Below are 120,000 nucleotides of genomic sequence, written 5' to 3' on the forward strand. Positions count from 1 at the left end.
ACACACACTTCACGAGTAAGGCACCAGCAGGACACACACTCACTTGTGTCTGTGTGTGGGCTTTGAAAAGCAAAGAGATTTAGTCCAACGAAACACACTACTCCCACTTGGCTTCAGCTCGACAGCTACAGAGATGTGTCTCCTCTCTTCTCTTCATGTGACTTGTCTCCTGTATCTCTCGCTCTGTCTCTTCTCACTCTCGTCTCTTGGGTTTCTCCCCTCGTTGAGTGTTGATTTCTCTCTCACTGTACTCTAATCTCGCTCTCTTTCTCTCTCGCTCCCTCTCCCTCTTTCAGTCCTCCTCTGTATAGGCAAGGAGGAGGAGGGGGAAGAGATCCCAAATCATTGCACCAGCCACACACACACACACACACACACACTCCTTCTCTTTTTTTCACTGCTCCAGGAAAACCTACTTTAATAACTGGTAATAAGACAACTGCTGTGTGGGGCCTTTCATCTTATTTCCCGTCTCTCTCTCTCTCCGTCTTTCTCTCTCTCCCCCACCAAATACACACACAACTCTATTGCTCTTCATCTCCCCATACTAAAATGCTCAGCTTTTGAATAATTTATAGACTACAGTCGAACCCTTTCACAGTCTCTATAATGCTGACCTAATGTATCGCCTGCTAACAATAACATGAACGATTTAAAAAACTGTGACAGTCATGTCAGATAATATATTAGGTATTCAGTGCCTTTGGAAAGTATTCAGACCCCTTGACTTTTTCCACATTATGTTACGTTACAGCCTTATTCTAAAATATATTCAATTGCCCCCCCCCCTCTCAATCTACACACAATACCCCATAATGACAAAGCAATTTATGAAAGTGAATCACATTTACATAAATATTCAGACTCTTTACTCAGTACTTTGTTGAAGCACCTTTGGCAGAGATTACAGCCTCGAGTCTTATTGGGTATGAAGCTACAAACTTGGCACACATGTATTTGGGGAGTTTCTCCATTCTTCTCTGCAGATCCTATCAAGCTCTGTCAGGTTGGATGGGGTGAGTTGCTGCACAGCTATCTTCAGTTCTCTCCAGAGATGTTCGATCGGGTTCAAGTCTGGGTTCTGGCTGGGCCACTCAAGGAAATTCAGAGACTTGTCCCAAAGCCACTCCTGAGTTGTCTTGGCTGTGTGTTAAGGGTAGTTGTCCTGTTGGAAGGTGAACCTTTGCCCCAGTCTGAGGTCCTGAGTGCTCTGGAGCAAGTTTTCATCAAGGATCTCTCTGTACTTTGCTCCGTTCATCTTTGCCTCGATCCTGACTAATGAAAAACATACCCACAGCATGACGCTGCCACCACCATGCTTCACCGTAGGGATGGTATTGACCAGGTGATGAGTGGTGCCCGGTTTCCTCCAGATGTGACACTTGGCATTCAGGCCAAATAGTTCAATCTTGGTTTCATCAGACCAGAGAATCTTGTTTCCCTTGGTCTGAGAGTATTTAGGTGCCTTTTAGCAAATTTCAAGCGGGCTGTCATGTGCCTTTTATTGGGAGTGGCTTCCGTCTGGTCACTCTACCATGAAGGCCTGATTGGTGGAGTGCTGCAGAGATGGTTGTCCTTCTGGAAGGTTCTCCCATCTCAACAGAGGAACTCTGGAGCTCTGTCAGTGAACATCTGGTTTTTGGTCACCTTTCTGACCAAGACCCTTCTCCCCCGATTGCTCAGTTTGTCTGGGCGGCCAGCTCTAGGAAGAGTCTTGGTGGTTCCAAACTTCTTCCATTTACGATTGATGGGGGCCTCTGTGTTCTTGGGGACCTTCAATGCTGCAGAAATCTTTGGTACCCTTCCCCAGATCTGTGCCTCGACACAATCCTGTCTCAGAGCTCTACGGACAATTCCTTCCACCTCATGGTATGATCTTTTCTCTAACATGCACTGTCAACTGTGGGACCTTATATCGACAGGTGTGCACCTTTCCAAATCAAGTCCAATCAATTGAATTTACCACAGGTGGAAACCAATCAAGTTGTAGAAACATTTCAATACACACCCGAGCCAACCCGGGTGTGTATTGACAGTAAATCAACTTTGGATTTGATTATTGTATCAGATCAAGAGAACGTCTGTCAGTCAGGAGTCTTAAATATTGGTTTATGTGATCATATGGTAACCTACCGTACCCGAAAGAAATCCAAAATGCTATTAGAGCCAGGTAATAAATACATGGTAGGTACGGTCTATGAAACAATACTCAAAAGGACATTTTGTAGAAGTACTTGGAATTTTGGATTGGCCTCATGTACTAAACTGTGATGATATTGATCAAGCTTGTTGATCAAGATATGTTTCTGTCTGCATGAAACAAAGTTGTATCAAACAGCGGTCAGGGAAATGGATCACTTCCGAGATCTTAGACCTCGTAAGGAAAAGGGAATAGCTACCTGGCCAGATTCAGAAGGACAAATCTACAACAAGATTATGACGGTTATATTGACGGTTATATTAACTATAGAAACCAGGCAAGATACAAAATGGATAAGGTCAAATCCAAACACTATATAGACGCCGTTAATGACAGCTTACATCGGCCTTGTGAACTGTGGAAAATGTTAAAGGACATTGGCTTAAAAACTCCCCCATAAGGTAAAATCCTGTAGTATTGGCCTGGATATTGAGGATGTTTTATGTTATGAACAGGCAAAGGTTGCAAATTATTTTAACACGTTTTTTTTTTTACCACTATAGCCTCATCTCTGGTTAAGAAGTAACCCACCTGCTCTGGACAGTCTTTCATTAACAATGTTTAACATAGCAAAGGTATCACAAATGATTTGTTTGAGCTGTGCATGGTAACAGAGGACAACGTTTCCAGTCTACAATGCTTAATGAGCACAAACAAAGAAACTGGGCTGGATAACCTTCCTGTGAGATTCATAAAGGATAGTGCTTGTGTGTCACTGCTAAAATGATAACGCGTATTGTAAACCTTTCTCTTGGTAGTGGTACATTTCCCAAGATTCTCAAAACAGCCCGGGTGGTTCCACTCAACAGGGCGAGCAGTAAAACAAACGTAGGAAACTACAGGCCTGTGTCGATCCTCAGCACCTTATCCAAAGTTGTTGTGAGATTCCTTTTTTTTTTTATCGACTTGAGGGATACTTTCTCGAGCACACACTTCTTTACGAACTACAATCTGGCTTTAGAACAGCTCATTCCACTGATACTTCCTTATCCACCATTTTGACCACATTAAGCAGGAAAGTGAGGAGGGGAACTGTACAGGTATGGTCATGTTAGACTTGCAGAAAGCTTTTGACACTGTGGACCATGATATTCTCCTGATGAAACGGAAATGGATGGGTCTAAATTATATAGCAGTGAATTGGTTTAGGTCTCATCTGACCAACAGAACACAAGTACAGTAGAAGTCTGAAGTTTAAATACACTTAGGTTGGAGTGATTAAAACTTGTTTTTCAACCACTTCACAAATCTCTTGTTAACAAACTATAGTTTTGGCAAGTCGGTTAGGACATCTACTTTGTGCATGACACAAGTAATTTTTCCAACAATTGTTTACAGACAGATTATTTCACCTATAATTCACTGTATCACAATTCCAGTGGGTCAGAAGTTTACATACACTAAGTTGACTGTGCTTTTAAACAGCTTGGAAAATACCAGAAAATTATGTCATGGCTTCTGATAGGCTAACTGACTTAATTTGAGTCAAATGGGGGTGTACATGTTGATGTATTTCAAGGCCTACTTTCAACCTCAGTGCCTCTTTGCTTGACATCATGGGAACATCAAAAGAAAGACCTCAGAAATATAATTGGAGACCTCCACAAGTCTGGTTCATCCTTGGGAGCAATTTCTAAACACCTGAAGGTACCACGTTCATCTGTACAAACAATAGTACGCAAGTATAAACACCAAATCAAATCAAATGTTATTTGTCACATACACATGGTTAGCAGATGTTAATGCGAGTGTAGCGAAATGCTTGTGCTTCTAGTTCCGACAATGCAGTAATAACAAGTAATCTAACTAACAATTCCAAAACTACTGTCTTGTACTGTCACGTTCTGACCTCTATTTCTGTTGTTTTGTATTTATTTAGTATGGTCAGGGCGTGAGTTGGGTGGGCAGTCTATGTTTGTTTTTCTATGTTTTGGGGCATTTCTATGTTTTCGGCCTAGTATGGTTCTCAATCAGAGGCAGGTGTCATTAGTTGTCTCTGATTGAGAATCATACTTAGGTAGCCTGGGTTTCACTGTGTGTTTGTGGGTGATTGTTCCTGTCACTGTGTTTGTTGTCACAGGATAGGACTGTTTTGCGGTTTCACATTTCTTGTTTTTGTTAGTTTGTTCATGTGTAGTGATTTATTAAAACATGAATAACCACCACGCTGCGCTTTGGTCCGCTTCTCTTCCTCCTACAGACGAACGCCCTTACAGAATCACCCACCTACCAAGGACCAAGCGGCGTGGTAAACAGAGGCTGCAGCAACAGCAGCAGCAGGAGAAGCGACTGGTGCAGCAGGAGCAACAGCAGCAGCAGCAAAGGCAGCAGCAGGAGGAGCAACAGCAGCAGCAGCAAAGGCAGCAGCAGGAGGAGCAACAGCAGCAGCAGCAGAAGCAGCAGTGGGAGAGGCTGCACTACTTGGAGAGATGGACTTGGGAGGAGATTCTAGACGGGAAAGGACCCTGGGCAGAGCCAGGAGAATATTGCCGCCCCAAGGCCGAGCTGGAGGCAGCAAAAGCAGAGAGGCGGCATTATGAGGAACTAGCACGGCAGAGCGGATGGAAGCCCGAGAGTCACCCCCAAAAATTTCTTGGGGGGGGGCACAGGGGGAGTGTGGCAGAGTCAGGAGTCAGACCTGAGCCAACTCCCCCCGTTTATCGTGAGGAGCCAAGGAGGAGCTCAGAACCAGAGCTGGTGTTGGAGGTGAGCGAAGCAGAGACTGTGAAGGAGTTAATGGGGAAATTGGAGGAGAGTGATATGAGGGACTTGCTGGTTTGGTGCATGAGGCACGACATTCGCCCGACGGAGCGTGTCAGGGATTTAATGGCACCGGGGTCAGCTCTCCATACTCATCCTGAGGTGCGTGCGAGGGGTCTGGTGAAGACTGTGCCAGCCTCACGCACCAGGCCTCCTGTGCATCTCCCTAGCCTTGCACGTCCTGTGCCATCTCAGCACTACAGTGCTCCTAGCAGTGCTAACTGTGGCGGGCGTGGTGCTGGTCAGGCACCGTGTTATGCAGTTGTGCGCACGGTGTCCCCAGTACGCGTGCTTAGCCCGGTGCGCTACATCCCAGCTCCCCACATCTGCCGGGCTAGGGTGAAGATCCAGCCAGGGCGGTTGGTGCCAGCCCTGCTCTCAAGATCTCCAGTACGCCTTCACGGCCCGGTCTATCCGTCACCACCTCCACGCACCAGCCCTCCGGTGGCAGCTCCCCGTACCAGGCTGTCTCTCCGGCCCATCCTTGCAGGGGCTCTCTCCTCTCCAGCGCTGCCGGAGTCTCCCGCCTCTCCGGCGCTACCAGAGCCTTCCTCCTCTCCAGCGCTGCCGGAGTCTCCCGCCTGTCCGGCGCCTCTGCCGGAGTCTCCCGCCTGTCCGGCGCCTCTGCCGGAGTCTCCCGCCTGTCCGGCGCCTCTGCCGGAGTCTCCCGCCTGTCCGGCGCCTCTGCCGGAGTCTCCCGCCTGTCCGGCGCCTCTGCCGGAGTCTCCCGCCTGTCCGGCGCCTCTGCCGGAGTCTCCCGCCTGTCCGGCGCCTCTGCCGGAGTCTCCCGCCTGTCCGGCGCCTCTGCCGGAGCCTCCCGCCTGTCCGGCGCCTCTGCCGGAGCCTCCCGCCTGTCCGGCGCCTCTGCCGGAGCCTCCCGCCTGTCCGGCGCCTCTGCCGGAGCCTCCCGCCTGTCCGGCGCCTCTGCCGGAGCCTCCCGCCTGTCCGGCGCCGCTGCCGGAGCCTCCCGCCTGTCCGGCGCCGCTGCCGGAGCCTCCCGCCTCTCCGGCGCTACCAGGGCCTTCCTCTTCTCCAGCGTTGTCGGAGCTTCCCGTCTGCCCAGCGCCAGCTGAGCTTCCCGTCTGCCCAGCGCCAGCTGAGCTTCCCGTCTGCCCAGCACCAGCTGAGCCTCCCGTCTGCCCGGCGCCGCCAACGCCGCCCGTCTGCCCAGCGCCGCCAACGCCGCCCGTCTGCCCAGCGCCGCCAGTGCCGCCCGTCTGCCAGGAGCCGCCAGTGCCGCCCGTCTGCCAGGAGCCGCCAGTGCCGCCCGTCTGCCAGGGGCCGCCAGTGCCGCCCGTCAGCCAGGGGCCGCCAGTGCCGCCCGTCAGCCAGGGGCCGCCAGTGCCGCCAGTCAGCCAGGGGCCGCCAGTGCCGCCAGTCAGCCAGGGGCCGCCAGTGCCGCCAGTCAGCCAGGGGCCGCCAGTGCCGCCAGTCAGCCAGGGGCCGCCAGTGCCGCCAGTCAGCCAGGGGCCGCCAGTGCCGCCAGTCAGCCAGGGGCCGCCAGTGCCGCCAGTAAGCCAGGGGCCGCCAGTGCAGCTGCCCCTCTGTCCAGAGCAGCTGCCGCCCCTCTGTCCCGAGCTGCTGCCGCCCCTCTGTCCCGAGCAGCTGCCCCTCTGTCCCGAGCAGCTGCCCCTCTGTCCCGAGCAGCTGCCCCTCTGTCCCGAGCAGCTGCCCCTCTGTCCCGAGCAGCTGCCATCGCCCCTCTGTCCAGAGCAGCTGTTTCACCTCTGTCCCGAGCTGCCCCTCTGTCCCGAGCAGCCCCTCTGTCCAGTGGGGTCATTGAGAGGGGTGGCCATGGTGAGTAAGCCAGGGAGGCGGACAATAAGGCGGACTAAGACAATGGTGAAGTGGGGTCCGCGTCCCGCGCCAGAGCCGCCACCGCGGACAGACGCCCACCCAGACCCTCCCCTATAGGTCAAGGTTTTGCGGCCGGAGTCCGCACCTTTGGGGGGGGGTACTGTCACGTTCTGACCTCTATTTCTGTTGTTTTGTATTTATTTAGTATGGTCAGGGCGTGAGTTGGGTGGGCAGTCTATGTTTGTTTTTCTATGTTTTGGGGCATTTCTATGTTTTCGGCCTAGTATGGTTCTCAATCAGAGGCAGGTGTCATTAGTTGTCTCTGATTGAGAATCATACTTAGGTAGCCTGGGTTTCACTGTGTGTTTGTGGGTGATTGTTCCTGTCACTGTGTTTGTTGTCACAGGATAGGACTGTTTTGCGGTTTCACATTTCTTGTTTTTGTTAGTTTGTTCATGTGTAGTGATTTATTAAAACATGAATAACCACCACGCTGCGCTTTGGTCCGCTTCTCTTCCTCCTACAGACGAACGCCCTTACATGTACACAGTGTAAGGGGATAAAGAAAATGTACATAAAGATATATGAATGAGTGATGGTACAGAGCGGCATAGGCAAGATACAGTAGATGGTATCGAGTACAGTATATACATATGAGATGAGCATGTAAACAAAGTGGCATAGTTAAAGTGGCTAGTGATACATGTATTACATAAAGATGCAGTAGATGATATAGAGTACAGTATATACATATACATATGAGATGAATAATGTAGGGTATGTAAACATTATATTAGGTAGCATTGTTTAAAGTGGCTAGTGATATATTTTACATAATTTCCCATCAATTCCCATTATTAAAGCTGTGGGACTACGCAGCCGTCATACCGCACAGGAAGGAGACACGTTCTGTCTCATAGAGATGAACGTGCTTTGGTGCGAAAAGTCAAATCAATCCCAGAACAGCAGCAAAGGACCTTGTGATGATGCTGGAGGAAACAGGTACAAAATGATCAATATCCACAGTAAAACAAGTTGTATATCGACATAACCTGAAAGGCCGCTCAGCAAGGAAGAAGCCACTGCTCCAAAACCGCCATGAAAAAGCCAGACTACGGTTTGCAACTGCACATGGGGAGAAAGATCATACTTTTTGGAGAAATGCCCTCTGGTCTGATGAAACAAAAATAGAACTGTTTGGCCCTAATGACCATCGTTATGTTTGGAGGAAAAAGGGGGAGGCTTGCAAGCCGAAGAACACCATCCCAACCGTGAAGCACAGGGGTAGCAGCATCATGTTGTGGGGGTGCTTTGCTGCAGGCGGGACTGGTGCACTTCACAAAACAGGTGGCATCATGAGGGAGGAAAATGATGTGGATATATTGAATCAACATCTCAAGACATCAGTCAGGAAGTTAAAGCTTGGTCGCAAATGGGTCTTCCAAATGGACAATGACACCAAGCATACTTACAAAGTTGTGGCAAAATGGCTTAAGGACAACAAAGTCAAGGTATTGGAGTGACCATCACAAAGCCCTGACCTCAATCCTATAGAAAATTTGTGAGCAGAACTGAAGAAGCGTGTGCAAGCAAGGAGGCCTACAAACCTGACTCAGTTACACCAGCTCTGTCAGGAGGAATGGGACAAAATTCACCCAACTTATTGTGGGAAGCTTGTGGAAGGCTACCCAAAACTGTTGACCCAAGTTAAACAATTGAAAGCCAATGCTACCAAATACTAATTGAGTGTATGTAATCTTCTGACCCACTGAGAACGTGATGAAAGAAATAGAATCTGAAATAAATCATTCTCAATACTATTATTCTGACATTTCACATTCTTAAAATAAAGTGGTGATCCTAACTGACCTAAGACAGGGAATTTTCACTAGGATTAAATGTCAGGAATTGTGAAAAGCTGAGTTTATTAAATGTATTTGGCTAAGGTGTATGTAAACTTCCGACTTCAACTGTATGTAATGTTGGTGATGTTCTGTCAGAGGCCAAAGAAATATCCTGTGGAGTCCCGCAGGGATCAATTTTAGGGCCTCTCTTATTTATTATATACGTTAATGATATGCCAGATACAGTAAAGTGCAAACTCTTGATTTATGCTGATGATTCAGCCATGCTGGTATCAGGGAAGGATACAATTTACATAGAGGAGGCCCTGAGTAAGGAATTGCATTTTGTTAGAGATTGGTTGTCTGACAACAAATTGTCACTACATTTGGGAAAAACTGAATCGATTTTGTTTGGAACAAAACGTAGACTGCTTAAGGCTGACAAGATAACGGTAATCTGTGCAGGCAAGGAGATTGATTCTAAAACAAGTGTATCTTACCTTGGTGTGTCCCTAGATCAATCCCTTTATGGAGACCTGATTGCTGCTAAAATTCTTTCTAAAATGGCAAATAAATGTAAATGTTTGTATCGTAACACTAGATATTTTAACATTAAAGTTAAGAAACTGCTTGTCTTGATTCAGTGTCATTTTGATTATGCCTGCTCTGCTTGGTATAGTTGGCTATCAAAAAAGCTGAAAAAAAGAGAATGCCGGTCCTGCAAAATAATGTTATATGCTGAATATCATAGGGGTACAGGAGTTCCAGGAGATGGGCTTGCTGCCTTTGGAGTCCAGAGTGGACCAACTTAAACTTAATAATACGTTTAACATCTTAAATAATCATGCCCCAGGTTACATGAAAAACCACATTGACATGGTCTATAACCAACACAGTCACAATACCAGACCTGGTGTTATGTCTTGTAAAATCTCAAGAGTAAACAGTACTGCGAGGAACATGTTTTTCCCATACGGGCATTTGTCTGTGGAATAGCCTTCCCTTGGAGATCAAGCAAAGAAAAAAGTAAAAATAGCTTTAAAAAGCAGGCAAAGGTTTTCATTTGGACAAGGTTGTCTGAGTAAGAGAAACCACTCCACTGCCCCTTGTACACCCTACTGCTTGGTCAGGTGTTTCATTTTTTTTTTATTATGATGTGAAATGAATAGATTGTTTTAATGTGAAATGAATATGGTTGATTTTTAAGGTTAGGGAGAAGTGCAGCGAATATCGACACTTTTTAGGATGTCAATATAAATGAATGTATTTATGGTTGTTTGTCATTTTGACTGGCCTTTTAAATCATTATATGTGTCATTGTTTTTACCATCGAGGACCACTTTGGAAACAAGCGTTTTAATTAATACTTTGAAGTGATATCCTCTGGGTCCACATTATACAGTGCCTTGCGAAAGTATTCGGCCCCCTTGAACTTTGCGACCTTTTGCCACATTTCAGGCTTCAAACATAAAGATATAAAACTGTATTTTTTTGTGAAGAATCAACAACAAGTGGGACACAATCATGAAGTGGAACAACATTTATTGGATATTTCAAACTTTTTTAACAAATCAAAAACTGAAAAATTGGGCGTGCAAAATTATTCAGCCCCCTTAAGTTAATACTTTGTAGCGCCATCTTTTGCTGCGATTACAGCTGTAAGTCGCTTGGGGTATGTCTCTATCAGTTTTGCACATTGAGAGACTGAATTTTTTTCCCATTCCTCCTTGCAAAACAGCTCGAGCTCAGTGAGGTTGGATGGAGAGCATTTGTGAACAGCAGTTTTCAGTTCTTTCCACAGATTCTCGATTGGATTCAGGTCTGTACTTTGACTTGGCCATTCTAACACCTGGATATGTTTATTTTTGAACCATTCCATTGTAGATTTTGCTTTATGTTTTGGATCATTGTCTTGTTGGAAGACAAATCTCCGTCCCAGTCTCAGGTCTTTTGCAGACTCCATCAGGTTTTCTTCCAGAATGGTCCTGTATTTGGCTCCATCCATCTTCCCATCAATTTTAACCATCTTCCCTGTCCCTGCTGAAGAAAAGCAGGCCCAAACCATGATGCTGCCACCACCATGTTTGACAGTGGGGATGGTGTGTTCAGGGTGTTGCTTTTACGCCAAACATAACGTTTTGCATTGTTGCCAAAAAGTTCAATTTTGGTTTAATCTGACCAGAGCACCTTCTTCCACATGTTTGGTGTGTCTCCCAGGTGGCTTGTGGCAAACTTTAAACGACACTTTTTATGGATATCTTTAAGAAATGGCTTTCTTCTTGCCACTCTTCCATAAAGGCCAGATTTGTGCAATATACGACTGATTGTTGTCCTATGGACAGAGTCTCCCACCTCAGCTGTAGATCTCTGCAGTTCATCCAGAGTGATCATGGGCCTCTTGGCTGCATCTCTGATCAGTCTTCTCCTTGTATGAGCTGAAAGTTTAGAGGGACGGCCAGGTCTTGGTAGATTTGCAGTGGTCTGATACTCCTTCCATTTCAATATTATCGCTTGCACAGTGCTTCTTGGGATGTTTAAAGCTTGGGAAATCTTTTTGTATCCAAATCCGGCTTTAAACTTCTTCACAACAGTATCTCGGACCTGCCTGGTGTGTTCCTTGTTCTTCATGATGCTCTCTGCGCTTTTAACGGACCTCTGAGACTATCACAGTGCAGGTGCATTTATACGGAGACTTGATTACACAGAGGTGGATTGTATTTATCATCATTAGTCATTTAGGTCAACATTGGATCATTCAGAGATCCTCACTGAACTTCTGGAGAGAGTTTGCTGCACTGAAAGTAAAGGGGCTGAATAATTTTGCACGCCCAATTTTTCAGTTTTTGATTTGTTAAAAAAGTTTGAAATATCCAATAAATGTCGTTCCACTTCATGATTGTGTCCCACTTGTTGTTGATTCTTCACAAAAAAATACAGTTTTATATCTTTATGTTTGAAGCCTGAAATGTGGCAAAAGGTCGCAAAGTTCAAGGGGGCCGAATACTTTCGCAAGGCACTGTACATTTGTTGTATATGCCTGTTACCCAAAATGAATTCAATTCAATTCAATGGAAACAGGATACAATTTCGAGTCTCACAGCAAAATATCTGAATACTTATGTAAATTGGGTATTTCTGTTTTTGATTTGAAATAAATTTGCTAAACTTTCTAAAAACCCGTTTTCACTTTGTCATTATGGGGTATTGTGTGTAGATTGATGAGGTTTTTATTTGTTTTATTTAATCCATTCTAGAATAAGGCTGTACCGTTAAAAATAATGTGGGAAAAGTGAAGGGGCCTGAATACTTTCCGAATGCACTGTAGGGCTACCACAGCCAATAGCTAATCAAAATAACTGTTGGTGTCTTGAAGACACAAGGACAAATACTCACTTATATGTGTATTAAAGTAGTCCAACGTGTATAATTAATGGACATTTTTGTAGGGGTTGATGCATTTTTTTGTTAGGGCAAATCAAGTTAGCATTTTCTAAATGGAAATTATAAACTTCAGGTTTAAATGTTTTTTTTTAAATACACTACAAGTTTGCCTTTCCTGCTGTAAAGGGAAATTCTCAGAAGCAAAAGAATGATCAAATTATGATCCTACAGCTGCATAGCGGTACAGTGAGCTACAAAAGTATTGGGACAGTGACACATTTTTTGTTGTTTTGGCTCCGTACTCCAGCACGTTGGATTTGAAATAATACATGACTATGAGGTTAAAGTGCAGACTGTCAGCATTCATTTGAGGGTTGTTCATACTGGGTGAACCGTTTAGAAACTACAACACCTTTTGTACATAGTCCCCCCCATTTTAGAGGACCAAAAGTATTAAATTAGTCCAAAGTGTAGTATTTGGTCCCATATTCCTAGCACACAATGATTGCATCAAGTTTGTGACTCTTTAAACTTGTTGGATGCATTTGCTTGTTTTGGTTGTGTTTCAAGATTATTTTGTAAAAATGTATTGTGTTATTTTGGACACAAATAAGAATAGAATGTTTCTACTACATTAATGTGGATGCTACCATGATTACGGCTAGTTCTGGATGAATCGTGAAAAATGATGAGTGAAAAAGTTACAGACGCACAAATGTCATACCCCCTTGTTATTGTAACGGTGAGAGGTTTACATGGTTTTGGGAGTATGATATTTATGCGTCTGTAACTGTGCTGCCCTCTCATGACTACTATGGGTACAGCCTTGAGACTGAACACAGCCTCCATTTTCCCTTTACCTGTTTGGATTTTATTACAAGGAAAATGTTTCAAAGTTAAATCAAGAAAACTGAAATGGCATGATGCTTTGGGGTTGAGTTGGCGTCATCATCTAGCAAGGGTGGTTGACCTGCTAGCATATCTATTTAAGATATTAGTAGTATTGTTCATAGGAATTACTTTATTAATGAGTTTTTTTTGCCCTGCTTAAATACTATTCGGTCATGATTTTCAATGATGTAACAGTAAGGCGTGATGTGGAATGGATAGAACAATCTAAATACTATGTTCATGGTTTGCTGATGATGTCACAAAACATAATGCCATAGTTGTCATGGGGAAAGAACCTAAAGAATTAGAATGCAAGAGCTTTGATAGTGGGGAACAGACAGAGACAGACAGTTGAGTGGCGGATTTTGGTGAGTAGACATAGTTATATTTATCAAAATGATCTATGTGACCATAGACTGTAGAAGTGTCGTAATTGCAACTTTCTGACACCAAAGTATAAATGCAATTGTAAAATGTAAAAAGACACTGGGTACGCCATGGGTAAAAAAATAAGAGGTTCAAATGGGTGTTTTTATGAATAGGCCCATGGTCCTAGTAAATAATGGAAATTGGTAGAAGCGATCAGTGTGGGTGTGGCCATGAGGGTCAAGTTTTAGGATTAGAGGTGGCGGTAACCATGGAAATAGAATGAATAGAAAGGTCATCCCCATTCAAGTCAATGGCCAATTCTCAATTGAATTTGCTAAACTCCTGTGTCCTCTCTCCTCCATCCTCTCTTGCCTCCTTTTGAAAAAGGTCAAATGCAATCTAGGAGAGGCGACGGGGAGAGGGAACGTGGATGAAAATGCCCTTGTATGAAATGAGGCTGTCCTCCACTCGCACATCATCAGGCAAATTAGGTTTACTGGGGTGGATCCCAAAATAAATGTGTAAAGTGATAAAAACAAATAGAGTTAGTTGTGCAAGACATTTTATAGTATTATTTTACGTAGCAAGAAGCACATTGTTTTTAAACATGTGCATGCATTTCTCCTCTGACAAAACAAAAGCTGAATCAAAGAGGGTGTGGCAGATTTAAAAACTCTTCCGCGAAGGACTCAGGTAGGATAGCCTACACATGACTATCTCGATGAATGGTGGCTATCGAGAAGGGAAGGACACTCTTCCGTTCGCTTATTAACGAATTGACATCTCCTCTGAGATATAAAACACAATTTTCTATGAACAGAAAGTGGATTTCTAAGTTTTACAGAATTAAGAATGGCGGATAAAGTGAGCGATCTTGACCCGTGGGTCAAAGGTCAAAATGTATTTAAGAACGGACCAGTAAGAACAAAGACCATCACTGCAAAGCTGAGGTGCAAGTGTAACAACTTGCTGCACAAATAATTGGAGAGGTGTGAGTAGAGAGCGAGCGAGGTAGAGCGCTTGAGACGAACTCTGTCAAATGGAGGAGGAACGAGAAGGAGAAGTGGAGAGAGTGCAGGAGGCCAGGAGAAGCCTAACTGAAAGGTGCAAGAGAAGGATCCAGAGAGAGGTGGAGAGAAGAGAGGAGTTAGAGGACGAGAGAGAGAGAGAGAGAGAGAGGGAGATGGCGAAAGAAAAGGAGACCCAGAGAAAAATGGCAAGGAAGATGGAGATAGTTCTAAGGGAGAAGATCGAGTTTGGAGAAAGAGAAACGCTTCAGGGGAGACAGAGAGCAAGAAGGATGCAGAGATGGAGGAATTCAAAACTCTTCTGCCGGGAAGACCAGAACATGAAGGACTACGACTATCAGCTCAGAATGACTACGATGGACAAAGCCTCTCGGAAGAAACAGCAGCCGATTGAGAGAATGAGACGGTAGCAGGTGAGGCAGATATTATGATAGGATTATCATTAGCAGCAGCTGTAGTACAGTAGTAGTAGATGGTAGTTGTAGCATTGTGATAGTTAATAAAGCGTGTAAAACATATTTACAGAAACAGAGTGGGATCATGAGAAGCCCTGAATCAGAGAGAGTTGCCGGTACAGGATGGTGAGACTGGCCAGGAGGACACGGAGAAACAGGCAGAGAAGGGAAGCCGTCAGATGCGATTCGGCAGGCTTATTTCTTTGAATTGTGATGCTGTTATTATAGCTTGAGAATAGTAGCTGAGTCCAAGAGAATCCTTGTGTAATTACTCAGTGTTCGCATTCAAAGGACAAAGAGAGGAGAGAGAGAGAGAGAGCTGGAGAAGGAAAGGGAGAGAAAGAAAAAGCTGGCTCAAAGAAGGAACGACGGGCAGAAGAGCTGAGGCTTTGGAGAAAGAGGCAGAGGAGGAGGATGAGGAGATAGAGGTAAGGAAGAGCAGAGGCATCATGAGGTGGAAAACTAGTGGGATGAGATACTGAGGGAGACCGTTGTAATGACCGAGGGAGAGACCCACTTGGCCGTGAAACAGCAGGATAGATTGAGGGAGTTCAACAGACTCAGAGAGATGGAGAGTCTTACCAACCTGGACAAAAAACAGGTTTGTATGTATTGTCTGTATATGTTTGGATTTGTCCGTGTATAAGCTTGATGATGATGTGTAATAAAGTCATTGTCTTATCTGGCAAAAGATGGCAGAGAATAGAACGGTTGGAGAGGAAAGGCGACAGAGGAGGGAGAAAACCTGGGAAGGGATGTATCTGGAGAAGGTGCAGAATAAGGTGCAGAATGAGAACAAGAAGTGGGAGCCGGCTGTGGCTGTTCCCATGTCCAGGTTCATTGTCTGCAAGGGAAGGTCTCAGGCCGACCTCACATCTGACTCTTGGCTCCAGACCCAGAATGGCCCAGCTCTAGAGTCTAACCAAAATCCCGAGCCCAGCCAAGCTCCAGAGGCCACGATGGCTGCTGCTGAGGCCCAATGTTAAGTACGGGATATTGAGTTTGATGAGAGAGAAAGTGTAGATGTAGATGTGGTTTACAGGGGACGGATCATTCCCCTTGAAGAGCTCCGAGAGGCTAAGCAGCGGCTCCTCCAGGAGGCTGGGGACACTGAATTCCAGGCCGAGGCCAAACCCTACGAAACTCAATGCAGGAACTACATTGACCAGCTGAAGAGGAACTCAAAGTCCTTCCTAGTGATAGAGGAGGAAGAGAGAGTCCAGTGGCAGCGAGAGCTCCAGCCTCAGTGGTGAGACTAAGAAGAGGGAGGCACGTGCCAATGAGGAGGAGGGGAAGGACCTCAAAAAGGAAAGAAGGAAGTGAAGAGCACAAAAAGGAGAAGGGCAATGAAGGATGGTGATTCGCGGGGTGAACGAAAAGGTTAAAGACCGCAACCAGAAGAGGATTGAGCAAACCCATTACAACGAGGAGCAGAATGGGGTACTAGGGCATGACATCACCCACACAGAGCAGGAGCAAATTAACCGGGCAAAGCTGCTGAAGGCTGAACAGAAGAGGCAGACGCTGGAGGACCGCTGGACAGGGTGGGAGGAGAGGGAACAGAAGAGGCAGACGCTGGAGGACCGCTGGACAGGGTGGGAGGAGAGGGAACAGAAGAGGCAGACGCTGGAGGACCGCTGGACAGTGTGGGAGGAGAGGGAACAGAAGAGGCAGACGCTGGAGGACCGCTGGACAGGGTGGGAGGAGAGGGAACAGAAGAGGCAGACGCTGGAGGACCGCTGGACAGGGTGGGAGGAGAGGGAACAGAAGAGGCAGACGCTGGAGGACCGCTGGAGTGGGAGGAGAGGGAATAGAAGAGGCAGACGCTGGAGGACTGCTAGACAGGGAGGAGAGGGAACAGAAGAGCCAGATGCTGGAGGACTGCTGGACAGGGAGGAGAGGGAACAGAAGAGGCAGACGCTGGAGGACCGCTGGACAGGGAGGAGAGGGAACAGAAGAGGCAGACGTTGGAGGAAGCCAGGAAGCTCAAAATTAGGGAGAAGGAAGGTTCCAATTCTAGAGACAACAGCAGCACATTGAAAATGGCCAGGGTGGGCCTCCCGGGTGGCGCAGTGGTTAAGGGCGCTCTACTGCAGCGCCAGCGGTGCCATCAGAGACTCTGGGTTCGCGCCCAGGCTCTGTCGTAACCGGCCGCGAGGCGACGGTCCGTCCGGACGGTCCGTCCGTGGGGCGACGCACAATTGGCCTAATGTTGTCTGGGTTAGGGAGGGCTTGGCCAGTAGGGATGAACTTGTCTCATCGTGCACCAGCGACTCCTGTGGTGGGCGCAGTGCGCGCTAACCAGGTGCAGTGTTTCCTCCGACACATTGGTGCGGCTGGCTTCCGGGTTGGATGGCGCTGTGTTAAGAAGCAGTGTGGCTTGGTTGGGTTGTGTATCGGAGGACGCATGACTTTCAACCTTCGTCTCTCCCGAGCCCGTACGGGAGTTGTAGCGATGAGACAAGATAGTAGCTACTACAACAATTGGAAACCATGAAATTGGGGAGAAAAAGGGGTCAAATTAAAATATATATATATATATATATATATATATATATAAAGAAAATGGCCAGAGTAAATATTGAGCTGAGCTGAAAGGACATTGGGGACGAGTAAGATGTATTTAGTATTTGAGATGAAGGTCAAAGTTTTCTGTACATCACTTGTATGACCCAACTATTACAATTGATATTTTGCTTTAATTAACTAGGCTCATTTGCCCTTTTCTGACCTGTTGGCCTTGTGCTTGGAGACTCTTATGGAATTCAACTCCAGACCACATGACCTTTCGTTTATTTCCTCCTTTGTTTCTCCTCTACTATCTTCTTCTTACTACTTAGTAGTAGTAGTACTTCTAACTATGGTTTCTAAGAAGTATTGCTCATTTGTGGCTAATGAAAGTCAATATAGCTAAGTGTATTGTTTCTTTGTCTTTTTGAGAAGCCAATTAACCAGACCTATTAATATTGTCTCTCCACGTCACATCTTATGGTAAAATAGCATACAATCAATTGCCAAATTGACCTCATGGTAGGGCAGAAGGAATTATGCATTTTAAATGCCAGGCTTTTGGTTGTCGACTACGTATGTCCTTTTTCATAATCATAGGGCCTTGGCGCCACCATGTGGCTTAGACTACCCAGTGGCCAACCCCATTTGAGCCAAAGTGCAACTACATTAATTTACCGAAGGGCGTCGCTGTAAGAATGCAAGTGGAAAATAAGAAAAGCGTTGCAGACCGTCATGTCCCAAAACCTATTCATGCACTCGTAGATAAAGAAATGGGTGACTGTGAACTAATTGTCTTGGGACTGGGCAGTGGGCACAGGATTTGCATTATCTTGGCTTCGTGGTTGCACGAGATTGGTGACAATAAGGGATCACTGTCTGTTACCCATGTCCCTCACCTGTGGAGTTCAAAATCATTTACAATAATAATAAGACATAACATGCTAATCGATCATAAACCATTCAAATGTACCTACCGATGGCAACTGTTAGTGTTGTGCTGAACTTAATTTTGAAGCATTTGACATTTTAGTCGTTTCGCGGACGCTGTTATCCAGAGCGATTTACAGTAGTTATGCAAGTATCTTGTTACCTGCGCTGGTGAACAAAGGACAATTCAGTGTCTAACAAGAATGTCGCACATCAAGGCCACGTCTTTATCTTTTTTCTTTACAGCCCTTTGGAATGGGTTATGGGTGAAACTTATCAGACTTGTAGGCAGTATGCGTTATAGGGCTAGGTCTACTACATTCTAGGAATGTGAAATGGAATTTGCAGAGGGATGATAGCACTAGGTCAACAGAACACCGCTCGAGTCAATTGTGTGTGTGAGATAGACTGTCTAGAATGCACACTGATGTGATGGGTTATCTGATCAAGTGTTGCAATTTCTAATCTAGTTTTACTGTTATTATAGGGTGTAGCATATGTCAAGGCCAGAAAGAGCAACCTACTAGGTAAAAACAAGCCTAGACATCCGGATCCTTTTTTTTTTGTAACGGCTCTTCACTGAGTCATTTGTGGGTTGACAGACTGGAGGTGACTTCGATACACTGTGGGTACGGACCATCGTCTTGGCTTTCCAGAAGCAACAAAGTGTCATAAAAAAAATAGTTCAGACCAAAAAACCTGACCATGGGTATGGTGTTTTTCATCTGGGCGAGTCCAAAACATTTTGGCGCCGATGAATCACTGCAAGGCAATCCGTGTTGTTTCGGAAATATATTAAACACTGTGCAGGTCGAGCAGCCACTCACAGCAGATAGGCCTACTCGTCGTTTAACCCGCCTCCAAACTACCCCTCCCCCTCATTGGGCGGCCCAGAGAAAGATGAGCTCATATTGGTTAAAAATAGTTTCACTCTTTCAGGCTAAAAATAGCCCGGTATATAAAGCCGCAGTTTGACTATACTGTGCGCTATTACCAAGCTGGCTTCGGTCGGTGGAGGCTGAGATGAGAGAACAGGCCGAGAATGACTAGGCGGCAACGGAGGCTTTTTCAGCTCTAGCCTCATGGCCACGGCTCCTCTCAAGCCTTGCACAAGAAAGAGCGAAGCTGTGCAATACATCAGCCTTTCGAGATGGGTGTTTGGGTGTAACCGGCTGAGGGTGGGGGCTCGGTGACGGGTTTCCTTCCTTTTTAGCAGCCGTGTCAGATTTTGCTGCCTCAAATGGTTATCCGTTGTTTTTTCAGTTGCAGTCTTGACAGCAGACAAATATTGAAGCTCCGCAAACAGAATGACTCGTCTCAAACCTGGCACGAAATATTTTGTGCCAGCTATGAAGTTGTAATTTATTAGCCAATTGTCACAATGTAAGGGGCTAGAAGCTTGACCTTCTTACAAACAGCATAATTGATTAATATTCGACAAGAATGTAATTGTATATAAAAAAATCCTTATTGACCCCAAGTATATGTCAAAAAAAATAGCCAACTCAGATTTGGACTGGTCACCACTGAGTCTGAGCACTCCAGGTTTCTTCTCTCTAGGCTAGGGAGTTTTTCCTGACCACTGTGCTTCTGCATTGCTTGCTCTTATGGGTATCTGTTAAGCGTTTTGTAACAACCACTGATCTAAAAAGGGCTTTGTCAAATAAATTAAGATTGTTGTCAGGTGGTTCTCAACCTTTAACATCTCAGAAAAACCTCCTCACTAGTGCAGTCATTCAATTCCCACACCACAAAAAAAAAGGAAATGTGTTAAAGAACGTAATTTATTACACAATGTAACTAAGGCTAGTTTAAAAATACAGTTTCCAGTTATGTACGTGTGTACATATGAATATACCCATGCCTTATATTTACAGATTTGCATACATCATGTTTTCCTGTTTATTTGTTTCAACACTTACTTTACGGTTTCACATCCAAAAACTAAGAATGATTTGTACATAACAGAGACTACAATTTAAAGCAGTTATCAGCCCTGTTTGTGTTCCAAACAAACTGAAAGCAGCCAACACAGAGTCCAGGCAGGCAGAGCACTTAACTGGCAGTCCCGAGGCCAGCCCAACCTGACAGGCCCAACAACAGCATTTGGAAGGTGAAAGATTTCAAGGTAAAGCATTTTAAAACAAAAAGCAGTCCCGGGTTCTCCCCTCACCTCCAATTTAAATACTGATAAATGTTTTCCATTACTTTTTAAAAATGAGTAAAAAAAAAAAAAAATAACTAGAAAAAAAACCTACGTTCAGGGATCATCTCCCAAAGCAAGGAGACAAGCTCCAGCGGCCGGCGAGTGTGAGGGGGGTGGAGGAGGGGGTCAGGGATTTGGTGGGATGTAAACGGGTGCTTCTCCAACCACACACTTGCCAGAGCCCCTGGTACATGGTCCTGTCATGCACTCTACAGCAGGAGACATTTATTGCTCTTCTTGCCCCTCCGGGCCTGTAGCGCCGCCCTGGTGGCCATCTCAAACACCTCCCGCACCCCATCCTTCGACTTGGCTGAGCACTCCATGTAGCCGAACGCTCCAATCCTGTTGGCCATGTCGCGGCCCTCCTCTGGCTTCACTGGCTCCTACAGAGAGAGTTAAGAGACACTGTCAGGACAACCAATACACTGACCATATAATGGGGAAAGAGTGATACAGCTGAATGGCATATGCCAGGGATGGAAAAGGCTGTCGTTGTAAATAAGAATCGGTTCTAACTGACTTGCCTAGTTCCATAAAAAGGTCAAATAAAAAAGTATATAAAATAAACTGGTGGCCAGTGGGCCCTTTTTAAGGCCTTCATATCAATTGTCTGATTCTCTGTAATAATGGTATGGGAATAACAATGCATTTTATTTTGAAAGTGGTTTCTTGTATCAAACATTTTCAGTCACCTTGTCTGAAGGACAAGTGGATAAACAGGTTCATGTCAAGCCCTGCATAGTCTTTTCGAAAGTCTCATGGAATGTCGACCTACATTGAACACCACACATTGGCTGCTACTGTAGACTGAATGACTGAACAACTATTTCCATGTTTAAATGTTATGGGTTGTATTTTCTTATCTTGTTTTTTTGCTGGAAGTTGCACTTCACTTTTTACAACGTTTAAGTTTGCACTCAGCAAACCAGTGCAGGAAAGAATTTGAGGGAACATTGCCGGGTGCCCACATAGATTTCTTTAGTCTCACTCAGATATCATATAAAAAAATACAAACAATTCTTTCCACAATGTGGCAAAATGTGTAGAATTGTAGGAAATTGGCTCTAAAAAAACAGACACTTTTCCACCTTCACCTCATGACAAAACAAGCAGAATAAATTACATTTGTTATAAAATTGCTACGTCGTCTTCACCCTATGGCAAAGTTGAGTAACAGCAAACCTGCTTTAAAACTGCAACACCCCATGACAAAATGTGTAGAATTGCATGAAATTAACTCTAAAACTTCAACAATGTCTCCCGCTGTCAAGAGGGGGGGGGGCACTAATATGTTTTGCTCACAATGTGGGAGGGATGGATGTGGGTACGCAGACCCCCCGAGCAACTGCGGTCCCTCAAGATGAGTTCAGATTTTGTGGCCCCCACCCCCATCAATGTTGCCCATCCCTGGTATAGACCTAGGGCAAGTTCCCCAAAAGCTTTGTGGCCAATGTGGAACTTTATTTCTCAACCCAGTTCGTTTATCGTCTGAAGAGTTGGTGTAGAGATGGGAAACATTGGTGTTCTTTCTACGTGCCTGTTTCATCTTGGCCAGCTCGCGACGTGTGTGTTCATCATTGCGCAGGTCCTTCTTGTTGCCTACGAGGATGATGGGAACGTTGGGACAGAAGTGTTTGACCTCGGGAGTCCATTTCTCTGGAATGTTCTCTGTAAAAGAGCAAAAGGTTGGGGGGGAGGGGGTCAGACAGGCACACGCGCCAATGCCCCAGTGCGCTAGGCCAGCTGTAGGTAGAGTACAGTACAGAAGGTTGGAGAGAAGAGCTATTGCTGTCTTATGCTTGTGTGTGAGTGAGAACTTCACTAGCCAGAATGGGCTGAACAAACCACCTCTATTCCAGCAATGGCAATGGACATAAAAGGAAACTGTGTGCTGATGATGGTAAGACAGAGGGCAAGTCTGAGTGTGTGTGTGTGACCTCACCCAAACTGTCTGGGCTGTCAATGGAGAAGCACATGAGGATGACGTCAGTGTCGGGGTAGGAGAGGGGGCGAAGCCTGTCGTAGTCCTCTTGGCCAGCTGTATCCCACAGAGCCAGCTCCACCTAGTACAGAGTAGACAACCACCACTGGTAATCCACATAGGGCTAGACGTGCAACAACAACAAACATCTCTATACCTTTGAGGATTGTGATTCTTTATGGACTTGCTATACAATATACATATGGAACTACAATATGTATCAAACCGGGACCTTGTTTTGAAACCGGGGCCGTACTACCCACAATCCAATATATCTATTATTCATCTTAGAAGACTGCCCATTTCAAAACTATTTCCTATTTAGTCCCTACTGGACAAGGTGTTCATGTGGATGGATGGCAGCTGTTAGTGTTCATGTGGATGGATGGCAGCTGCTAGTGTTCATGTGAATGGATGGCAGCTGTTAGTGTTCATGTGGATGGATGGCAGCTGTTCTAGTGACTTGGTTTATCAGCAAAAACCAGCCAACAGAAATAAACCATAGATGTGCCATCTATATAAAGAGAGTCAAGTGTAAATTCAACAGTTAATGAGGTCTGCCTACTGCAGACTTTCGTGGACATACAGGACATTGTTTGGAAAAACTGGATATTGGTTTTAGAGGTAGGTCAACTTCAATGACTAATGAACAAGAGGACAATGTCAGAAAAACAACACTAACTGGACATTTCATGAAGGCATTCATCACTGACACACTAAAGGGAAAAAATAAAATTCACTACCAAGGGTAAGTGGGGAAAGCAAATTAGAGCAAGACACTTCTACGAGTATGACACATGAAGTAGAATTAATTTAGCCAATAAAAACTAGGCTAGACGTCCCAGATTTCTGGTCAAAGCATATTGAGGACAGGACACCTGGGTTTATAACCCCCTCGGACCTCTATCTAATAAAGTGCCATAAGATCTTACATTACAGCTTTAGATTACATATGCATTACATTATTCAGGAGTATATGCTGCACCTAATATGTTTTTATTACTTGGTCAACTGAATAAACATGTGCCATGCCATTATACCCATCTGCCTCCTCCTAAATTCAGCTCAATCCTAACCAGCCGATACCACGACAGCCAAGACCAGCAATGCCACCGTTGAAACACGCCAACACTGAAGCCACCCCTGAAAACCTGCTAGCAATTAGGCCTATATATTCCACCTAATCTGGTTTACACATTCAACTGAGAAATAGACAGCGTGTGGTTGCATCTGTATGCATTACCTGCTTGCTGTCCACCTCGATGTCAGCCACATAGTTCTCAAAGACAGTGGGTACGTAGACCTCGGGGAACTGGTCTTTGCTGAAGACTATCAACAGACAGGTCTTCCCACAGGCACCATCTCCCACGATCACCAGCTTCTTACGAATCGCCGCCATGCCTGAGAAGAGAGAAGACGCATGAAGAAACACAAGAAAGATAACAGCCTCATATTGAACAGGTTTTCACAGCGTCCGTGGCCTCATAGGATCAGTGCGATCGAGTGACTGGACTCTTCAACACTATTGTGGGGAAAGCAAAGCGTACAGCCAAACTTGTATTCTTGAATGACACCCCCAGAGGAAAAACACAGGGTTCAGCACCAGCAGAGGTTAAGGGATAGTTTACGCTTATATTTAACCCGTTGGTTGTCTGTCAGTGTCCTACAATTCCCTGCCTGGGCAGAGATCAACAGCCAATGTTAACCAACCAGGCTGTTGATTCAGAACAAACTGCAGGTGTGGTGTATACCCTACACCGTAAACTGGTAATCCCCACTAATAACCGTTGAGTGAGTTTCCTCACGTAAATATGTGTGCAAGGAGGAGGGAGAGAGAATGATGCCGTCTATTTAGGTATTGGATTGATGCTCGGGTGAAACTAATTGTTGAATGTTAGGATCACAAGTCAGGACCCTGAATGAATGGTGCACTCAAGGTGGAAAACATGTCACTCAGTCTAAGATACATGGGACGTGTGGCCCACATGTATACACCACACAGAACGTAGTGCAACTACCCTTGCAACTCAATGCTGCAAGGCAAATACAGTGTTCCATTGGAAATGAATGTACTTCTGGTGTACCAAAACGCAATTACACTGTCGAGGCGTTAGCTTCTACCACGGCATGGTGTCCACAGGGTTGGTAGTCAAATGACGGCTTGACAGAAATGGTAGCAGAATGTTGAACTTTTCTTTCACCCGTATCCAGATACTGCTGCATAGCTACCATTTTGCGCAATAACACCGTTGGTGTGATCGAGGGGTAAGTATTTATGTCACGCAGTATCGTAGCGATCAGTGATGTCCCCATTAACCGCATGAGCAGTGCAATGAAGTTCCTCACATGCAAGACAGAATCAGAAACGGTAATGCAGATTTGAGTTTATTGGCTGACCAGACACCAACTATTTAGGATGGACAATAATTTAAGTAGCTAACATTAGCTACTATAGCTAAGTACATTTGCCTATAGGGTGGGTCATTAAAATGTTCAGTAAGATGGCGTCAAGACATCAACAGATCGTCACATTCCAAACAAACTCACTTCGCTAGCTCTCCACCCGCTAAACAGTCTCTGGTCACTGAAGTGAAAATTGTAAAAAATTAAATACAAAAAGGAGGTCGTTAGAGACCAACGCTAATATTTGCAATGTATGGGCCAAGCTGAGCCACCCAATCAGATCTAAACAAATGGGGTTTGATAGCTAACACAGTCATAACTAGCTAAGAAGAGTAGCTACCGTAGCTAGCCAATGTTAGAACCCGCTTACAGGATTGCACGTAAAATAAAAACACAATAAACAGCCACAGTAGTTAACTACTTGACAGTTAATATAGCTAACTGATCAGAATATGTTCGTGTTGATGATCGATAACGTTCGAGTTTGGCTAGTTTACCACTGGTCAAGTTAGTTAGCTAACGTAATTGTTACATTAACTAGCAACAAACTGACACGCCGGTTTGTTTGAAATACTGACTCGTTACTGCTAGCTGTACCAAGTTAACTTCTGTGGATGCGTTAACTACATGGGCGTGATTCAATTCATATGGGGATAAAAACTTTGTGATAAAACAATGGAGCTTAGTTGTCAACAGTGTTGGCTAACTAGCCAGTTGGCTGTCAGTGCGGAAGCTATCGAGGACTCCTCCGCTCGATTGGAAAAGCGAGACAAACGACGGTAAGGGACAACTTTCTAACAATTTATCCGATAATTACACTTCACCAATGTTGTCATATGAAACTTTTATTGCGATAAGTGATTCAAAAGTAGTTTTACCTGTTGTTTAGATGGCTAGTAGTCGTTTTCCCAGGGCAATGGTGATTCGTCGATAACCCTCGTTTCAATCCGATACAATGAATTACTTCGCGTGTACGCGCTGGGGGGGAGGGGTGGCGGAAACGAGCGTGAGCCACGCCTGCGCGTGCACGTTGCATGAGTAAAGTATTTCTGCCTTTAACGTATCTCCGTTTGAGATTAGGTTTCGATCAGCATCCAACAGTTGATTTTGTTGATATAAAAGCTAGCTAAGTGCATTCAGAAACATTTTCACACCAAAAAGGATGCAAGAAAGGAACCAAGAAGTGACTAACTACTATTCTGCCAGCAGCACAAACGAGGACGTCACTTTTGTATGGTAATCACTAAACCTTCAAAATTAAAGCCCGCATTTCTAAACATTGCAATATTGATAACTAATTCAAATGATATAATTTTTACCAATGGCTACTTTTATTGTGCCAACAAGAAAATTCCATTAGTAATTTAAGAGAAAAAACAATAATGAAACAAATACAATGTTGACACTGATAGAGGTATATTGACAATATTGGGCTGTAGAGAGAACTTTTCTACCTGTCTCAGCTAAAGGGGGGTGGGAAATACTCAGTAGGGTATAACCAAATATGGTTCGTTTTGGAGGGGCACTGTGTTATATTATACTAATTCCAAAACAATAAATGAATGTACTGTTGTTGTGTTGAATATCAGTTATTTGTTTTGCTTGCCTTGTTGCTTCCGGTATGAAATTAAATGTAAACAAAGACACAATGTAAACAGTGATGTACTGGCATACCTGTTAACGACCTAGATTAACCTAATTGTGATGGTAATAGCTGCACCTTTACACATTTAAATCAGTCTAAGGCCAGCCTTCACAAATCAAATCCATTTTGATTGGTCACATACATGTGTTTAGCAGATGTTATTGCGGGTGTAGCGAAATGATTGTGTTTCTAGCTCCGACGGTGCAGTAATATCGAACAGGTAATATCTAGCAATTTCCAAACATATACCCAATACACACAAATCTAATTAAGGAATGTAACTAAACATATACACATACAGTATATATGGATGAGCAATGTCAGAGCGGCATAGACTAAGATACAGTAGAATAGTATAGAATACAGTATATACATATGAGATGAGTAATGCAAGATATGTAAACATTATTAAAGTGACTAGTGTTCCATTTATTAAAGTGGCCAGTGATTTCAAGTCTACAGTTGAAGTCGGAAGTTTACATACACCTTAGCCAAATACATTTGAATAATTCCTGACATTTAATCTGAGTAATAATTTATTTCAGCTTTTATGTCTTTCATCACATTCCCAGTGGGTCAGAAGTTTACATACACTCAATTAGTATTTGGTAGCATTGCCTTTAAATTGTTTAACTTGGGTCAAACGTTTCGGGTAGCCTTCCACAAGCTTCCCATAATAAGTTGGGTGAATTTTGGCCCATTCCTCCTCACAGAGCTGGTGTAACTGAGTCAGGTTTGTAGGCCTCCTTGCTCACACATGCTTTTTCAGTTCTGCCCACACATTTTCTATAGGATTGAGGTCAGGGCTTTGTGATGGCCACTCCAATACCTTGACTTTGTTGTCCTTAAGCCGTTTTGCCACAACTTTGGAAGTATTGTCCATTTGAAAGACCCATTTGCGACCAAGCTTTAGCTTCCTGACTGATATCTTGAGATGTTGCTTCAATATATCCACATAATTTTCCTCCCTCATGATGCCATCTATTTTGTGAAGTGCACCAGTCCCTCCTGCAGCAAAGCACCCCCACAACATGATGCTGCCACCCCCGTGCCTCTCGGTTAGGATAGTGTTCTTCGGCTTGCAAGCCTCCCCCTTTTTCCTCCAAACAAAAGGATGGTCATTATGGCCAAAAAGTTCTAATTTCATTTCATCAAACCAGAGGACATTTCTACAAAAAGTACGATCTTTCTCCCTATGTGCAGTTGCAAACCGTAGTCTGGCATTTTTATGACAGTTTGGAGCAGTAGCTTCTTTCTTGCTGAGCGGCCATTCATATAGGACTCGTTTTACTGTGGATATAGATACTTTTGTACCTGTTTCCTCCAGCATCTTCACAAGGTCCTTTGCTGTCGTTCTAGGATTCTAGGTACGTTCATCTCTAGGAGACAGAACAAGTCTACTTCATGAGCGGTAGGATGGCTGCGTGGTCCCATGGTGTTTATATTTATGTACTATTGTTTGTACAGATGAACGTGGTACCTTCAGGTGTCTGGAAATTGCTCCCAAGGATGAACCAGACTCGTGGAGGTCTACAATTTTTTTCTGAGTTCTTGGCTGATTTCTTTTGATTTTCCCATGATGTCAAGCAAAGAGGCACTGAGTTTGAAGGTAGGCCTTGAAATACATCCACAGGTACACCTCCAATTTACTAAAATTTAGTCAATTAGGCAATCAGAAGCTTCTAAAGCCATGACATAATTTTCTGGAATTTTCCAAGCTGTTTAAAGGCACAGTCAACTTAGTGTATGTAAACTTCTGACCCACTGGAATTGTGATACAGTGAGTTATAAGTGAAATAATCTGTCTGTAAACAATTGTTGGAAAAAATACTTGTGTCATGCACAAAGTAGATGTCCTAACCGACTTGCCAAAAATATAGTTTGTTAAAAAGAAATGTGTGGAGTGGTTGAAACACTTAGGTTGGAGCCGTTAAAACTAGTTTATGTAAACTTCTGACTTCAACTGTATGTATATAGGCAGCGGCCTCTCTGTGCTAGTGATGGCTATTTAACAGTCTGATTGCCTTGTGATAGAAGCTGTTTTTCAGTCTCTCGGTCCCAGCTTTAATGCACCTGTACTGTCCTGACCTTCTGGATGGTAGCAGGGTGAACAGGCAATGGCTCGGGCGGTTGTTGTCCTTGATAATCTGTTTGGCCTTCCTGTGACATCGGGTGCTGTAGGTGTCCTGGAGGGCAGGTAGTTTGCTCCCGGTGATGCGTTGTGCAGACTGCACCACCCTCTGGAGAGCCCTGCGGTTGCGGGCGGTGCAGTTGCCGTATCAAGCGGTGATACAGCCCGACAGGATGCTCTCAATTGTGCATCTGTAAAAGTTTTAGGTGTCATGACAAATTTCTTCAGCCTCCTGAGGTTGAAGAGGTGCTGTTGTGTGGGTGGACCATTTCAATTAGTCAGTGATGTGTATGCAGAGGAACATGAAGTTTTCAACCTTCGCCACTGCGGTCTCGTCGATGTGAATAGGGGGGCGCTCCCTTTGCTGTTTCCTGAAGTCCACAATCATCTCCTTTGTTTTGTTGACGTTGAGTGAGAGGTTATTTTCCTGGCACCATACTCTTAAGAGCCCTCACCTTCTCCCTATAGGCTGTCTCGTCATTGTTGGTAATCAAGCCTACTACTGTTGTGTCGTCTGCAAACTTGATGATTTGAGTTGGAGGCATGCGAGGACACACAGTCATGGGTGGGCAGGGAGTACAGGAGGGGGCTGAGCACGCACCCTTGTGGGGCCCCAGTGTTGAGGATCAGCGAAGTGGAGGTGTTGTTTCCTACCTTCCCCACCTGGGGGTGGCCCGTCAGGAAGTCCAGGACCCAGTTGCACAGGGCGGGGTTCAGACCCAGGGCCTCAAGCTTAATGATGAGTTTGGAGGGTACTATGGTGCTAATGCTGAGCTATAGTCAATGAACAGCATTCTTACATAGGTATTCCTCTTGTCCAGATGGGATGGGCAGTGTGCAGAGTGATGGCGATTGCATCGTCTGTGGATCTATTGGAGCGGTAAGCAAATTGAATTGAGTCTAGGGTGACAGGTAAGGTAGAGGTGATGTTCCTTGACTAGTCTCTCAAAGCACTTCATGATGACAGAAGTGAATAGTCATTTAGTTCAGTTACCTTTGCTTTCTTGGGTACAGGAACAATGGTGGCCAGCTTGAAGCATGTGGGGACAGCAGACTGGGATAGGGAGAGATTGAATATGTCCGTAAACACACCAGCCAGTTGGTCTGCACATTCTCTAAGGACAGGGCTAGGGATGCCGTCTGAGCCGGCAGCCCTGCGAGGGTTAACACGCTTAAATATCTTACTCACGTCGGCCATGGAGAAGGAGAGCATCAGATCAATTGCTTGGCCTGACAAATAAAATATCCTGCATATATAACATACACCTCTTATTATAGCATTTTCAGATAATAACCCATTTGGGGAATAGTACACATTACATGGCAAACTCAAGTATCAATATATACCTTAGAGAATGTCCAATAATCCCTGAAGCAAGCTGTGTTCTATCTTGTATCGTACGAAAAGTAACATAGTGAAAAAGTGCAACATTTTCTTCAGAAAGACAAAAGTAATCTATCTGTGTTCTGATAAATGACTCATCTGGGTCTAAACGTCAAATTCCAGAGACCGCCAAACGTCTTCCATCTCCACTTGCTAAAGAGAATTATAACATATTAAGCAGTGACAACAAGTGGTTCAATGACCGAATAATTGATGGGTTCAATGATCTTTTGAAATCACATCTGAAGGAGCAATTTGTGTTAATGTCTTTTGTGAGTCAGGAATTACAGAGTCTGTTTTGTGACAGCAAAGAGGCTGTGCCAAATGTGCCTGGAACGGTGCACAACTGGTGGCGTTTTGAGCGCGTAATAGTGCCTGTCGACTTAACGTCACATTGGACAGTCATAGCCGTAGATCTGCAGCATAGTAGCAGTAATTAGTAGCAGTAATTGCAGTAGCAGTAATTGCATTACATTAAATCTTAAAATGATGGATTCCTAAATCAGTATGAACGTGAATTAAAGGACACACTACTTCCACTTCAGAAATACATGGCATTACAGTATCTGGCAATACATGGATTTGTAGTGGATGTGACACTAAACTATGATTTTTCTCATTCGTCCTACCAGTTTAGAAAACAGTCAGATGCTAGTAGTTGGGGTGTTTATGTGTGCTTATTCTGTAAAGCAGTCTTATTAGACGGCAGTGTGAATATGCTTTGTCACAAGGGCACGCAAGTGCATGTTTAACATTTTAAACTCTACAGAAAAAGCCTTTGTTGACCTTGATAGATAATCCAATACAGAAACGGGATTATCTTTCAATCTCGTCTCTGTTATTGGTTTAGAAATCTTGGTTGATAGGCATTTACAGTATACTGCTAAAGCAACACATTAGAGGCCTGTAAACTTGTAACTGTTCTCCATTGTTGCTCTGAAAGCTTGATTGTACTGTTTACTGTCAGCCTTGTCTTCCGTAGTGCATTCTAAACGCTACAAAAAGTGCCTTTGCTGCCCTATAGCTTGACAATATATCTTCTTATAATCCACGTTTGTTTTGTTGTTGCTGAAACTAGTTAATAGGCCTTTACTGTATACTGCTAACCTTGATAGATGAAGAAGCACATATCGGCCTACAACTTGTAAATATTTTTTCTCCATTGCTGTTCAGAAAGTGTGATTATACTGTGTCCTAGTAGCCTGGTTAATCATTACATTTATTTTGTAAATAAATAAATGTGATTTATTTTCGATTAAAAAAAACTGTTTCCTTTTGTTGTTGTTGAGTGTGTATTCATTTCAGGTCTATATTTGCTTAGTAGAGACCCTGCTGAGTATTTCCCACCTCACTTTAGCTAGGTCAGGTAGTAAAGTGTTCTCTACAAGCCAATATGCATCTCATGGACAGTCTATTACAGTGTATTGAATGAAGTAAGTAGCGTAATGAGTCACCATCACTCTTTATTCAATTGATTGCCCAGCACCAGAGACCCATTTAACTTGGAGACTCTGTTGAGTAATTCCAATAACATATATTTGTATTTTATTAAGTGTATTTCTTTAAATATAGCCTACACAATAGCTTTCAACATACCAGTATTGGTGTAAACTTTCAAAATAAATGCTGGTGTTAATAATACAATGTTAAGAACAAAGTAGAATAAAGTTCAAAGGTGGTTGCAATGCTGTGAAAACAATATGTACTGCAAAAATAAAAAATAAATCAATATTTCCAAAGATTAACATGTCTTTTGCAAGGGCGACTCTTATTTTGAAAAAAATGTATCTACCAACATAATATCCTGCTGCTAGGAGAACGATAATCAGGGAGTGGACCGGTTATGCTTCCTTCCTTCGTTTAACAAATTCAACTACCCTTATCACGGCTGTTAGTGTTAGTCACACATATCAGAAGTCAAGCTAGATATATTCTTAACGTTACTATTAGGCCTTTTAAAGTAAGTCAAAGTCACCTAAATAAGGCTAGGAGTAATCAACGGAAAAGCTTGTCACTTCAAAGCGCATGTCATGACATACAGCGCATTGGGAAAGTTCAGACCCCTTGACTTTTTCCACATTTTGTTACATTACAGCCTCATTAAAAAATGTATTAAATTGCACCCCCCCCCCCCCCCCCCCCCCCAAAAGAAAAAACGAACGGAAAAATATAACATTTACATGCATTCAGACCCTTTACTCTACTTTGTTGAAGCACCTTTGGCAGCCATTACAGCCTCAAGTCTTCCTGGGTATGAAAAGCTACAAGCTTGGCACACCTGTATTTGGGGAGTTTCTACAATTTTTCTCTGCAGATCCTCTCAAGCTCTGTCAGGATGGATGTGGAGCGTCACTGCACAGCTATTTTCAGGTCTCTCCAGAGATGTTCCATTGGGTTCAAGTTCGGGCTCTGGCTGGGCAACTCAAGGACATTCAGAGACTTGTCCCGAAGCCACTCCTGCGTTGTCTAGGCTGTGTGCGTAGGGTCGTTGTCCTGTTGGAAAGTGAACCTTCGCCGCAGTCTGAGGTCCTGAGCGCTCCGGAGCAAGTTCACATCAAGGATCTCTCTGTACTTTGCTCTGTTCATCTTTCCCTTAATCCTGAATAGTCTCCCAGTCCCTGCCGCTGAATAAATCCCCACAGCATGATGCTGCTACCACCATGCTTCACCGTAGGGATGGTGCCAGGTTCCCTTCAGATGTAATGCTTGGCATTCAGGCCAAATAATTCAATCTTGGTTTCATCAGAACAGAGAATCTGGTTTCTCATGGTCTGAGAGTCCTTTAGGTGTCTTTTGACAAACTCCAAGCGGGCTGTCATGTGCCTTTAACTGATGAGTGGCTTCCGTCTGGCCACTCTACCATAAAGGCCTGATTGGTGGAGTGTTGTAGAGATGGTTGTCTTTCTGGAAGGTTCTTGAACTCTGGAGCTCTGTCAGTGACCATCGGGTTCTTGGTCACCTCCCTGACCAAGGCCCTTCTCTCCCTATTGCTCAGTTTGGCCAGGCAGCCAGCTCTAGGAAGAGTCTTGGTGGTTCCAAACTTCTTCCATTTAAGAATGAGGGAGGCCACTGTGTTCTTGGGGACCTTCAATGCTGCAGAAATTTTTAGGTACCCTTCCACAGATCTGTACCTCGATACAATCCTGTCTCGGAGCTCTACGGACAAATCCTTTGACCTCATGGCTTGGTTTTTGCTCTGACATGCACTGTCAACTGTGGGACTTTATATAGACAGGTCCAATGAATTGAATTTACCACAGGCGGACTCCAATCAAGTTGTAGAAACGTCTCAAAGATGATCAATGGAAACAGGATGCACCTGAGCTCAATTTCGAGTCTCATAGCAAAGGGTCTGAATACTTATGTAAATAAGGTATTTCCGTTTTTTTTTTTTTTTTTTTAAATGTGCAAACAGTTCTAAAAAACAAATTTCACTTTGTCATTATGGGGTATTGTGTGTAGATTGGTGAGGGCAGCTGTTTCTGTTGTCAGAAGAGTATCAGCGCCTGTGTTAACTGCTCCATCTAGTGGCACATTTGAGGGGCAAGCAAGCAGCACCCTAAATAAATATCCTATACTACTACCTACCTACCCAGTGTTGCAAAAAGACGATTCACTGTTACATTTCATACAATCGTATTTTATTTCATATAGAGACAGAGAAATATCTGAAACTAAATAGGAGTCTGCGCAACGGTCACAGTACAAAGAGAAACACATCGTTAGTGGAAATCTGAGGAACCTGTCTGGTGCACGGAAAATCTGTGAAAACCAAGCTTCGAGGCACCTTCTCCAACAAATTAAACAGAACGGCGTCAGAACCAATCCTTGGGCCACCTTCACCAACAAATTAAACAGAACGGCGTCAGAACCAATCCTTGGGCCACCTTCACCAACAAATTAAACAGAACGGCGTCAGAACCAATCCTTGGGCCACCTTCACCAACAAATTAAACAGAACGGCGTCAGAACCAATCCTTGGGCCACCTTCACCAACAAATTAAACAGAACGGCGTCAGAACCAATCCTTGGGCCACCTTCACCAACAAATTAAACAGAACGGCGTCAGAACCAATCCTTGGGCCACCTTCACCAACAAATTAAACAGAACGGCGTCAGAACCAATCCTTGGGCCACCTTCACCAACAAATTAAACAGAACGGCGTCAGAACCAATCCTTGGGGCACCTTCACCAACAAATGAAACAGAACTGCATCCATATTGGCATCCTTCACCACACCTTAACGTTTCAAACCTCATAAATAAGTTATTTGATTTAAAGACTCAAGAGTGCAGATCTTATATTAACCAACATTCAGAGACGTGACACAGATAGTGGGGAAAAAATGAGAAACTAGAAAGAAACAAAGAGCAAGAGATTTAGACAAGATGTTCCCTGGGGAGAAGAGAGCCTGCATCAGTGGCTGTATTGTTCCGTCATTGTCAAAAGCTGCTGAACTTTGTCAGGCCAAAACCATTCAGAAATGACAGGAAACCACTGTGTACAACATCTAGTCTTCTAGCTCTCCCTGTTACACACTCATTTGGGTAAAAATAAACTAAATTAAACTGGCTGGCCAGAAAAACTAAAGATTCTGACAGAACACAAATCAACAGTATGAACAAAAAGGAAGATAGACCCACACACCTTCAATCTATTATGGCCATGGTTCCCCTTCGAGTAATCCAACTCTGACTTCAGAGCAAAAATAAACAATAAACAACCACATCATCATCATCCACAGAGCAACTTGTCCAATTATCAGGTGCCCCATAAATGTTGGAAACATTTGAAAACAGAAGATCTAGCTGTGGTAAAATAGCTGGGGGGTAAAATCTAGACCTACAGTTGTTGCCAAATATATTGACACCCTTCTAAAATAAGTTGAAATAGTAAAAAAAGTTTGATCTCCACACATTGTTATTGGATTTTCCACATTGCAGAACCAGTTTTATTTTTGCAAACTTAAGTTTACAATTTTAATTTAGAAAATAAAGACAAATGGCATGAACAAAATTATTGGCTAGTACTCAGTCAAGAAATTCCAACAAATGCTTCCTGTAGCCATCAATAAGCTTTCTGTACCTTTTCTCCTGGCAATTTGGCCCACTCTTCAGCAACAAATTGCTCTTATTCTTCAATGTTTGAGAAGTGCCCTGTCTCGCCATAGATGGATCGTCACAGATGTGATTCAGATCTGGACCCTTCACTGACTATTAGAACAGTCCAGGGTGCTTTTTATGCGTGTTTGTGGTTGTTGTCCTACTGGAAGATCCACAACCTTTGACAAAGACACCTGGTTGAACATTGCACTCCAAAGCACCATGATAATCTGCAGATTTCCTGATGTCCTGCACTGCCAGAGGCAGCAAAGCAACCCTACAGCATTATCAAACCTCCCCCATGGTTGATTTTAGGGAGGGTGTTCTTTTCTTTGAATGCCTAATTTGGTTGTTAGTAAACATAGGAAGACCCCACTGCTGGAGACAAAAAAAAGCCTGTTTGAACTTCTCAAAAACCCACCTAAACAAGCCTAAATCCTGGGGAAAAGGTTCTGTGGACCAATGAATCAAAATCGGAACTCTTTGGCAATACAGATCTGGGTTTACTGACAAATTATTTATTATTTCAATGAAAATAACACCCTCCCTACAATCAAAGATGGGGGAGGTTTGGTAATGCTGTGGGGTTGCTTGAAATTAGCAGATTATCAGGTGTTTTGGAGTCCAGTGTTGAACCCAGTGTCCAGAAAATGTGTCTCCACTGAAGGCTGTGGGTCTTCCAGCAGGACAACAACCCCCCCCCCCCCCCCCCCCCCCCCCCCCCCCCCCCCCCCCCACACACACATCAAAAAGCATCCAGGAATGGTTAAGAAGAGATGCTGGACTGTTCTGAAGTGGCCAGCAAAGTCATATCAAAAACATATTGGCGAGATCTGAAAACCGCAGTTGGTGGATGGCCCCCCTGAATTATTGAAGAATGATAGAAGTATGCTGCTGAAAAGTGGGCCAAATTGTCAGCAGAAAGGTGCAGCAAGCTCATTGATGAAGCGTTTATATGCAGTTATCTTGGTCAAAGGTTGCCAATTATTTTGTCCATGTCATTGGTCTTTACTTTCTAAATTAAAATGATAAATAAGCTAAATTGGTTCTGCATTGTCAAAAATCCAGTGTGTGGTTACTGTTTGTTTGTTTTTAATTTCAATTTATTTTAGAAGTAATAGGGAATTATTTAAGAAAAGTGCAAGTGTGTCAATATATATTTGGCCATAACTGTCTTTCAGTGATGGAGAAGAGAGAAAAGATGTCAAAGACATTGAAGACTAAACACCAATCAGCACAAAAGGATGACCTAGAAAACCATTGAGAATCTGCATCCGTCTGCTGAAAGCTTGCTCTGGGACAATAGCAACACACAGCAACAGATGGAGAGTTTGCCAAGAGTCTCTGCTCCGGTCGTAGCGTCTCAGACACAAGGTCTGGGAGTCAGACGAGAGCAGCAGGTGTGGAGCAGGCGTCTCGGGTCAAAAGAGCTGTAATTAAAAAAACATTTTGTACAACCATTCAATAGTTTATTCAGAAGAGACGTGACAAACTAGGGAGAGTCCAAGGTGTTTGTACATTGCATTCATGTTTCAATGGACATATGCGGGTGGGGCCAGGAGAGCAATCTGTGTACAACTTCGGCGAGTCAGAGCGAAAAACTGATAAGCCTGACAATGTGTCAAAAACTGCTAGAGCTAGTGTGTGTGTGTGTGTGTGTGTGTGTGTGTGTGGGGGGTGTATAGTCACTAGTGTGTGTGCTATTCAAAACTTAGTATAGCTGAGTGTATCAGTGTGTCTGTTATGAGCTGGAGGGGGCGTCCTCAAAGCTGATGATGCTGGACTCCTGTCCCGTGGTGTTCTGGGAACCATTAGACCCCCCTACTGGCGAGGTTCTCTCATGTCCAGAGAGCAGCGGGGTGTCGGCCCGAACCTCGTCCTCATCGTCGTCCTCTTCGTCGTCCATGCTCGGCCAGGCCGACTGGTCCTCCACCTTCTTCAGTCGCTCGTTCAGGGCCTTCAGCGCCAACTGCCTGTAAGACGATCAGACAGAGTCCGTTGTAAAATAAACCGTGTCTGCCCATTACCAAGCAAGGCCGAGCAAATGTTTGCATTACATCATGGCATAACAGGTGTCTCGGAGTCCCTTTCAAACAGCCACTGATCCTCTCCAGGTGCAGAGCGAGGTGATATGTAGGCCTAACTGCCATCTATGTAACTGAGGACAAATAGTGTATGCGTGACAGCTTGCAAGTGTGTCAGCCACATAATAAAGGTAAACAAATAATGGGCTGTGTGCTGTAATGGATCCCTGTGTGAGTGTGTGTGTGTTTATTTGGGCCTCTACAGCACTCACCTCCTCCTCTCTGTGTCCTGGGGATCCACCCCCGGCAGACTGATGGTGATGGAGGAAGGTGCCCCGACGTCATAGCGCTTCACCATCTTCCTGCACACCTTGATCTTCACCAGGGCTGCGTGCACCAGGCCGGCCAGCAGCCCCACCACTGGCTGCACCGCTTCAGGGAAGAAGGAGGCAAAGGCAAAGTGGTCTGACATGTCCCCACGGCCCCGGCTGTGCCTCTGGTAGAAGCGCAGGTAGACCCAGCCTGCCAGGGCGCCAAAGCTGTAGGCCGCCAGTGGTGCGGCATTCTCCAGCAGGCCAGAGAGGCGTAGCAGGGCCAGGCAGAGGAGGACCAGCGCCGGGGACGCTTTGAGCCTCACCTGTGGAACCCGCAGCACAGTCGTGTCCCCCATGGTCTGCTTGAGGGCCACCAACACCCCCCCGAGGAAAGCTGGTGCCCCGTGGACTCGCACAGCAAACAAGTAGTCCAGGTCAAAGGTGGCGACGTACGTGAGCAAGTAGGAGAGGCCCGCCAGGAGGCCTGCAGAGATGTTGACCACGGCAAAAAAGATTAGCAGCTCCAAGGCGCCCCACAGAGGCTCCAACAGCCGGCCACAGGCCATGACAGTCCCAACATTGGCCACCAATCCCCACACATGCTGCTCCACCACAGCATGGGTCACCAGGGTCCAGATCCAGAAGTTAGGGGGGAAGAGGTAGCCAGGCGTCACACCCAGGGCGTATGGAGTGTCAACTGCCCACGAGAGCAGATACAGAAGTAGCACTATGGCACTTATGGACTTCACCACAACGCTAGTGTTGGTTAATGCACCCAAGAAGTGCTGTCGTGCAACTGGCAGATAGCGATTCATTGTGTCTTTTGTCAGTATCGCGCAATGGCCGATCAGTAAGTTTGTATGACCTGCAGCTGCTCACGTGTTGGCCGTTAATCAGCAGTGCCAAGAAGAACAAACGTAATCTGCTGATACAGACAACATCCACTCTCGACAATGATGCTTCATAGGGGAAAGAATCTGACTGATCAATGCTAATGGGTGGTTTAAATGAACCTTTAATGGTATTGCTGTTCAAAAACACTTGATGGGGAAACTTTGCTACCTCGCTATAACCCTTTATAGTTGCCGAACTGAATTTACTAGTGTGATTAGATATTAAGAGTAGGTAACTGGGCTAATTTACTAAGCTAACATATGTAGCAACCTGTGAATCACTCTCAATTGACACCAAACGGTGTCATACTCGAAGCTTACATACATCACAAATATTAAATAGTTACTGTACTTTAGAAATCATACCAAGAACTTCAACCAGCTAGCTAGCTGGCTAAATTAATACTTCAGCATTAGCTGGCTGGCTAGCAAGCGCTGGAATAAGTAGCTAATAAGCTAAGTTAGTTAGCTTGTTATTGCTAAGTTGCTATTAAATGGCTAGGGAAAGAAGTCTGACAGTTTGTTACGATGTTTTATATCCACCATTCGAATTCATAAGACGATTAAAGGGTTTGAGTAGTATAACTCCAAAAACGACAACAATTAGCACCAGCGCCTCACTTGTTTTCATCGGCCCAGGATTCACCGCTAGCTAGCCACAGTAGCTCGAGTTTTTCCTGTAACGTTAGTTAGCAGTAGCTACAGGCCTTCAAAACAATGTTGTCGAGGTGATCAAAAATCGGAGATTCACGCGAAATCCATGACGTCTTCACAATGTCAGAGAGCCTATTCGGTTACGTCAACGTTATTCCGATATAAAATCACAGATGACTGGCAATCCAGCACTTCACACACACTGACCAAAAAACGAGTCTTGGGCTCACTGCCACCGTCACCAACACACAAAGCGTCAAGTCACGCCAGCGTGGTGCACTGGAGCACTATGGGAAACAGTTATTATTATTATTTTTTTAACTTCTTCATTATGGAGGGCCGCAAATAAATATTATAGGTGCATGCCACCACCTACTGTATTGACTCTGCATCAGCCTACTATCATGTAGTATGAATTCATTACACTATGTGAAAAAATTGCCCTACCAACTAACCCTACACCCATTAAAACCTCACCACTATTCCACTACTTTGGCCCCATTTGATCCTGCACCAGGCAAGCAGCCTAAGAGGACGGGACACTATTGTTTAAATCACCTTGTAACTCTTCTACAGTAAAATCTCGTACACCCAAGTACTTCTCTTACAGCTGCCACCACAACATCTATCCTCTGTGATTTTCATTCCATTCCTGCAGTACAGTTGATCACCATGGCTATGAATGCCCAAAAAAACAAACCTACTGAAGCACATGCTATTCCTACCACTCTACTGATTTCAGAGGGGTTGGGTTAAATGCGTGAGTCACATTTCAGTTGAATACATTCAGTTGGACAACTGACTAGGTATCCCCCTTTCCCTTTCCTTTTTTTTGGTCCAGGATCCCTCATCCTGGACCCATCTTCCTCTACTATTCTCTTCCCTGCCTCAGCATACTACACCTTCTGTACTACTCTGATGCTGGCAACCTCAACCTGCCTTTCTCTCCATGGACACCTCTGATCTCCAGCACCATGTGGGTACCCCTACAGTTAAACATACGTCTTCTAAAGATACTACACATTCCTATGTCTCACGTCCTCCTGCACACTTCTCACATCTAGGATTCTCCCTCCTACATACTGCTGCCACATGACCATAAGCTTGACACCTAAAACACCATAATGGGTTTGGGACAAAAGCTCTCACGGGATAACTGACAAATCCTAACTTGACTTTAGACTCTGCATCAAAACCCAATAGTACAGACAGTGTCTTCTCTTTTTTTCTCCACGCTCTTCACCGGGTCTGCATCGCAACAAACATTGGGCGTCACAGACAACGGGAATCTTCAACTTCAGTTGACCCTGCTCAACACGTAACGCCTCTCCAGTTATCAGTCCTTTCAACAGGGCCCTGCTCCGGAGAGGACATCAAAACACAGGTATTGTCCTCAGGCGTGTGGTGCAGAGCGCACGCTCACTCTGAATGGCAGAAACGCAAAAAGACGACACGATTCCACTTCAAGTCACTTTCACGACCCAACATTCCCCAACCTCTTTTTTCCCACCCAATCTGACACCATATATGGATCAGCCAGAAGGCAAGGATCCATTGTCCAAAAATCTCACTCCCACTGGGCAAATATCATATTTATCACCATCTGGATGAGGCTCAAACTCAGCGGTCTTGAACCGCACCTGCCGCCGCAGTTAATTAATCCTCACTCTCATCATGTTCAATTTCCTTCTACAGCACTCGATATTTACTCTTAATGTGTTCCACTTTCTTCTTTTTCCCCCCTGCCCGTCTTCTTACCGACCTCTATGGGTTCCCCTGACTCCATCTCCATGTCTGACAACCATTCCGGTGTACCCGCCAACTTGTTCCACTCGCCAGATACCCGTTCACCCTCATTTCGCTCCACATGGTAGGGCAGCCTATGGTGGGTTCGCTGACAAACAGAAGTCTGTGAGATGCTGTGATTTTGGATGGCCAGATAGCTACCAACAATGACAAGAACCTGCCCTGTGGGGAATCGTGACTCGTTGCAGCTAGTTTAATCTGGTTTTTGATACCATGTCTTGATTTGAGGTGTTTTGACTGACCTCATGTCAATGCTAGTATGGTTCAAATGCAGTAGCTAGCTAACCAACAGCTGTAATGATGCGTTTGAGAGACTAGTGCTCATTGTGCAAATGTATGCATTTTCAATAAACATTGGAAGCAAAATATTGTTTAAATTGTTACCAACCCTGTTTGTTTTGCACCATAGTTTGTTGCTAAACAACCAACCCGTTTATGGGTCATGGATAGCTTTTTTACTTGGATTATGATCTAGGCTAGGCTGCTCTTCAGAGACTAGATTTCAAATTCAGCACAATTTTGTGTCACCCCCACCACACAGCAGTCAAGGGATGCTCCAGTCTCAGTGCCTGCCTGTCAGCCTCCAGCTCTTTATGCATAGCCTAATTCCCAACATTTATTTGCTTAGAGGATTCTCTTGCAATCCGTTTTTTTTTTGTGATAAAATAATAAGGATTGGCCTGTGTGTTCACATCATCCCTGGTCCATCTCTCCGCCCACCTGGAATACTTACCTCAAATATCATCATGATGTTATTTTTTTGCCAGAGATCTTATTACATTTTAGGGATTCTATATGGAATTCTATAGATGTTTCCTGGACTGGCTACAAATGGAGTGTTAGCTGTCTGAGTAGTGAGAAGCTAATCTGACTACTAAAACTGACATGTATTCAAACTGACATGTTTGGAGATGGACAGCAGCACCCTGCATTCCACCGCTGGCTTACCTTTGAAGCTAAGCAGCATTGGTTGTGGTCAGTCCCTGGATGGGAGACCAGATGCTACTGGAAGTGGTGTTGGAGGCCCAGTTAGAGGCACTCTTTCCTCATGTTTTTAGACCAAACTCAATGCCCCAGGACAGTGATTGGGGACCTTGCTCTGTGTATGCAGTCTTTTGGATGGGACGTTAAAACAGGTGTCCTGACTCTCTGTGGTCACGAAAGATCCCATGGCACTTATTGTAAGAGTAGGGGTGTAAAAACCTGGTGTCCTTGCTAAATTATAATCTGGCCCTCAAGGCCACATAATCATCCCCAGCTTCCATCTGGCTCATTCATCCCTCCTCTCCCCTGTAGCTATTCCCCAGGTAACTTACCTGGTAAAATAAGGTTGAACATGCATTGATTAAAGAGACAGAAATGACTGGGATAACTGCATACACATTCATTTTATTCAGTAATTAATTGCCATAAAAAAATATTACACTAAAGAATTCACATTTCTCAGGTGTAAAAAAAGACAAAGCCCTCTGCCAGCAGAACTCTGAGAATCAAACATCACAGATAGAGAGAGCACAGCAAAATCTGATCTGATATCAAACCGAGATAACGTGAATAGCTCACTGGCAGGAAATACAGTGAATAATGGCTGGCTACCAAAAACAACATTTGAGGGACCTTTGACTGGCAAAGAACAATGGTGCGTTTGCACGTTGTCCTCTGAAGACAGGCATACAAATGGACACGCCCGCAAACAAACCCCCAAAAATGTGTAAAGTAAGCAGAGTTATAATCCGCTTGTTCACTTACAGTGATAAAAAACACGAGACAAAGGCTGTTTTATCGAGACTCAGATGAGACATGCTTGGATCTGGGATGCCTCAGTGGAACTTTCCTTATGGAGAACAAGAACCACAACACTGGACGCAATTGTACTGCTCGGATAGTGTTTTCTAATGTCAATGTCAGCATTTTGGAATATTGATGCATCTCTCTGAATAACAGTTCTGCTTTTACAGAATCAAAAAGACAAACCAGCGGTACTGCGAGGTTAAATTGTGAGCGTGCGATGGCGGTGAGGGAGACAATTTGCATGACCCAAATCCCTGTGAACGTTCGACTTATGTAAAGGGTTGGTTTATGTAAAAGGCCAAAGTTAGGCAACCCAAACAGTCTTCAATTCAAAAACACACAAATGTCCACGCATCTTGGTCATGTAAGAGGACCCATAAGGGGAGAGAAAACCATGGCAGTGTGACAGTCCCAGATCTCTGCCCGCATCTCCCATTCCCAAGCCGTTACAACTTTACATTATAGATCAGACGGCAACACAGAGCTTACAACATCAAAGAGCGGTAAACGCGTCAAGTGACATCCAGTCCACCGTGGCCAAGCTTCCTGGAAAAAGCAGACATCATGGAATCCCTTTTTTTTTTAATACAATGTTACGACACGTAAAAGCACTTGTTCCCAGATACAACTGAACAGAATCTGCTTGCATAGCTGATGATGAAAATCTAAGGCTTCTAAGTAATTTAAGATATACACTGGCGAAGTCGACGTACAGAACCTCCGTTTCATAGTCACAACATGTCAACATTCTCAACTTGAAGGCTGGCAGACAGCTCATTTCACCCAAGCTGTTGTAAACACTAAAAGCACGCACCAGACAACAACTATAAATTCATTCTACATACAAAACAGTAAACCTGTCTCTGTGTAAAGATAACAGTTTTGATCAAACGTGTTTGTTTCAACTTTAAAAAAAAAATGCATTGTCATCTAGGCTGACAGCTATTCGCAATTTTGCCCTCTTCATCTGATTTTAGGTCATGTCATCTGATGCATATGACTCTGGACAGGTCTCTAGACAATGCTCAGTTCCCTCCAAAAGTTAAGCGAAAGAGTTACTTATGTTCAGATAGGGCTTGAGGATCTGTGTGTAAGATAAGATAGTGTGTGATTAAACATTTGCGTTTTTATCAAAGTAAATGAACTTGAAATGCCATTCAAAACATTATTTTATTTACAAAAGATCTTAAAGCCATCCATTGTTACATGTCCATTCACAAACTATGTACTGTACAGGCTTTGCTAACCATGCTAGCACATACTCATAGACTTCCTGTCATTGTGCCAACGCTAGTTAGCATTGGCTCGCAAAAACTACCTCTAACTTCCCGAAGTATCCCTTTTAACTAAATGGAATTTACTGGACAGTCAGTTGGTGGCTGACTGAATCGATTTATAAATAAATACTGAAATTCAAGTAGAAAGCTACGAAAAAGATTGAGTGGTACAACAACTGAAAACATTAAACTGAGGGAACTAGCTTTCATTTGCCATTAGGATATATAGATTCAAATGAACATCTGGATGATATGAACAAAAAACAAAAGCACTGGGTGACATTTTCTCTCTGCTAATGAGTGGTTTGACCGCCCGTGAATGGATGGTTCTGAAACTCACACACTGAGTCAGATGTCTAATAAATCACATTTCTCAAGTCATGGAACACAATAATTGCCATGTTCCAGTAAATGAACATACAAAAAAAATCCCCTTACAAACAAAAACAGAACAAAAAAAGTACAAACATTTAAAATTAGAATGAATAAATATGCACTGTCATAAATACATGAATTTGGTAAATTCAAATGTTGAAAAAAGAAAAGCACATTAAGTGTGTTATGAATGAAAAGAAGAACAAGTCCGATGATACGAGGGTATCGTAATAAATGCAAGAATTGGAGTTTAAAGCTCTTGCTGAAGAGACTCAAGGCTAGGGACTTGGTGGAGGTGGTGGGCTGGCCTTCCCTCTTCCCAAAGTAGGTTGGATTGAGACAGTCAGTCTATGCAAGTAATGAGAGGGGCAGTAACAGTCAGAAGTAACGAAAATGAAAAGTGCTGTTTATTAAACAGAACCAGGTCTCACACACTTAACCCCCCCCCCCCCTTTACAATGAGCTCACAACAAAGTCAGTAATAACATTCTGTGACCAAATTCGAAAGACACCCTCTTCTTTAGGCCAATAGCAGTTGGTGACATTTGGTCGCGTCAGAGAATAATCCTCTCTGGAGAGTGCTTGAAGTTTTTTTTGGCACAGCTATTTTTCAATTTGCTCAAATTATTTTGGTTTGACAATGACCCCTTGAACCCTGGTTTGTTTTTCCAGTTGAAATCACATATGCCAGAGATGAGACAAAGGAGCAGAAAACAAGTGTTCAAGCTATCCACGAGACAGAGCGAGCCATTATGAGACAAGTTCTCTACTCTAGAACACTTGGGTACCCAGTGCAGAAACAGACAGGGAAGGAGACACACACAGAGGTGTCACAGGTCATATTTGCATCACTTAGAGAAGCTACAGTAAGACTATGGGTGAGATCCAGGTCCCTAGGACTGCCCGTCTCGCTGTTTCTCTACTCCCACTGGGTAACATTCAGAGACAGAGGCAAGGCATTTTCAATTCACCGTCCCTTTGGACAGTTGGCCCTTCGCAAGAGCAATGTTTTCACATCATCACCGGTAGACAAGGCAATCAAATCAGAAAAATGCAGAAAATGACATAAAACGTGGAAATCAGATCTTCCCAAAAGTGACGCCTGTCCCAAGATCTGCATTAAAGGCGTAAATAAGCGTACATTCTTTGAGTTGAAGGTTCATACTTTTTAGATTTTCACCCAACAAAGAGCCTAACGGTTTCTTTGACTTCAGTCTCGACTCGCCCATTTTCGGATTGTCATCCAACACTTCTGTCCTGGCAGTTAATTCAAGAGCAAATCAAATTGATTTTGAAAACAGTTTTAGAGTAGGACTACCATATAAAATAATATTCAGTAGAAAATAATGACAATCAAGAACAATATCGTCTAACAGATATTTTGTGCCATACCATAATTACTACCAACTATGTCTCTCAATTTGATTTATTAACTCTAGTCTACTGTCAGTTAGTTATTAACCTAGTCTATCATCAACTGTTGGAAAAATGCAAAAAGTTTTAGAAGACAACCAAGCGAATTAGTCAGTCTTCTGAACAAACAGTACACCCTGGTGGCGATTTAGGGTCACTGCAGGTTCAAACCCAGCTGTCGCTTCAGTGATTTGAATAAGGACAGGACAGAACATTTTGGAAGCCCCAAGTCCGTTTCCTTTTCATCTACGTTCTCTCTGGTGCTCAGTTCTTCTATTTTCTTATTTTTAAATTAGATATTCAGCATAAGGATTTGTTGCTTTGTCCAGTTTGTGTTATATTCCAATACAGACTCATTTTCTGAATGATTGTCCCTTCGCTTCCTCTCCAGATCTAGCACTAACAATCCACTAACTGTCCCCTACAACCCACATGCCTCCTCCCTACGGTTGGAGGCTCTCATTGTCCAGTCACCTCAATGACATCATCGTCATCGCTGTCTGAGCTACTACCAGCGTTCTCTGCCGAGCCGTGGGCGTCAGAGCGACCCAGCCCCGCCCCCATCAGGCCAGAGGAGGGGAAATGGGAGAGGAAGCTGGAGCCAGCGGGGCCTGGGGTGGCGGCCGGGAGCCCCCCGGGGAGCAGCGAGCTAGGGTACATGCCCACGGACTGGCCGTAGGACATGGGGAAATCTGGGGGCAGCATGCCAGCACCCAGCATGAAGGGAGCCAGGGAGGCTGAGTCAGAGGCAGCCGAGGAGGAGCTGGTAGTGGTGGAGGAGGAAGACCTGGAGGAGGAGCTAGTTAGGGTGCCGTCACCCAGGCCGAAGGTGTCAGAGGTCATGGGGAACATGAGACAGGGGTCACCCATCTGGCTGTGTGGCTGGAAGTAGGGTGAGCCAGCTCCCATGAAAAGGGGTTGCTCAATGGAGCCCAGCATGGCCGGGTTGAGGCCCATGGGCGGGAGGCCGTAACCCCTGGTGAAGGGAAAGCCCCGGGGGGGCAACGGGGCCGAGGTGCGCTTGCCGGGGGCCAGCTGCTTGTTGTTGGCCCATTCGTCAGCAGACGGGGTGGAGGCTTTGCGCTTGGTGCCCTTCAGGTCCAGGGCGGCCGTGGAGTCTGTGTTGGGCTGGGCCGAGGTCTCTCCACAGGGCTTGGCATGGCTGGTCACGCTGCTGCCATTGGTGCTCTCTGCCAGTGCCGTCTCCAAGGATCCTGCAGACAGAGCCTTGGAGGCCAGCTGCTGCTGCATCTTGTTTCCGGCTGCAGCTGTGTACCTCTGGAGCTCGCTCAGGATCTCGGGGCTGTCAGGGGAGAGCGGGCGAGTCACACAGCCGCTGGTGCCGTTCGTCGAGTCCTCCGATGCCTTCTGGGTGTCTGAGGGAGGGGAGGGAAGACAGACGGGTCAGATACTGCTCTCTGGTCTAGATTAACAGAAACCATCAGCACTCAAAAACAGATCCATATGGACCAAACGGGTAGAATTTATACTGACTAAGAGTTGAGTTGGGATTGCTACTTTTGGGTGCAACGGCTGAGTTCTCCTCCCCTGCCTTGAGCTTGCTTGCAGCACGGATGGCAAAGATCCTCCCGTCACAGGTTCTGATGTAGGTCCCTTTAGTTCCTCTGATGACGTGGATGCTCTCTCCTGCACTGATCCTGGCCTTGACATCAGTTGAACTGTTGGTTCCTGGTATCACGATATCTGTGGTGGTGACGATCTTCTGGACGAAGACGCCTGCCTTCTGCAGGTAGTTGACGGGAAAGCCCGAGCTGGAGTCGGAGTCTGCCGTGGAGGCGGAGGCATGAGACGCCTGGCGAGGCAACATGGGAATTGGAGTTGACTGAACGGGGCGGACGCTGGCCACGGGCTTCTCATCTTGGCGAGGGGGTGGGCGCCTGAAAGGGTGGGGGGGGGGGGTCAAGGGAGAGGAAAGATGAGAGGGTGGTGAATTGGCAGTCCAAATTGAGGGTGGAGGGTTAAAAGAACAGTTTAAAGGAATTAAAAACTTGGTATCACATTGACTAAGCAACTGTAGTATTGTATAGTATGTTCCTGAGAAAATAGATTGTTCGGGTGAAAACAGGAACTAAGAGAATGTCTGTCTTTGGGGGACCATCTCACCAGTTGCGCTGGCTGAAGGCAGGGATGTTGGTGAGGCTCTGGTCGCTGGCGGGGTAGTAGTGGGCGTAAGAGGGCCGCGTGTAGGGCACCGACGCACGCTTCTCGTCCTCGTAGCTCTTTTTGGCAGCCTTCTTCTCTGCTTTGGTGAGCTTCATCTCCCGCCGGTCCACCAGGAGAGAATCGTGGTGGAAGGGTTGCTAGAGAGACCGGCATGGAGAGTAGTTTGAGTAAAATGATAATTATATCCTGAGTGTACAAAACCTTAGGAACACCTTCCTAATTGTGAGTTGCAACCCACTTTGCCCTCAGAACAGCCTCAATTCGTCGGGGCATGGACTCTACAAAGTGTTGGAAAGCAATCCACAGGGATACTGGCTCCAATGCTTCCCACAGTTGTGTCAAGTTGGATGGTGGACCATTCTTGCGACACACAGGAAACTGTTGAGTGCAATTTTGTGTTTTGTTACAGTGTTGCAGTTCTTGACACACTTAAACCGGTGCGTCTGGTACCTACTACCATACCCCGTTCGAAGGCATTTAAATATTTTGTCTTGCCCATTCGCCCTCGGAATGGCACGCACACACAATCCACGTCTCAAGGCTAAAAAATCCTGCTTTAACCGGTCTCCTCCCCTTCATCTACACCAGGGGTCGGCAACCTTTCGTGTGTGGAGTGCCAATTTACAATTGATCCTACCATTTCTAACGCCCTGCGTGCCAGTTATGATTGTCATACGGTGCATTACAACTAAGTGTCTATTGAATATCTAATTTGCCCACAAAAACGGAAGGATTCCACAGCTCGCTAAACAGAGGCACTGTCCATTAGCACCACAGGTGTAACAGTATAAATTTAGACCGTCCCCTCGCCCATACCCGGGCGCGAACCAGGGACCTTCTGCACACATCAACAACAGTCACCCACGAAGCGTCGTTACCCATCGCTCCACAAAAGCCGCGGCCCTTGCAGAGCAAGGGGAACTACTACTTCAAGGTCTCAGAGCAAGTGACGTCACTGATTGAAACGCTATTTAGCGCCCACGCTAACTAAGCTAGCCGTTTCACATCTGTTACACAGGCTTGATCTTAGAACACAGATTCTCTTGATACAGTGACACGGGGTGGCCAAGCTCATCTTCAAAATCAGCTCTGCAAAATCTTTTGTCTCCCCACCATAGCGGGGGCACCGGCAGTTGTAATAGCGAATATGTTTTTAAGAAAAACGACACCGCTCTCCTCAAAATGATCTGTGAAGGCTTTTGCCTCATCTTCCCCTTTAGTAGTATCAGGCATGGGTCCGAGACAAAGCAGCTCCTCGCGTACCTGCTCTGAATCACAGTACCTTTGCAACAACTGCCAGACGTGGAACGTTATTCACATCCACTCTCATCAAGAGCCACATAGGTGCATTTTGTTTTGTTTTTAAAGCAACAGTTTGCTGCTCCTATACATTTTCAACAGTCTCTGTAACGCGCCTTTCAACAGTTCTGACAGACGCAGGCATGTCTTTGATCTATGAGATGATTGTGTCTTCGTTAGGCAATCCATCAAATAACGCCTGCGAACTGCTGAGGAACGCCTCCACGGCCCTGCATTCCTTCAGCCGTGTCCCCCTCACCCGTGACCTTTTTCTCATGTCTCGTTTCACAATGACGTCGTACACTTGATGTCCGACAAGCAGCAGTTTTACAACACAGGGGCGCAAACAGACCGGTCCTTCAGTAAAACTTATCCATATTCCTTAGTCCAAGAGGCAATAAATGAGCAGACATCTGCCTTATTTTTCTTTGCTGATGACATTTTGCCCCCTGAACTTTTTGAAATAACAAAAGAAGGCTTGCTAGCTGATAGCCACGTGAAAACTAATCTCTCGTCTTCAGTGCGGACTTGGTTTTGAATTTGGCGGGAGAGGCGAGGCGGGTCATCTTGCACTGAACTAATAATATGAAACTCCTGCAAAATCATGAAAGCCCATTGGCTAAATCAGGATTGACATACCAATGCAATTTAAATTATCTTCTCCAGTTTATAAAAAAAATGTAATAAGTGAGAAAATAAACGTCAAGCCAAGGCTTAGCAAACAATGTAGAATAAAACAATGTATCCATTAATTTTTTTATTTTTTGGGGGGTGGCCAAAGCAAATACCCTCACGTGCCATGGCTGGCACGCGTGCCTTAGGTTGCCAACCCCTGATCTACAGTGATTGAATTGGATTTAACAGGTGACATCAATAAGGGATCACAGTGTTAGACTGACCAGGTGAATCAAGGCTGTCATGGAAAGAGCTTGCTTTGTACGTTCATTATAAATGATAGAGGTTATTTAACAGTTGGGCACCAAACCCATCCCATATGAAATAGTGAACTCTATTGTAGTTCTTACCTTGGTGACCAGGTGTGGGTAGAGTGTTTAATAGGGTATGGTGTTTATAGATATGTACAGCGCCATCAGAAAGTATTCAGACCCCTTGACTTTTCCCACATTTTGCTAGGTTACAGCCTTATTCTAACATGGATTCAATAGTTTTTTTTAATCTCGTCAATCTACACACAATACCCATAATGACAGAGCAAAAACAGGTTTAGAATTTTTTGCTAATTTATATATTTTTTAAAATATTACATTCACATAAGTATTGAATACCTATGTAAATAAGGTAGTTCTGTTCATTTTTAATACATTTGCAAACATTTCTAAAAACCTGTTTTCACTTTGTCATTATGGGGTATGTGTGTATAGATTGCTGAGGATTTGTATTTATTTAATCCATTCTAGAATAAGGCTGGAATGTAACAAAATGTGGAAAAAGTCAAGGGGTCTGAATAGTTTCCGAAGGCACTAATATATATTACACACACACACCTAAAGTAACAGGGTTGACGATTTCATCTCAAATTAGCCATTAATCTCCTTGTGACAAGGGGAATAAAAGCTTGTCATGTGTAACAAGCAATTGAAGGGAATGCAAGATTCACAAAAAAAGAGCAAATTGATTTAAAAAATGCTACCCTGTATATCTATGGGTAACGTGGTTGCCGTGTAACGCTAGACCCATTCAGTTTCCACCACAAAACCTGTTACTTGAACCGAACTCTCATTTTAATATGGTGAAACGAATCCTTAAATGTTTTTAACATCTAATAGTCAAAGCATAGTGTAAAAGGAGGTGAGCCGGTTCTACTCTTTTTGGGCATTTTAAAATGTTGTTGTTGGTTTTTTTTATACCTTAAAATGAATCACTAACCACATTAAATAAATGATAATCTTCAGCAATTACTTTGTCAATGCAACAAAATAACTAGGGCTTTACAATGATGGTGAAAACTTGGGAGAAATATTGGGGTTAAGTAGATTCAAATCTTCCTAGAAGTCAGAGTGCACAGATCTATCTATTTATCTAGTGTAGTTCTAACCTTGGGGATGAGGTGAGGGTTGAGCTGGCAGGCCTGTCTGATGTAGAGTGTGTACATAGATGATCTGTTACCTTGGTGACTAAGTGAGGGTTGAGCTGGCAGGCCTGTCTGATGTAGTGTGTGTACATAGATGATCTGTTACCTTGGTGACTAAGTGAGGGTAGAGCTGGCAGGCCTGTCTGATGTAGAGTGTGTACATAGATGATCTGTTACCTTGGTGACTAAGTGAGGGTTGAGCTGGCAGGCCTGTCTGATGTAGAGTGTGTACATAGATGATCTGTTACCTTGGTGACTAAGTGAGGGTAGAGCTGGCAGGCCTGTCTGATGTAGAGTGTGTACATAGATGATCTGTTACCTTGGTGACTAAGTGAGGGTTGAGCTGGCAGGCCTGTCTGATGTAGAGTGTGTACATAGATGATCTGTTACCTTGGTGACTAAGTGAGGGTAGAGCTGGCAGGCCTGTCTGATGTAGAGTGTGTACATAGATGATCTGTTACCTTTGACTAAGTGAGGGTAGAGCTGGCAGGCCTGTCTGATGTAGTGTGTGTACATAGATGATCTGTTACCTTGGTGACTTAGTGAGGGTAGAGCTGGCAGGCCTGTCTGATGTAGTGTGTGTACATAGATGATCTGTTACCTTGGTGACTAAGTGAGGGTAGATCTGGCAGGCCTGTCTGATGTAGAGTGTGTACATAGATGATCTGTTACCTTGGTGACTAAGTGAGGGTAGAGCTGGCAGGCCTGTCTGATGTAGAGTGTGTACATAGATGATCTGTTACCTTGGTGACTAAGTGAGGGTTTAGCTGGCAGGCCTGTCTGATGTAGAGTGTGTACATAGATGATCTGTTACCTTGGTGACTAAGTGAGGGTAGAGCTGGCAGGCCTGTCTGATGTAGTGTGTGTACATAGATGATCTGTTACCTTGGTGACTAAGTGAGGGTAGAGCTGGCAGGCCTGTCTGATGTAGTGTGTGTACATAGATTATCTGTTACCTTGGTGACTAAGTGGGGGTTTAGCTGGCAGGCCTGTCTGATGTAGAGTGTGTACATAGATGATCTGTTACCTTGGTGACTAAGTGAGGGTAGAGCTGGCAGGCCTGTCTGATGCTCGCCTCCATCTCCTGGCGGGACTGCAGCTGCACCTCTGACACGTCAGGCTCCTCCTCCACAAAGTGCAGCAGAGACTCCACCTCCCGCCGTGTGAACGACAGCATGGGGTTCAGGTCATCCACCACTCGGTCTGCAGAGAAGAGGGATTGAGGGAAGGAGTTAGTCTACTACACCAATACAGAGAAGAAGATTGTGCGCCTTCAGACCCTCCCTGGGTGCATAGGACCATCAGCAGCTAAATGAAAAGGCATCGGCGTGCGACATGAAACCTGGCATACAGCAAACCCTGGCTGTGTATACAAATGGAATAAACCAGGTGTTATTTTTCAACTACAATTCTAAGAGCGTGGGCCTTCTCTGTTTGTGTGTACAGCAGAGCTGAAATTGGAGAGGACCGATGCATCGTGTTTTTAAAAAAAAACAATTGCGTCAAAGCACTTTGGCCGTGGTGCACGTGAAGTAGAGTAGGGATGCAATGGAGTGCACTTAGCCTGAGAGGAGTCATGACTTCGCAGAGTCCGACAGAGCTCAGAGGATGTAGTGTGTGCTAGTGAAGTGGACTGGCCGGATGAAGTGCAACTAGCAGGGGGGGCTTGGGGTAAGCGTAGACTCTGCAGTACCGATAGAGGTTCACGCAATAGTAAGCCTAGTAGACTCGGCAGGCCAGTGTGTAGTCCGTCTGTAGTCAGTATCTATTCTATTCCATTCTATGCGTTTGTTTGGTTAGCTGGTTACTTACCAGACATGCCCTGCTTGGAGATCTGTCGGTCATAGATCTTCTTCTCCAGGGTGAAGTCACAGACCAGGCGGAAGATGTGGCAGGGTTTCTTCTGGCCGTAGCGGTATACTCTACACACAGCCTGGGCGTCGTGACAGGGGTTCCAGGAGGCATCGAAAACCACCACACGGTTAGCCCCGATCAGGTTTACCCCCAGGCAGCCAGCCCTGGGGATGGGGAGAAGCACACGTCACTGACCTGAAGTGTGTATGTTTTGTGTGTGTAAGACTGTGTGTGTGTGAGACTGTGTGTGTGTGTGAGAGAGTGAGTGAGTGAGTGAGTGAGTGAGTGAGTGAGCGTGAATGAGGGATTGTGTTTGTAACGAACGTGGTTTCTAGTGTGACTGTACAGAAGCAGGATGATAAACAAATGATAATTATTTCTGCCAGTGTGTTCCTGAGGTCTATTACCTGGTGGAAAGCAGAAAGACCAAAGTGGAGGTGTTGGACGGGTCGTTGAACTGGTTGATGAGTCTCTCTCTCTCGGAGGCAGATGTGCTCCCATCCAGTCCTAAAGAAAGGAACCATAGAAAGAGTCATTCCCCGGTCTCCAACACGCAGGCACCAAGAACAATGGAGAGATACCAAGATAACCAGCAGGTGGCGATAGTCAATGTAAGTCAATAGGAAAATCGGCAACATGGGTTGGAGAGGCTGAATAACACGTGTGTATAACTACAGTAAAAGATATCACTGGATAAATGGAGTCAGGGAGATGTGAAGACAGCAGTGGTTGAGACATTTAAGGCAAATGTATTAAAAATTAAAAAACGGAAATATCACATATACATAAGCAATCAGACCCCTTTACTCAGTACTCTGTTGAAGCACCTTTGGCAGCGATTACAGCCTCCAGTATTCATCGGTAGGACGCTACAAGCTTGGCACCTATATTTAGTGAGTTTCTCCCATTTTCTTTGCAGATCCTCTCAAGCTCTGTCAGGTTGGATAGGAAGCGTCGCTGCACAGCTATTTTCAGGTCTCTCCAGAGATTTTCGATCGGGTTCAAGTCCAGGGTTCAACCTGGAGCAGGTTTTCATCAAGGATCTCTGTAATTTTCTCCGTTCATCTATCCCTCAATCCTGACTGGTCTCCCAGTCTCTGCCGCTGAAAAACATCCCCACAGCATGATGCGGCCACCTCCATGCTTCACCGTAGGGATGGTATTGGCCAGGTGATGAGCGGTGCCTGGTTTCCCCCAGACGTGACGCTTGGCATTCAGGCCAAAGAGTTCAATATTGTTTTCATCAGACCAGAGAATCTTGTTTCTCATGGTCTTTGAGTACTTTAGGTGCCTTTTGGCAAACTCCAAAAAAAAAACAAAAAAAACTCAGCCAAGAAGACAACAACTTCTCACCGTGGCATTTAAGCCCTTTGCTGCAGATTCAGACCGGGCTGAAGCCATCACCAAATCTATTGGGATGTTTATCTCTGCAGACATGAGGCCATACGCTGTTGTGGAAAATAAAGGGTTTCAAAATATGGTGAAAGTGCTTGAGCCACGCTACGAAATCCCCTCGCGCACCGCACCCACTTCAGTATGAAGATCGTGCCAGATCTTTATGAATAGGAAAATATCAAAATTGTCTACGAATCATCCAAGGCATCCTCTGCTGCCCTCGCCACAGACGGGTTGACCTCCAGGGCAACGGAAAGCTATGTGACTGACTGCTCACTACACCACAGAGGAGTGGACCTCCAGGGTAACAGAAACCTATGTGACTGTGACTGCTCACCAGACCACAGAGGAGTGGACCTCCAGGGTAACAGAAAGCTATGTGACTGTGACTGCTCACTACACCACAGAGGAGTGGACCTCCAGGGTAACAGAAAGCTATGTGACTGTGACTGCTCACTACACCACAGAGGAGTGGACCTCCAGGGTAACAGAAAGCTATGTGATTGTGACTGCTCACTACACCACAGAGGAGTGGACCTCCAGGGTAACGGAAAGCTATGTGATTGCTCACTACACCACAGAGGAGTGGACCTCCAGGGTAACAGAAATCTACATGACTGTGACTGCTCACTACACCACAGAGGAGTGGGAGATAAAGTCCGGTGCTACAGACAGGCCCCTTCTATGAGTCACACAGGCACAAATCCTGCGCAGGTACTGCTAGGAGCAGTAGCAGAGTGCAAGCTAGAGAGGCCCGATAGCAATATCCCAACCACCAAATAAATGCAGTGATAGAGGCTGGACTGGGGCCACACATAGCTTTCTTTGCACATGTGATCAATTTAGCATCCCAAAGGGGAATCTCAGCGAACCAGATGGACCGCCCCCTTGGGAGGATCAGGAACGTGGTTTCCTCTTTCCACCGAAACACAACAGCCGCTCATGTGCTTGAGACCAAGCAGGAAATGTTACAGCTTCCGACCCACAAGCTCAGACACCATGTCACAACAAGATGGACCTCCACTTATGACATGTTGGAGAGCTATCTTGAGCGGCAGTGACAGACAAGACCCTGAAAAAAACATTAAGACATCGTCACCTTGTCTGATGATGACGTGAAAGTGGCAGAGGAGGTCCTCCAGGAGCTCAAACCCCTCAAAACTCAACCCTATTGAGCACAGAAACTGTCTGTGTCCATGATCCTACCTCTGAAAACAAGGATTCTACAATCCGTGGCCCTAAGTGAGGAATGGCGGCACAGTCACTAGAGATGTCAAGGCTGCCATTGGAGAGGACCTGAATGCCAGATACCAGCACAGTTATATTTGTCTCCTCTTTTTCTGTTGCTGATCCCATCCGCGTCTGAAAACCGCGATCCGAACCGGGAGCTTTGTGATCTGTTGCACTAACTCCAAATCAAGTTGTAGAAACAGCTCAAGGATGTTCAACAGAAACAGGAGGCACCTGAGCTCCAGTTTGAGTCCCATAGCAAAGGATCTGAATACTTATGTAAATAAAGTATCTGTCTTTTCTTAAATTTGCAAACATTTCAAAAAACCTGTTTTCCCACTTGGTTATTATGGGTTCGTGTGTGTAGATTGATGAGGAACATATCTTTAAAAAAAAAATATCAATTTTAGAACAAGGCTGTATGTATAACGTAACAAAATGTGGAAAAAGGGGTCTGAATACTTTACGAATGCACTGTATGTATGCATGCATATGTACACACACAAAAATACAGTCATGGGAAGCACAAATAAAACATACTGTAGTAGTTGTGGTTACGGAGCCAGTTTTGGTTGTGGCCCTCTCTGGCACTGCCCGCCGGTATGGGCCTCTTGGCCAAGAACTCCTCGATGACCGAGAGGGTGGACAAACTCTGGCTGCAGGAGACATAGTGGAGAGGGCGATACGGTGAGGAGGGGTCCTTGGAAATGACAGTCAAACTAATTAAACCAGTTGAGATGAGGTTTGTCCGTCTATATATGCTGCCATTTCACATTTACGTCATTTAGCAGACGCTCTTATCCAGAGCAACATACAGGAGCAATTAGGGTTAAGTGCCTTGCTCAAGGGCACAGACGCTAGGCTACCTGCCGCCGTTCAGATTTTTCATGGCTAAAAGAAAAACGTGTCAAAACTTAAGATCAAAACAGTAAACAAAATAGTCAAACGTGAGGTCTTGTTTTTGTTCCGACCTGAAGACCAAGATCTTGTCTCCCTTCCTGACGCTCTCGTCGATCAGGTGGAACAGCAGGACCATCTTAGCAGAGTTCTCCAAAATCCCTGGCTTATAGTCAGACATGATCTCCTTCGCCTGCAACAGAGAGAGCGCGAGAGAGATAAGTCAGTACAGTGTAATTGTAGTGCACCGGTAATAACCAGTTTTCACTGAAACGTATGCTAAATGAGCAGTCCTCAAATTGTTTCCCAAGCGGCATAAATCCACGATGACAACCAACTGCCACTTAAACGGAGTGGAAAACCAAAGGCTTGGTAGTGAAGTGTGGCTGCGTACCCATTCGTAGGTGATGACCTGATTGGCCTTCTCCTGCAGAGCGTTGAGACTCAGCCCTCCGATGCTGTTGGGGTCCTCCAGAGGCTTGCCCTTCTGGTTGGGGGCGGGGCAGCGGGCGTGGCTGTTGGTGATGTCATCCAGGTCCAGGTCCTGCTCATTGGCCAGATTCTCCTTCTGCAGTGCCTCGTACAGCACATCTGTGTGGTTCCAGATCTGGTTGCAGGCAAACATTACTACAATATTAGGATGACGTCTGAATGAAAATGTGGACATGTATACAGAATATGATATACATGTACTTCACAACGGTTTTTAATTCCTGTGCATGCCAAAACAGAGACACACACACACACCTTGCAGCAGACGCAGAAGGCCTTGAGTGGGTTGAGGCTGAGCCAGCCGCTGTTGCCTGCCTCTCTGAAGCGGTTCATAAACTCTGTGTAGAGGGCCCTCTGCAGGGGCGACAGTCGTACCAGTATCACGTGCTCATCCTTGGAGGGGAGCTGGTCTCTCAACACGTCATGACCACGCCTGGAAACAAACACAACCCGAGTTAGACCACAAATATCTCTGCCGTATACTGTGGGTCTCCACGTTCACGAACAAACAGAACCTGACTACAACTAGAATCTCTATTTGAAAGTGCTCTTTAGTCCAGGAACAGACTTCATCTGGGAAACTGGCCTATAAAGTGTCCCAGAAAAGAGATACTGCACTAGCATCAGTTAATGTGGGTTCTAACCAGCTGCACCAAGCCAGAGATCTCTCAGTCTCACCTCTGCACAAAGCCCTCCAGCAGGCTATGGAGGACATGACTTCGGTATCTCATCAGTTGGACGTCCTGCGGCGTGCTGTCCACACACTGCCCGTTCAGAATGGGCCTCTCAAACATGTTACTGAACTCCTGCCTGGTGCCCAGGAAGTCAGGCCTGACAAAGTCCACCATGCACCAGTACTCTATCAGGTTGTTCTGGAGGGGGTATCCCGTGAGGACCACACGCCGCCGAGTACGGATGTTCTTCAGGGCCTGCGAGGTGCTGGCGTGGCAGTTCTTAATGCGGTGGCCCTCGTCACAGATCACCAAGTCCGGGCCGGGGCGAGACAGGGCCTTCTCTATGCCTACAGGAGGGTAGAGGAAGAGAGAGAGAGAGGGGGGATGTCACGTTAAGAGCCATTTCGGGTACAATGGTAGCCCTGAAGATGTGTATGTAGGAGTACGATCCAAGCAATTACTTTATGTTCAAATTCATCTATGTGACTCATGTTATCTGAGTCACTCATAAATGGCAGCTGTGAGTCATGCTAAAGTGACGGAGCTACTGTGTGACTGTTATCTACAGTAACATGGGTTCTAACAAAGGGTGACACATTAGAACGAGAAAAAGCCTGGTGTGCAGATGGCCTTGCGTTGATGTAAGAAAAGCTGCCATGGTCTGAAAAGTGCAGACCGTGCCCTTTGACCTACTGACCTTTGAGGAGCTCCTGATGCCGGTCCTCTTCGTCCAGGTCGATGACCACCGGTCCTTGGGCCTTCTTGGACTTCTTCCGGCCCGCCACAAAGCTCTTCTTCAGGGACAGCAGGCGATACATCTCATATCCCATCAGGAGCACGCCGCCGTCCCGCGACCAGTCAGAGATCACCTTCGCTCTGGTGGTCGTGGTTCTGAGAAAAGAAGAAGGCGACGGAACGCACACAGAAAGAAAGAGAGCACAGAGAGAGCAGAGAGAGAAAGAGCAGAGAGAACAGAGGAAAAGAGAGAGAGCACATCAGTGACAATGTTCGACACATAACAGCACAGCCATTTAGACACATTTAAGTAGACTGGAAGTAGTGACACACTTGGGCGATAGAGGAGTCGTGTTTGTGCATCTATTTATGAATTATTATTATTATTTTTTTTTTAACAAACATTTCCCTGGTTCCTGTACAGTCGGGATCATTGACTGATAACTCTGCAACACTGTGTGGTTTGTCTGATGAGTGCGGCCAGGCTTACAGAGAGACTTATTAACACATGGGAAAAAAATGATAGAGCCAGATGCCAAAGACTCGGCTTCACTTCACTCACAGCGAGGGAGGGAGGGAGCGAGGGAGGGAGGGGTCGATAGAGGACAGGATGAGGAACAGCAAGAAAGGGAGAGAAAGAGAGGGATGGAGCAGAGGAAGCGATTAGGTCACTGGGTCAACTGCTATGACAAGTCTGCAGGAGAGCAGTAGTGTGTGTGTGCCAAGCTGTGTGCGATGGAAAGCCACACACTTGATACACAGCAGTGGAGTGCTAGAGCCATATCTTAGGCAGTTGTGTGACGCAGAACACTTAAGCAGAAGCAGAGCGAGGGCTATGAGTGAATCATCTCTAGTCCCGCACAAACAAACACAAAACCATGATCAAGCCTAAGGCGCCTTCAGCTTTTAAAGAGGAGGGAATGGGAGATCTCCGTTCCCAGAGAGGACGGGAAACTCACTTGTGCTCGTCGTTCAGGATGTGGACCTTGAAGGTGCGCGGGGAGACCTGGGTGGGGTCCACGTCCACGGGTAGCGCATCAAAGGTCGGGACCCAGAGGTTAAATTCAGCCAGCCAGTTCTGTAGCGTGTTGACCTATATAAAAATATATATATAGAGAGAGAAAGAGTGTGAGAGAGAGGAAGAGTAAATTCTCAGTCAAGAAACCACAAGCTACATCCGGTATGTACGCAAGTAGGCATTTCACTGTTAGTCCACCCTTGTTGTTTACAACGCATGTGACGAATAACATTCGATTTGATTACAAAGGGAACACCGAACGCAGAGAGAGAACAGAGTACAGGAAGTCACTCACAGGCACGATGGCGAGCACAGTGTGGGCCTGGGTGTGTCTGAGCACAACGTCTATGAAGGAGATGACCTGCAGGGTCTTGCCCAGGCCCATGCTGTGGGCCAGGATACAGCCGAAGCCCCCGCTGCTCTCATAGCGCTCCAGAGACTCAACCAGGTTGTCATAGAGGAAACGGATCCCACCGATCTGACAGAGAAAAGGGCGAGAGAGAGAGAGAGAGAGACAGAAGAAGTGGGATCATTAGATTCAACTCATTAAAATTGTTGCATTTGTTTGACTGCATTGTATACAATGGTTCGTCTCCATGGGGTTTCCCCAGAGACAGACAAACTTAATTGAAAGTGCTTTTTAGGCTTAATATGGATCAGGGAAACGGTCCCTATACTAACTGCTAGGCTGCCTGTGTTAACGAGAAAATCCATGTCTGTACTGAGTCAGTTGTACCTGATGAGGTTTGACAACCCGGGCCAGCTGAGGGGAGAGGAACAGGTCTGCCTCCTCGGTTGGGTGGTTCAGGTTGACCAAGACACGCCCCTGGGCGTCCGGTTGGTTCACAGCGTCGTTTGCGTGGGCGCCGGTCGCCTCGGGTGCCGCCGAACGGTCCTCCTCCTCCTCATTGGTGGACTCGCTGCTGATCTGTAGGGCGTCGTCCTCGTCGGAGCTCAGCTCGATCACGTCTACGGTTGAGAAAGGGAAAAGAAAAAGAGGGACACAGTGTTTTTGTTAGTATTGTAGATGGAAATGGAGAAACAGTTAATATATATCTACATCAAGGATGGGCAACTTGGCAACCGGGGTGGGGTCCATTGATCATCAGTTATATTAAAAAACGGCACCCGATGGAAAAACGTGTAGAATTCCAGGAAATGATCTTTACAATGTCAGGAGGGGGGCCGCTAAAATGTTTTGCTGGTGAGCCTCTGTGGCCCCTCATGATGAGTTCTGTTTTTTGGTGGCCCCCACCCACATCAAAGTTGCCCATCCCTGATCCATATAATACCCCGTTTCCATTGCATTGTGCAGTTGTCTTTTGATCAAAACAGTCATTTTGACCATTATGTTACACAATACTGCCTAACATTTGGGCGGCAGGGTAGCCTAGTGGTTAGACCGTTGGACTAGCAGCCGAAAGGTTTCAAGTTCAAATCCCGGAGCTGACAAGGTACAAATCTGTCGTTCTGCCCCTGAACAGGCCCACTAGGTCGTCATTGAAAATAAGAATTTGTTCTTAACTGACTTTCCTAGTTAAATAAAGGTAAAAAAAAATACAAATAAACTAAATATTATATATTCAATTCAATAATTAGTGTTTCAATAACACCATTTCTCCAAAAGATGGCATGTGTTTTCACAAACTCTATGAAATTAAAGTAAAAAAATAATAATTCTGCCATTATATTTGTCTTCGTATCTTTAGGTAAGCAAATCTTTAAAAAAAAGTTCCCACCTGACCTGTCCTCGTCTCAAATAGCCACGTCAAAATCGGTTTGCCCCAAAAAATAAAGATAATATCCATAGCTTCTAAATGGCTCTCCACGTCATCTATATTAAGTGATGAGTAACATTTGAATAAGTAACGTTCCTCCATGCCACATCTGAAGTCTAACAAACATTACTTATCACTTAATATAGATGATGTGGAGAGCCATTGAAAGAGGGCTTATATAAATCTGGTGAATAGGTGGTTATACAAGTTAGATTATAGTAGGAGGACGGTTTATATAACCCTGGGCAGAAATGTCACCGCGCTGCCTGGGCTGAGGCTGGCTGGCGCTGGCATTAACCAGGATTAACCAGCTATTTGCTCCATAAACCAACTTCCATTTCTGACATTGTCACCTTATCCTGCCTTCCCTCTTACGCAGGACCCAGCAACACCAGACCGGTCTCTGATGAACCCCCTTCCACCCCGCTGGCTTTAATTGGGAACCGAGCTGTTCGGTGTGGATCTATACCCACAAGCAGACTGGTGTGTGTGTGTGTCTGTGTGAATAAGTGTCTGTCATGGCCAGCAGAGGAAAAGCACACGATGCCCACCAGAGCTTACATAGTTCTATACTATAGTGATTCTCCTTCTCTAGCCAGCTAATCCATCTAAGACTGCTCAGAGCCGGTCCCAGTCGATAACTAACCCATGCGAACTTGAGCTAATTTCATGAAGAACTTTCATAAAAAGTACACTCTACAGCGAGACCATTTCCATTACTTGACACACAGTAAGTATCTGACCCACACAAGGTCATTTCTGTGTATAAGGTATAATGAGTGACATTGAAAACCTAGAGAAACGGGTCATAACATTACCAAGCATATCAAACATGGAAATCTGGCCGCCTGGCGCAGGAGGACCACAGTCAGTCTCTATTTTAATGAGCGATACTAAAAATCGGTGTCTCATAGTGACTGGGGTCTCACCTTGTTTTGGGGCGTGTGCTTCTGTGATCAGAGCCTTGGAGTCGTCCTCGCTGACATTAGTGCTGCTGTAACTGGTGCTCAGGCATATCACATGGTCCCGTTCGGCCACGCTAGCAGACACACTCTGATCTCCTGGAGGGGACAGAGGCAGATATGCAGTGGTTAGTTACCGGAGAGGGTTTAGTATCCAGTCAGTACATTGACATTATGATATGTTATATTTCAATACAAAAACATTTCTGATTTCACCCTCCAGCTATCAATCATGTGTGTGTGTGTCCTACCTGGAGTGTACTCGGGTAGCAGGGGAACGGGGAAGTGCCCTTCCTTCCTCTGCTGCTCCAGCCTCTGCCGCCTCTCTAGCTCCTCCAGCTGCGCAGCTTTGGTCACCGCCTCCAACTGGTGCTCCCTCAACAGCATTCTACATCCCAGAGAGACAGAGAGAGACAGAGAGACAGAGTAGAGTGAGAGGGAGAGAGAGAGAGAGTAGAGATCTCAGAAAAGGCCTCAGGCATCCATCTCTGTTATATGGCCAACAGACTGACTAGAGTGTGCCAGATTGCATGGGGATACAGTACATTACTAATGCTGTATGTGTTTAGTGCAAACTCGGCCCTCAGGACAAAAAAAGGCAAATAAATAAATAAATAAATAAAATAATGTGGGGGTCCGGAGGACAGAGTTTGGGAAACGCTGGTTTAGAGTGTATTTGTGTGCATGTCTGTTTATCGCCGTATGGGTGTTTGTGAGTATATCTGTCTGTGTGTGAGAGAGAGCTTTAATAATGTAATAAACACTTGGGAAATAATCCCACTCATGGCAGCGTGGTTGACTTGTTGCCAGACTGAGTAATACAGAGATCTTCTTCATTCACGAGAGAAAACCAGCGAGACAGGCTAGAGAACACTGGAGAACACAGCTTTAGATGCACTACGTGTGCAGTAGGGATGATTAAGATCACAAGGGAATTAATGGTTGAATATCACTGTTCATTGAATCTTTGAAGTTGGTTAAGGGCCTATATTGGATGTTGCTCTCTGTACATATGCGAGTTTGGATGTTGTAAGAGGTCATACCTGATGTTCCTCCTCATGTGTGCGGGTTTGTTGGAGTAGGAGAGGGAGCTCTTTTTGGTTTCCCTCAGGGACCGCGAGGGGGTTTGGCTCTCGGGCCGTGAGGACGGTCGAGAGGGGTGGGTCGGCGTCTCCCCCGAGGGTGAGGTAGATGGGGCGGTGCACTGCCATCTCGCAGAGTCCCCTCCCTGCGCTTCATTCTCCGAGCTGAAGGGAGCGCTATGAGGCTGGTCTGTGGAGAGAGAAGGAGGGAGGAGATCACGATATGCAAGATGGAAAATCAAGGAAAATGTATGTCAATTGAACACCTAGAAAGGCATGCTGTATAACAGGGCATGGATTTCTCCATCACTGAAGGAGTGGTATAGACTGATTCAAGAACAGTTTCAAAAAAAGACCCAGAAGGATTTATATTTAAGATCCATTGAGACAGTAATCCTTTGTGTTTAGGAGGGAGTAACTTGGCCAGAGCTGGATACGACTGTCTGGCCCTCATTCCATGCAGACAGGAGGCACTCTGGACTAGATCTGAGGTGCTTATGTAAGTGCTCATAAACATGGAGCACTTATGAAACACTGAGCGCTGGTGCTGGGGTTATGGGCAGGGGGGCTTTTGGTGCTTCATGGACAGACCAGTTTAAATCACCAGCTTTGTCAGTCAAAGATACTGCCCACATAAACAGCCCCCCCCCCCTCTCAATATGAACCACATACATCTCAACTGTCTCATTGTAGCCAACACTGACAGGCCCAATCCAACCCAATACAGCTCAACCCAGACCCACCTAACCAAGAGCAAAATAGACAAAGCAAATACAGTGCCTTCAGAAAGTATTCACACCCCGTGACTTTTTTCATTTTGTTTTGTGTTACAACCTGATTTTGAGGAGGTAGGAACACCTGGAGCTTGTTGTTTCATTGAGGTTGCATCCAAAACAGCACCCTATACACTGCACCTTGGTCAGAACAGCACCCTATACACTGCACCCTGGTCAAAACAGCACCCTATACACTGCACCCTGGTCAAAACAGCACCCTATACACTGCACCCTGGTCAAAACAGCACCCTATACACTGCACCCTGGTCAAAACAGCACCCTATACACTGCACCCTGGTCAAAACAGCACCCTATACACTGCACCCTGGTCAAAACAGCACCCTATACACTGCACCCTGGTCAAAACAGCACCCTATACACTGCACCCTGGTCAAAACAGCACCCTATACACTGCACCCTGGTCAAAACAGCACCCCATACACTGCACCCTGGTCAAAACAGCACCCTATACACTGCACCCTGGTCAAAACAGCACCCTATACCCTGCACCCTGGGAACATTTAAGGAGTAAAAAGTACATTATTTTCTTTAGGAATTCAGTGAAGTAGAAGTTGTCAAAAATATAAACAGTATAGTAAAGTATAGATACCCCAAAAACTACTTAAGTAGTACTTTAAAGTATAGTTACTTAAGCACTTTAACCCAATGACTCAAACCGGTGCACCTGGCATCTACTACCATACCCTGTTCAAAGGCACATTCATATTATGTCTTGCCCATTCACCCTCTGAATGGCACACAATCCATGTCTCAAGGCTTAAAAATATTTCATTAACTTGTCTCCTCTCCTTCATCTACACTGATTGAAGTGGATTTAATAAGGGATCATCAATAAGGGATCATAGCTTTCACCTGGATTCACCTGGTCAGTCGATGTCATGGAAAGAACTGGTGTTCCTAATGTTTTGTACACTCAGTGTACAGAGGTTACTGAAAGGTTGGGCACCAAACCCTTCCCATATGAAATAGGTAATTAAACCATTTAGGGATATGCAATGTAATCCAGAAGATTGTTTAAAGTTTGTGTAAGTCTACTTGTTGTATATCTGGGCTTTGTCCCTCCGTTACAGCCCCTGTAAAATTACAGACGTCAAAATTCTCTCTGGGACAGATCATAGCTTAAAATTACCCTTCTGTAGGAAGCAAACCCTTTGTCGATTGCCAGGCATTTTATCTGTCCTTGCTCTACATCACCAGTAACTCCCCCCTCCCTGCACTGGGTCAAAGGTTAAAAAAAGGGAAGAAAACAGACTGAAACAGAGATAATTCAGAAAACAAATGTTTTCTGTTGCATGCCTTAATGAATATGACCCTGGTGTTAGGGCCAGGGCCAAACCCATACAAAAGGAGACTTACAAAAAAAACATATCTTTCAAAAATTCATGAAGGTTACAAGGGTTTGGAGTTGTTAGCGTCTTCCAAAATCATGCATCGACTTGGTAACAGCAGAGCCTTGCTGTTTAATATTTATTTTGTGCGTGCAGCAAACGGTGAGTGGCATTTTTGAGTTACTTGTATAACTTTATGAGCTGGTAGGTCTGTCCTGCAAATAGTTTAGGCCAGAGACTGTATAACATGTTAACCCTGCCCTCGTTAGCATTTTTTTTTAATGGGGATTTGACATGTACTTGTTAGCATTGCTAACCTTCAGATTACAGATGCTAAGTGGGGTTTGAAAATTGTGCCCCTAGTGTTCAGTGCCGGTATTAACGAATATCCCAGGATGGCACAAGGTCGGTATGAAGGTATGACAATCTGGATACCTCCCAAGCCTAATGTGCGTGACCGGTGTAGTAAGCATGTTTATGCAATAGCCGGCACTAAGCCTATTAATAGCTAGGTCAGCTTTGATGATCAAGATCCTCAATTACCCCAACCCTCCTGCCATCAAGACAAAACCCATTGGCACCAGGGAGTGGGGGGGGGGGTAGTGTGGGATGGTAGGTTATGTTAAGGCTTGACCATGTAGACCAAAGCCTCATCAGGCCAAGTTAAGCTAGCCGGCATCCAAACATGAATTTTAACAGCGTCACTCTATATCGTTAAGCGATTCTGGATTAGTATTGCTATAGGAGCCTCTGACCAGGTGAGTTGCCAGTGGACGCACACACACCTTGAGGAGAACGTCAGCACTGTCCAACCAAACAGTGGGGACACAATGTTACAGTACACAACCCACTGTTACATAACCAAAATAAGTTCCATTCTCCCAACACAGGAACCAGGAAACAAAAAAAACAACTTTCTGAATGGTACTGAACAAATCATGGCAATACACACTTTCTATCTCCCCTGGTTTCTGTGAGCAGGGACGGAGTGGACTAGCTCCATGGCAACGACACTACACACACCGAGCCGTGGCAGTCGTCCAATCATAATAGCCAGTGAGTTAAAAGGGGCGGTGGCATCGCGTGACACTGTAGCACGACAGACTATTACTACACAAGGTTGGGGAACATAATACAGGGATATGGGTTAAATAAACCCCCCCCCCCCCCTCAAACTCAGCCGTCCAACCCGAGTAATCCTATTAGAGGGAGGGGCGGTCTGACAAAGGACTGCTGGGATATCAAATAGTAAAACAGCCATGGAGTGAAATGAACCGAGGCAAGGAAATGAACCAGTTATTAAAGTTAAATGCCGCAGAATAGGCCTCAGGACCCGACACCACCGACCCCCAACACAGTTTCCTTCCTGGGGACCGGGAGGGGGACAAAGGGCATTTTGAGGGAAACAGTGTACAGCGCTCCCCTGCTACCCCTACAGTACGCCACTAAGCCGTATGTTTGTTTGCTCTTGTGGTGTTATTTTGTGTGGAAAATTCTGCCGTGCCTAGTTGGAGATGAACAATGCAGTGTACCAAAACAGCATCTCTGTTCTCTCTAAACCCACTAGCTAGTAATCCTATTCAGAGAATACACTAAATACAGAGAATTCACACTCATTCATAATTCTCCTGCCTGGCTCCATTCCACAACCACAGAAAACAGTTACAGTACAAATGAGAGAGGGGATACATTAGTCTTCTGACTGAAGAGACTGTCTCTTATCTATAGACATCACTGGACCTGCGGGCAGGGGTCTACTTTGGGGGGAGGGGAAGGGAGGCAGCCGCAACTGGGGTAGTGGGAGGGGGGTCATATTGGAGGCATTTGAGGCAAAAAACACCCCCAAAAAACTGACTAACACACAAAAGGTCACCACAGCGACGACAGACTGCCATTCAACTTCCTGCCATAATTCAGTCCAGAAGCACGGAGAATGCAGACAATTTTTTCCACTTCACGCTCTTTCACATTCATTTGACTCGTATGCATACTGTGCTTCTTAAAGGGGCGTCGCATTTACACACGCAGCAGACCTTCCCTGACTCACTCTCTCTCTCACTCTCTCCTGTTTCCCCTGTGGCTGACTGACTGACCCCTCCTTCGTATGGAGGGGCTGGGGTTTCTGGGATGGGAGGGGTGTAAAGTAGGGGCGTCTTCAAAAAAGCCACAGGGTTACACAACCGTGATACACTGGCTTGGCTGTTTATATAACACTGGCAGCTCTACATGCAGCTCTGGCTAGCGTCACGCGGCGCCGACAACAGAGAAGCAGCATGTGCGTAGTACCGAGTACCAAAGACAGACAATTATCAACCCAGAGTGGCAGTGTGCCCTGGAGAATCCCAGGGGGTGCCATGACGACAACAGTGGCTCGAGGTTGTCATGATCTCCCTTGTATGTGCCACTCAGACAATGATTGGTGAAGAGAAAGTGTTACTCTTTCGAGACCAATCACTTTTTAACCCAGCGTTTCTCAACCCAGTCATTTCACAAAGTCTATTTGATCTATACTACCACACTTGACTCAACTTCGGCAAATAATCAAAACATCAGGCCCCTGAAAGTAGGTGTTGGTACACAGTAAAACTTCAAATCGCCACCTTTGCCATTTAACAGCCGGGCATCATTCCAGCAAAGAAACTCCCGTTTCAAATAAACACCGGATCTAAATTAAATTGTTTACAAGGTTACCATGGACACATCTTTGATATTCCCACAGTCATCTGCATAAAATTTAAAAAACAACAACATTGGAATCCATCATCGTTGCTAGCCATGGCGACATCAAACTCAGGCTAGTAGTGATCAAATTCGCAGAGCAAAATTCTGGCAAGGCAACAGCCAGGCATTTTGGAATTGAACGAGTGAGAATGACGTCTTCAACGTTTGTCTGAAAAAGGTGGACCAGAAAAAGGCAAGTAAATAAATACACGCCTGGCTCAAATAGAAGCCTGTCTTTAATAAGCGCCGGTTGTAGTCACTGAAGTTTTACGATAGATCAAATATGTGTTGCCATCGATAAAACATGTGAGGAGTTGAGAAACAGTTGAAACTAGGGCTAAGAATTCCCAGGGACCTAACGATACGACATTATCAAGACACTTAGGTGCCCATACTATATGTATTGCGATTCTCAATATTTATTCTATATGTATTGCGATTCGATACTGTGATTTTGATGTTCCAAACATATTGCTCACTATACGTCTGCTCTAGAGAGACAAGAGGAAATTTGTTTTGATCAGTCATGGAAATAAAAGTGCTGAAAACATGTTCACTATTTAAAAAGATGGAGAACAATATATAGGATGAAAAATAAGCGACTAGCACTAGCAATTTTTTTTTATTTTTTACAAATCAATACTTGGGAGTCAATGCAACTATCGATACATCCCCCCCCCCCCCCCCCCATCACTGGTTGAAACCACAGGCTTTCAGAATGTCATCTGAGTGGAGATGTGACACTGGTGCTGATCTAGGTCCATAAATGCCTTGAGTGTAGTGTTTCAGAGGCCCTGTTTCCTGGCCTACATATTTGTGTTTGTCATTTTTATACTTTATACTCTGCTGCTGACGCTCACTCTGACCCACTGAGTTACACAACAGGTCTGCAGGCGGCGCAGGACTAGGCCAAATAGACAGGGGCAGGGCAACGTCGAGGACAGTGCGCGCCTGGCGGGGGGGGGGGGGGGGCTGCGAGGACGAGGGACGAGAGACCTCAAGCTGGGTCAGAGGGGGCCTGTGGTAGACAGGGTTGCCAGTAGCATGTGTCGGGGACGAGCGGGTTACCACAGCGACTAACGGCCCACTCCAGTTCCAGAAGACCAGAGCCTGCAGGTTTAGACCGGACACCTCCACAGCTCTTCAACAGGCTCCAGGCTTGGCCTCTGTCACACCAGCTACCAGGCAGCCGTACCAGAACGTTTACCAGAGCGAGAACACGCCGCAGAATAGAAATGACTAACTCTGCAGGTCCCACAAACCACCAAACCAGAATCAGATAAACTAACACAGTGCTTCTGACTGGAGGATGCCTTTTGGTCTACTAGGAACCGAAAAGAATAAGACCAGGTCTGATTAGGGAAAAGATACAAATGGAGAGACATTTGTTTTTACACTGAGAATTTAATTCACACACACACACACACACACTCACACACACACGTTTTAAAAAAAGGGATAGTGAACTGACCCACTGAAAAAGGAGGAGAAAAAAAAATGGCCCTACTAGAGCGGTCTCCCTCCATCTACGTCAGTTAAAAGAGATTATAGATTACACTCAATCCAGCGCACGAGTGAGTTTTACTACAAAAACCAGAGAGAAGACCCTGTGCGCAGCATCACAGCAGCAACACATGTTCCCTGAGCGACTACAGGGCACAGAGCAGGAAGACTGCTGGAAGCTTCAATACAGGCCAACTTTTCAGGAGGTTGTCATCAGTTTCACATCAGGCCAAAGGATTTACCAGACAGGCACTAACCAGAAATTGCAATACGCTTGATTAACTCTCAAGTGGGTATAAATTACACACGGACCATGTGAGCCGGAGGAGATTATTCACAAAAGACACAAATCAGTATCAACCTAATAGAAGGCTTCCTGTGTAAGTTCGACGTGAGAAAGGTCAAGATGTGCCAACTTGGAAGATCTCGGAGTACTGCAGCTGTGAACAAAGAAGGGCTAAGAAAGTGGTCAATAGGCTGTATTGAAATCTATGAGCTCAACGGGTTCTGCCCCTCTCCCTGCGCTTACCACCCCGTGGCAAGGAAGCACAGGAGGATGACCCATTTTCTGTCTCCATTTCTTACTCCTGTTGACACACACACAGGCCACCAGTGCAATGATCATGGACGAAGGTAGAGGGAAGCTTATGTAACGGCAGCCTCTGGCTGTTACGTAATCCCAAGAACTGCGCGTCCCGTACACACAAACACACCTCATCATTCACCTAATCATGTACACACCCAATCATAAACCACCGACAAAACAGACTGATTTGTACAATTTAGATTCGGTATTCACAAACAAAACCATATGTTCTATTGCCATCAACAACATATGACAGCCCTTCCCCTAAAACAGGGTGTGTGTGTGAGTGCAGCAATTTCAACAGCCCCAAGCAAGTTGTTCTTGTGTGTTTTACAATTGCTTCCATAGGAAACAACCCTCAGAGACCGAACGTTTCTCATCTTCCTATGAGCCAGTTGCTATTAAATGAATGTTTTCCGACAGAAAACCTGCGGCTAGGATAGGATTCTAGGCAAACCTGGGCTGGCTCCTCTGTTCCAAGATCGTCGGGAACAGTCGGAAGTAGAGGGGGCTGTGGCGCCATTATCCTAGTGGTGCTTGTGGAAGGGTGGGCAGGCTCTGCACTCGTCGCTGCTGGGCTTGGCGGTGGCCTCGGGCGGTTTGATGCTGCTGCTCATTGCTCTCCTTTCCTTTGGCTTGGTTTGGGTGCTTTGACGAAGCCAATTTCTGATATCCATCTTGGCAGTGGCAGATTAGCTGGTTCGAGCTAGCTAAATAGGCTAAGGCGAATACCCCTAATGCTTTTTACAGGTAGCTAAGAAGCTAACTAAACGCCGTAGTGGTGGGTCGTGAGGCAGAGTTGAGTGAAGCAGCTTCAACAGTAAACTTGACCCGCCCTTATAAATCAAAATAACATTTTACAAGCTGAGGCGCATCACGTTATTCACTTAGCATATCACAGATCAGAAGTGTTTTTTCCCCACTTTAATGGAAACCCAAATTAAAATCACACCTAACCACCCCAGTGACTTTCCATAGCCCCCCTACACACCACAGCACACTCTGCCCATTGCACCAACTGGGTCACTCAATCATTTGAACTTTTTGGACATTAGACCAGTGGAAATCTGTCCTTTGGTCTGATGAGTCCAAATTTGAGATTTTTGGTTCCAACCGCAGTGTCTTTGTGAGACGCAGAGTAAGTGAACGGATGATGTCCGCATGTGTGGTTCCCACCGTGAAGCATGGAGGAGGTGTGATGGTGCTAATGGTCTAAATTTATTTAAGGTGACACAGTCTAATTTATTCAAGGCATGCTTAACCAGCATGGCTACCACAGCATTCCGCAGCAACATCCCATCTGGTTTGCGCTTAGTGGGACTATCATTTGCTTTTCAACAGGACAATGACCCAACACACCTCCAGGCCGTTTCAGGGCTATTTGACCAAGGAGGAGAGTGATGAGTGCTGTATTAGATGACCTGGCCTCCACAATCACCCAACCTCAACCCAAATGAGATGGTTTGGGATGAGTTGGACCGCAGAGTGAAGGAAAAGCAGCCAACAAGTGCTCAGCATATGTGGGAACTCCTTCGAGACTGTTGGAAAAGCATTCCAGGAGAAGCTGGTTGAGAGCATGCCAAGCCTGTACAAAGCTGTCATCAAGGCAAAGGGTGGCTACTTTAAAGGATCGCAAATATATTTTGATTTGTTTAACACGTTTTTGGTTACTACATGATTCCATATATGTTATTTCATTGTTTATGTCTTTGCTATTATTCTACGATGTAGAAAAAGAAAAACCCTGGAATGAGTAGGCGTCTCCAAACTCTTGACTGGTACTGTATATTTTTCAGTCAGGGATTTTTCTCCACGTTAATGATCACATTTTCGTTTAAACATTCATACCCTAATAGAAAATTCCCCCATGACCATCTAGAGGTAGCCCCACCGGGATTACAACACAACTGTCCATCCAATCAACTACCAAAACCAGAGGAATGGACAGAAAGAAGAGGATAACGAGACCGAACCACAGGCTACAAATAATCCCAATCTTATAGAAACAACGTGGCCACATCCCTGTATGATGTGGGCTGTCGTGTATAAAAACATGGTTGTTGTAGTTGACCATATGTTGCTCCTAATGCTGCACCCAGCCAGACTACTACCAGTTTAATCTAACACTAATCCTCCCACTTGTTTAGGTTACCATAGAAACAGTCAATCAAATAGCCCCCAGATCAAACAAACGAAGTGCTCCCCAACAGGGAACAATATGAGAGTGAAGAGAAAGAGAATGAAAGGCTAGCGGGTGTCAAACTAATGCATAAGTAGGGAGCGTTACACAACGCTGGTGCGCACACTTACAAAACAACTCCAATTCACAGACAGTAACCACAATGTAAAAACACCCTTGTTAAATCATCACCATTTCTCACTCACAACAAATAATCCATCCACACCTCTTTTTCCGGGTCATCATTTATTCATTCGAAGTGTCCTCCTCAGACATCACCCCGACTTGCTGCGGTCATAAGGGTCAGTGACGCTCGCACAGAGAAGGGTCAGTGTGGCAGCGGGGTTCAGGGGATCGCCTACCTGTAAAGGTCTCCGACTCTTCCAGCAGCAGCATGCTTAGTCTCCGTGAGGGGTGTGTGGGGTGTCCAGAGAGCGTGTAGCGGGCGTGCAGTTTGCCCCTCTCTGAGTAGTCTCCCTCTCCGTTCCCCTGCTCTGATGGTGAGGAAATAGGTGGTCTGAGTACAAGTACCGCTGTCTGCTCCTGAACTCACTAACACACTTCCTCTAGTTGAAAAAGTCTGCCTCAAAGCTGTAAGGCAGAACCGATCTTCTTGTTTACCTTTGTCTCTGTCGCTATCTGTTTATCTGATGAGATGTTTTTCCTACTGACTGACTTACTGAACCCGTGAGCGGCTGGCAATGTGAGTTGTGAGTCAGGCTCACAGCAACCAGGAAACTACTAAAAACTCCTTACATAAGCGCTCATGCTGGAGCCCGGGCCCCTAGTGGGGGGTGGGGGGTGGGGGTGTGTGTGTGTGTGTCTATGTACGCATATATAGACTATTGAAGGTTGAAAAGAAAGTCCAAAAGATGCTCAAGCTTAGAGAAACTCTCAAAGACTAAGTGGTAAACATAAAAAGTATACCAAAACCTGACAATATGATAAAACCTCTCCACTGCCATTCAGCTCTTGCTAGAGCCAGACTCCCCCTTACTCAGGATTTAGACACTTACCCATCATCTCTGTAGGAACGATGATATACTCCTACTCTGGAATGGGTTTCATGTCTGTCCTCTTGTCAAGCCAGAGTATCCGTGTCAGCTCTACTCTGCCTCTGCCATGCTGCCCCAGTCTCACAAAGAATAGAGAGCATGGTTCTGTAACCAGGGCCACCGCCACAAAGGACAGAAGGCTATTGGGACCATTATAAAACGATGCGGCGCTGAAAGCAGCCCGGCCCTGCCTGCCAGTCACAAACCCCCCCCTTCCACCGGTAGTGTCAGTATGTCGTCAGCAGACACCTCCCCCTTAGCAAGGCTGCCTTAGGTAACAGAGGTAAGAGAGTTCATTCAGACAGGGGGAACGAGGGAATAAGGAAGGAAAGGGGGACGTTCAAAACAATGCAGCGGACTTCGATCACGGGACCCTTTCAAACACACAAACCCATCCAGCTTACCCAGATCAATTTCCAACACACACACACACACACACACGTGTGGAGGCTACAAACAGTAACCCACATCTTTACACTCCAGTCCCCACCTTGTGGAAGAAAGAGCTAGAAACAAGAGAGGAAGGAGGAGAGGAAAGAAAAGGTAGAACCAGCCCTGTGAAGGTTGCTAGCTTGATAATACATCACCCAAAAACTATCTTTTGTTATTTTCATGATGTGGGCTGGTGACACCTTTCATCTTGAAAGTCCAATATCTTGAAAACTTGACCGCTGACATGCAAAACATGTTGGGACTGTATCAACAGTGGACTAATGACAAAAGAAATACCCAAACATTGTTTTTGAGTGTATTTCCTCACGTCCCAAAGAGTAGCAACACTAACACACATTTCCATAGACACGCCTTGACTTTGCGCAAGTCTTTTAGCTCACATTTCTCTCTGTTTACACAATCAGTCTCAGCAAATGAAAGGGAGGCATGGACTGAGTAATTGACACTTATAAACAACATTTCAATCCAAGTCAGAATGTACCCGTTGAGTGACATAGCAAAAGGAAAGCAGGGACAAAACAATGTGCTGGATTTGTTTACTGCTGTACAAAACAGACTTCCCTACTATTTCCTCCCAACAGACACACTAAAGAACCACACACACACACACACACACACGTGCGTGTAACAGGGCTCTAATGTGGGACCATTTTGGATTGCATTTGCACCTAAATATTTTGCTCTACAACCTGGATGTTTCATATAGGAGCACGAGATAATAATATTAACGATTAGACTTCAGTGCTTTAGAGATTTTTGTTGTTGTTGCGCATAGTCATTAGCATCATGGTTGTGCCATTACTACAGTGACAACGGCACAGGAAGAAAGGAAAAGGGATAGCTTCTTCAGGAGATCAATGATCATAGCAATGAATGAATAACAGATGTCTCGCATGTCTTCACTTACTAACAGTGTTCTTAAATAGACTTAACATTTTTATGGAAGATTGTGCTTTTCACAATGTAGAAACCTAATAGTCCACAAACAACTGGTATTTGCGTCAACATATATATTTACAGGGTCACATACTAGTATCTAGAGCACAACATGTGCCTCAGAAGTAGCTATAGCACCAATTAGGATATTCCTCAATCGATTAAAACAATATTTCCTGGTGCTGCTAAATGTTATGTCGTCCTCCTAACTTTTATGAATTGGGAGAACCACTGCTACCAATGACAATGTTTAATATAGAGCCCTGATGACAAGTGCAAAACATTGAGCACACACACATAAAACAGCTGTATTCTTTGATGGGGAGCAGCTATTTCGTGACAGTGTCACCGTGACACAGCCTTTGTAGTACCTGCACTGCCAGTCTGTTCAATCATTACGTTATCCCCATGCCCAGCTGTGTCTCCAGTCCACCATCCCTCTTGTTCCCATCTGCTCACCCAGTATCCAGGTCTCTCTCTCTCTCTCTCTCTCACACACACACACACAAAACCTGACCCAAAAACAGGAGCTGCTGCTGGGCCGAGGAACCAGCTCTGGGTGTGCTTTCTGCAATTATGAAAAGCCCAACTAGTGCTTGTGAAAGAGTCTTTTGGGGGCATTTAAATGAAACAAATCTGCCACCGAATAATGCAGAGGACTTACACGCGTGTGCGCTTGTCTGAACAATTTGCACATCCATGGCCTCACAATATATAAACACCTTGTACAGAGCCTCCACCTGGTCTAGTCAACAGGATATTTTCAGCTGCTCTCAGCCACCCTCGACTATTCGTTTCAAAGTCAAATGTTTAACCAATGGCTCCTGTGGTTCACTGGACTGTGGTGCATATGCTGCAGCTCCGTGCTGCTCCACGGGAACCAGGGGGTGGGGATGCCTGTGCCCTCTGCTCGTTTGCTCCTCTCCCTCCATGCCTGCAAGCCTGTCCCCCTGCGTCACACAGCCAGTCACTCTATACTTTGTTTCTGGCAAACCTTTTGTGTCTGTCTGACCTCCGCTGCCACCCTACCTGTACATTTCCACTGCCTCAACGTGTGGCTGTCGGTGTTGTTTTGAACTGTATGTCTCAGCTGGGTGAGTAGGCAGTGACATTCTTTTTAAACTATGGAGCTGGGCCCGGGCCTGGCTGCATAAAACATTCTGGGGGACAGGGTTCAGGGTACACAGAGAGGGAAGGAGGGCCACAGCACAGGGGGAAATGGGCACACCTCACAGGGCTGAGCACTCACACCAACACAAGGGAACTAAAAGGCAGACGGGGAGAGGGATGGGAGCAAAGAGGAGAGAAGTTTTAACGGAACTTCCCGTGGGAGCGTTGTGAAGGTATCGTAGCAAAATGGTTGGACAAGAAGACAAAACAGGTATACAGAGAGAGGGAGAAAAACAAGTATGCTCACGACTTTGAGAAAGAGAAAGGGGGAGAGAGACAGAGAGAGAGCGTCCAGGCTCTGGTTGTTATGGCGACAGTAACAGCACAGAGAGCGGGTGGCATGGGTGACGGTGCTCTGTGACTATTACCCGAGAGAGAGAGGAAGGAAGGAGGGAGGGAGGGAGGGGAGGGAGAAAGAGCACAAAATACACTTCAGAGCTCAGATTAAATATGCTCATTCAAGTAACATAGGAGAACGAACAGTTAATTGGCCAGCATGCATGAGTCAAATGCTAACAGACTGTTGCTGCCCCAATTATGACAAACACATGCACTAAGCTCCCCCTCTCTCTGTGTGTGTGTGTGTGTGTGTGGTGTGTGTGTGTGTGTGCGCAGTGTTGGCACAAAAATAACATAACAGGAAATATGTCACGTTAGTTACATGTCCCCAAAAGACACTATGTTCTCTGTGATGCTCCACCTTCCATGGTCTAAGATAGATATCATCAACACATGTTGGACTGCTTGTAAGTGGTGTACTTGTAAGCGACGCTGTGCTTTTTTTTTTGACACCACACCAAAAAGCAAGTTCTGCAGGCTCTAGCTTTGTCTAATCTTCATTATTCTCCAGTCGTGTGGTCCAGTGCGGCAAGGAAAGACCTAGTTAAGCTGCGGCTGGCCCAGAACAGAGCGGCACGTCTTGTTCTTCATTGTAATCAGATTCCATTCTATGCATGCCAGTCTCTCTTGGCTAAGAGTTGAGGAGAGACTGACTGTGTTACTTTTTATAAGAAACATGAACGTGTTAAATCCCAAATTGTTTGCGTAGTCAACTTACACACAGCTCTGACACACACACACTTACCCCAACAGACATGCCACCAGGGGTCTTTTCACAGTCCAAAAATACAGAACAATTTCAAGAAAGCATACAGTATTATATAGAGCCCTTATTGCATGGAACTGCCTTCCATCTCATATTGCTCAAATAAGCAGCAAAGAAAACAGATAAAGCAACACCTCGCGACACAATGCCTCTCCCCTATTTCACCTAGATCATTTGTGTGCATGTATTGATATGTAGGCTGTGTGTGCCTTCAATAACAAATCTTCTCTTTTTCTGTCCAATTCTGAGCTATTCTTGTCTATTAATGTTGAGTATTGTGTCATGTTTCATGTTCTGTGTGGACCCCAGGAAGAGTAGCTGCTGCTTTTGCAACAGCTAATAGTTATCCTAATAAAATAACAAATGCCAAGGATGGTGTGGAATTGTATTTGACTTGATGGGAAAAATAGAACCAATTCCCAGGCTCAGACAGCTACAGGTGGATGGCAATATGATAGTTGATACATATATCATGTGGCTCAGAAGACTATTTTGAGAGCGTTTTCATGTTTAGTTAAAGAAAGAGACTGTGCCGACCTGAGGGTACATGACATGTTATGAACGAGGTCAAGAACCATGCTCTGCAGCTTGGAGACCTTTACGGTATACCAGTGATTTTTCCAGGAATTGTTTTAAACGTTTAAACACAAGCAATTCTGTTTTCCAAATGGCACCAATCACTTTTTAAAGGTGTGTCCTGAAAGTGTATTTCTGCACGACGCTGACTGGAAGCCACAATAAAACTACTCGACCGAATCATGTTTAGGGTTCCACAGTTCTGGTTAACTTTCCCAAAAGTCTTAAGTTTTCCCGAAATCCCGATTGGAAGATTCCCAGAATCAAGAAGGAATAAGCAGGAAATCTGGAATCCTCCAACCAGGATTTCAGGAAAAACCTTGGAATTTGGGGAATGTAAGTAGAATTACACAACCCTAAGCACGTTAAATGCCACGTTGTGGTGTTGAAGCTGATGGATCAGTGCAGCACCTGCTTGCTGATGGATCAGTGCAGCACCTGCTTGCGGCTATATGGATAGATATCTGGTAACCAAAAGACAGGAATAGGAAGAAATTAGACAGATATAGAGTTAGTATGGAGATGGAAGAAGGAGGAAGTGATCCTCACTTCCCCGGGCCTGCCGTTGGTACTAGTGACCTTAATCCTACAGCAATATGTTAATATGTTAACATCCAGACAAGCTGGGGCATAGAGCACAGACGGGGAGTAGGGTTACGTAATGTGTACATATGTCTGACGTATGTGTGTGTGTGGGTGTGTGTGTCAGAGTAAGTAGGAGTGTGAGAGTGCATAAGTCCTGACACTGAGCAGAGTTAAAGTACAGTAGCTAGCCTACATGTTGAGTAGTTATGCATATTTTTTCTTTTTTTAATAGTTACATATTGGGATATAATTTTTGCGCTAGTTGGGTGGTACCTGCACCGAACCCCCAGTATATTCCCTTCGTAGATTGTTCTCTGGCTTCTTTTTTTTTTTTAATAGGGAGACAATTTGTTTTCAGCCCCTTTAATTTCCCTGACTGATCAAAACTCGTTCTCTCATGTTCTCGTCTCTCTGCAGCAGACATATGGTAAGCGATATGTTTACTACATCGAATCGCAATAAAAATCACTGTAACGAATGGCAATGCACATCGTATCGGCACCTAAGTATCGTATCGTGAGGTCCCTGGAAATTCCCAGTCCTAATATTGAGGGCAATCCCTTTTCCTGACTGTGAACCAACTATGTCTATAACAAAACATGACAAAGTACCGAACACACAGACAAACTCTATTATTAAACCCAACTCTGATGCTTAAGGTCGCTGTGCGCATGTGAGCGCCCGCGTGCTGCAGTAGAGTTGTACGGCTGAATGAGGCATAGTTGCGCAGACACAAAGAGAACCGGGGGAGGCGAGGGGTAGAGGGCTGTCTCTCATAACGCAGTGTCACAGTGACATAGACAAAAACGGCTGTGTGAATGTCACCACAACCCAGGGAGTGAGCAGCACAGAGAGGGTAGGAGAGGGAAATAACTGCCCAGAGTGGGTGAAATTGCGCTTTGGTGATGAAATTCAACTTACTGATGTTTAAAATGCATTTTAAACAAGACAAATATGATTATTCACGTTCTGAAACTTTCAGTGGGGACTTTCTACCATTGCATTACCAGTATATCCAAAAAGTCAGATTTCGTAACCTAATACATGCGATAGTAAGCACCGAGCTCTGTTGACAGAGCAGTGCAGCTTTCTCGCAGCAACTTTTAGGATTGGACATGTTGAGCCTGTAAGGCAGCCTTTATTCTCGCACAGCATCCAGCCAAGCTGACGCGATGCTGAGCAATTTTCTTTCATTTGAACCACTTTTTTTCTCTCTGGCCTCCATTGATTTAGTCACCTGAATTTTAGCCATCATACAAGGGTAAAAACTCCAATAACATTTGAACGGAGTATGACAAAGACATGAGGTTTGGACCATTGTTTTTTTTACCCATTGGTCAAAATATGAATATTTCTCTCTCATAGGTATGAGCACGGTTAATTAATTAAGAGAATACCCGAATGTAGACGTTAGTATTCGACTTTGATTACTTGCCAGAATATATATACATTTTTTTAAACAAACTATACAAACAATGAAAAGGCTTTTCCTGAATTAAATAAACGTGACATTGCTGCATACAGCGCATTCAGACCCCTTGCCTTTTTCCACATTGTTACGTTACAGCCATATTCTAAAATGGATTAAATGACATTTTCCCTCATCAATTTACAACCAAAAACAGGTTTTTAGAAAAAGAAAAAAAACAGAAATGCCTTATTTACATAAGTATTCAGACCCTTTGCTATGAGACTCGAAATTGAGCTCTGGTGCAACCGGTTTCCATTGATCATCCTTGAGATGCTTCTATAACTTCATTAGAGTCCAACTGTGGTATATTCAATTGATTGGACATGATTTGGAAAGGCACACACCTGACTATATAAGGTCCCACAGTTGACAGTGCATGTCAGAGCAAAAACCAAGCCGTGAGGTTGAAGGAATTGTCCATAGAGCTCCGAGACAGGATTCTGTTCAGGCACCGTTCTAGGGAAAGGTACCAAAACATTAGTGCAGCAGTGAAGGTCCAACACCACAGTGGTCTCCATTCTTAAATGGAAGAAGTCATGTCCAAATCAATTGAATTTACCACAAGTGGACTCCAATCAAGTTCTAGAAACATCTCGAGGATGATCAATGGAAACATGATGCACCTGAGCTCAATTTCGAGTATCATAGCAGTGTCTGAATACTTATGAAAACAAGGTAATTATATATATATATAATATATATATTTTTTAATACATTTGCCAAAAATTCTAAACCTGTTTTCACTTTGTCATTATGGGTTATTGTGTGTAGATTTATTTGTATTTATTTAATCCATTGTAGACTAAGGCTGTAACGTAACAAAACGTGGAAAAAGCCAAGGGGTCCGACTACTTTCCGAATGCCCTGTAGCTTGTAAAACTGGGAATTTGTCCATTTCATATTCACGTTTGTTTTATTACCTATTGAACTGCCTCATTCAAGACACAAGTGTGTCCCGAAGGTGGAGGATTTATAGATCCCCCTCGTCACTTTCTGGGAGTCACCCTCTGAGTTTCGTTAGCAACACGTGCCAACGGTGGGCCCTCCGAGTGAGTTGGTAGGGGCGAGGGAGGGGGAAGAGTTTTTTGGGGATTCACTGTTTCGCTACAAGGATTCAGTCTGGTGAAGATCGGAAGATGCGAGGCTAGAGCCCTCAACGTTTCGTCAAACCAACCAGGGTGGTTTTGTTGATTACAAACACAAAGCACTGTTGTTGACAGGCTTCAGTTCAGTCTGCATTTCTTTACTCAAGCCAAGGCAGTTAGTAGCAAGCAGTGATCCAATCGCTTTTTAATTTGTTTTGTGCAATGCCTCTCGGGCAGACTGATAGCGCAGCAGCAATCTGGTAATTACAAGGCTAAGGGAGCGCACCAAATAGCCCAAAATAGCCTTGCTAGCTGGCTATCGTAACTAGCTTCTTTACATGGATTTGATGAAGTCAAGACAGCCACTACCAGATGGTATGACAACTTATGAAACAGTAAAACGTTTGCCTAACCCCCCCTCCCGACCCCTCCTGAAGCAGAACAGAGTTCAGACAGGATTCATCTCCTGTAAAGTCATGCTACCAAAGACTACCCCGAACATCTGTGTAAATGCTGCCAGGTACAGACAATAAGAAAGGGGAACACACGGACGCACACCACTGAGAAGATATGACTGTAGGTTTTCAAACCACTTTCATGACATCAGTTCAATATCACTCCTGGTCACTTGCACCTCCTCAATGACAAGTATTTTCCTCCCATTAAAACCCATTGTATAGGCATCTTAGTTGACGCTTTCCATGCCAGACATAATATCATTGGACCGTAGCCCACGGAATCATATCATCTCTACTCATGGAATTTCTTTATACAACATTTAATCAGGATGCGTTTGTGTCTTTCAGTTTCCACCTACCGGGGACGTCATCTTCATCATCGCCATCATTCTCATCCTCCTCCTCACTGTTGAGGCAGTGGGGCTCCATGTGTCTCCCTGAGGTCTCCTCGTCAGACATGGTGTCTCCTCAGTCACGCCGGGGGCATTACCTAGGCATCCTCACACCATCTGCAACACACACACACACTTCTTATTTGGACACTGCTTTGGCATAAAAATGTAGCCTACACAGTTATTTAATTTTTGTTCTGTCTTGCAGTGCAAAAAAAAAAAAAAAAAAAAAGTAATTGAACACACACACACTACCTTGACAATCTGGCAGAGCGACAACTGACAACGTACAGAACTGCCAATGCATAACTCAAAGCCGTCTAACAATACCATTGAAACTAGAGCCCGACCGATGCATCATTTCACTGGTACTATCTGCCGATAACCGATATTCAATAAAAGGATAAAAAAATGGAATCTCATGCCACCTGAAAACGTATTGTCACAATGTAAGAATTCCACATTTGAAGCATACAGTGGCTTGCGAAAGTATTCACCCCCTTGGCATTTTTCCTATTTTCTTGCCTTACAACCTGGAATTAAAATATATTTTTTACGAGAGTTTGTATCATTTGATTTACACAACATGCCTACCACTTGCAAAATATTTTGTGAAAAACTAGAAATATCACAAAAAAACAGAACTTGAGCGTGCATAACTATTCACCCCCCCAAAGTCAATACTTTGTAGAGACACCTTTTGCAGCAATTACAGCTGCAAGTCTCTTGGGGTATGTCTCTATAAGCTTGGCACATCTAGCCACCGGGGTTCCGCTGGTGTATCTTTAAGTCATACCACAGATTCTCAATTGGATTGAGGTCTGGGCTTTGACTAGGCCATTCCAAGAGACTTAAATGTTTCCCCTTAACTTCTTAAGTCTAGGGTGCAGTATTCGGAAGTTTGGATGAATGAGGTGCCCAAAGTAAACTGCCTGATACTCAGGCCCAGAAGCTAGGATATACATATCATTGGTAGTATTGGATAGAAAACTCTAAAGTTTCTAAAACTGATAAAATAATGTCTGAGAGTAACAGAACTGATATAGCAGGCGAAAACCCGAGGACAATCCATCCAGATTTATTTTTATTTTTTTGGAGGTGACATTTAAAATGCTTGTCTATGGGGAAATCAATGGCTTCCAGTAGATAACAAGTCTTTAGAAAGAGTTTCAGGCTTGTTTTTTGTTGTGGTGCTCGTCGGAGAATGCGCGCACATCGTTATTTATCTCTGGTAATGAACATACTATTCGCCGTCTTAAATTTGATAGTTTATTTACATATTAGGGTACCTGACAATTGATTATAAACGTTGTTGGACTTGTTTGGATGAAGTTTCGGGATTCATTTGTATGCATTTTGAAAGAGGGATACCGGTGGATTAGAGTCAAGCGTGCCAACTAAACTGACTTTTTTGGGATATAAAGGACTTTTATCGCTATTTCTGACTTTCGTGATGCCTCTGCTTGGTTGGAAAATGTATGTAATGCTTTTGTACGCGTGGCACTGTCCTCAGATAAATACTGCTTTAGGGTCATTGTCCCGCTGGAAGGTGAACCTCTGTCCCAGGGGCGGCAGGGTAGCCTAGTGGTTAGAGCGTTGGACTAGTAACCGGAAGGTTGCAAGTTCAAACCCCTGAGCTGACAAGGTACAAATCTGTCGTTCTGCCCCTGAACAGGCAGTTAACCCACTGTTCCTGGGCCGTCATTGAAAATAAGAATTTGTTCTTAACTGACTTGCCTGGTTAAATAAAGGTAAAAAATAAAAAATCTCTCCCTCAAGTATTTCCATGTATTTAGCACCATCCATCAGGGACCAACTGGCAGGGACCAGTTCCCCAGTCCCTGCCAATGAAAAAACATTCTCGGGTGAAGAGGTGTTGGATTTGCACCAGACATAGCGTTTTCCTTGATGGCCAAAAAGCTCAATTTTAGTCTCATCTGACCAGAGTCTTCCAGATGTTTGGGGAGTCTCCCACATGCCTTTTGGCGAACACCAAATGTGTTTGCTTATTTTTTTCTTTAAGCAATTACTTTTTTCTGGCCACTCTTCTGTAAAGCCCAACTCTGTGGAGTGTATGGCTTAAAGTGGTCCTATGGACAGACACTCCAATCGCCGCTGTGATGCATTGCAGCTCCTTCAGGGTTATCTTTGGTCTCTTTGTTGCCTTTCTGATTAATGCCCTCCTAGCCTGGTCTGTGAGTTTTGGTGGGCAGCCCTCACTTGGCAAGTTTGTTGTGCCATATTCTTTCCATTTTTTAATAATGGATTTAATGGTGCTCCGTGGGGTGTTCAAAGTTTTTTATTTTTTTATTTTTTTATCACATTGTAGGATTTTTAATGAATTTATTTGCAAATTATGGTGGAAAATAAGTATTTGGTCAACAACAAAAGTTTCTCAATACTTTGTTATATACCCTTTGTTGGCATTGACAGAGGTCCAACGTTTTCACAAGGTTTTCACACACTGTTGCTGGTATTTTGGCCCATTCCTCCAAGCAGATCTCCTCTAGAGCAGTGATGTTTTGGGGCTGTTGCTGGGCAACACAGACTTTCAACTCCCTCCAAAGATTTTCTATGGGGTTGAGATCTGGAGACAGGCTAGGCCACTCCAGGACCTTGAAATACTTCTTACGAAGCCACTCCTTTGTTGCCCGGGCGGTGTGTTTGGGATCATTGTCATGCTGAAAGACCCAGCCACGTTTCATCTTCAATGTCCTTGCTGATGGAAGGAGGTTTTCACTCAAAATCCCACGACACATGGCCCCATTCATTTTTTCCTTTACACTGATCAGTCGTCCTGGTCCCTTTGCAGAAAAACAGCCCCAAAGCATGATGTTTCCACCCCCATGCTTCACAGTAGGTATGGTGTTCTTTGGATGCAACTCAGCATTCTTTGTCCTCCAAACACGACGAGTTGAGTTTTTACCAAAAAGTTATATTTTGGTTTCATCTGACTATATGACATTCTCCCAATCTTCTTCTGGATCGTCCAAATGCTCTCTAGCAAAATTCAGACGGGCCTGGACATGTACTGGCTTAAGCAGGGGGACACGTCTGGCATTGCATGATTTGAGTCCCTGGCGGCGTAGTGTGTTATTGATGGTAAGCTTTGTTACTTTGGTCCCAGCTCTCTGCAGGTCATTCACTAGGTCCCCCCGTGTGGTTCTGGGATTTTTGTGCTCGCCGTTCTTGTGATCATTTTGACCCCACGGGGTGAGATCTTGCGTGGAGCCCCAGATCGAGGGAGATTATCAGTGGCCTTGTATGTCTTCCATTTCCTAATAATTGCTCCCACAGTTGATTTCTTCAAACCAAGCTGCTTACCTATTGCAGATTCAGTCTTCCCAGCCTGGTGCAGGTCTACAATTTTGTTTCTGGTGTCCTTTGACAGCTCTTTGGTCTTGGCCATAGTGGAGTTTGGAGTGTGACTGAGGTTGTGGACAGGTGTCTTTTATACTGATAACAAGTTCAAACAGGTGCCATTAATACAGGTAACGAGTGGAGGACAGAGGAGCCTCTTAAAGAAGAAGTTACAGGTCTGTGAGAGCCAGAAATCTTGCTTGTTTGTACGTGACCAAATGCTTATTTTCCACCATAATTTGCAAATAAATTCATTAAAAATCCTACAATGTGATTTTCTGGATTTTTTTTCTCATTTTGTCTGTCATAGTTGAAGTGTACCTATGATGAAAATTACAGGCCTCTCATCTTAAGTGGGAGAACTTGCACAATTGGTGGCTGACTAAATACTTTTTTGCCCCACTGTATGCACGCACCACTTTTCCATTTTTGTGAAGAAAATTGAAACGTAATTTTTTTCATTTCACTTCATCAATTTGGCTTATTTTGTGTATGTTCTTTACATGAAATCCAAATAAAAATCCATTTAAATTACAGGTTGTAATGCAACAAAATAAGAAAACCGCCAAGGGGGATGAATACTTTTGCAAGGCACTGTATTTCTTGGAAAATTGCTTGTGTATGGCAATTTGAGAATTTGTGGAAAAATTACACTTCCATTTCCCCCACTGTAAAACAGTATATCGGCAGATATATTGGTATCTGTAAGTTGTTCCCACCCCAAAAATTAGAATTGGACCCAGTGCTTGACTTTGGCAGGAGCTCACCGGAACAGAGTACCGGCACCTCAAATTTTCTACTGATCGAGTTCCTGGACCTCTCATAATATTTTATCTCAAAAGTATTGTGCAGTTACTGCACCAAAATATAAAACAGTACCAGCATCCAAAATGAGTACCGGCACTTATTTTAGACCAAGTCAAGCACTGATCGGACCCCCCCAAAAAACATATAGACCGGGCTCTACATAAAACATTGACTTCATTATCACACATGCCTATATCAACAACCAAACATCTCCTCCCATCTTCAATGTTTCCAATACAACAGTCACTGAGGATTCCCTGGGTTTCATCAGGGGAACATGGTGGACTTTCCAAGAGGGTGGATCAGAAGTAAGGTGAAGGGGATCATCATCATTCATACCCCAACCCTGTTCTCTTTATTTTTTCTCCATCTCTCCCCCCCTTCTCTCCTCCCTCCGCCCTTCTCTCCTCCAACACCTCTTCGCTTCCTCCATCTTTCCCTCTCTCATTCCACCCCCTTTTCTCTCACCAGTGGTTCGGAGGACCCTCCGGTGATCAGCCACCCCCACTCTCCTCTGAACTTAATCTCCAGCACCACTGATTCCTCCTGATTCTCATTTCCCCCTCTTCAGTCTCAGTACTACCAGTCTCTCTGGCTGCCTCCTTGCTGCTTACATAATTTAATTAGCTGTTTTTAAGAATTAAGCCTTCAGATAGCTCTTTGTTGACTGTTGCTGGGTGTTATCATCCACTATCAGCACCGGCCTGTACCATACTAAGCTCTCTCCTGGCCTCTTACACTAAGTCTGAATTTGTCCTGCTAGGTGACCTATACTGGGACATGCTTAAACCCCCTGACCAAGTCTTAAAACAATGTGACTCCTTAAATCTCTCTCAGATTATTATCAGTCCCACAATAATCCTGATAAGCATCAGTCCGGTGTTTTCTGTAATGACCTTAGTGATCACTGTTTTTTGACTGGCTCTTGTTCAGGCAAAATGAGAAATAAGTGCACTCAGGCTATCTGGAAGGCCAAAGTGTGTTACTTTAAGGAGCAGTTCTCTCTCTGTGGGTCTAACCCCAAGAAGTTCTGGAAAATGTTGAAAGACCTGTAGAATAAACCCTCCTCCTCACAGCTGCCCATGTCCCTTAATGTTGATGTTTTGTTGTTATTGACAAGGAGCGTATGGCTGAGCTCTTTAATCAACACTTCATTAAGTCAGGATAACAGACACAGCCATGCCTCCTTGCCAGCAACATTTCCTCATCTCCCAGCCCTTCTAATGCAACTAACCCTGATGCTCCTCCCTCTTTTTTCCCCTTCCCTGCTCCACAGTTTCTTCCTGCAGGTGGTCACTGATTCTGAGGTGCTAAAAGAGCTCCTTAAACATGGCCCCCCAAAAATAGCTAGGTCAGATGGTTTAGTTTAGGGATGCATGACATATCGGTATTGGCCGATATTAGCTAAAAATGTAACACAGAACTAGAGCTACACAGAACTAAAGCAGAAAAATAATAAGCCAACAACGAAACAAGTTGAAGTCGAGCAGTCATTTGAAAGAGCAAGAACATTTCAGCAAGAACTCACAGGCGAAAAACATTAACGCCAAGATAATGGAATTCGTTTCCCTTGACAATCAACCTTTCTCTGTCGTGGATGATGTTCGCTTTTGCCGACTGGTCGAGCACAGGTACACTCTACCAAGTGTATCTCACTGATCATCCCTAAAGCCAACACCTCATTTGGCCGCCTTTCGTTCCAGTTCTCTGCTGCCTGTGACTGGAACGAATTGCAAAAATCGCTGAAGTTGGAGACTTTTATCTCCCTCACCAACTTCAAACATCTGCTATCTGAGCAGCTAATCGATCGCTGCAGCTGTACATAGTCTATTGGTAAATAGCCCACCCATTTTCACCTACCTCATCCCCATACTGTTTTTATTTATTTATTTTTCTGCTCTTTTGCACACCAATATCTCTACCTGTACATAACCATCTGATCATTTATCACTCCAGTGTTAATCTGCATAATTGTAATTATTTGTCTACCTTCTCATGCCTTTTGCACACAATGTATATATAGACTCCCCTTGTTTCTACTGTGTTATTGACTTGTTAATTGTTTACTCCATGTGTAACTCTGTGTTGTCTGTTCACACTGCTATGCCTTATCTTGGCCAGGTCGCAGTTGCAAATGAGAACTTGTTCTCAACTAGCCTACCTGGTTAAATAAAGGTGAAATAAATAAAAAATAAAATAAAAAAAATAAAGTAGGCTGTATTTTTCAGATGTTGCCCTACCGGAGTTACACAGTATTGTTGAAACGCACATCCATGAGCTACTTGCTATGGGTGTCACTGCATTTAGCTTCATGACTGATTTGGACCAGTGATGTCAGCCCCATGAGCATGCAGAGTCTGACAGCACAGTGGGTCGCCGAGTATTTCGTACTGAGGAAAGCTTGATTGCAAGCTCAGGAATGTGCTGGTTCTCATACCACTGCTGCCATTTCAATGACATTTGAGAACATGTTTGAAACATGAACACACTCCTAGATCCATTCGAACAACTGACTGGACAAATAAGCTACATCAACTGCGTTTGCAGCAGACGTGATACCCTCTGTCATGGCTAGGGTTGAATATTTGGGGGAATATTCAGAGGTGGAAACTTTCCGTGGGAATTAACAGAAACATATGCAAATGAATATTAATACCATTTAAATGTAGATGTTTTTTGCATTGGATATATTTGCCATATATGGAGATATGATAAGGTAAAAGGTTTCTGTTTCTAAGTAGACAATTGCAAATGATTAAATCCTTCCAATAGAAAAAAATGTAGTTACGAATTGAACTTTAATTAAATGAGTTGACTCTTCACATGGAATGATTTCACTGAACAACAAAAGGGAATATTGAGTAATCCATCGCATTTCAGTACTGCAGTTTCCTCTGCTTGGAGCAACAGCGAAGTGGGCAGGACAGTACAGGTTTCTTCTCTTACATCTACAAGCAGAGTCTGAACATCAGACAGGATGGCATTGTCCCCCTCTACGTGCAATGGCTACTGCTATAGGTTTCAGGAGTTTCAGGCTGCTTACCATTCTCTCCCAAAATACATCATCCAGGAGGATCTTTTTGATGGGGCTGTCCATATCAGGAGACTGTGATATGGCCATTTCTTGGAGACTCCTTCCCCTCCATGATATTGTCAAGCATTATGACAACACCATCCCAACAGGTGTTGCTGGGGCAGCTTCAATGTGGTGCTCTTATTCTTCTCACTTTGCTTGGTGAGGTAGATTGCTGCTATAACTTGATGACCCATCACATACCTAACCATTTCCTTGGCTCTCTTGTAGAGTATATCCATTGCTTTCAGTGACATGATGTCCTTGAGGAGCAGATTCAATGCATGAGCAGCACAGCCAATGGGTGTGATGTGAGGGTAGGACTCCTCCACTTTAGACAAAGCAGCCTTCATGTTCGCAGCATTGTCTGTCACCAGTGCAAATACATTCTGTGGTCCAAGGTCATTGATGACTGCAGCTCATCTGCAATGTAGAGACCGGTGTGTCTGTTGTCCCTTGTGTCTGTGCTCTTGTAGAATACTGGTTGAGGGGTGGAGATGATGTAGTTAATTATTCCTTGCCCACAAACAGTCGACCAACCATCAGAGATGATTGCAATACAGTCTGCTTTCTCTATGATTTGCTGGACCTTCACTTGAACTCTGCATCTAGCAAATGAGTAGGTAAAGCATGTCAGGTTGGAGGGGTGTATGCTGGGCGAAGAACATTCATAAATCTCTTCCAATACACATTGCCTGTGAGCATCAGAGGTGAACCAGTTGCATACACAGATCGAGCAAGACATTCATCAGCATTTCTCCAACTACGTTTCTCTATTGAGTCCCCCAAAAAATTCTGCTTGCCATCAATAAGGTGTCTGATCCATAATTTTCACCTCAAATAGAAGTAGAGGGAGTTTTGTCAGAGGTTGTGAGCGCTGAAGGAACTTTATGCTCTTGGCCAGATGATTCTGCATCTTTGTTGCATTCTTCACATATGATTTGGCACAGTATTTGCAAATTTACACAGCTTTTCCTTCTACATTAGCTGCAGTAAAATGTCTCCACACATCAGATAGTGCCCGTGGAATTTTCCTGTAAAGATCAGAAGAAAATGAGTAAAACAAATACAATTCCATGTACAGATAAATAGTTAAGCAGTTAGATGAAACAACTCCTTTGTAAGGGGCGGCAGGTAGCCTTGTCGTTAGTGTTGGACTAGTAACTGGAAGGTTGCCAGATCAAATCCCCGAGCTGACAAGGTAAAAATCTGTCGTTCTGCCCCTGAACAAGAAAGTTAACCCGCTGTTCGTTGGCCTTCATTGAAAATAAGAATTTGTTCTTAACTGACTTGCTAAGTTAAATAAGGGTAAAATAAAACAAGATTTTTTAAATAAGATGAAACATGCATGACAATATGTGTATTAAAACTCAGCAGGCTCAGGCAAGCTAAAACCCACATGGTAGCAAAAACTAACTAGCAGAAAATGTTAACAAGTTAGAAATTATTTAACCTGTTGCGTCGAGCAATCCCGTATCCGGGAGCGTAATTATAGCCTCAAGCTCATTACCAAAACGCAACGTTAACTATTCATGAAAATCGCAAATGAAATGAAATAAATATATTGGCTCACAAGCTTAGCTTTTTGTTAACAACACTGTCATCTCAGATTTTCAAAATATGCTTTTCAATCATAGCTACACAAGCATTTGTGTAAGAGTATTGATAGCTAGCATAGCATTAAGCCTAGCATTCAGCAGGCAACATTTTCACAAAAACAAGAAAAGCATTCAAATAAAATCATTTACCTTTGAAGAACTTCGGATGTTTTCAATGAGGAGACTCTCAGTTAGATAGCAAATGTTCAGTTTTTCCAAAAAGATTATTTGTGTAGGAGAAATCGCTCCGTTTGGTTCATCACGTTTGGCTAAGAAAAAAACCCGAAAATTCAGTCATTACAACGCCAAACTTTTTTCCAAATTAACTCCATAATATCGACAGAAACATGGCAAACGTTGTTTAGAATCAATCCTCAAGGTGTTTTTCACATATCTATTTGATGATAAATCATTCGTGGCAGTTTGGTTTCTCCTCTGGAAAAATGCACGCAGCTGGAGATTAAGCAATAATTTCGACGGAGGACACCAAGCGGGCACCTGGTAAATGTAGTCTCTTATGGTCAATCTTCCAATGATATGCCTACAAATACGTCACAATGCTGCAGACACCTTGGGGAAACGACAGAAAGTGTAGGCTCATTCCTGGCGCGTTCACAGCCATATAAGGAGACATTGGAACACAGCACATTCAAAATCTGGGGCACTTCCTGTATGAAATGTCATCTTGGTTTCACCTGTAGCATTAGTTCCGGGGAAACGGGAACGTTTTTTTATCCAAAAATTTAAAAAGAGCGCCCCCTATATCGAAGAAGTTAATACACTTTGCTGTTGTGCGCACCGAGGAAGAGCGGCACGGACAGACAGAACTAAAACTTTACTGATTGACATGTATGAATGAAAACCTGGTTGAGACTAAAGAAATTAACAATGAAACAGCACAGCAAGTAAGTGATTGAATTATGCTTTACTGGTAATGGGGACATACGTAAATGCCAAAAATATATATTTTTGATCAGTGTGTGTGTGTGTGTAACTATAAACTGTACTAGAAGGCTTAAAAGTCAGCAAAAGTTTTAAATATTGCTTATTGGTATCGTTTTTTTGAGGGCATGGAAAATAATCGGATATCAGCCAAAAATCGACCATTTTTTAAACATTTTTAATCAGCCCAAAAATGTCACACCTTCAGAGGTCATTCAATTCAATATTCATCAATAACATATAAAAAAGCAGTTTCTGGCTAAAGAGACAAGACCAACAAGGGAAAGCCATTAACTAATAGTACAGGAAGATTGCAATAAAAACGATACTACAGAGATACAAAATAAGTTTGTTTTTCCTCTAAGAACTTGAGGAACTTATTCAAGAACGATCTAATGTAATCTATTACAAAAATAAAGCAAACTGATGGAATATGGAGAAATATGCACAAAATTCCTCCTGAATCTCCAATACAGGAATGCTAACAATTTTCTTTTGCAGAAAATTTACTGAAGATGGAGTCGTCTATGATTCGCCGAATGACATTTTAAAAAGAGGAAGCTAATTATTTTAGGCAGATGTTATCTTTTCCGTCTCATCCTCTCCCACTGAATGAAGATTACGGTAAGGAATTCTTTCCAAATAAAAAAGATCCGTGTGAAGGCCAAATTACAGAGGAATAACTTTGAGGCTATTAAATCCTTTCAGTCTGGAAAAACCCCAGGGCTTGATGGCATACCGGTAGAGGTATATCAAGCTTTTTTTGATATACTAAAAGCTCTTGTTAGATTGTTTTAACTACTGCTATAGAAATGGTAGTCTGCCAGGTACTCAGCAGGAAGGTCTGATTTCTCTATTAAAACAAGACCCAGATAGCAAATCTAAAAAACTGGAGGCCCCTTACACTTCAATGTTGTGAACTTGTGAATCAAAAATACTAGCAAATTACATAACACTCAGAATTAAAAGGGTTTTACCAGGTATTGTTCATCCTGATCAGACAGGTTTTTTTACATGGACGATACATTGGAGATAATATACGACAACTACTAGAAATAATAGAACATCATGAAACATCCAAGAAGCCAGGCCTGGTATTTATATGGGATTTTGAAAAGGCATTTGATAAAGACTGGATTTTATTTATAAAATGGCCGGATTTTTTCCAATTTCGGTAATTCTCTTATAAAATGGGTAAAAATAATGTATAGCAACCCCAGGTGTAAAATAGTAAATAACGACAACTTCTCAGAGTTTTGAATTGTCAAGAGGATTTAAACAAGGGTGTCCACTATCACCATATCTATTTGTTATGGCCATTGAAATGCTAGCTATGAATCAGATACAATATCAACATAGTATTAGAAAGCCAAGGCTTAAAAACAAAGGTGTCCATATATGCCGATGACTCAAGTTTTATATTAAGTCTGCAAGCTAGAACCCTGCAATGTCTCATTGAAGATATAGATAACTTTTCTGTATTCTCTGGACTAAAACCTAATTATGATAAGTGTACAATATTACGTATTGAATCTTTAAAAAAAAAATACAACTTGTACCCTGCAGTTTACCTATAAATGGGCTGATGGTGAAGTAGACATACTTGGTATTCATGTCGCAAAATATATAATAAGCTCTCTACAATGAATTTCAATAGAAAACTTGTAGACAATATCCTGCAACCATGGAGGTAAATACAGTGGGGCAAAAAAGTATTGTATGGCTCTAGCCCTCACTCTCCGATCCAACAGGTCCCAGACGTGCTCAATGGGATTGAGATCTGGCCTCTTTGCTGGCAATGGCAGAACACTGACATTCCTGTCTTGCAGGAAATCAGCCATACTGCTCGTCCTGTGCGTGGTGGCATTGTCATGCTGAAGGATCATCTCAAGATGAGCCTGCAGGAAGGGTACCACTTGAGGGAGGAGGATGTCTTCACTGTAACGCACAGCGTTGAGATTGCCTGCAATGCTGTGACGCCCCAGGCCATGACTGACCCTCCACCTCGAAATTGATCCCGCTCCAGAGTGCAGGCCTCGGTGTAACGCTCATTCTTTCGACGATAAACGCAAATCCGACCATCACCCATGGTGAGACAAAACCGCGACTTGCCAGTCCTATCTGGTCCAGCGATGGTGGGTTTGTGCTCATAGGCGACATTGTTGCCGGTGATGTCTGGTGAGGATCTGCCTTACAACAGGCCTACAAGCCCTCAGTCCAACCTCTCTCTGCCTATTGTGGACAGTCGGTGCAGTGATGGAGGGATTGTGCATTCCTGGTGTAACTCTGGCAGTGGTTGTTGCCATTCGGTACCTGTTTTGCAGGTGTGATGTTCGGCTGTACCAATCCTGCGCAGGTGTTGTTACATGTGGTCTGCCACTGCGGTGACAGTATGGACATTGCAATTTATTGCCCTGGCCACATCTGCAGTCCTCATGCCTCCTTGCAGCATGCCTAAGGCAAGTTCACACAGATGAGCAGAGACCTGGGCATCTTTCTTTTGGTGTTTTTCCATAGTCAGTAGAAAGGCCTTTAGTGTCCTAAGTTTTCATAATTGTGACCTTAATTGCCTACTGTCTGTAAGCTGTTAAGTGTCTTAACGACCGTTCCACAGGTCATTAATTGTTAATGGTTTATTGAACAAGCATGGAAAACAGTGTTTAAACCCTTTACAATGAAGATCTGTGAGGTTAATTCGTAAAAATCTAAATATCTTTGAAAGACAGGGTCCTGAAAAAGGGACGTTTCTTTTTTTGCTAAATTTATATAATGGATATGAATTGGGTGGGTTGAGATTATTAAATATAAAAGCACTAAACCTCTAAAAGTTTCACTTATTCAAAGGTTTTCCTTGAAACCTAAATGGTTCTCAAGTAGATTACTAAGAAAAGCTCATCCACTGTTTAAAATGTGCCTTTATGCAGATTGCCATGTCTCATTGTCAATTAATTGAAAATGATACTTTTTCAAAGTATCTCTCTTTTTCAAACAAGAATAGCAGAGCTGGCTACAATTTCAATTTCATCCCCCTGAAAAGATATAGAAACTTGACAATCAACTGACTGGCTTTCTTGATGTCTATAGTATTCTCTCTGGTTTGCAATCTGGTTAATGCTCAGTTTATGGATGTGTCACTTCAACCCTAGCATCAAAAACATAGCTCAGGCAGTAGGAAGCTCTCTCCATGTATATGCAGATGATACAGTCTTGTACTCAGCTGGCCTCTCCCCGGATTTTGTGTGAAATGCTCTACAACAAAGCTTTGACTGTCACAACTTTCTCTGCCCTTTACCTTGGTTTTTGCGATGTTCAAAACAAGGTTATGTGATTTGGTAAGAAGAATGCCCCTCTCCCCACTGGTGTGATTACTACCTCTGAGGGTTTAGAGCCTGAGGAGCAAGTTACATCATACAAGTATTTGGGAGAATGGCTAGACGTTACACTGTCCTTTTGTCAGCACATATCCAAGCTGCAGGCCAACGTTAAAATCTAGACTTTCATCGATGGTAATCGCTCCTCTTTCACCCAAACTGATAAACTAACCCTGATTCAGATGACCCTCCTACCCATGCTATATTACGGAGATCAGCAGGTAAGGGTGCACTCGAGCTGCTTGATGTACTTTACCATTTGGCAATCCGATTTTCCACCAATGCTCCTTATAGGATACATCACTGCACTCTATACTTCTCTGTAAACTGGCCATCTCTGTATACCTGACGCAAGACCCACTGGTTAATGCTTATTTATAAAAACACTCAACACCCTAGGCCTCACTCTCCCCTGTCTGAGATTACTACTGCATGTCTCATCCTTCACACACACACACACCCGTTCTGCCACATTCTGTTAAAGGTCCCCAAAGCGCACACATCCCTGGGCCACTCCTCTTTTCAGTTTGCTGCAGCTAGAACAAGCTGCAACAAAACACTGAAACTGGACAGTTTTATCTCCATCTCTTCAGTCAGAGACTCAAATCATGGACACTCTTACTGACACTTGGGAGTATTTTGCGTGATGTATTGTCTCTACCTTTTTTGCTCTTTGTTGTCTGTGTCTAACAATGTTTGAACTGTTTGTGCTGCTACCATGCTATGTTGTAATCTTTAGGTCTCTCTTTATATAGTGTTGTGGTGTCTCGTCATGATGTGTTCTGTCCTACATATTTTTTTTTTTATCCCAGCCCTATCCCCACAGGAGGCCTTTTGCCTCTTGGTAGGCTGTCACTGTAAATAATACATTTGTTCTTAACTTCTGTAGGGTAGGGGGCAACATTTGCAATTTTGGATGAAAAGCATGCCCACATTAAACTGCCTTCTACTCAGGCCCAGAAGATAGGACATGCATATAATTAGTAGATTTGGATAGAAAACACACTAAAGTTTCCAAAACTGTTAACATAATATCTGTGAGTATAACAGAACTGATTTCGCAGGGAAAGACCTGAGAAAAATCCATTCAGGAAGTAGAATTTTTTGTTTGTTGTAGTTTTCTATTCAATGCCATTACAGTATCCATTGACTTAGGACTCAAATTGCAGTTCCTATGCCTTCCACTAGATGTCAAGTCTTTAGAAATGGTTTCAGGCTTGTATTCTGAAAAATGAGGGAGTAAGAGCAGTCTGAATGAGTGGACCCTGCCGTGTCAGAGCTTTTTCATGCGCGCGGCTGAGAGTGCCTTTCTTGTTTACCTTTTATATTAACGAAGTTATTGTCCGGTTGAAATATTATCAATTATTTAGGCTAAAAACAACCTGAGGATTGAATATTAACATCGTTTGACATGTTTCTATGAACTTTACAAATACAAATTGGATTTTTTGTCTGCCTGTTGTGATTGTGTTTGAGCCTGTGGATTACTGAAGAAAACACGTGAAAGAAAATGAGGTTTTTGGATATAAAGAGAGACTTTATCGAACAAAAGGAACATTTATTGAATAAATGAATGTCTTCTGAGTGCAAACATATGAAGATCAAAGGTAAGTGATTAATTCTCTCTCTATTTCTGACTTGTGTTACTCTTCTACTTGGCTGGTTACTGTTTGTAATGATTTGTATGCTGGGCTATGTTCTCAAATAATTGTAAGGTATGCTGTCGCCGTAAAGCATTTTTGAAATCTGACACAGTGGTTGGATTCACAAGAAGCTCATCTTTAAACCTATGTAAAATAGTTGTATATTTTCTGAATTTTTAAAACGAGTATTTCTGTATTTGAATTTGGCGCTCTGCAAACTCTGGATGTTGGCCAGAGAGGTTACCCTAGAGAGGTTAACGGACTTGCCTAGATAAATTCAAAAAGGTGCAGAGAGGACCCCTCCTTCTCTTCCACTTATTCAGTGTTACCAACTTAGCAACTTTGTTGCTATATTTAGCGAGTATTCAGACCCCTCTAGCAACACATTTTCAAAATAGCGACTAGCGACAAATCTAGTGACTTTTTCTGGTGTTATTGGAGACTGACATGAAAGCACTATCGTTCTTACTATTCTCAACAAGCAGCAGGTGCTGCTGTGGGCCCCACCCCCGTCCCAAAGCCCTCACATGCGGCCCAGTCCTCACGCAGCAGTCCCTTCCAGCTGCAGTCAGAGCAGGAGATGTTCACCCCTCCGCGTCCAGACTGCAAATTAATTGCGTATGCGGGAAGCCGCCGCTGGCTTATTCCACCCTGGCTTACTTTAAAAAAATGTAAACCTGAATTAGGGCCAGACTAGTTACCATAATTCTCACATTGCCATTGACAGTTTTTTTTCTATTGTCTCTTTTTGGTCCATTTAGATTGTATACAAAAAAAACAAAAAAAAAGTTATGGTTAAAAATGTTCATGTTTTACTGTTGCTTGTTGTAGGCTCCTAAGTGGACCCATAAGGTTAAAAATCAAACCAAATTAAGAAAACTAAACTAAGTAACTCCGCCAGAGTGTCTCTTTTGGGTCACTTTTGCCGGTCCCAAGCCTGGATAAAGGAGGAGGGTTGGAATTGTGACATAAAAATTTAAAAAAGAATGCCGAAAGTTCATTTGTAGTTCTAAACATATTTAGGGTGTTTTTTACTCACTTTCTGTCTCTCTCACGACCTATAGCGTCCATCACAATTACATGGCCAATTATGCAGATTAGACGATGGCGTCATTTAGCGACTTTTAGGACAGCCAATAGCTACTTTCTTTACTGAGGAGTTGGCAACATTGCACTATTCAAAGCACACACACACACACCAGGGAGCCGGCCAATTGTCCGGGAGAAGAAAGAAAATCCCTTTGTAAAATATCTATATATTTTTTTGCCTAGTCATTGATGGAAATACCAGTCAATGGAAATACACTTGACCGGTCATGCTTAAACGGCTTGTAAACGGAAAATGTCAGATGGCGCAAGAGAGCTGTTGCCAGAGCTTCTCAAACTGCTCATTTGTTGCTGCTGGAATGAAGCGTGCTTTTATAATCATTGCGTAACAATGCTAAGCGCAACCGCGTGTTAACTGTTTAAGGCCACGATTAAAAATAGCTACCATTTTAATTTCAACAGGTAATTGAAGCGCGCTTCCCATTCGCTATTCAAGTGCATATAGGCAACGGTAGGCAGGCTTCAGCGCGTCACACACACCACTTTACAATGAGCTGGAGGCAGTACGTATTTTGAAAACACATACTTAATTGTTTGAAACCTAAAAGTTTTACATTACGAGGCATGTCTTACCTTGCGTCAAATTAAAATCCATGGAAACATAAAGGCAATTTTATAAAGAGACTTCCATATGACATTAAAACCAGTAACCTATTTCTCTCTGGTTCTATTGGTTTTCAAATCAACTATCTTTCATTGGCTAGTAGCCAAAGGCACAATCCCAGTCATTTTAGCAACCTATGCTAGTTGTTGCATCTATACATATCCCCTCAACATTTTTAACAGATATTTTAATCTCTGTCACAAGAAACCACTTTTTACAACAGTGTTTCCCGCTAATTGCATTGTGGAACAAACATTAGTAGTATCATATAGTATCATATAGTAGCCTAAACCTATCACTGTTACATTGAGCTGGGTGAATGGAATATGAATGAGTCATCCAATATGCTGTAATAGAAATAAGGCCAAACATACAAAGAACAACAAAAAAAAAAAAACTGTCCTCCCTCATCTTAAATGACACTGACTTGGCCTTATGTAATGGAAAAACAATACATCACTCCTTGTGATGTAATGCAATTAACAGTCTTTGCATAACTGGGCAGCAGAGAGAGGCAGAGCTAGAAGTATATGCCAAGGCTAACAATGTGTCAGGGTTGGATTACGATACACTGTTTACTGACAGGACCAGACCTGTAGACAAAGTGAGCCCAATCATGTCTAAGGGCTTTCCTACCTCACAGAAACACTGGGATACATACAGTACAACCCCAGTTACATTAAAGGGGTATGTGTACTGTTTTTATAGGGCTCTCAAATCACACTTATTTTTTTTTTATATAGAACATCCAATTTTGTTGTTTTTCTAAGTCCGCAATAATGTTTAAAATTGAAGAATTTTCCATTTTTGGGTGTAGTCACCCGGTGTTGCCGTAGCGCTCGTGTGATTGCAAAGTTTGCAAAACCAATGGCCACTGGATTGATGCAAATAATCATGATTTCATTCTGCCAGCTACTTTGTAGTTAACATTTCATTGAGAATATTTCTGGGAAAGCCTTTCCATCTCTACCAGAAGGTTACTATTAGCATAATCGCTACCAGCTACACAAAGTGTAGACCTGCGTGTGCGCCGCCCACATACACAGAGACAGGGCTATTCCTGTGCAGTTACAGAAAGTTGCATGAAAATACGAAACACATTTTGTTCATGTCTTATGATTCTCTTGGGCAAACAATTACATTTTCTAATAAGCTCAATGATTTAATAAAAATGTCCTATTAAGTTCAATGCATATTTTTATATTCAACAGAAACAAAATAAAAATGGTTCAACTTTGTTTCCATTGAACATGCCATACAGATAATGGGATTTTAATTCATTATATGAAGAGTGCCTTGCCTTGGTCCTCCTCTTTTTGATGACCAATTTACCCCTTTTACCAAAGAGCACCTTCTGTCTACCAAAATCTACTATTGTGTACCTTACCAGCGCTTCCCTATTCCTTTTTTTCTACATATTTTTTATATTGTTGAATTCTGTTATAAATGTCTTTATTCCGGATTTTATAGGGCCCTATGTTTATCCATGTACACTCTGTATACCAGGGATATCCAACCTTTTCTAGCATGAGCTAGTCATTTGTTTTTAGCTTTCAATTAGGAATATTCTGCTCTTCACCACTCCCCTGCAACTCTTCCCCAGGTCCTTCGCGTACAAGAGAAAATAGTGCCCTACATTTTCTGCCAATACACATGTTAAAAATAATGGTTCATAAACAACTCTAAAGGGGGCCCTGTAAAATGTGATCTTTTCCCCCAAATTCTGGTTGATATTTTCCCAAATGATATTCTCACTTTTAGATTTTTTTTTGGGGGGGGGGTTTCACTCAAAATTATAATTGTTCATAGAGGAACTAAATTCCCCTTTAATTGTGCATCTAGCGAGTGAGGTATGTGCCGTATTAGCTACGGTTCTGAAGGCTAAAATTGAATGTACTTTCCGATTTGTTTGGCAAGCTACTCATAGGTGGGCTGGTAGCTCACGATCGATCTGTTATAGACCCCAGGTGTACACTATAGTGCAGGAGTTAGTCTTCAATTGACATCTTAATGATACCAGAGGGCCTGGATGAGAAACATTGCACTAACTTGGGTTACAGTTAGTCAAAAACCTATTTGTGATTTAGCCAACTCTGTTGTATTTGTTGTCAAGCCAGATCACATAGGCTATCCTAATGGCTAGCATCAACAAATGTTTTTCATTTAGGACTTAGCTAAAGCATACAGACCTGGCAATCAGGCTAGCAGATTTTGCTTTAGGCTCTTTTTGATAAAAACAACTATAGAGAGGGAAAGAAACCCTCATCTTTCTTCCTTTCCACACAACTCCTCCTGTGGGGTTTTCACTGATGAATCGTGCTGCTGTTTTGTCAAAGAAATACTGTAGACAAAGAAGCAGCCCGGACACACACACACACACACAAAAGATGTAAAACACAAACAGACTAGAGGGAAGACTTGTCAGAGTTGTGGATCCCTGGGAAGAGTCAAACAGCAGAATGAAAGACGCTGGCAGCAGCCTATTCCTGAGAGGCAAAGCTCTCATGATGCATTTTCGAGCTCATCACTCAGCTTGGTGAAATTAAATTCACATCACTCACAGCCTTTTTTCTGTGCCAATGCAGTGCATATCATCGTGATCCAACCCAGCTTCAATGTCAGGTTAGCCGACACAACCGTGAGCAAAGAGCTTTTAAGGAACTTTCTAAAACACAGATGCTAAGTAGCTCATAGAACACAACTTCCAGCTATAGAGACTTGAATTCAAGGAAGAAAATTATGGTTGGTGGGAAGAGGATAGCAATGGAGGAATTATCCGTAACAAAAAGAGCAAGCTAATTGGAAGGTTAACAATGACCTTGTTAGCTTCCCAGGAAGGGGTCGGGTCACTGTTTCAATTGTACAGGGAGAGGAGCTGCCTTTTCAGACAAGAGACACAACAAGCCCTATTCACCGGTACATGACCTTGGTTTGTGAAACAATTGTATAGAAATATATGGCAAGTGTATAATATAAGTGTCTCTTTCTCCATGTAGAGTATGGGGGGAAAAAACTGCACTACACCTCACGAAGATCAACGGGGGAAACCAGTCAATGGAGTGACCACATACCTGGGAATTGAGAAACTGAAATTCAAAGAAAACACGACAACAGAGAATGTTATTTTTGCACAACCTGAACAAGGTTTGGGCATTATACTGTATACCAGGGTATTTTGAAAAAAAAAGAAAAAAAACAGAATGGTTTTCAATACTGTCAAGCTTTTATAAATAAATTTGAATATTTGCATCTACTTTTTAAGTAAATACCTGTAGTCAACTTGTGCAATACGGTGGAAGATAAAGTAGATCGCTGTCTTCATTTTACATGTCACAATTTTTCATTATGAAGCTTACTGGTAGTGCCCAGTCATGTGGCGTCTGTTTTCAAGCACACAATGAGACAGGAGACTTGTGAGTAACTCACTGCTGTGCAGCTCGCACCAGGTGATCTAGTTACCGTATGGAATTCACAACTAAATGTTTGACAGGTAGATTTCTTATAAATATTAACTGTTTAAAATGTGCTAAATGTTCTGCAGTTGCACAATTGGTTTGCTAATTTAGTAGCTTGTTAGCTATCTAGCTAAGTGGTTAGCTTCTTCCAAAATCCAGCTTTGCTTGTTAACAGCAGAGAATCCCCTTCGGGATCAAGAGCCTTGCTGTCAAATGTTTGTTTTGTGCATGCAGAAAACTGAGTAGCATTTAGGCCAGAGCCTCGTTAGCATTCTCTATGGGGACTCTCCGTGTACTTGTTAGCAATGCTAACCTTCAGATTACAAAAGCTCAGTGGGGTTTGAAAATAGCGCCCGTTGTGTTCAGTGTCAGTATTACCAAATATCCCGCTATAGCACAAGGTCGTTATGATGGCATTACAATCTGGATACCGCCCAAGCCTAAACTGATATATTGCAATGTTGATCGCCATATCTTGCAGATGTTTTACAAATCTGTCCTTGAGAGTGTCCTATCATTTGGCCTGTTATGTGAAAGACCAAACTGCAGCAGCACATAAAAACAGCGGGCAAGATAAATGGTATAGGCCAAGAGTCGGCCAACAGCCAGTACACAAATCTCATACTCCAAAAACATGACAAACATTTTACGGAAGGATAATTCTAAAAAGGACAGTACCGACCTCCTCTTAAATTAACCCAAAGCAGCCGCAGCCTGACTGGGGGGAAAATACTTATTGAAAAGAAACAAATAGATAGCCATTAGGCTGTATAATGCAAAGACTATTGATTGGTTTGAAGGGAGTGTGTATTGAACATCCACTGTAAATATGTAACCCATTGCACTTTTCATATCAATTTTATTGTGTACCATTCTGTGTTTGTCTTTTAAGCACATGACCAAACGAATTTCCCCCTGGTGGGATAATAAAGTAATAAAGTTAATCTAATCTAAGGAGTTATGACATTTCAAACATGCATTGTATCCTCCTCCTGAATGAATCCCCGGCAGCAATGGAGACCACCTGGGACGGGTCGGGGGAGGGGTTGAGGTCTGGTTGTCTCGTGTCCTCAAAACCCACATGACAAACGAGGGAGGGGAGTACATAGACTAAACCCTGCTAAAATAGGGCCACCCAACATCATCTAGATTCTAGATGAGGTAACGCAGGGTCAAGGGACACCACAGACATGGTCAGAAGGATACGAGCCCAGCCCCCAGCACCCTCAGGACAGCGCCAGAGTCCAGACAAGACCGCAGCACCCTCAGGACAGAGCCAAACAGCCGGACTGAAGGTCATGGGGGACAAGGCCACCAGGCTGGAAACAGGAAGCGAGAGGAGTCGCATAGGGCTGCCCTTAGAACAGCATCAATTAGTCAGGGCATGGACTCTACAAGGTGTCAAAAGTATTCCACAGTTGTGTCAAGTTGGCTAGATGTCCTTTGGTGCAGTGGGCCATTCATGATACACACAGGAACTGTTCAGCGTTAAAAACCCAGCAGCATTGCAGTTCTTGACACACTCAAAACAGTGCACCTGGCACCTACTTCCATACTCCGTTCAAAGGCACTTAAATATTTTGTCTTGCCCATTCACCCTCTGAATGGCACACATACACCATGCAGGTTTCAATTTCTATAAGCTTAACATGTCTCCTCCCTTTCATCTACACTGTTTTTAGTGGATTTAACAAGTGACATCAATAAGGGATCATAGCTTTCACCTGGATTCACCTGTTCAGTCTGTAATGGAAAGAGCAGGTGTTCCTGCTGTTTTGTACGCTCAGTGTATTTTACAAGCTATAGCACACAATATTTTACAAATGCATGTTTTTAAAAAGGACCAAAGAGTTTGATCTGCCTCATGTTTTCATTTTCGCCTTGGGGGAAAAAAAAATAGAGATACTGGTATTGTCCCAGCCATAGAATCTCGCTACAGTTTCTTCGTCACTTCCTCACACAAATAAACACACACGTTGAGATAAAGGCCACACACACAAAACGTGAGATGTCACACATCTCTGTGTGTCTACCATGTCCCTTAGGGTGGTGGTGGTTGGGGGGTGGGGGGGGGGTCAGGGTTTGTCGAGTTAATTTTGTACGTGTCGTGTTGCCTAAGCCACTTCAACACAATGGTTGCAACTCTCTTCCACCAAAAGAGAAAGAGAGGGAGTGAAAGGCATTTTTTCATCTGCGAAGGCAAGAAAAGTGAAGGGGGGGGGGGGGGGGGGGGAATGCTTAAGGAGGCCACTGAAACGAAAGACAGCTGCTTGCATAAGTTGACTTACATAAGAGCTGGCTAATGCCGCTATTATTTACAAGTAAAGTTTTATGAGATATGCTTAAACAAAGATGCACACACAGTTAGGCATGCACGTCAGCGTAGGTTGAATGCCCTGTTTTTGCTTGTCCTTATAAAAACACAAAAAGGAAATCCAGTAGTGAACATTGAAATGGGCCTAGTTCCCGACTACAGTACAGTATACAGTCCAGGGCACAGTGGGAAGTCGCCCTCTGATGTCCTGAGACCTGTCTGTCTCCCAGGGCACAGAGCCTCAGTCAGGCACTTTGATGAACGCCTAAAGGGCATGCATCAAAAGGGACACATAGGGGGAAGTGGGCAGTGCAGCCCTTCTGATGTATTGCTAAATATGGATGCAAGTCTGTCCCTTTGATAGAGTCGGTCTACAATGTGCTGTACCTCTCAAACTCTTTGTATCAGTAACCTCTACCATTTCATCACTAAGTAAACATTGAAAAAATTACTCAACTTAAGCTGATCAATTTGTTTGTATAACAAAAAAGGCATGTTTGGTAAGACTAAACTACCTACAGAGAGAAAACAAAAACAAAGCATTGTCATAAAACAATTGTTTTGCTTTGGTGGTTCATAACGTAAATAGATTCTTTAACAACCCCCCCCCCCCCCCAAATACACATAATAGCCAGTAGAGCTGGCCGATACGGACAAAAATCCATAACAATAAACTGTCTGAATTTATGTGATAATGATCAATAGAACAAGTGACCCGATTCAGAAAACTAGGCAGGCGTATGTCGCAAGTCACTACTTCACAGGGGAGCCGTTTGAACGTAAGTGTTTGTTTTTTTTATACCAAAATGTGTTTTTTTGGGCAGAAATGCCTTCTTGAACATGTGAACTTTCATGTGCCTTAATAACAAACTTGTAGGCCATCTGTAAATACGAATACAATTGTTAAATTACGAGCCTTGTTGGTTAAGCCACAGAAAAAGTGAGCAACCTTCCCACTAGCCATGATTGGCTGAGACAATGAGTGGGCTGGACATGCCGAGAGAGGAGTTTGGATTGGTTTGCCATAGAAGCTAATCAGTCTGTGTTGGTAATCCTGTCGAACACGGCTTTTAAAAAAACAGTGTAGTGGAGCTGCATAAGTGTGGCTCACGGTTTGATATCATTGGAATTAGTGTATGATCGCTAAAGAGATGGAGGAAACACCGGTCTCTGGATTACATCTGTAAACTTAGAGAAACCGTGGCATGCCATTCCTGACTTTGAGATGTGTCCATGCACAATGATGTATACATTTAAAATAAACATGTAACGCTAGACAAATTGACAGAAAGTGGTTTCATTTCAAGCTAGCGTACTGTTCGCTAGCTAGCTAACCTTAGCTGGCTGGCTCCCTAGCTGACGTTATTATTCTTTACCCAGAGTCGTGTGCTGTTCTAATAAGAGCCTAATGTTATCTAGCTAACATTGAACATGGTTGGTTTGCTCTCAGCACTGTGGCATTGTTGGCACTGTTTATTGTTTAACTAGTTAACTTTGGTTGGCTGGCTCGTTAGCTAAAGTTACGAGACGTGTGTACAACACCCATTGAATATGGCCGGTGTCAGTCAATGTCTGCAAACAAGCGTAATGAAATTGTTGCCAGCAGAGCTTGTTAGGCTGTTTTCATGTTATCCAGACGTAAACAAATCATCGGACAGAGCGTCAAGTGTGTGTGCTTCGAGAGAGCGAAACGAGATAGGTGGGGCTAAAGCTTAGGGTGAGGGTGTGAACGATGCTGAATGGGCATAGACAAAGAAGAGCTCTTCACTAGATAGCAAAACATTCAAAGGTGATTTTACAAGTTTACAAGTTGATCAACTTTCGAAGCAGGATTACTTTCCCATTGTTCTACAAATGCAGTGTATGATATACCAATTTGTAGCTCCGAGTCGCTACTTTCATAATGTAAAAAACACCATTTCAAAATGTTGTTACATAAGACCAAATCCAGGTGTCGAGTCACATATGTTTATAACGTTAAATAGATGATCTGGTACTTTTGTATATTCTTTAGCCAGAAGGTCTGAAAGTAGCCCTCATGGGCCAAAAGTGGTCCCAGGAAATTGCGGAACACGTCACATGTGCAGATATGTGCACCACGTCATTGCGCTCTCTCTCGCTCTGCTGTGTGCACCTTGCTAGCGATCACTAAAATGGCGACGGGCTGAAGCTCATTCGCTAGAACTCGAAATGCTAGGGGGCTGGCCCACGTGGGAGAAAATGTAGGGGAAACGGCTAGGCAGGGCTTCCAGAAAAAACAGTCACTTTCAAATGTTGTGGCTAATTAAGGTAAGACAGTAATTCTGTTCATAGATTATGCAGGTATGAACTACATATTGACACATCCAGCCCCAAAGCAAGAGGTTTAAAAAAAATACTTGGTAGTTGCCAAAGTACCGGAGCAGGTCTTTAATGTGCACCACAGTTTTATCTTTTAAACTATTACTAATAGTAGTTTGATGGTTGTGGTCATCAATTGTCCCATTAACAAATCACCCATGTTAGCAAACATTTCATTTCAAACGTCACATTTTTCTATTATAGGCTACTTATCGTAATGAACGATATCAGCAAAACGCCTGCGATCGGTGTCAATAATGTTCCGTTTGTCGTGCCAGTTCTAGTACCCAGATAGATCATTAGCTTACATTCAGCCTAGTGGCGAGGCAGGCAGACGGGGGCAGATTGAAAATAGCTCCCTGATGACTCTATTAAAAGCTTCTCCGTTTGTGACCCGCTGCGGTGAACAATGCTGACCCCGGGTCCCGAAGGTATTTTTAGGAGATAAACCCAATGCCAACAGAGGATTTTCTAAAACAGGAAGCCTAATCCCCTCCCACGTACCTGAGGAACAGACACACGTCACCAAACTCCAGGGATATGTAAGGCCACACAATTCTATTGTGTAATTATTTTTTTAAATAGGTTGTACAACATGACTATCTTCTCTACACCAATAAACTATAGTGGATGTGAAAAAAAGAAGAGAAGAAGTACCATCCAATCCGGGTTTTAGCAAAGGGTCACTTGGACACAACAGACAGATTCGGTAAGGAAGGAGAACTAAAAGGAGTGGTCTGGGAGGGGGATCACATATCCCTGTGTGGGTTGGTGGGGACAAACAGGGTTTCTGTTGAACAATCCCCTGCTCACTGGTACATCATCAACAGTGGTGCTGTCGCCTAGATTCGGACAGACACCCTACCTTCCCTTACCATTCAAACAGACTTATATACACTCAGCAGACAGACGGACACCATATCCAGCGACCCACACGTACCAAAAGAGATGGGCATACACACATGCACAACCCCTTCCCATCTTCTATTCAACGCACAAACACACAACGAAGTAAAAACAAATATCTTAAGTTGTTTTTAAGTTGTGAATGTTGAGGAGTTACAGAGATAGAGAGACGGACCTAAAAACATTGAAATCAGCAGCCTGAAAAGTGCCAGAACGACAGGCTATTATATCAATGACCTTAGCCTCTAAATATTTCCGACCGTTCCATCAAGAAACAGGCAAAAACAGTGGTCTTATTTATTTGGTTTCAGAAAGCGCTCCAAAAGAGCTCTTCAACGGACTCGGCGGTCAACTGGCGTGGATCTTAGAACAGTTAGCCAATCAAATGACTTAAAACATGCATTTAACAATATCCTGAGTGAATTAGCTAGTGACTAGTAATTGAAAAACTAAAACAAAAAAATGGTCACTATAAAAATGTATTTGTTGGAAAATGAATCAATCAACGAAGCATCACGGTCAAAAGAGAACCTATCTCCAAAAGTGAACATTTTCAGGAAATGGAAAACATGGACAAATTTGACCTTGAACATACACACAAAACAGGTAAGTGTTATAAAATCCCAGTCTTACTGGCAGCTACTCAATTACATAAACCAGAACATTCCAAGTACAAGAATCATGGTGATCCCAGTCTATGGACTGCCTGCTGGGATCTCATATAGGCCATGTGAGTGATATGCCTATATCTGTTCTGCTGGGCTCTCTTTTTGACCTCTACTTACTCTTCAGAGAAGCCTTTACCCAGGCGGAAAGATGCCCCTCCACTCGGTCTAGTACAGAACAGTACGTACAGACCATTTGGACATAAATAATGGAGCTAGGGTGGATGGGGTTCAGCAAGAAGAGCAGAGATGGTGCAGCTCTAGAGCCATTTAGTGTATATTTCTACATGTGTCTTTACACCTGTATCAGGGACTTAGCCTGTTGGGTGTAAGAGGGAGGGGACAGTGCACAAACCTCATGATTAAGAGGAGACAAGGAAGGGACAGAGTTATAAGCTTGGGGAGTTTGAGGGTTGAGATAAACAGGAGGAGGAGTGCTGCTCCTCTTTTCGGGCAGACAGGGAGTGAGGCGAGTGCGTAGGAGAGACAGTTGGGCTAGGTGTCATGTCACCCTCCCTCGCCCGCGGTCTCCCGCTGTGCTTGTTAGCAGGAACAGAGTGAGTGAGCGAGCGCCGGCAGCAGCCACCCTTCGGACGCTCTTAAAGGAGAGGGCCTTTTAAAAATGTTCCTGACAGATCACATCTGGTATCCGTGTGTTGAACTGAGGTGAGAAAAGCCAGAGGGTATAGACATACTCTGAGCACATCGTTCTCTTGTGTGGTTAAGACTTTTCAACATGCACCAAGTGGGGTAAGAAAAGACACTTCCGGCAACCACAAAGCTAATGGGGTGGTTGATTAAAGGTAAAGAAATCAACTGCCGCAGAAATCATCATGGCTGGTCAACATGACAATGGACATGGAGCTGATGTGGCAGCTTGAACACAAATTGATCCCTCCCCAAAAAAGATTACAAGAGCAAAGGAGAAAGAACAAGTGTGATGGATTAAAAAGACAGACGGTTTCTTCTTCACAGAACACGCAATGTTGTGCCTGGGACAGACTTGGGTTCAAATACTATTTAGGGTATTTCAATTACTTTCAAATACATCTGGGACTGGTAGATAGAGTTCATTAGATACATGATCTAAAAAGGGAGATTAAGCAAATGTACTGAAATTCCTTTCAACAAAATAACTGTTAAAACCAGGGGATCAGGGCAGGGCAAAGAGCCTAATCACTCAGCACAACACACCTTTCAATCCCATTAACACCACATTTAGATAGTTGAATCTCTGGTAGGACTAAATCCCAATTCTTATTCTCGCAAAATATGGTTATTCAACAAAAAAACTGGAGGTAAGATGTTGAGGCAGATAGACTAAATTACCTAAACAAAATGTACACAATATAACATAAGTTATATACGTTCTTGTGTCACATCAAAACAACACCGCCAAACCCACAGGTTAAACTAGTTTTGAATTTCAGATCTCACTTTTAGTATGCCATAATTATTATAACTCACTATTGGAAGTTAATTGTTATTTTGTCTGTTGTAGAATTGCAACAATAAACCACCCTCCATTACCAATGCTTTAACAACCCCCCCCCCGGAACACGCTGACTGTAGTTACGAAAACCCACGCGTTTCATAACACGCGCTCACCGCAATGGCAATGCAGTCTGAACACCAGCGATGTGCACTAGGCTCTCATTGCCCAGTTGACACAGACAGCCAAAACACGACCCGATGTCCCCACAATGAAAACCCCCACAATTAAATTAGGCATGTAACCGAAAAAAGTATGCTCACCTTTCGTATTCACTGCGTGAAATGTCTTGAATAATTTACATTCAATTTTCAATAAATGTTCAGTTACATGCAGGTTTAAATTTCTTTAATCAGTTTCTTGAGGAACAGCGATGCTATCGGTCCCCTTCAGGAATACAAACAACAACAAAAAAACCAATACGAGAGTTCCGGAAACGCACTGCCAAAATGTTTAAACATTCGTCGACGGGGGGAACAAATTGAGTGAGACACAGGGTCGAGTTTGCGTAACACATTAATATGAATAAAGTTAAATAATGCATTAATTGTGCAAACTGGTTATTATTATGTTGATTCAAGTATGGTTTTGCTTTTGCTACACGTTGAGCTAAACTGCACTTTAAACAAAAATGTAATATCCAATTGCTATACCATCTAAATGAAGCAATATGATTAATTCGGCCTAAATATCAAACAGCCAAGAAGCATGGCCAAAGCCATAAAATGAACCAATTTTAAATTGTTGTCCAATTACTATGGGTTTTCAAGTTATGAAATGGAAGCTTTTCCAATCTGATATGCTCTTCATTCCGACAAGCCCACATTTCCTAAACAGTAACACATTTAATTCTAGGTTAATTGATCGAGGGAATTATATATATTTTTGCCATTATATTTGCAAGAGATTTCACCCAGCAGGTTAGTAGTCTACTGAGTAATGATCCGAAAAAAGTCTGCTGCCTAATTTAGAAATTGTCTCGTTCTTGTGGCGCCCCCTACTGGTCAATTATGTGAAGCGCCCCTTGATTTAGTTCAGGGCAATTCCAGGATAGAAGACTGACGCTGAGGATCAGATTTTTTACTTTTAAATGTATGCCAAACAAAAACCAATGCTTTTACATATGCATTTGCTTGCTGTTTGGGGTTTTAGACTGAGTTTCTGTACAGCACTTTGTGACATCTGCTGATGTATTTATAAAGCCCTTTTTAAATTTGATTGATTGCAAAGTCAAACCAACCATACAACTTCATGCATTAGGACGACTTTAACAATTGCCACAGAAACAAATTTACTTGAAAACAGTCCAGATGCAAAGTTTGGTAAAAGAATGACGGCACAAACGTCACGAACGCTTCATGCACTTCTTGTTCATTGCAGTTTGTCTTCTTTCTCTGTGAGTGACATTATACATACGGCCATATTAGTTTGAGCAACAAAAAAAAACAACTCAAGTTTTAACTGTGTGACTAATATTCTAACTATATACTAGTCTATTGAGCATTAATACAGTTGAAGTCGAAAGTTTACATACACCTTAGCCAAATACATTTAAACTCAGTTTTTCACAATTCCTGACAAGTAAAAATTCCCCGTCTTAGTTCAGTTAGGATCACCACTTTATTTTAATAATGTGAAATGTCAGAATAATAGTAGAGTGATTTATTTCAGCTTTTATTTCTTTCATCACATTCCCAGTGGGTCAAAGTTCCCATACACTCAATTAGTATTTGGTAGCATTGCCTTTAAATTGTTTAACTTGGGTCAAAAAAATTGGGTAGCCTTCCACAAGCTTCCCACAATAAGTTGGGTAAATTTGTCTCTAAGAACACACCTGAATTGAACAATATTTGCCCATTATTCTTTAAAAAGTCTTCAACCTCTGTCAAGTTGGTTGTTGGTCATTGCTAGACAGCCATTTAAGTCTTGCCATAGATGTTCAAGCCGATTTAAGTCAAAACTGTAAGTTAGCCAGTCAGGAACATTCAATGTTGTCTTGGTAAGCAACTCCAGTGTATATTTGGCCTTGTGTTTTAGGTTATTGTCTAGCTGAAAAGCAAATTAATCTCCTAGTGTCTGGTGAAAAGCAGACTGAACAAGATTTTGCCTGTGCTTAGCTCCATTCCATTTATTTTTATCTTAAAAAAATCCCCAGTCCTTAACGATTCCAAGCATACCCATAACATGATGCAGCCACCACTATGCTTGAAAATATGGAGAGTGGTTCTCAGTAATATGTTGTTTTGGACTTGCCCCAAACATAACACTTTGTATTGAGGACAAAAAGTGAATTGTTTTGCCACATTTTTTGCAGAATTACTTTTGTGCCTTATTCTTCCTTCTTCCTTCCTTCTTTTCACTCTGTCAACTAGGTTAGTATTGTGGAGTAACTACAATGTTGTTGATCCATCCTCAGTTTTCTCCTATCACAGCCATTCAACTCTGTAACTGTTTTAAAGTCACCATTGGCCTAATGTGAAATCCCTGAATGGTTTCCTTCCTCTCCGGCAACTGAGTTCGGAAGGACGCCTGTATGTTTGTAGTGACTGGGTGTATTGCTACACCATCCAAAGTGTAATTAATAAGTTCACCATTCTCCAAAGGGATATTCAATGTCTGCTTTTAATTATTTATTTTTTTACCCATCTACCAATAGATGCCCTTTGCAAGGCATTGGAAAACCTCCTTGGTCTTTGTGGATGAATTTGCGTTTGAAATTCACTGTTCGACTAAGGGACCTTACAGATAATTGTATGTTTGGGGTACAGTGATGAGGTATTCATTCAAAACTCATGTTAAACACTATTACTGCACAAATAGTGAGTTCATGCAACTTATTATGTGACATGTTAAGCACATTTTTACTCCTGAACTTATTTAGGCTTTCCATAACAAAGGGGTTGAATACTTATTGACTCAATACATTTCTGTGAGGAGCAACGCTGTTAGAGACAAGAAGCAGGTACACGGAGGGAACATTTAATTATCAACGGACATGGAACAGGACAGCGTCTGGACATGAACACATAACGACATTAATGCAGACACAGGGAACAAACGGGGGAGCAGACAGTTATAGACGGGGCAATCAACAAAGGGAAGGAGTCCAGGTGAGTCCAATGAACACTGCTGCGCGTAATGATGGTGACAGGTATGCGTAATGAAGGGCAGCCTGGTGCCATCGAGCGCCAGAGAGCGAGAGCGGGAGCATGCGTGACAATTTCAGCTTTTCATATTTGTATTAATTCGTAAAAAATGTAATTAAAACATAATTTCACTTTGATGTTATTTAATCAATGTTAAATTCAGGCTGTAACACAACAAAATGTGGACAAAGTCAACGGGGGTGAATCATTTCTGTGGGCAGTGCACGTCAAATGCAAATGGCCTTTTCACATCGACTCTTTTCCCCCTCTGTTTATTCTTTCCCAATATTCTGTTTTATGTTATGATGGCACATTATCTGTCTATCATCTGCAATAACTCTTCTATCAGCTCAAATGCAGTCAGTCAACCCTCTGTCTGTCTCCCACTCCCTCGACAGGAATCTGAGGGGTTGTGAATGTAGCGGCAGATTGAGACCAAAATATGTAGCCAGAGAGCTAAAGGCCCTGAGCTATGGAACTTGTTCCAATTTCCTGAGGAGCCTTCGGTTCTCCTTCCCTCACTGCTCCACTGATCCCCCTACATCAATCACGAGCCCTGGCTGGCAGTCAGTCAGGCATACAAGCTCTGCAATGTAGAGTCAGCAGCATTGCAGCACCAGGGCCTAAAATTACCCCCAGCCCAGCCCACCCCAGTCTAGGTTATCCTCGAAGAGATGCTGTCCGTTCTTCCATTTCAAGCCTCTGTCAGTTTTCTGGCTTATCATGTTTTGATAAAGCAGGGCCCATTCTGACAGTGGTCTCACTGCACCCAGATCTGAAAGAGAGGCATCATACCCTCCTGCCATTACAAGATTATTGTATTATTTTGGTAGGCCTAAACAGGGCCACCTTTCCTTATTACATATTGATTCAGGTGATAAGCTTATGTTCAAGAATGCAACCAAATCACAGACACTCATTATAATGGTTCTTATATTGTGGTATTTCTAAAGAAGTATGATACATGTCGACTGGTTGTGCGGGCTTTTGCTCCATCCCTACGTGAATACAACTAATTGCAGGATCGGTTGTGTTAGATTAGGAATAGAACGAAATCCTGCAGGAGGGTAGAGCTCCAGGAGGAGGGTAGAGCTCCAGGAGGAGGGTAGAGCTCCAGGAGGAGGGTAGAGCTCCAGGAGGAGGGTAGAGTTCCAGGAGGAGGGTAGAGTTCCAGGAGGAGGGTAGAGTTCCAGGAGGAGGGTAGAGCTCCAGGAGGAGGGTGGACCAACCTTGTACTACACCAGCTGATCACATTACTGATGATGCTGTGTACAGCTATTAGTGCAATGACGGTATTCATCCACTAGATGGAGTAACTCACCATGGCCATTTTCCTAGTGCAATCTGAGCACCAAACATGCTCTCATGCATAGGAGGTTGGTGGCACCTTAATTAGGGAGGACTGGGCTGGTGGTAATGGCTGGAGCGGAATAAGTGGAATGGTATCAAATATATTCAAACTTTTGGTTTCCATGTGTTTCATGCCATTCCAATTGCTCCGTTCCAGACATTATGATGAGCCATCCTGCCTTCAGCAGCCTCCACTGCTTTCATCTAAGCATAGACCGCGTTGCTTTTAAGTTGGGTCATTATAACAAATCCCTTTTGGAGCACAGCTGGAAATCATAAACCTATAGGAAGCGAACAGAGCATTTTACCCTTGATAATTCCGTGTGCTTGTCTTCTGTAAGTAGACCCCAAATGAGTCCCTGCTTATGTATCCGTGGTGCCATATGCTGTTTTACATAAAGCAACACTTGAAAAATGAAAGGAGAGCCGCACACTCTAGGAGCTCAGATGCAATAACTTAATAACCTAATGACCAATGCTTCGACAGACACACTGCCTTCATCAGGGTATAAAGCCACAGTCTGATGGCGTGTTTTACATCAGCCTGTGAGTTGTTTAAAATCCTTTAAAGAGTTCCTATAGGGCTGAAAATGACATATTAAGTACCACATGGCTGTTTTATATGTTGTTTGCGTGATGACATATTGTTTTCTGTCTCAGATCATCCATCGGCTGTTGATCATCTGGACAGATTTCAGAAATGAGGACATGGTAATATTGGTCTTCACCTCAGTTGACCTAACAGACATTGACCTAACAGACATTGACCTAACAGACATTGCCAAACCCCACCACCCTCCCAAGTCTCTTCTCACACTACCCTTGTAGTTTCAGAGTGTGCCTTGAAGTCAGAACACACTCTGAAATGCCACAAAAGTCATCAAATGTTGAATAGCCTTCAACACAGTGCCCACCGAGTCTCTGAAAAGTTGAAAAAGCCAACGTCTCTCTGTCTCTCTCTCAGTCTCTCTCTCTCTCTGTCTCTCTCTGTCAATTCAATTCAAGGGGCTTTATTGGCATGGGAAACATGTGTTAACATTGCCAAAGCAAGTGAGGTAGATAATATACAAAAGTGAAATAAACAATACAAATTAACAGTAAACATTACATATACAGAAATTTCAAAACAATAAAGACATTACAAATATCATATTATACATATATATACAGTGTTGTAAGTACAAATGGTTAAAGAACACAAGGGAAAATAAATAAGCATAAATATGGGTTGTATTTACAATGGTGTTTGTTCTTCACTGGTTGCCCTTTTCTTGTGGCAACAGGTCACAAATATTGCTGCTGTGATGGCACACTGTGGAATTTCCCCCAGTAGATATGGGAGTTTATCAAAATTGGATTTGTTTTTGAATTCTTTGTGGATCTGTGTAATCTGAGGGAAATATGTATCCCTAATATGGTCATACGTTGGACAGGAGGTTAGGAAGTGCAGCTCAGTTTCCACCTCATTTTGTGGGCAGTGTGCACATAGCCTGTCTTCTCTTGAGAGCCAGGTCTGTCTACGGCGGCCTTTCTCAATATCAAATCAAATCAAATTTATTTATATAGCCCTTAGTACATCAGCTGATATCTTAAAGTGCTGTACAGAAACCCAGCCTAAAACCCCAAACAGCAAGCAATGCAGGTGTAGAAGCACGGTGGCTAGGAAAAACTCCCTAGAAAGGCCAAAACCTAGGAAGAAACCTAGAGAGGAACCAGGCTATGTGGGGTGGCCAGTCCTCTTCTGGCTGTGCCTGGTGGAGATTATAACAGAACATGGCCAAGATGTTCAAATGTTCATAAATTACCAGCATGGTCGAATAATAATAATGCAGAACAGTTTAAACTGGAGCAGCAGCACGGTCAGGTGGACTGGGGACAGCAAGGAGTCATCATGTCAGGTATACCTGGGGCATGGTCCTAGGGCTCAGGTCCTCTGAGGGAGAGAAAGAAAGAGAGAATTAGAGAGAGCATATGTGGGATGGCCAGTCCTCTTTTGGCTGTGCCGGGTGGAGATTATAACAGAACATGGCCAAGATGTTCAAATGTTCATAAATGACCAGCATGGTCGAATAATAATAAGGCAGAACAGTTGAAACTGGAGCAGCAGCACGGCCAGGTGAACTGGGGACAGCAAGGAGTCATCATGTCAGGTAGTCCTGGGGCATGGTCCTAGGGCTCAGGTCCTCCAAGAGAGAGAAAGAAAGAGAGAAGGAGAGAATTAGAGAACGCACACTTAGATTCACACAGGACACCGAATAGGACAGGAGAAGTACTCCAGATATAACAAACTGACCCTAGCCCCCCGACACATAAACTACTGCAGCATAAATACTGGAGGCTGAGACAGGATGGGTCAGGAGACACTGTGGCCCCATCCGAGGACACCCCCGGACAGGGCCAAACAGGAAGGATATAACCCCACCCACTTTGCCAAAGCACAGCCCCCACACCACTAGAGGGATATCTTCAACCACCAACTTACCATCCTGAGACAAGGCTGAGTATAGCCCACAAAGACCTCCGCCACGGCACAACCCAAGGGGGGGGGGGGGGGGGGGCGCCAACCCAGACAGGATGACCACATCAGTGAATCAACCCACTCAGGTGACGCACCCCCTCCAGGGACGGCATGAGAGAGCCCCAGTAAGCCAGTGACTCAGCCCCTGTAATAGGGTTAGAGGCAGAGAATCCCAGTGGAAAGAGGGGAACCGGCCAGGCAGCGATAGCAAGGCTATGCTCACTAAATCTGTACATAGTCAAAGCTTTCCTTACGTTTGGGTCAGTCACAGTGGACAGGTATTCTGCCACTGTGTACTCTCTGTTTAGGGCCAAATACCATTCTAGTTTGCTCTGTTTTTTTGTTAATTACTTGACACATTGGAAATAATTATCTTTTTGTTTTCTCATGATTTGGTTGGGTCTAATTGTGTTGCTGTTCTGGGCACTGTGTGGTCTGTTTGTGTTTGTGAACAGAGCCCCAGGACCAGCTTGCTTAGAGGACTCTTCTCTAGGTTAATCTCTCTGTAGGTGATGGCTTTGTTATGGAAGGTTTGGGAATCGCTTCCTTTAAGGTGGTTGTAGAATTTAACAGCTCTTTTCTGGATTTTGATAATTAGTGGGTATCGGCCTAATTCTGCTCTGCATGCATTATTTGGTGTTTTACGTTGTATACGGAGGATATTTTTGCAGAATTCTGTATGCAGAGTCTCAATTTGGTGTTTGTCCCATTTTGTGAAGTCTTGGTAGGTGAGCGGACCCCAGACCTCACAACCGTAAAGGGCAATGGGCTCTATGACTGATTCAAGTATTTTTAGCCAGATCCTAATTGGTATGTTGAAATTTATGTTCCTTTTGATGGCATAGAATACCCTTCTTGCCTTGTCTCTCAGATCGTTCACAGCTTTGTGGAAGTTACCTGTGGCGCTGATGTTTAGGCCAAGGTATGTATAGTTTTTTGTGTGCTCTAGGGCAACAGTGTCTAGATGGAATTTGTATTTGTGGTCCTGGCGACTGGACCTTTTTTGGAACACCATTATTTTGGTCTTACTGAGATTTACTGTCAGTGCCCAGGTCTGACAGAATCTGTGCAGAAGATCTAGGTGCTGCTGTAGGCCCTCCTTGGTTGGTGACAGAAGCACCAGATCATCAGCAAACAGTAGACATTTGACTTCAGATTCTAGCAGGGTGAGGCCGGGTGCTGCAGACTTTTCTAGTGCCCGCGCCAATTCGTTGATATATATGTTGAAGAGGGTGGGGCTTAAGCTGCATCCCTGTCTCACCCCACGACCCTGTGTGAAGAAATGTGTGTTTTTTGCCAATTTTAACCGCACACTTGTTGTTTGTGTACATGGATTTTATAATGTCGTATGTTTTACCCCCAAAACCACTTTCCATCAATTTGTATAGCAGACCCTCATGCCAAATTGAGTCGAAGGCTTTTTTGAAATCAACAAAGCATGAGAAGACTTTGCCTTTGTTTTTGGTTTGTTTGGTTGTCAATTAGGGTGTGTAGGGTGAATACATGGTCTGTTGTACGGTAATTTGGTAAAAAGCCAATTTGACATTTGCTCAGTACATTTTTTTCGTTGAGGAAATGTACAAGTCTGCTGTTAATGATAATGCAGAGGATTTTCTCAAGGTTACTGTTGATGCATATTCCAAGGTAGTTATTGGGGTCAAATTTGTCTCCACTTTTGTGGATTGGGGTGATCAGCCCTTGGTTCCAAATATTGGGGAACATGCCAGAGCTAAGGATGATGTTAAAGAGTTTTAGTATAGCCAATTGGAATTTGTTGTCTGTATATTTGATCATTTCATTAAGGATACCATCAACACCACAGGCCTTTTTGGGTTGGAGGGTTTTTATTTTGTCCTGTAACTCATTCAAGATAATAGGAGAATCCAGTGGGTTCTGGTAGTCTTTAATAGTTGATTCTAAGATTTGTAATTGATCATGTATATGTTTTTGCTCTTTATTCTTTGTTATAGAACCAAAAAGATTGGAGAAGTGGTTTACCCATACATCTCAGTGGTTTACTCATACATATACAGTGCCTTGCGAAAGTATTCGGCCCCCTTGAACTTTGCGACCTTTTGCCACATTTCAGGCTTCAAACATAAAGATATAAAACTGTATTTTTTTGTGAAGAATCAACAACAAGTGGGACACAATCATGAAGTGGAACAACATTTATTGGATATTTCAAACTTTTTTAACAAATCAAAAACTGAAAAATTGGCCGTGCAAAATTATTCAGCCCCCTTAAGTTAATACTTTGTAGAGCCACCTTTTGCTGCGATTACAGCTGTAAGTCGCTTGGGGTATGTCTCTATCAGTATTGCACATCGAGAGACTGAAATTTTTTCGCATTCCTCCTTGCAAAACAGCTCGAGCTCAGTGAGGTTGGATGGAGAGTATTTGTGAACAGCAGTTTTCAGTTCTTTCCACAGATTCTCGATTGGATTCAGGTCTGGACTTTGACTTGGCCATTCTAACACCTGGATATGTTTATTTTTGAACCATTCCATTGTAGATTTTGCTTTATGTTTTGGATCATTGTCTTGTTGGAAGACAAATCTCCGTCCCAGTCTCAGGTCTTTTGCAGACTCCATCAGGTTTTCTTCCAGAATGGTCCTGTATTTGGCTCCATCCATCTTCCCATCAATTTTAACCATCTTCCCTGTCCCTGCTGAAGAAAAGCAGGCCCAAACCATGATGCTGCCACCACCATGTTTGACAGTGGGGATGGTGTGTTCAGAGTGATGAGCTGTGTTGCTTTTACGCCAAACATAACGTTTTGCATTGTTGCCAAAAAGTTCAATTTTGGTTTCATCTGACCAGAGCACCTTTTTCCACATGTTTGGTGTGTCTCCCATGTGGCTTGTGGCAAACTTTAAACGACACTTTTTATGGATATCTTTAAGAAATGGCTTTCTTCTTGCCACTCTTCCATAAAGGCCAGATTTGTGCAATATACGACTGATTGTTGTCCTATGGACAGAGTCTCCCACCTCAGCTGTAGATCTCTGCAGTTCATCCAGAGTGATCATGGGCCTCTTGGCTGCATCTCTGATCAGTCTTCTCCTTGTATGAGCTGAAAGTTTAGAGGGACGGCCAGGTCTTGGTAGATTTGCAGTGGTCTGATACTCCTTCCATTTCAATATTATCGCTTGCACAGTGCTCCTTGGGATGTTTAAAGCTTGGGAAATCTTTTTGTATCCAAATCCGGCTTTAAACTTCTTCACAACAGTATCTCGGACCTGCCTGGTGTGTTCCTTGTTCTTCATGATGCTCTCTGCGCTTTTGACGGACCTCTGAGACTATCACAGTGCAGGTGCATTTATACGGAGACTTGATTACACACAGGTGGATTGTATTTATCATCACTAGTCATTTAGGTCAACATTGGATCATTCAGAGATCCTCACTGAACTTCTGGAGAGAGTTTGCTGCACTGAAAGTAAAGGGGCTGAATAATTTTGCACGCCCAATTTTTCAGTTTTTGATTTGTTAAAAAGGTTTGAAATATCCAAAAAATGTTGTTCCACTTCATGATTGTGTCCCACTTGTTGTTGATTCTTCACAAAAAAATACAGTTTTATATCTTTATGTTTGAAGCCTGAAATGTGGCAAAAGGTCGCAAAGTTCAAGGGGGCCGAATACTTTCGCAAG

General features: G+C 43.9%; 4 protein-coding genes across 9 annotated transcripts in view; all 4 read right to left on the minus strand.

Moving 5' to 3' along the window:
- LOC139416356 (sema domain, immunoglobulin domain (Ig), short basic domain, secreted, (semaphorin) 3H) overlaps positions 1 to 307 on the minus strand; it is a 27,670-nt gene extending 27,363 nt beyond the window's left edge. The window contains exon 1 of the mRNA XM_071164885.1: positions 1 to 307. This exon is cut by the window's left edge and continues 141 nt beyond it. The gene's annotated coding sequence lies outside the window, so the exon portion shown is untranslated.
- Positions 308 to 19,933: 19,626 nt separating this feature from the next.
- On the minus strand, positions 19,934 to 25,965 carry LOC139416357 (ras homolog gene family, member Ab). The gene is made up of 5 exons (XM_071164886.1): positions 25,632 to 25,965; positions 23,594 to 23,751; positions 22,312 to 22,432; positions 21,907 to 22,037; positions 19,934 to 20,752 (listed from the first exon to the last, which is right to left on the minus strand). Exons 2-5 carry the CDS (start codon positions 23,747 to 23,749, stop codon positions 20,579 to 20,581), a joined length of 582 nt encoding a protein of 193 aa, XP_071020987.1. The 5' UTR covers positions 23,750 to 23,751; positions 25,632 to 25,965; the 3' UTR covers positions 19,934 to 20,578.
- Positions 25,966 to 33,532: 7,567 nt separating this feature from the next.
- On the minus strand, positions 33,533 to 39,164 carry LOC139416358 (transmembrane protein 115). Its single transcript, XM_071164887.1, has 2 exons — positions 37,313 to 39,164; positions 33,533 to 36,989 (listed from the first exon to the last, which is right to left on the minus strand). The coding sequence occupies exons 1-2, from the start codon at positions 38,167 to 38,169 to the stop codon at positions 36,758 to 36,760; spliced, it is 1,089 nt and encodes a 362-aa protein (XP_071020988.1). The 5' UTR covers positions 38,170 to 39,164; the 3' UTR covers positions 33,533 to 36,757.
- A 4,485-nt stretch (positions 39,165 to 43,649) lies between these two features.
- LOC139416359 (helicase ARIP4-like) lies at positions 43,650 to 109,740 on the minus strand. Of its 6 annotated transcripts, none has more exons than XM_071164891.1 (20): positions 109,596 to 109,740; positions 81,623 to 81,772; positions 63,217 to 63,445; positions 62,425 to 62,561; positions 62,141 to 62,272; positions 60,170 to 60,402; positions 59,729 to 59,911; positions 59,375 to 59,508; positions 58,378 to 58,571; positions 57,685 to 58,027; positions 57,262 to 57,439; positions 56,909 to 57,121; positions 56,589 to 56,707; positions 56,158 to 56,273; positions 53,400 to 53,499; positions 52,951 to 53,156; positions 52,166 to 52,341; positions 47,688 to 47,884; positions 47,082 to 47,461; positions 43,650 to 46,939 (listed from the first exon to the last, which is right to left on the minus strand). In XM_071164891.1, the coding sequence occupies exons 2-20, from the start codon at positions 81,720 to 81,722 to the stop codon at positions 46,023 to 46,025; spliced, it is 4,287 nt and encodes a 1,428-aa protein (XP_071020992.1). In that variant the 5' UTR covers positions 81,723 to 81,772; positions 109,596 to 109,740; the 3' UTR covers positions 43,650 to 46,022. The 6 variants fall into 6 exon arrangements, with proteins under 6 accessions (XP_071020992.1, XP_071020991.1, XP_071020990.1 ...); XM_071164890.1 differs by having other exon boundaries at positions 47,058 to 47,461; positions 109,596 to 109,725; XM_071164889.1 differs by lacking the exons at positions 81,623 to 81,772; positions 109,596 to 109,740 and adding exons at positions 72,732 to 72,863; positions 73,386 to 73,602.
- Positions 109,741 to 120,000: the final 10,260 nt, after the last annotated feature.

The sequence above is a fragment of the Oncorhynchus clarkii genome, chromosome 9 (genome assembly GCF_045791955.1).
Source record: "Oncorhynchus clarkii lewisi isolate Uvic-CL-2024 chromosome 9, UVic_Ocla_1.0, whole genome shotgun sequence".
NCBI lineage: Eukaryota > Metazoa > Chordata > Actinopteri > Salmoniformes > Salmonidae > Oncorhynchus > Oncorhynchus clarkii.

Excerpts from the sequence above, each read along its gene's own strand:
- LOC139416357 (XM_071164886.1), bottom strand. The coding sequence starts at position 23,749 with ATGGCGGCGATTCGTAAGAAGCTGGTGATCGTGGGAGATGGTGCCTGT. Across the intron at positions 22,038-22,311 it reads TGACAGCCCAGACAGTTTGG|AGAACATTCCAGAGAAATGG; the intron begins GTGAGGTCACAC and ends GCTCTTTTACAG. Across the intron at positions 20,753-21,906 it reads AGCTGGCCAAGATGAAACAG|GAGCCAGTGAAGCCAGAGGA; the intron begins GCACGTAGAAAG and ends CTCTCTCTGTAG.
- LOC139416358 (XM_071164887.1), bottom strand. The coding sequence starts at position 38,169 with ATGAATCGCTATCTGCCAGTTGCACGACAGCACTTCTTGGGTGCATTA. Across the intron at positions 36,990-37,312 it reads CAGGACACAGAGAGGAGGAG|GCAGTTGGCGCTGAAGGCCC; the intron begins GTGAGTGCTGTA and ends ATCGTCTTACAG.
- LOC139416359 (XM_071164888.1), bottom strand. Across the intron at positions 56,708-56,908 it reads AGGTCATCACCTACGAATGG|GCGAAGGAGATCATGTCTGA; the intron begins GTACGCAGCCAC and ends TCTCTGTTGCAG. Across the intron at positions 56,274-56,588 it reads GACAAGATCTTGGTCTTCAG|CCAGAGTTTGTCCACCCTCT; the intron begins GTCGGAACAAAA and ends TGTCTCCTGCAG.